The sequence below is a fragment of the Antennarius striatus genome, chromosome 8, assembly GCF_040054535.1.
Source record: "Antennarius striatus isolate MH-2024 chromosome 8, ASM4005453v1, whole genome shotgun sequence".
NCBI classification, from domain to species: Eukaryota; Metazoa; Chordata; class Actinopteri; order Lophiiformes; family Antennariidae; genus Antennarius; species Antennarius striatus.
This window is the reverse complement of record NC_090783.1, coordinates 16,268,291-16,412,469: the sequence shown is the minus strand read 5'-3', so window position 1 is coordinate 16,412,469 and position 144,179 is coordinate 16,268,291. Positions and strand designations below refer to the sequence as shown.

At 42.5% G+C, this 144,179-nt stretch overlaps 6 protein-coding genes across 8 annotated transcripts; 2 read left to right on the top strand and 4 right to left on the bottom strand.

Annotated features, from left to right (window-relative positions):
• Nucleotides 1-31,538: 31,538 nt before the first annotated feature.
• nomo (nodal modulator) lies at nt 31,539-42,352 on the bottom strand. Its single transcript, XM_068321313.1, has 31 exons — nt 42,145-42,352; nt 41,476-41,565; nt 41,346-41,391; nt 41,130-41,230; nt 40,796-40,902; nt 40,644-40,716; nt 40,335-40,487; nt 40,061-40,198; nt 39,807-39,896; nt 39,619-39,724; nt 39,373-39,523; nt 39,074-39,251; nt 38,707-38,848; nt 38,445-38,576; nt 37,692-37,828; nt 37,511-37,598; nt 37,236-37,299; nt 37,052-37,147; nt 36,736-36,957; nt 36,516-36,598; nt 36,280-36,439; nt 36,041-36,167; nt 35,506-35,619; nt 35,297-35,424; nt 35,053-35,194; nt 34,883-34,966; nt 34,201-34,311; nt 34,008-34,109; nt 33,782-33,901; nt 33,581-33,673; nt 31,539-33,483 (listed from the first exon to the last, which is right to left on the bottom strand). Exons 1-31 carry the CDS (start codon nt 42,298-42,300, stop codon nt 33,352-33,354), a joined length of 3,666 nt encoding a protein of 1,221 aa, XP_068177414.1. The 5' UTR covers nt 42,301-42,352; the 3' UTR covers nt 31,539-33,351.
• Nucleotides 42,353-42,476: 124 nt separating this feature from the next.
• On the bottom strand, nt 42,477-48,775 carry LOC137599999 (transmembrane channel-like protein 7). The gene is made up of 16 exons (XM_068321314.1): nt 48,648-48,775; nt 47,636-47,882; nt 47,382-47,530; nt 47,132-47,287; nt 46,968-47,053; nt 46,731-46,876; nt 46,511-46,658; nt 46,237-46,419; nt 45,919-46,064; nt 45,177-45,291; nt 44,770-44,867; nt 44,316-44,499; nt 44,109-44,239; nt 43,843-43,998; nt 43,676-43,754; nt 42,477-43,545 (listed from the first exon to the last, which is right to left on the bottom strand). The coding sequence occupies exons 1-16, from the start codon at nt 48,661-48,663 to the stop codon at nt 43,345-43,347; spliced, it is 2,241 nt and encodes a 746-aa protein (XP_068177415.1). The 5' UTR covers nt 48,664-48,775; the 3' UTR covers nt 42,477-43,344.
• A 910-nt stretch (nt 48,776-49,685) lies between these two features.
• tmc5 (transmembrane channel like 5) lies at nt 49,686-59,735 on the top strand. Of its 2 annotated transcripts, XM_068322662.1 has the most exons (22): nt 49,686-50,093; nt 50,246-50,427; nt 50,846-51,043; nt 51,762-51,931; nt 52,114-52,185; nt 52,637-52,753; nt 52,891-52,993; nt 53,281-53,362; nt 53,469-53,729; nt 54,215-54,357; nt 54,467-54,611; nt 54,913-55,065; nt 55,268-55,434; nt 55,609-55,684; nt 55,800-55,897; nt 55,969-56,064; nt 56,174-56,249; nt 56,673-56,806; nt 56,920-57,093; nt 57,302-57,380; nt 57,501-57,587; nt 57,676-59,735. In XM_068322662.1, exons 1-22 carry the CDS (start codon nt 50,061-50,063, stop codon nt 58,237-58,239), a joined length of 3,210 nt encoding a protein of 1,069 aa, XP_068178763.1. In that variant the 5' UTR covers nt 49,686-50,060; the 3' UTR covers nt 58,240-59,735. The 2 variants fall into 2 exon arrangements, with proteins under 2 accessions (XP_068178763.1, XP_068178764.1); XM_068322663.1 differs by lacking the exon at nt 49,686-50,093 and having other exon boundaries at nt 50,412-50,427; nt 50,941-51,043; nt 57,676-59,733.
• Nucleotides 59,736-59,744: 9 nt separating this feature from the next.
• On the bottom strand, nt 59,745-65,344 carry LOC137600822 (germ cell-specific gene 1-like protein). The gene is made up of 5 exons (XM_068322664.1): nt 64,763-65,344; nt 62,819-62,866; nt 60,903-61,055; nt 60,625-60,736; nt 59,745-60,041 (listed from the first exon to the last, which is right to left on the bottom strand). The coding sequence occupies exons 1-5, from the start codon at nt 65,049-65,051 to the stop codon at nt 59,747-59,749; spliced, it is 897 nt and encodes a 298-aa protein (XP_068178765.1). The 5' UTR covers nt 65,052-65,344; the 3' UTR covers nt 59,745-59,746.
• Nucleotides 65,345-68,776: 3,432 nt separating this feature from the next.
• On the bottom strand, nt 68,777-77,133 carry sec23b (SEC23 homolog B, coat complex II component). 2 transcript variants are annotated; one of them, XM_068322452.1, is made up of 19 exons: nt 76,991-77,133; nt 75,549-75,776; nt 75,135-75,192; nt 74,913-74,999; nt 74,227-74,463; nt 73,983-74,065; nt 73,708-73,852; nt 72,634-72,792; nt 72,420-72,535; nt 72,158-72,281; nt 71,957-72,037; nt 71,755-71,844; nt 71,444-71,550; nt 70,972-71,125; nt 70,759-70,836; nt 70,480-70,641; nt 70,308-70,394; nt 69,997-70,218; nt 68,777-69,353 (listed from the first exon to the last, which is right to left on the bottom strand). In XM_068322452.1, exons 2-19 carry the CDS (start codon nt 75,767-75,769, stop codon nt 69,264-69,266), a joined length of 2,301 nt encoding a protein of 766 aa, XP_068178553.1. In that variant the 5' UTR covers nt 75,770-75,776; nt 76,991-77,133; the 3' UTR covers nt 68,777-69,263. The 2 variants fall into 2 exon arrangements, with proteins under 2 accessions (XP_068178553.1, XP_068178554.1); XM_068322453.1 differs by lacking the exon at nt 76,991-77,133 and adding an exon at nt 76,545-76,815.
• A 1,547-nt stretch (nt 77,134-78,680) lies between these two features.
• On the top strand, nt 78,681-96,495 carry ccdc85al (coiled-coil domain containing 85A, like). Its single transcript, XM_068322036.1, has 4 exons — nt 78,681-79,301; nt 80,914-82,009; nt 94,460-94,517; nt 95,437-96,495. The coding sequence occupies exons 1-4, from the start codon at nt 79,056-79,058 to the stop codon at nt 95,453-95,455; spliced, it is 1,419 nt and encodes a 472-aa protein (XP_068178137.1). The 5' UTR covers nt 78,681-79,055; the 3' UTR covers nt 95,456-96,495.
• Nucleotides 96,496-144,179: the final 47,684 nt, after the last annotated feature.

The following is a 144,179-nucleotide window of genomic DNA, read 5'->3' as shown; positions in this document are numbered from 1 at the left end:
TAATAAGGAAGAACTATGTTGAAGTTGAAGAGGGGGTGGGAAGCATGCTCACGGCCCCCAGAGGATGATGGGTAATTACTTCTATCAGATTTATACTGGTAGTCTTGCGGAATGGTGGACGACTGTCTTCGACCCTCGGAGGCAGGTGAAGCCGCAGAGGTTTTTCTCCGCCTTGGGTCAATAGTGATGGGGGCATTAAAATGGAGAGAGAAAGGGGGAGGGGGGCAGGATGGGGGAGGGCAGCTGGTGGCGTGTAGGAAAGGTCAGGTGATTAATTGGAGAAACAACTCATGGTCGGCTTCCACTGTTAGGGGTGACGGGTCAAACGAGTACAGCATTGATGGTGCTTGCTGATGCATTGTTCACCCCTGTCCTCTGCAATGGCAGAAAGATGAAGCTGTGACTCAGAGCAGAGGAAGACAGAGAAGAAGAGAAGATAAAGAGATGAGGATGCAAGGAACAAAAAAAGATTCTGCAGATTTGAAGTTGCTGTCTCTCCACTGACATTTCAATTAAATTGCTATCACAAGTGCCAAGAGTATTGTTGACTCCTTGTACGGATCTTTTTTCACTCCAAAGGATATGAATTATTTGACAGATGTAGAAATCGCCTCCAGCCAAAGCAGGAGGAGAAAGAGCTACCAAGCAGCATCTGTTAGAAGAGTCTCCATAACAGACAAGGGCAGCCAGGGTAATTGTCCATTGGCAAAAACATTTTTAAAAAATTAAGACGATTCCTTTTTCTCCATCTGATGTCTAGACATGGATATGCTTTGTTTTCTGGTCTCCCTAATAATAATTCTCTCTAATGCGGAGCGTCACCATGACTCCTTTCTCCAGCTCAGCCATTAAAGTCGGCCAGGAACATGACGGATCTTTGAAACCAGCCCACTCTTACCTGCGACGCTCCACTTCCTCCAGCCGAACATGTCGAGCTCTAAGAGCCTCGTGATGTTAGAACACTGTGTTTCAAACCAATTGTGGTGATGCTGTTGACAGTGTTGTATTTTTTTCTCAGGACCAACCTCTCTTTATTTCTCCTTCTCCTCCATTTTCTTTTCTATTATTCAGCCTTTTATACGGTGTTGTATGGCCCTGACGTCCTTGAAGAAAAAACAATGAAGATCTACAGAATGCTAAGAGCCACATGGGCGTATCATTGATAGCACCGGAGCGCTATCAATCTTTGAAACAGATGGCCTATCAGTTGCATGGCTTTGTCCTTGACATGTGTTCTACACTGCGTGGAGGTGACCTTTTAAGGATAATGCAAAGTAAATATGACGGCATGTGCTTTAATTCCACTCACAAATAACTTTTGGCATGGAACAGCAATTAAAGTAGAACTTTGATGGCTTTGATAATTATTGTCGCTCTTATTAATTGACTTAATTTTATATATTTTCATGTCCTATTTTCTTCAAAGCTAATGAAAGCCGGGGTAAAATATAAAATAAATGATTAGGCTAAGACCAGCTACCCATTGTTCCACCACGACATCCTGCTTATCAACAGCTCCATGTTGGCTTTCACAGCACTAGAAAGAGCAAGCCATGTCAATTCTCATTAATTCTCCTAGTGAATTAGAGGCAGAGCAGATGATAGGAAATTAATGTCTGCTAGGAGATACTTAAATTATTCAACAGTAAAATGATTATGATGAAAGATCACTAAACTGGCTCCCCGTCTTCAGTTTTGTGCTTCTGTCCACTTTCCTAGCAGCCGTTACCATGGATATGTATAGATTTTTAAACCTTGAGTGCTACTTTTTGTTTTCATCTTGCAATCCTATTGTTTAATGTGTTTTTCAGTATTTTTTTTTTTCAAGGAGACTGTTTTTGGGCGTTTTTCTTTAATTTGATATGTTAAAAAAAAAACCAAAACAATCTTAACAATTCAGTTTTAGATGCATCTCATGACTTCCAGGAACTCTCTGTTCCCTGGGGGGATGGGGGGGGTTCTCTGCTGATGTTTCCATCCCTAAGTGTTTCCACGAAGAGACGTGACAATCTGCTAATCTAAAAACAAATATTTGGTCAACTGATTCTAAACATTTCAATTACTCATTCTAAAAACTAGAATAAAGACAGGCACCGTCCAGGTGCTGTCAAAATAATAATCTGTTTGTTCCAAAATGTTCAGTATCCGACACTGATTTTGGGTTCATGTTGTCCGAGGTCTCCTAAGAGCTCATTCGATTGATTAGGATGTAACTGGAAAATCTTGATTTTGATTTTTTTTTTAAAGAAGAAAACAAGTTGCTGCCCCTGGCAACAAGACAGAGAACAGGGCAGCAGTGGTATTTGAGGGTGAGGACAACGAGAAATGAGCGTATTGTATGCTTTTCCTTTATATCTAAGGAGATGGAGAAACAAACCGCATTTTCTCCTAGTCAATGACAAAAGGACACCCATCACACCGGCAACCACAATAAATTAACAGAGCAACACAGCAGCTGAACGGACAAATGAAAATCACAATACGTCTTTTAAAATGAAATATAGAACACTTTAAAATGCTTACTGTGATGTGACCATGAATGTCTGCATTGCATACAGACAATAAAGTCTAGTCGGAGACTAGAAAGTAATAGGGTAGTTTGTCAAGTGGTTGTTTATCCAAAAGTGACACCTGCATCCATTTTTTAATCCGTTTTCTTTTTTATCACCATAAAAGTCATCCATTAGAGCAAAAGTTGGAGCAACTGTAGTTTTTGTGCAGCGTTCAGTACTAATTTGAACATAGAAGTGTTTTTGTATACTTTGAACCTGAGTGTAGCCCCAATGCTTGGCATCCAATCATAAGAGGAAGGAACACTCCAGCCTCAGAGCAAAATGTGGTATTTTACTAATTGGACCCAATGGGTGTAATCGGCAGAAAGTACATGGTGGAACGTGAAATGGGGTTTTTCATTAATACTTGGAAATCTTGGTGCTCTGTCTACAGGCCGTCATGCACCTCTTTTGAAATGAAAACTATATTCATGCATTGTGTTGGATTAACTGTTTAAATGAGAAGAATAAAATCCTGAGTCATAGCACATGTGATGTACAGCATATAGTGTATGTATCTGTCACACTGAATGTACAGGGAAACTCAGACATACTGCATGCAGGACTTTAACTGCACATTTATATGTCCTTATCTGGAGAACAGGAGTCCTTAAAGGAAACACAGCCGCTTCTGCATTTATTCAGGCTGTTGCTTTGTCCTCAGCCGTAGGACGTCTTCAGAGGAGCAACCTGAGGCCGGGCATGTACACTGACTCGGCACTAATTATCAGCTGCTTCAGTTAATGGTCAATTAATTATTCATCTATGAAGAGTTATAGATACATGACACCAGTATGGAACAAATGGTACCTGAGTTTAGCCTCCAGTGTTCAGCAGGACAAGCAGGACATTGTAATGAATGTTTTTGTATTAACAGCATAATGTGTTCAAGCAAATTTTGGGGGGCTAATTTACATTGCCAGAGTATATATTTATTACTCCCCTAACCCCCGCTTAATAATTAAACATGAGTTTGAGTAATAACTCTTCCTCACAGAGTGTAAATTTGGTGTGAATAACAGCGAGAACATAAACAAAAGGTTCTCCTGATGTCAGGGAGCCTGAGGACGGGGTAAATGTGAAGCATTTGATGAATTATCTCTATGCGGAAAAAAAAAATCCAAGTGGAACAAAGATGTCCTTAACTGTTAGGGATTTTTTGTTCTTTTGGGGGGTTTTGCTGTTTTTCCTGAGGTCAGAGAAAAAAGATAGAGGACGAGAAGAGACAGAGAGGAAGTGCAGTAGGAGTAATTAGACACTAAGAGCAAGACGTCTCGAATCGCACACTGAACATGCATCAAACATCTCTGCCTTGAAGGCATCCTGTTTTATTCAGACTGTTTTTTAGTCTCCAACTGAGCTCCACAAATTGAACTGCAAATAATGGAGGAAGTTGTTAAGAGAGCTAATGGTGAAATGGAAGACTCGTCCCAATTCCTCCCTGTAACCCTGACTCTCGTTAGGGTTTGACTCGCCACCCCCTAGTCAGTTGGGGTAATGGTTGAAATCATTATCCAATCAATGGGTCGCCACTCGTCACATCATCAGAAGGTCCGTTTGGTTCTGGTTCAGATAATTATCTCAAACATTTCTCCAACAGTTTGGTCTCTCACCCACAGAGCAGTTCAGAAGCAGACCTATTTCCTGCTGGAAACAGGATCAGACTCCTGGTTTGCTCAGTCGTCCCTTGAAAACATAAAAGTTCTAATTCTATAAAACCTGTTGCTCCTCCCATTATCAACCCGTGACAAATGTGACCTCATTTACAGGACAGAACAAAAGTGTAAGAGAAAACCAAAGAGGAACTGCTTTAAGTTTGACTTTGGTTCATGCCAGCCGGGTACACGAGGGAGTGGCTAGCTTGGTGAAAAGCCAGTCCTGGAAATTTCTCACAATTTGGTGCGGCAACATTCCCTCATCCATCCTCCCATTCCACATCTCTCCTCGATGAGCAAAACTTCTGTCTCCACCTTCTGGTAGTCATCATATACAAACTCGTGTGGTGCCATATGTTCATCATGCTCCAATTTAATTTCCTTGCTTACTTTTCAACTCACACAAACCAAACTTTGTTCAGTGAAGAGAAATGCATAGGGACCAGTGCCAGCACAGAAGGGTCGCCACAAACTACTGTAGCTGTGACAGCGTCAATAAGCATCATTTAACCTCATCTGGCCATGGTTGAAAAACAAATGACTTTTTTATATGGAAAAGTCCCACACTACAGGTTTATGTTCCAACCTGCAGGATATGTCTTTCCATGAACTTGCCTTAATTTAGCGTAACAAGTACGTCTTTATACAAGTCAAATATTCACACTCCTTTAAATCCTGATGGTTCCCACCGACTCCAGATGGAAATATCACCTGTTCGAAGCAGAAACATTCTTCTTCTTTAATCTGAACAACTAACATCTTAAAATAAAGCCTTGAGAGCAGTGAAGGAAATTAGGAGACAGAAATCCAAGCATGCTTAATGAACCACAAGGGTCATAGGTCATAACAGGTCAGATCAAAATCTGGATTTTCAGTAAGAGTGAGTTCATTCAACTGTATCATCATTTTATCCATTGTCCTCGTATCAAAACATTAATATTTATAGGAGCCTTTTATCCATGGCGGCTTTAAGAAGATGAAAGTTAAAGGATTTATGAGTCACATTCAGTCTTTTAGCAGATTTAAAGCCATTGAAATCAGTCCTGGATGCCATTTGGTGTCTTTGTTTCACTTCACAGCTTGGTTTCAGCTTTTCTACAGTAATATCATGTGTATAAGACCCTTACCATCAGAGCATTTTAAAGCTGTACCAATTAGAATTTATGTAATAATTTCTTTACACTTCCATCTCTTGTTACCTTTTTACATTTCCCCATTCCATCCAGCCCCTGCATTCCCTCAGTTATCCTGTAGGGGGCAAAGAATAAAGGTGCTCATTAGGGAGATAACTCTGAGGCATTGCAGCATAGTGAATGGAAAGATTAAAACACTTTGCATTGATACATGTATATGTGGACAGAGCACTAAAACTTAAAAATTTAAAGAAAAGCCCCATTTCACGTTCCACCCTGTAATTTCTGCCGATTACACCCATTGGGTTCAATTAGTAAAATACCACATTTTTCTCATCGCATTGATTTGAATTTATTTTTCTTGTGAAATACTTCTTTAAATATACAATTCATAATCGTATAAATTGAAACAACCTGAAAAAGACTACTTGTGGATTGTGAGGGACCAAGCAATAAGGCAGCAGGACACAGGAGATTTTGGGTCCCAACATGGGCTTTTTCTTTTAATTTTCCAAAAAGCAAAACAACTAACAAAAAGAGTTTGACCAAATGCAGCAGTAAAAGAGGTCAACTAAATATAACCAAACTCTAACAGAACTCAGAACTGGAGCGAAAGAATGGACACAACAGAACAAACAGACCTCCCAAACAATCAAACAGATGAACTTAATTACTAGTTAAGCCAAACTAAGAATTAACATAGGGGGAAAGTAAAATGGCCACTACATACTTAACTGGCCAAAAACTCAATGTAAATCCCCAGATACCCCCCAAGACACAGCAGGCTATGATATAGTCCAATAAAGTTGGCAGCAACCTATCAGAGCCCTCGGCCACGCCTTTGCTGTACCAGGAAATAAAACTCCAGGTAACTAAAAAGAAAAGAAACAAATGTTAATACAAACATAATTTGAACTGTCAGTGTCCAGGCGTAATACTGGAAAATATGAACCGAAATAGTGTATAAAATGATTCTTAATATTGAGGCTTGTGACTGCACAATAAAAAATGTACTAGTGGTGAGGTGTGGCTATTACCATGTGTGGCTGGCCATCACATGGATATATTCGTAAATCATGTCTACAATAAGAACTTTACCTTTAAAGAGATGTTACAGGTGGACTTCTTTTTATTTTTATATTTTGCTTTATGGTTGGGAATTCCTTCAAAGTCAGACTTCTCTGATACACACAGTGCCATCAGATTTTTATTTTACTTTCATCCTACTGTAAGGATCCTGAGGAGAAGGACATTTAAAGGTTGACCTGAAAACAAGGAAGACATACTGTAGTTTCCATTGATTCTTTCCATTTCTCTTGTATATGCCAAAACAAAAACACCCCAACCCTAATATAAGTTAAAGGAAGGTCACAAATCTCTGCTTATTCATATGCACACATTACACTTTCAGTGTAAATATCTCCATTTGAGGAGCATTTTCCCTAGACGCTGCTCCAGCAGATGTCTACCCTCTTGAAGAAAAGAGCAAATGAACGCTTTACTGAGCCAACATCTATTTAAAACGAGTAGATGGAGTAAGCCAGATGTCAGATGTGTTTTCATATTAGTCACATCTCACTGGCAAAGGGGATAAAGCTGGCTACATCAACAGGACACGCTGGCAGACAGCCAGGGTTGTCCAGGCATGTACGAGCGGCAGCCCCATCCAGCGAATGACAAATCTTGGTGCCTAAGTTAATATGATGTAATTCATTGACATTGCATTTTCCCACTGAACCATTCAAAATGCTATCTACTTAAAATAGAGCAAGCAGATGTTGGATGGGAATATTCAGCGGTCCAGAAATGAGGCTCCTTGACAGCGTCACACTGATATTGATGTAAAGTTTTTACTTTAAAACGCAGGCCTCTGTTCTATTGAGAGAGAAAAAAACAGTATCACGCCTGTCTCAAGATAAAACCTCCAGGAGGTGTCTTGATTTCTGCCAACTTGACATCGCATGGATTTTCTGTTCTCGCCCACTTCATTGAGCGTTGAAGAAATGACAGTGCCTGTTGAGAGGCGTGATTTAATGCAGACCTAAGAGGTTACATGTGAAGCTGTCCAGGTATGTCAGTGAAGGTGTGCCGTTTTCTGCTGAAGGTAGTCACGATCAGATCGCGTGCCGGCAGCAACTCGAAAATGCCCTTTTGGAAAGAATAAAATCACATCTCCCAAACAGGGGATGTGAGCTTCAACTGTGTTCTGTCACTCTTTCAGTGTCAAACAACTATAAGTGAACTTTAGAGGCTTTAACATGCTGCACCCTGACAAAACTGCTGTTACAGGCTGATTAATCATTTTTTTACATAAGGTGTATATGAGGTGATATTTCATGTGGTAATTATATAGAGGTCTTAATTTGAGGAGGATTGAGAGTGGACACCACTCCTCTTTCACTCGTGTGATAAATTACCATCCTACTTCTCTTCCTCAGACTTTATATTGTACTGGTTTCAAGTGCTCAGAACTTTTTTCATCAAAAGGCTAGAGTACCATTATGTCCATGTTTTTAGGATACACAAAGGTGCCTGGGGCGAAAGCACAGACATACTTCATAGTGGTGCCACCATACTTATTATAAGAAGGAAGGAGACCGCAACAAATACATCAGAAGAAATGTAAAATCCACCATCTGCCAGTTTTCTGAGCTTTACGACTCAGGTGGGGAAAAAAAGAAATGCAGGGCAAGATAAGAAGGGAGAACAACACAGTGGGAAGAATTTAGTGTGAGACTATTGATGGCGTCTGACCCAGTAACCCTGTGTCGAACTCAGGTCTCCTCTCTGCCTGGGGTGGAGCAGCTGTTTCATGCAGAAACTAATCTTCACTTTAGCATGTAGCATTAGCATGTAACTCCACACCATACAAATGTACCTCCAGCAATGAGGCACAAGTGTTTCACACCCTCCTTCCTGCTGGTGGATGTTGGTGTATCTTAAAAATGAACAAACACTGTTTCTATCTAGAGTTTATGAAGACGAGTGAAAATGCTTCGCGTGTCTTGTCTTTTGACCGTCTGACTCGCTTGAAAACACTTTACTTCGCTGTAACGTTTATTCGAAGACTAAATATGGGAGCTCTGATGGTGATAAAAATCAAATACTTGTACTCCTAATAACACTGGTATTTTATTATCTTATCTCTGACAAGATGGACTTTCCCTTCAGCTGTCTGCCTCTGACCCTGGGACAAAAACGGCTCATGTAACAAACATGAAATAAATATACTTTGGCATAACAGTCTACTGAAAAGAACATAAATTACAAAACCACAGGATCAAAGGTCTGTATTTCTACTGGAGGACAAATTCTGGTGAAACAGGAAAAAGATTGAGGTGAGGATGCAGGTCAGTTCTCTGGTTAACAGGGTCGCCAAAAGGCCGACCCGACAGCGCAGCCAATCCACAGCCGTACAAGCCCTCCACTTTAATAACAGACATCTATCCAAAGGCCAAATCGCTGGCTGCGAAAATTGTCAGAAATTCTTTTTTTGTTTTTAAGAGAGAGAAATATCCACACAGCAACAGGCTCATTTTGTACAAAAGGGCTTTTTAATCTTTTTGCCGTGGATAACAGCGATGATTTTAACAGGAACTCAACGCGTCAGACGGGTCGAGCTTGTCTGGACAGAGAAACTGAGGAGTTCTCCGAACGTGAACTTTGAATTTCTACTGTGCACTGTGCATTTTGGAAAGCTTTAAAACTCCTGTTTCCTCCTTTCAAAAAAGGACGACAAAAAGAATGAGCCTGCTACCTATGCCGCTACAAAAAGTCCAAATACAGAAATAATTTTTTTTTTAAAAACGAGCTGTATTTATGGCCACTATCCCGTTGACCTGCAGCCAACAGTGAGTCACGACAGTAAGAGTGCTTCAGAGGGAAGTGCATGAATAGTGTGATACACAACGTGAAGACGCTCCCGCTGTGACAGATATGTTTTCCACTGAATGTAAGTGTCTGAATAAGTAGAAAGGAGACCTGGTGAATCATAAAGATGAAGTCTCTCTTGTCCTTGTGGGAGATATTGAAAAGCACACCCATCTGAAATGATTTCTATTGTTTAGGCCACACACGCACGCACACACACACACACACACACACACATGCACACATGCACACACACACTCTCAATGACATATCACCCAGGTATCGCCTCATCTCCATATCCATGACGCCGGTCCAGCCTGCCATAAATAAGCCAGTGTCGCCTCATTAGTAGGACAGCCTTCTCCCTTTTGGCCTCATCGGTACATACCCACACATAAACACACGACCCTGCTTCGCACACCCCCACCCTCCCACCCTCCCACCCTGCCTTGAGACCAGGCCAGCCATCGCCATCATAAATCTATGGAGCACGGAGTCTGGCAGCGAGGGCTGCACGGCTGATTGTCCAGCCATGTAGACCTGGGCCTGGAGCTGGAGCTGACCCAGAGATCCACAGTGAGATACGGGCAGATGGCAGAGCGTGATGCCCCCCCCCCCCACACACACACACACACACAATTTATCACTGACAATTAATTAATAATTAATTAATTAATTAAGAAATCAAGAAATTAATAAATTAATAATTGCCTGAAATAAAATCAGTTCTTTTTACCCACTTGTCTCTAAATGGAGACCAATCTTATGTACACTTTTTTTTAACTTAATTTCCCATCTCACCAGTCAAAAATCGATGTATTGATCCTTAAAATGGATGATAGCTAATTATTAAGGAATAAATTCAACAGATCTCTGCTGCTTTCCATTTGACTCATCTTTTTGTAATCTGTATTGTGGGTCCTCACACTTCCTGTGTAGAATGGATGCTTTCAATGCTTCAGAATTCTTTCTGAACCCAAAAATGACTCAGAGTACTTCCTTCTAGAATTGGCACCATGTGGCTGTCTCCCACCTGGTGTGTTCATGCTGTATTGCATTACCTCAGCGGGGGGCCCCGAGAGCAGAGCTCGTCAGCCCGGGGCCTGGTGCTGATGCACTACCCCTGCTCTGAAAGGGGTTTTGGTGAAGCGATGACAGACAGGCAGAAATGACCTGCTGGGCTGAAAGGTGCTCTGAAATGTTGATGTGCATGAACAATTAGCATGTGTGTGTGTGTGTGTGTGTGTGTGTGTGTGTATGTGTGTGTGTGTGTGTGTGTGTGTGTGTGTGTGTGTGTGTGTGTGTGTGTGTGTGTGTGTGTGTGTGTGTGTGTGTGTGTGTGTGTATTGCAGACTAAAGTGGATCTTTTTATTTTGTCAGGTTATGAAACCCACATAACTCCATCAATCAAAGATCAAACTATCCAAGTGAATAATGAAAAATAACATCAAACACAAGTTAGGACATTAACCTTGTTCAAAATGTTTTTGTCAAAGTTAAAATCGGCCTCATTGTGGGGAATGTAGTTTGTAGTCAAAGCACACTGTTACCTATTTATTTTTGAAGACTCTGACCTTTCATGCTCTTAGGGGCCGCTGTAGATGAACTACTATAGTAGTAATAGCATATTAGCAAGTATTAGTTTAGTAATACTGTCTTTATCAGGACCAGAATGGAACCGGTCCACTGATGGTGTGATGAGTGGTGTCCTGTTTCATAGAGAAAGATTTAAGCCATTTATTTTACAACTTTGTTTTAAAAGATGAGTTCAAAAGTGAGGATAACTGAAAAAACATAGGAAAGGGTTTAAAGATGAATCGGGATCGGGCTGTCTTTTTGTCTGATACTGAAGGGACTCTCTAGCAAACAATTCAAATACTGCTAACACAAAATATTGATTGGAACATTTTTAACACTTCACCCATTTTGTTCTACAACCAGGATAAAGGAAGACTTTTCATTTCTTCTGTGTTTCCTTTATTGTCTTTCTTTGTGTCTATGGACTTGAGCCATTATTTATTGCTTTGTTCCCTCACATGTCCCACGTTGGTGTACGACTGTCTCAGATTATTACTTCATATGTACATAATAAATACAACTCATGAATGCAGTCACCTGGATCCTCTGGTTGTGTGTTAATGTGTGTGAATTCAGTTGGTACTGAAACAATTAGTACGCTCGGCTTTACAGATCAAACAAATAAAGATTTTCTATTTTCAATGTCTAAAGGGATTACGATTCCATTCTTTATTTCTAAGGACACAAGTTTGGCTTTTCACGTTTCAACTACTTCCTTCTATATTTCTTTTTTTCTTTCCTACCTTTTGGAAGTTCTTTTTTTTTTTTTCAAGTGCAATCAGGTCTGTGTTTCTGCAGGTCACGCAGCAGTCGGCTGTATTCTGACAAACCAATCAACAGCTCCAGTAACAGCAGCTACCTTGCCTGAAAATAGAATTACATTCCAGATAGGAGTAAACCTATACAATCAAGCCGTGTGTAACGTAAACTGCAGTTCCTGCCGCGTGGAACCGTTTTGTCCTGATTGTTTTTGTGCTTGTGGGGCAGGATTAGAGTAGAAAACAAATGAAAAAAGAGTTTTGCAGTTGCACGTTCTGAGTGAACAGCAGCAATTTTTTTTTCTGAAAATGAAAAGGTGGTTCAAGCACAGGTAGATATGACTTGAGGGAATAAACTCAGTGGAGAAATCACACTGTATGTCAAAACTGAAAGAGAAGCTGTCTTTGAGGGACATCAGTCTCCTCGTCCTTCTGAGGAGATCAACATATAGTAGCCTGTTTTGCAGTAGCATGATGGGAAACAGGAGTTTGATTCCTGCCATCCCAGCAGGCATCTGACTGGATTTATCTGCCAACTGTCAACCTCCAGCACCAATCAGAAAGAAGAACCATGCTGAATATTCGGTACAATTAGCCAATGGGATGTGTGGTCCCTTTGGGATGACAGTGTCTCGTCCTCCCAGGCAGCATGTCACTCAGAACGGCTGACATGGAGAGACAAGAGGGAGAGAAGGCCAATCCACTTCTTGCACACTATTGTTGTTGTTGTTGTTACTGTTGTGTGCACAGGCGTGAAAACATCCTCACAACAGCAGCTGGTGTGGAGCGTTCAGGTAACAAGGTGAGAAACGCATGTCGAAGATTTCATCAAACATGGAAGTGATGAAATGAGAGAAAGTGATGCTTCAGGTTCGAACAACGAATCTATGCATGACCCCCACCACCACTCACACACACGCATACACACGCACGCGCGTGCGTGCGCGCGCGCACACACACACACACACACACACACACACACAGATGAAACTGTGTATGCATGACTAATCCAGTTAACACTCTTCCCCCACCAGTCTGGGATGAGTGTGTCATCTAGAACACATCATGTGTGTGTCAGTGTGTGTGTGTGTGTGTTGTGTGTCGTTCACAATGGAGCCTCCAGTTAGGGCTTTATGTACGCAACTTTGTCAGTCGGTTTATGGGAGTGCGATGTGGGTAAGCGTGATGTTCTTCCTGTCAGGGCTGTTCCCTCAGTCTGCATCTCACATGAGTCATGGAGCACAGATGCTGCAGAACTATCAGCCCAAAGTTATGGAACTTTCTCCTGTTCTGTATTTATTCATTTCACTTAAACTCCAACCGTTGCATCAGTGGAGACGTTATTCCTCCTGTGCTCTGCAGTTACCTGGTGTGTTCCACACTCCCTCACCTCTCCTCCCCCATCGGCCCTGTCAGGTTGGGTTATGCCACCAAGCGCTTTATGTCTTGATGCATTAGCCTCTGTTTATCTATTAGCCTGACCCACATGATCGATGTTTAACTGTAATTCATTTTCATGCATCTTATGTTTATGTTTAAAAAACATTTTTGAAAAATGCTCATAAAGGGGTGGGAAATGTAAGATAATAAGAAGCCCTGTCAAACTTCATATTTCTGATAGCTTGACGAGAACTTAGGGTTAGCATGAAGAAATACATTACCTGACATTTTAATTGATGGCAATGGTCCCACAACTTCATCTGGCAATATTTTTTCTTTAAAGTCCTGACTCCACCTCTTTGGTTTTCCAAAAAAAACAGAATTAAATTTTGCTCAAAAATAATTAGAATTTTGACAGGTTATAATCTAATATTGAGTCATCAAAAAGCCTTCTGATGCCATCTAAAACGCAATAAAAACTAGTCAGGAGAAACAAATGAAAGCATCTTTCTAAAAGTATTAAAAAGGTTAGGGTTAGAATTAGGGTCAGGGTTAGAGTTCTAGTTTGAGAAAGGGTTAGGGGTAGGGGTAGGGTTAGAGTTAGGGTTACGGGTAGGGTGAGGATTAGGTTTAGGTTAGGTTTAGGGTTGGGGTCAGAGTTAGATTTAGGGTAAGGGTTAGCTTTAGGGTCAGAGTTGCACACTATGAATTTTTAAAGTGAAATGTATAAACTAAAGTTCCAGGAGCAATAAGAGTTGTTAAGTTTTTACTGCCTTACTTTGAATCCATTGATTACATTATTTATGAGTCATGGTGTTTGATTAAAGCTGGAAGGACATGTGTTTTCACCTGATAGAAAAAATGTAAAATGTGCATCATCGTCTATCTTATTATTAATTTCATTGCTATCATTCATCAGTGACTGCAGAACACAAGTTGTTTGTCAAAAGGTGGATCTGTTATGGCATTTTAATATCAAGTATGACTGATTTGCTTCATGCATTAAGCATTTGTGACATCAATCAACCTTGGTAGAGACATGATCCAGGACTCCCAGGTGTGGAACGCGTGTTTAGGATGAGTATCGGAAAGATAAAACCCTACAGAGCACAGAATGAGGTTTTGGTTCATTTAAATGTTGCATTAGCTTCCCCACGCTTACACAGCCATTGCATAATGTTGATGGGCGTGTTCCAGCAGAGTCTAATCTGCAGGATTTATAAGCAGGTGAATATATTAAATGATTCCGATTTCCATTAGGCATGTTGCTGCAAATTGTTTATCGACCCATATCTCAGTACTGACACTCCTGATTAATGATGTTATTAAGGAGGGAGGAGCAGCGAAGGGAAAAAGATGACAGGCCATTCTGTGATTGACCATCATAAGTCCATCCTGCCACATGTGTCTTGTACACAATATTTACATTTTAATGTAAACCTGACTCAATGCTAAATGGTGCATTCAAGCTTGCAGTATCTTCTAAGGCATTGTCGCTGATGAGCTGTGTGTAAGTGGCTATAAAGGAGTTGACAAACTATGCGTGTGCATGTGTGTGTGTGTGTGTGTGTGTGTGTGTGTGTGTGTGTGTGTGTATCACAAAGACATGAAAATAGCAGCATGAAGGAGCCTTATGGTGAAGTGCTTTCTGTTTTTTACCAACTGCAGTGAGGTAATATTTGAGCTTAACATGTATTAGAGTCAATTACAGCGGGAAATACATTTTTGAAATCTCCTTTCAGCTTTGAAACTCCTGCCAAACTGTAGCGCTTTCACTGCAACAATGGATTTCAGACTGCTTAAGCTCCCGGCCTGTGTTTTAAACAGCACGCTAATAATGTTCCCAACATGCCAAAGTTTTTTAACAAGATAGTAATACAAATTTTACTTTTTAAAGACTGTACCCACTAGAAGAAGCACCTTCCTTTGACTCTGTCTTAATCATATTCTGGGCATCAATATCAATAAAGCAAAAGTTTCAACGGTGAATCTTTTCTGAGCTACCAGCATCACAGTGGAAAGTTTCTCTCCCAGTGCTTTAAAGCAATCCCCATAACTCTGCTTCTGCTTCTGTCTGCTTCTGGAAGATTTCTGTCAGCCATCAGTCCAGCTGAATGGACCGCGGCCACTGGCTGTGAGCCCAGCCAGACAGAGATACTATAAGTCTAGGTGACCTTTGAGTTGACAGGCTGAAAGTCTTCTGACACCTGTCTCGTTCACATCTGCTCCAGGACCCACGGGCCACCGATTCCAGCGTATGCATGCTTGGACTCACACGGCATGCGTATAAGTGAGACAGAGTGACAGAAAAAAGCAAGCCTTGCCTCACTACACCTACGACCGGTCCGTCAGGAGGGAGGAGGAAAATGAACTAATCAGCCTCTCCAGTGGTGGAATCTCACCCAATTTATTTCCAAGCTAACAGGCGTTGGTTAATGAGCTGAAGCAAAGCATCCTCTTTCTTCCTTCTCTCTCCTCTCCTCCTGTCCTTTGCTGTTCCGCCGCTGATTCTGCAGGCGAAGCCAATTACTTCTGAGCACATCCATTCATGTGAACACATGTGATTCTCATTCGTATGTCCAAAAGCTTTTTCGCATTCTGCTCGAAAATCAAGCAAGTAGTAGCACCACAGAGCACAAGCACGCAACCCAATGCAGACAGATTTTGTTTGATTTGGTATGTTGTAAATAACTAAAATCAGAAATGAACTATGTTTCCTCATCTAAAATCCATGGGAATTTTCTTATAGTTAGGAAAAATGCTGTTAAAAGCTGCGTGTATGATTATATTTCACATTATGGTAGCCGTGCATAGCAACAACATCAGCACCATCTCTTCATCATCCGTTACAAGCCACTAGAAACGTGTGGTTGAGTGTGTCTAGACTTCCTGCAGGTTGAGAATGTTTCTTTGTATCAGACTATGAGCGGCGGCCTTGTGTTCCCCACCCAATTGCAGTGTGCAGGGTGTGAGGTCAGACTATAAATTAAACATGTAACAGCCAGGTTTCATCACAGTCGTTGACTATCTAGTCTGGTCTGTCTGTGTCGATGATGTGTCAAGAGCTGCAGGACTTTGGCGCCTCATCCGAATTCAGATATAACCTGAGGTATACCAATGTGTTTTTATGCACTCAGATGTCACTGAGGGTTGAAGGTATTTCCCTAAAAGCAGAGGTCAGAAACAAAAAATCAGAATTAATTAACATCGAACTGAATTTCATTCTAATTATAATCTTTTGTTGAGATGCTTGGTTTCTATAAAATAACAAAGTCTGAATCCCAGTTCCTCCTTCTAACTGTGTCCTTCACTTTGTAACCTGCTCCTCTAAATAGAGGTAAGAAGGATTTGAGGGTGAAATCTTTATCGAGGTGATGGGACACCACTCATCATCAGTACATCAGTTCTGATCATAAATAGTGACTCTTAAGTGTGTTTTTACAACAGTCCAGTCACATTTTCATTTGCATTGACATTAATCAGATATTCCTATAAATCTAAAAGGGACAGTAAAGTCAATTTTAAGTGACATATGTTATTCATCAATATGAAAAATAGAAGAACATTTTTTTCATGTGTGTAGCATCATCCATTTGGTCAAAAAAGCTTAAAATCTGCGCCACAGCAGCTTCCGCAATTCAGTGGTCACGTGGGCGTCATAAGTCACTGGGGCCAAACATAGCTTAGCAGCCATAAGAAACAATGCAATTCTAGACACGATTAACACCAAAAGTATCATGGTTACCTCCGCGGTGAACGGCTGTGTCAACAGAACAGCATAACACAGTAACATATATGTCACTTAAAATTAAATTAATTTTACTTTACCCCTCCTTGAGTGGTCACCTTATCGTGGTGGAGGGGTTTGTATGTCCCAATGATCTTAGGAGCTAAGTTGCCTGGGGCTTTCTGCCCCTGGTAGGGTCACCCATGGCAAACAGGTCCTAGGTGAGGGACCAGACAAAGGACGGCTCAGGGACCCCCTAATGATGAACAAAAACAATGGACCACGTTTTCCCTTGCCCGGACGCGGGTCACTGGGGCCCCCCTCTGGAGCCAGGCCTCGCGGGGAAGGCGGGGACCTTGGCGATCCGACCCCCGGCTACAGAAGCTGGCTCTTGGGACGTGGGACTATCCGACGTCTCAGGAGGGGGAAGCAGTGCAGCATCAACACTGTATATAGTGGGGATGGGGCGCTGCTGACCTCAACTTGGGACGTTGTGACTCGGTGGGGAGAATACTTCGAAGACCTCCTCAATTCCACCGACACACCTTGCCATGAGGAAGCAGAGTCTGGGTTCTCTGAGGCGGGCTCTCCTATCTCTGGGGTTGAGGCACTGAGGTAGTTAAAAAGCTCCTCGGTGGCAGATGAGATCTGCCCAGAGTTCCTAAAGGCTCTGGATGTTGTGGGGCTGTCCTGGTTGACATGCCTCTGCGACATCGCGTGGACATCGGGGACAGTGCCTCTGGATTGGCAGACCGGTGGTGGTGGTGGTCCCCCTTTTTAAAAAGGGGGACCGGAGGGTGAGTTCCAACTATAGGGGGTTCACACTACTCAGCCTCCCTGGCAAGGTATATTCAGGGGTTCTGTAGAGGAGGGTACGTCGGGAAGTCGAATCTCGGATTCAGGAGGAGCAGTGTGGCTTTCGTCCTGGCCGTGGAACAGTGAACCAGCTCTATGCCCTCCGCAGGGTCCTTGAGGGGGCATGGGAGTTCGCCCAACCAGTCTACATGTGTTTTGTGGACTTGGAGAAGGCGTTTGACCGTGTTCCTTGGGGGGCTCGGTGGGGGGTGCTTCAGGAGTATGGGGTACTGAACCCCTTGATAAGGGCTGTTCGGTCCCTGTACAACTGATGTCAGAGTTTGGTCCGCATTGCCGGCAGTAAATCGTATTCGTTTCCAGTGAGGGTTGGACTCCGCCAAGGCTGCCCTTTGTCACCGATTCTGAACTTTTATGGACAGAATTTCTAGGCGCAGCCAAGGCGTTGAGGGTGTCCAGTTTGGTGGCCCCAGTATTGCATCTCTGCTTTTTGCAGATGACGTGGTGCTCTTGGCTTCATCAAGCCGTGATCTCCAACTCTCTGGAGCAGTTCTCAGTCGAGTGTGAAGCGGTTGGGATGAGAATCAGCACCTCCAAATCTGAGACCATGGTCCTCAGTCGGAAAAGGGTGGAGTGCCCTCTCCAGGTTGGGGGAGAGGGCACTCTCTCTGAGATCCTGCCCCAAGTGGAGGAGTTTAAGTATCTTGGGGTCTCGTTCACGAGTGAGGGTACGTTGGACACAACCCGACCCCGGATAAGCGGAAGGAAAATGGATGGATGGATGGATGGATGGAAAATTAACTTTACTGTCCCTTTAAACATATTATTGATTATTTGTGATGATATTTCTTTTACATTTGTGTACCTCTTTTACTGGAATTGTAGCCAGCTTTCATTTTTGCTCTGTTTGCATTCTGGGTTTTTCTTCCACTCCACCCCTAAAGTAAGGTGACACACAGAGGAACACACACATTAGAGGGGTAGAACTGGTGGGGAGGGGGCATCACATATAGATATCACCTGTTCCTCTGCAATCAATAACTATAATACTTAAAGACTCATTCCACCTGTAAGGCTCCAATGCTATCGAACACGAGTGAGAAAGCAAACGCTTAAGGTCTTATAAGTGAACAGTAAATGGCTCAGGTGACCTTTAGAGAAAATGGCCGCAGAACCTCCCAGCAAAATCCCAAGAAGCAAAAGACAGATATAAGGAAGTAGTCTGAGTGACAAGAGTCTTGGAGACGGAGGAAGAGAACTGGGTGTGCAGTGCTCACTCACATCTCACTGTAACGCTTCGAGTCTCTCTGATTTGCATCTATTATATGTAATTCACAGTTAATATGAAAACACATTGTACAATGTCACTTAACAAGTTGTGTGGGTCTCCTTTCGTGGCACTTCCAAGCCTTCATTATATTAAAAATGAAATTACTACATTAATGTCCGTCCAGAAGAAGGGACTCTCACTAAAATTAATTTAAGGATGAAAATTAGGTAGAGTCATAGATAGGGAGTGATTTGTATTCAAAGCCCTAAACTGATAAATGGACTGGTTTGATGAAAAGTGACAGCATACTGCTGCAGGAGAAAAAATGAAGTCATCAAAATTTACATCAAGCGGTTGTAAGAAAATAATCTCAACACCAAAAGCATATGTGGGCCAAAGAAAATGATGTGTCAACTCTTATAAATCACTTCCTGATTTCCAAGCCTCTGGAGGGCTGTTTAAATGAGGCTACACAAGCACATAATGCTATTTTAAGTGTACGTGTACCTTGAAATGTATGCAGTTGAGTAAAATACTGTCACAATGATTTCACCATATCCTTCATCCTTCATGCGCTTTTGGTCTCTTCTACCTCTGCAGAGGCAAAATCAAAACCATGAACTTCATGATTAAACGCTTTAATCTGTATTTTCCCATTTAATTACAACTCATCAGTGTTGGGATCGCTCACCATCAGGGCGGATCGCCTTTCTGGGCTTGGGCTAGCCATTCGCCACTTCGCCATATGCGAAGTAAATTCCAGATTGGCTACAAGGTTTTTACACTGTGTAGCCACAGTGGCGTTCTTATTTTTACGGAAAAAAGGCTAAAACTTACAACTTTTTCGCTTACTATTTTCACTAGGCTACTAGTCTAGCGAGCGGCGCTAGCGAAAATAGCACCGCCATTTCCGCATGCCGATGGAATTTAGCCGAAGCATGCCGACGGAAATAGCCGAAGTGACCTGAACGCTCCTGATCATTAAATATGCACTCGAGTCATGACCTCCTCTCGTCCAATGAAAAACATAAATATTGTTTTTTTACAAGCTGATCCCGCGAATTGGTGTACCACAAGGTGAGGACGATCGATCAAAAGAATCCAGTGTGTTATAGTAGAGTTTGAGTCCTCATTAATAAACAAATGGTGAATGCTGGGAGGGGGGAGGAGTGGTGACAGACCGATCAGAAGGTAAATGAAAGATATTATCAATACTTGTTTGTAGTTTTAGACTTGTTCCCTATGACCGGAAGGAATAACCAGCGCTGCATTTAAATGTGTATTCACCTCGCTTGCTATTTTTCATGCCTTTTTAAATTGAAATGAAAAATCATTTTATTGAAAAAAAAAACAAAAAAAAAACTGTGGCATACCAATGATGTTGATGGTGGTCAAAGTTAAAATGTCTTCTAGTCTAAGTAAAACTTACAAGTAAACATTGAGTAATGTTTTGTATGACTGTATCGTCACATAGTGAATGGAAGTTTTCAATTGTACAATCTCACATTTATACCTGCATAAAGTAGGACAGAAATAAAGATAGTTCAGCTTGAACTGTTGATGTAGGTAAACTGAACAGAAGATTTTATCCTCAGAATGCAGGAAAACAACCCCATTTTCTAAAAAATTTCCCGGGTAAGGCCCCCCGGACCCCCCACACACATCACTCGGCCTCCCTGTATTTACTGCATGCTTCAGGGGCCTGTACAAAAGATGTATGCATGATTACTAGCAGCCCCTGAAGCATGCAGTAAATACAGGGAGGCCGAGTGACGGGCAGCCCCATCTTTTGAGCGCCCCAAATGAGCAGCTAGTGGAGGGGACGGTGCCTTGCTCAAGGGGAGTTAAGCAGTTCTCGGGAGGTGAGCCGGCACCTACCACTGCCATCTCACATTCCAAGAGTGAATGGTCTGAAGTGGGAATTGAATCACCGATCTTGGATCATTGGACGACCCGCTCTACCGACTGAGCTACTGCCGCCCCTAAGCTGGTGTATCTGAAGGACTTAGTTACAACACCAACAACCAAACAAGGACACACCCCGCCTGGTGCGACCGGATTAAAAAATGAGAAATCAGCCCCTCATTTCTCCCAAATGGCAAAAACCGCTTCGGGCAACCCATCAGTTTGCCATGTATGACTTGAACTGCCCTCCAATCAGGATGAAAGAGGCTTACGCCTCCCAGCTGGCCGCCCAAAAAACAGTCATGTTATTGTATTTACAGCAAATATATTAACAGCCTTAAACTAAAATATTGCTGGAATATGGTTTTATTTGTTGTTTTGTTGGATTTTGCAGGACGATGTTTAAGTTTGATGGAAATAAATCACATCAGTTACAATCAATATTTTGGCAGCATGTAGCTTCAGATTGTAGAAGTAAAAATATATTGTTTGTCTGAAGTTTAAGATGAATGAGAAATAAAAAGTGAGAATGAGGAAATAGCTTTTGTGTATTTTAAAAAATACAATCAAATTGAAAATGTTTTTTCTACATATGACAAATGTTTACAGACAAAAGAGATCATGCCAACATTAACAACACAATATTGCTCCTTATTGGACTTATGAAGCTAATGCTAGTTAAGATTTTTGATTCTGCTTTTGCTTCACTCATTCACGTTGGAATTCATCACTATTATCACTTTTCACTGAGTCCATCACCTGAAAATAAAAAAAAAACAAACACCCATGTGCAACAAAGACAAAAGCTGTTTTCAGCGTCTGTGTAATCGTTACCAGAGCGAGCCACAAACACTATACTGATTCTCGTATCAAACGGGCGCTGTCGACCACATCTGTGGTATCAAGTCCTCAAGTTCTTTCAATTTATTTTCTCTTTCAGACCTCCTGGAGAAAGAAACAAGGAAACCCCTTTCATTATCCCTGTTGTCTGTGGTGCAGGAGAAATCAATAGAGGTGTCCGAGCTGAATTCATCTATATTCTGCTGTGTGAACCTAATACTCTAACATGGGGTAAGGAAAATCAGTGAGTGCTTTGAGGGGAAGAGGCAAAGGAGTTTGTGAAAGGAGGGGGTGCATGAATGGAGAAGAGATAGTTAGAAATGGGAGTTATTTATTCATAAAGCTTTTGCTGCATTCAATGTAGTTGGACCCTCCCATTTAATAGATATCAAGGTAGTTTTTCTGCAGTGACATGCAGGTGGGATACGACAGCTATGTATGAGCATCACCAATGCTGAACTGTAGTGGAAAAGAACACCAAGAATCCAATCCTAAGAGGATGTAAATGGAGAATAAAGTGCAATCTCTGTTTTTGAGAAATGAATGAAAGAGGAATACAAAGCGGTCTGAGGCGCTCAAGATAGAACAACAGACATTCCTGCCGTGGATGTCATACTAACAAGGCACTTGTTAAACCTCTGTAAAAGTTCACACCCACACACGTATGTTCACGCTATCTAAAAACCACATCACCTGTCAGCAGAGCCTCATTAAGCTGACAGCCGCTGGACCTTCAGGGCAGGCCCAGACATCAATGCCCTCTCCTTTCTGTCAAGACATGATGGATCTCTCAACCACCGGCTGCCAAGCTGCCATTCAAGACCACCGTCCTGTGGGCGTCCATCAAGAAACACCCGGCCAGCATGGTAAGCATCTAGTTGATCTTATTTGTATCAGACATCCCCATTCACATCCCAATTTGACCGCAAACACCAAAGGGACCGCCAGGATTAGCAAGTTTCTCAATGTTACTTGTGAATGCTTTAATATCTGTTTTACTGACCTTATGCTGTAGGAGAATGCTAGTGTGAAAGATTGTTTCCAGTCCAGATATCTTATTCTGTGGTCTTGGTTTTGAGAAGGAACACCATCAGCTACAGCCTGTGATGCTGATCTGTGTAAAGTGAAACCATACCAACCAGAAGTTCATCTGGTTTTATCACATCGATTAGACCCGGCATGAGGTCTGGCGTTGAGTCAACTGTAACAATGTTAACGTAGATTAGCATTAGCAATGTAGCGACAGTGTCACATCTTTACTGGATAAACAGCAAGTGTGCTTTGAGAACTAAAGGAACCTGTAGTTCAGTGGTTCCCAGCCCCCCGGCCGTGAGCCGGTACCTGTCCATGGGTCAGTCGGTACTGGGCTGCACATAAAGAATACATAACTTACGTAATTTAAGTTGTATTTGATTCTGAACAATGTTGTGTTTTAATTGAGTAGATTCTCTCCTTGTCACAATGCTTGCCTCAGTCACATGACTACCTTCTTAAAAGGGCCGCTCCGGCCAGTAAAACAGAATAAAGTCTTTACCGCGCTATAAGGCGCACCTAAAAGCCTTTAATTTTCTCAAAAGCCGACAGTGCGCCTTATAATCCAGTGCACCTTATATATGAAAAAAGTTTTAAGATATGCCATTCATTGAATGTATGCCTTATAGTGCGGAAAATACTGTACATTATTGCTAAATTGAAACTCCCAAGCTTGCAAAGCCAACAAAAACCAAGTGTTTTTGCAAAGTTACGAGGACAATGGTAATAAAGTTGAGACACAGTTGATTCAGGTTTGTTATTATATTTAGAAAATAAGAATTTTTTTGCTGGTGGTATCATTTTATTTTGTTGTATTTTTCTGCCAGACCTTAAAAGCCAGATTGTGAAAATATTGTGCCGTTAAACTGGTCCGTGGAGCAAAAAAGGTTGGGGACCACTGCTGTGGGGGACAGAAGCATTCCATATTTATATGTCATTTATCAATAATAAGCTCTATTTTAACGCATTGAAAAGCTGTTGATGGACTTTTCTGTCGGACAACAATGCAGCATTATCATCGCTACTGCGCTTCATCTTTCAGAAATAGTGCATTTCAAAGGAGAGCAGAGACGTGATCAGCATCCATCTCCACCTCACACGGTATTCCCACCTTCCCATTAAAGCAGAGGCAGCAGTGATAAAACAATTCTGCTGAGCCTCTGGCAAATCTGGCATCATGAACTTGATTGGACTCATGTCCAGTTCAAGGGACCACTGAGACATGGGTATTGTTATGGAAGCCGAAGGGATGATACTCAGTGAAATGTTCAAATTGCTTGTGATGTTAACATCTTCAATTTGGTGGCCATGACCCATAGTCGCATACATCCTGCAGAGGAGCGTTTAAACATTGGACTTTAAGGCAGGAAGAATGAACCGGCTGCTCCTTGGATAGAATAGAAACCCAACAAAAGCACTGATGACACTGATAGTCACTCCGAGAACATAACAGCAACAGCCATAACACAATCCAGACAACCACTATTCATTTGTTTGGAAATGCATTGGAGTCTGTCAGCAGGTAAACGAACCACACATGAGAAAACCAACACAAAGGTCCCGCCTGGACAAAAACTGATGTATGTGTGACATTTAGGTACTGACTAAACACTAAAAATTTTCCTTTCAGCATTATTGCAGGAATAATTTTATCTTCCAGTCTTTGAGGGGAACCAATAACCAGTCAGCACGCGTGGTGGAGCCTGACTGGACAGCTGTCAGACAGGAAGAGCAGCACTCATTCTGCAGCTTCAGTTATGGTGGGAGGCAAATACTGCAACAGTCACACCACTGAGAAGGTGTGTCCAGGTAGGGTCCACTGAACTGGTCAACAAGAGCATCTGACTGGCTGCTTACAGCATATTTCATTATTTATCCATGAAAGTCATGAAGTGTGACTTTGTACTATGGGTTGGATCAATTCACCTAAATAGAGTTGTGACTTCTCTAGTGAGGATTAATGAACGGGATCTTTTTTGTGTTGGCACATGTTTGTATAATTTATGCTACCTCACAGCTCAAATCATCCATGATCAAAAAAAAGAAGTGACACCAAAAAAGAACGTGACGTTGCATTAATTGACGCAGACGATGAACTCGTACTGCAGTTATATTATGACGACAAAATAATCACCAAATAGGCAACTGTGATGTAGTTCAATCAGCAAAGCAGGGTGTGTAAGCCCTGCAATTTCAGACGCATGAATGATTGATGTTTTGCTGCAGAAAGGGGTGAAGGAGGGGAGGCAGGTGGGAAATACCAAACTGCTGTCAATAATACAGCTTGAATAATTCTTAACACCTCATTGAACAGTATTCAGGAATTGCTTGCCTACAGCTATAGAGACAGATATTTCCCTCAAGAGTTGAAGGTAGAACAAAACAGAGTTGGAAAAACAGCAAATGTTGTTTATTCAACAAGCTTTGAGAATCTAAATGAATTCTAATATCGCTGTTCGTATGAACTTGTGAATTAGCAGCCGTGTCCCAATCTGACAGAGAAATGAGCTTCATGACTTATTTCTACATTGATTAGCACTAATATAGCTTTAGCATGTCTGCTAAATGAATTTCATTCACTAAATTGTTGACAAAATTTTAAATTAAGCAGAGAAAATCCATTAGATTATTTTGATTTTACATATAAATCACTCTAGAGTCTCATGGCCTTGTGCTTCGAGTCTGTGTACATAACAAATCACACATAATAAATTTATGAAACGGCTGCTAAATGAAACTGTCGTGCAATCAAATGTTAAACTCTTATCAAAATACCCAAAGCTGAGAAGTTAAAAACACAAGGTCAGACGTTTTTATCCGACATCTGGGACGTGGAGTTTTATGATTTATTGAGTCTTTTTCTTGAAAGGCTTCTCCCGATGTTCGCCCAGACGTCCCCCAAAGTGGAGGAACAGAGGCATTGTCAGCTTTGGTGATAACAATCCCAGACACCTGACATCTCCATCCAACATTCATGTGTGTCCCTTTCTCTGCTTGAATCATCAAAGAGCAGCCGGTGGCAGGTGGCGTCCCGTCGAGTGTGTGTCGACCCTCCAGAGGCGTTTGACAGCAGACAGCTAATGTGGCACGCAGAGACCCGGCCAACTTGTACCAATTTAATGGTGGCTGCTCACATATGCGGTGACCCAGTGACCCCGGCGGTGCAGAACGTGGGGCTGTTAATAGCTTGGTCGACATAGGTAATGAGGTTATCAATTAGGGGGGACTTGCTCTCATTTGTCCCTGTTATGATCGCGTGTTTCCATAAGGGCTTCGCGGGAGGACGGCTGGCTGGGAATTCATAATTGCCATTTCAATAAAGGATGCAGAAAGTGGTGTTCAATTATGAGTTGTTTTGCGGCGAGCAGATGTTTCCAATGCAAAGAAGGTTTCAGGATTTGCAAAATAAATTATCCAAACAAGAAGAGATGATTGCCCATTATCCCGACAAAGATAAATCTGCATCATAACCACACAGCGGACCGTGAAGTTCATACATTTAATTTAAATTCCGGTCTCACCCTGGTGTGCCGACATGGCATAGATGAATGTTTGCTTGTGGGTTTTCTGCATATTCTTGGATGATCTGCCCATAACGGCGTGTCTTTGGATTGCCTTGATGTGTCGCTCGGTTTTCCTCTTAACAGCTTAGCAAAACACTGTGTGTGGTGTCATGGAGGAAAAACAGCCCAAGCTTGAGATCTTCCCCTTTTCCATGTCTGAGACGTCAGCAGGCATGCATTATTCCCATGGGGACGGAAGGGCTTCACCTCAGCGTGGTGAGAAAGAGGAGCAGTAGCAGGTGGAGGGATGGGAGAATGACAACACATGCGAGAAAGAGATAAATTGATGGAAGGACAAGTAAACAGCGAGTAATAAGATCAGAAGTCAGCTGAAGATAGCCTGGTGCTTGGACAAACGGCGTGCTGCTGAGAGCCACGCGTTCGGAGCAAACACTCCAGTGTTTGATTTCACTGATTAGCTCACCTTCAGTCCCAGGGGAGGAATTAATCAGTGAAATCATCTGCTGTTGTGTTTGGCTGGAACTAAATCCTGCTCAAATATGATTTCAGCGGAACAACCAGTAGACCACCAGGTTTCACAAGAGACCTCCTGTGATTGTGGCAGTTTGTGGATATCTTAGATGAAGACAGATATAACCACAAATAATCCAAATCTGGAGTGTCCCATGGAGTTATGCAGCACATTCTGTCTGATTCCTCTCACTCTTTAGCCTCTGGGGGGGAGAGTGTTGGACCAGCTGGAAAACACAGTGAAGCATTTAGCATTTAAAGTGCCAAATTATTCCGCTGAGAGTTGGATGAGACCAAAAACAGAGCAGAATGAGAGTGAGAACTGGACTTACATCAGGTGATTATAAATATAGTCCCGCTCACAGGAAGTAATCACAAGTCTGTCGGACTTCTCCCCCCGCATTTCCTCTCTGTTCTCACTGTCAAAGCTGGTTCTGTTGTTTAAATCAGTACAATAAGTTAGACCTCCCACCCAATGTGCGAATGCTCAAAAACTTCCAGTTTAGGAGACAGTTTTGGTGAGCACCATTGCTACGTCTTTAGCCTAAGCTATAATGAATCTGATTGGTTGAAAGAAATCCCATCGTGTAATATTAGGATGAGGGTGGGTGCAGGCAGACCTTCCTTTGCAGTGTGTGAGTGGGGTCACACACGCCACGTCCACCATCGCTACCATCAGTGGTCATGGGAGATGCTGTCCTAATCCTATGACGGCGGAGTCTCGGCTGCAATTGTTCATATTAATGTCTGCGAATTTCTGTTCTGATCATTAAAATCTGCACATTCACATTCTGACAGCGTTGTATCCGTCTGTCTTCCCTGTTGCACCACAGACCGCCCACACCAGCTTACCCATCCCCACTGTGGCATCTCTTCATCCTCAGGCTAACCAGTGGAAGTCAGTGTCTCTATTTCTCTCTCTCTCTCTCTCTCACACACACACACACACACACACACACTTCCTCTGCTTCGAACAGCCTCTCTGCTGCACACCCACATCCACACAGCACTGCTGATTGTATGCACAGCACACCTATCAAATTAAATTTGCACACAAAACCCTCTTATCCTATCACTTGGCTGACTATTCACCCACTTAATTAATCCAATTAATTCAAAAAGGTATATCTGCTTAATCGCAACACGTGTGTGGTATCAGGCGGCATCATCAGTCCCCTCCCCCACCCCCTTTGAGAAGCGTCAAAGGTGACACTTCTTCTTTTTTTAATCATCGTTGACTCGTGAAACTGTACAAAGCCTGACAACACGGTCGTCGATTCTAAAGCTCGTTCTGATCACATGGTGCAGACAGAGTCGTGTCTTCATGTCACAACGTCTCGGTTGTTTGCTGTGTGTGGTCGCTCTGGAAGCTAACAAATATTATATGTATCCGAGGTAAATAAGGTTTTCATGTGTCCTGGCTGTGTAGAACAAAGATGGACAATCCACATAATATGATGAATCATTTGGTTCCACAATGATTCAGAATTTGTATTTAAATCCGCCCTTTTCACACAAAAATCTTCTTTTGCCTATTGCTCTGCTGAGTATGTGTTAAGTCATGCTCACACCTTGTCTGCCCGGCACTGATCAATACTGGTGCCACTGCAAGCTGATACAAATATTTAGCATTCAAAGCTCATCCCACTGAGGCACTGACGAAGGTCTTTGTGTGAAGAGGCCTTTTGGTCTCGTCTTCCTCCAGGCTGTCAGCAACCGTGCCCACCTCTTTTGTCCTCCTTCACAACGTGACTTTGCTCAAGGACTTCTGCAACTCCGGTCTGATCAACTTCTCCCCCCTTTTTATCCGCTCCAGACATCCCTCTGTCTCCCCCTGCCCTGCCAGCTCCCCTCCTCCTCCTGCTCCTCTTCCTCCTCCCCCCTCTTCGTCAGGCTCTATTGAGTGTGCAGATGACAGTATAGACTACAGCGCCAGTGTATCGGAACCAAGAGTAGAGGAGAGCGATGAGGGAAGGGGAGAGGAGATAGGGAGACAAAATGAGATGGATAGAGTAAGAGAGACAGAAAGCCAGTCAGTCCTTCCCAGCGCCTGTCAGGCTTTTTATTACCATAATGTCTGTGCTTTTATCACCGTGCCAACCAACAGAAATGTCTTATAGCCAGTGGGTCTGCGGCTATGGAGACCTTGCTGATGGCAAGTGGGCCTGAAGTTTCATTAGATCCACATGGGGGAATGAGCATTGCAGATGAGGTGCAGTGAGACATCACGCGGATCAGAAAGGGCCGGAATGTTCGCGGATTCGTTCAGGAGCCGGCAGCAGAACCGGGATGGTTCCGTTCCGGGGCGGAGTGAAATGGCTATCTGGGAATGGACAACCACCTGTCTGGCTGTCCTGCTACCCAGGCCTCCTCCTCCGACAGGCCAAAACGATGATTGTGATTTAATCAGGCCATTTTTCTAAATGTTGCTGCTGCGTACACCAAGAGGAATATTCTTCTTTGAGGGTCCCAGTGGGACGAAGGATATGATGATCCTTTCTGCCTCACCTGTCATTGTTTCTGGCATACAGTTAGCAGTTAGGTATCACCGAGGGTCACATGACACACCTCTCGTTCTGCTACTGTCACGCCAGTGGATCCTGTTATGCAGCATCCTCACCACTGTCCCAACTGGGAATATTAATTTCCTCCTCCCTTTCTGGCATTCTCTCTAGACGTCTGGCAGTAGTTTTGCCACTGACCTCCCCACCGGCTTCCTCCCACTATGACCCGTGTTCTTGACTGGTGGGGGTGACTCAGCTGGAGCATGGAGTGACATGATGGGGAGGAACCTAAAACAGCAGACACAGGTCCCGCCATGAAGCTGCGCGGGGGAGACTTCATGATCATTTTCACCAGAGCCACTCTGGAAAACTGCACGTACGACAGGAAACTGTAACAGTTGCTTTATTGTGGGTGTGGGAATAACATAACAGGGGTAATCTGGATTAATAAACTGCCACTGATCCATGTTTTGGTCTCCAGAATGCTCCGGCTGTCTGCTGAAAGCAACACTCGATTTGATTAAAGATATAAATAAAGCAACAGATTTAAGGAAATTAAATGAAAAGCACAATATTCTGTCAAATCAATACTGATCAATTTAAGAAGTGGGAAGTAGAACTATTCATATTTCTTATTCAACCTTACTTCCTCACCCCATTTCATTAATGAATATTTGATATGAACTTCCTTTTTCCAGATTGTGGTACCTCATTTATTCCTTCCTCAAGTTTCCTAGGGAAGAATAGCTGCTGCTGATTGGCTGCATCCAAACAAGACGAGATGCCAACAGATGAGACCCGGTCAGCATCTGAACGTCCGTCCAAAGACGAGGCCTGACGACACACTCATCTCAGAGGCGAACAGCACGTACAGGTCCAGAAGCCCGCTTCAAATGGATCTGTGTTGGAGGAAGGGGATGAAGGTAAACCCTAACGCTGCTGCAGACAGAGATAAGAAATAATAACGGGTTGAACCTGGAATCAAAGTGGAATTAAAACAGGAGTACAGTGGAAAAATTAGACGGACTAAAGAAACCTGAAAGGGAAAAAAATCTCCCATGTGGTTCCCTCATTGAGAGTCTTAATGGGTTCTTTTTAATAGCAAATGTTCCCAACCTAGAGCACAATACCCTATTGTAAATGTGTTAACAATAAACATAATAAAAAAGGACATTTATATTTCAAATCTGCACACGCTAACACATACACAACCACTGACGACTGATCTCAGGATTACAAACACGCCTCGTTGTGCTTTTTGGGATGTGAGCGTGAGCTTGATCTTGATTACTTGTGTAATAATGAAATGATACTGATGCTTATTTTCATGCTGTTGGTGCAGTTGAATAAAAAAATAAATGTTCCCTGCTGAAAAGCGAGGCTCGGCTGTGCAGGTGGAGAAAACAGCCTGCTGAACAGAGGCGAGAGAGGGTCAGTCAGTTTCCAGCTTTAAGGCGTTTTATCTCCTTGTTTTGGTTTTTGGAGGGAGCATTTCATCTCTCCTCATCCTCACACGTGTCAGCGTAGAGAATGTGTGCCAGCACAAAATGTTTGAGTGAAAGGTGACTGAAAGGAAAACAAAAGTTCTTTTTTTTCTCAAATAAAATGTCAGTAAATGCTAGACTTCTGTCCTGATAGTCAGCGAGCGATTGCTAACACGTTAGCAGCAGCAAACTTGAAGCACTAGTGAAGCATAGCTGTTATAATTTCTGACAATGTGTGACTGTGTGCAACTTGTACCTTTTTTTTTCAGAATATTTGCAAACTACATAAATAAAAAAGCCCCGATTTGCCATGTTGGTGAAAATGTGATCCAGAACCTGCACCTACATGCAGATCCATCTATAAAATGTAACGATCCCCACCGGCCCAAGACCCACCCCTCCACACAACGTACACAGGAGTCATTGACAGCATTTTAAGGCATCCATCAAACGTCCTGTTGGGCCGACATGATAATAACCAGAGCCCTGGAAGCGGAATGCTTGGGCCTATAAGGAATGAACCGCTGCCACTGTTAATATTATTCCTTCCAGCAGTCCTTTACTCCTGTAAGACGTCAAAATGTCTGCTTGATTCCAAGTTCAGGAACTGTAGCACAGTCACTCGAAGACTATTTATGGCAAATGGCGAGCTCTGACCCAACCACCCCCTGACAACACCCAGCTACATTCCAGCTAGCAATAACACATGAGGTCACCAGATTGCATAAAGCCGCAATGTAATTTCCTCCAGTCATATTGCTCAGAAATTATTTGCCCGGTGTAGCTGATAATAGAAAGTGTTCCGGAAATTGAATTTTTTTTTTTTTATTAACACTTTAAAAGCACAGCCTGCTGACGGTTTTCAAACGGTCACAAATGCCTGATCCAAAGATTTTTTTTTCTCCCTTTTTACTCCAGTATTCAATCGATTTTTCATATCTTATGATATAATATCTTATGGTATCTTGCGATTTATCAATAAGTCCTTCCCTCCCAGCTTCCCTTGTATTTGACGTCGTCTCTGCCGCGTGACACATCTGACATTGTCTAGACTCTAGAGGACCTCGTGGAGAGGCGGTGGGACAAAGCTCTCCAGACAGCGCATCATTCTCAACACTTCCTTTCGTAACATATAATTTTAGCAGGTCTGTAAAGTGGCATTTTAGTTAGAGCATTTTGACCTTTCTTAGACAAACATCAGGTTGTCCATAAGAGCCCTACTGCATTTTAGACATTCTGGATGGGAGACGGAATGATGAGATGTATTTTTTAAGTGAATCTGATAGGTATTGATCTTATAGTGTAATTACATTTTTTCTTTTTAAAGCAAGGAAGGACTTGTCGTAAGAGTGCCAGGCCAGAAAGACACAATTCTTAGCATGTTTCATTAAAATGCTCTTGCCTACAGTTACACTGCCCCCTAGAGACCAAACCACAAAACAGCCACAGTTAATTTCCTTCCAGTTGAACTTTATTCAACAACTGAAATAATTAACAGCTTCTGACCCCCAACTCAGTAAATAGCCAGTGACCCCTGTGGTCTCTCTGAATAGATCGGCCACAACTGAGAATAAAAAAACAAGACGATGAGATTCTGCCATGAGGATTCTGCCTCGTGTTCATCAAAAGGTCTGAAAGAACTTCACACATTATTCGAAAAACCAAGCACACATCCGAAATCAATCACATATGATTAGGAATATGTTAATAAATTAATCAACCAACATTTACACCCCCCCACCCACACATGATGTTCAAGCATCCTATCATAACACCACTTTCCTGGTAAAACTCAGTCTGAACAGATTCTGAAGACCGTCAGCAGTAGGAGTGTGTCACGGTAACTTGTGGTGATGATGTGATACACATGACGATTTATCAGCGTTTGTGATAATTCTGGTCTGAAGCATCAAAATCAGACATAATTAAATGCAGATGTATCTACAGAAGTCTTAAGGATTCACCCATGAGTGGTTTTCCGACCAATTTTTTCTAAACTCACAAGTTAAAAATTGATAGAAATGAATGTTTCAGAAAATCTTTTTTTTTTTTTGAACAAGTCAACAACATGTCATGAAAAAAGCAGAGGTTTGTTCTTTCATGAAAGCTATTCTCAGACGTTTTCAGACAATTATCTCATTAATTCAGGAAAAAAAAAAGTTTTTTCTTAAGCAAATGTTTCACACTTCGCTTTAAGACCTGCGAAACGTGGTGGTTGTTTTAAGAAAAGATTTTCAGTTCAGAGAACGTGATAAACGTTTGTGCACTTTGTAACCGAGTTAGCTTAAGGTCTCCGTCAAGCACAGATTTTATTTCAACATCGACCTGAATCTGGTAGTCGCAATCAGATCTAGTCAGGTTTTAGTCTCGCTGTGATGAAATGAGAGTGAATCTGAAATGATTCTGATGCTACACAGTTAATCCGCGGCGCCTGACGGACCGAAACTGTGGCAGAACAGACATCAAGCATTCAAGTGCTTTTAAAACAAAGTGAATAGATCTGAGTTGACCTAAGTAAAGTACAAAGATATAAAAAATGGCTCATATTCTATTCCAAACATTAACAATTTCCTCAGTGAGTGTTCTAGACAAAAACATTGAAGGAAGAGGCCGTCCTGTGAAGTCCGTGGGGTCTGATTGGCGGAGAGGCAGTAACGCGTGCACGGCGGTCCCCTTGGGGTAAGTATCACATCTCAGTGGGCTGGATGGTGAATGAAGCGCGTCCACTCTACCAGCTGGTTCCTGCTGTGGTTCGGGATCAAGAGCACCGTTTAGCAAACAAAGATGTGGTCTGAGGTGGCGCCGTGGTTCAGTCCTCATGTCCGCCTGGCCTTCTGTCTCTTGGCCTGACGCTTGGCTTCATCCAGAGCAGCCGCATCCCCGCTGGCTTGAGCCATGCTCCTCACCCCCTGGATGCGATTCATCAGCTGCAGCAGGAGGGGGATGACCTGGAAGATAGGTCCCGGGTGGGGAGAGTAAGGGTTGGGGTCATTCCAAGATCTGAATCGGTCGAGCCGAAGAAGTTCTTTTGGATCTCGTCTTTACCTTTTCGTGGTTGTACGCCGCCAGCAGGAGCAGCAGCGTGAGCGGCAGGGCGATGTAGGAGCCCTGGGCTACGTCCTGGTCAGGCACTTTACGCTACGGCACAAAAGAAACACACAACCTGAGGTGAGACCGGTGCTGAGAGAGAAATTCTAAAGTTGGAGCCTCTGGGGGGGGGGGGGGGGGGAATAAAAGGTGTCTCACAGTGGGGTTGAAGGTGAGCGTGACGTGCTTGTGGTAGCCGCTGGAGGTGAAGGTGACCTGAGGCAGGGTGAAGTCGTACTGGGACCGGGACAGCGTGGAGTACAGCATCAGCACGTAGCTCTGGAGCAGACAGTGGATAAATATGGAGCAGATCTGACTTTAATGAGATCAAGATTTGAGCAGATTTTGAAATTCAGGATAACGTTTTTGAAGCCCGAGCAGATACCTCTCCGTCTCTGTCCAGGGGAGGGAAATGGAAAAAGAGGGACTGTCCGAGAGAGACGCTGTTGATCGGGTTGTCCATGTTGTCACTTTTGTAAAGCTTCACCTAAGAAAAACCAAAAGGAGGGAGAGAAGATCAACGTTTCTGTACAGGAACCTGTGCGGGTCGGGGGATAGAAGCGGCAGAGCGGTCGTACCGACAGCGTGGGAAGATGTTCGGGGGACGTGTGGACGTTTCCGCTGAGGTCAAACTGGTTGATTTGCCTGAAGGCGATGATGTTGACCCCGTCAATGTCACTGCTGCCCACCTGAGAGGAAACACACGGCTAACTGCACAGACACCACCAAACTCCCGGTGAAGTAAATGGCAAAACAGAAAGTGGGATAGAAGGTCATACGAGTCACACGGCGCCATAATAACAGAGAATTAAGTGGAATTAAGGCTTTTTCTGCTTCGCCCGGAGAATTAGGAGGCCTGCACTTTTCCTGACAAACTCAAATTATGAACACGGGGGTTTAAACTCGCAATGGGATTATCGCTGCTTTTGTTCTGCGTGTAGAAAGGACCCGTGTGATAATGCCGCAGATAAACCGCAATCACAGGGTTCTCACAGTTATTTTAACAATTCAATTACCAAAGTTTTCCATCACCTCCTGCCTAGCTTTCAGCACCGGGCTCAAAAGAATCTTAAAAAAAAACGAACACATGCCGGTGAAAATGTGTGACTGTTTGAACTGGAGGATTAAGAATGCTGTTTTAATTGAGGTTAAAAGTTCGTCCTGGACCTTCCGAGCAGTTCAGAGAACAATTTCACAACGAGGGGAAACAGTTGGCGTCGCAGAGCTTTCTGATCCTACCCCAGGGCAGATGGCTCTTACCTCTATGGCTCTGTGTTGCGGTAACGCCCTCTCTATGTGGTCGTTGTCTTCAGCTCGCAGCTGAATCAGATATTTGCATCCCGGCTGTGAAGAAGCATCCGAACCGTTAAGACGCGTGAGAAGAGTTCAATCCCTCCAAACTGACTTCAATGTCTTTCCATTGCGCTCACCAGCAGCCCCCTGAGTCTGAAGCGCCCCTCCTCATCGGTGACAGTGTCCTCGCTGTAGAGGCTACACTCTCCCTGTCCCGCCGCCTCCACGGCCACGTCCCTCTCAGCGTCCCCGCTCAAAGACTGCACCGCTCCATAGCAGCTGAGGACAAAACACCACAGGCGCGTCACCTGCGTCGATCCTGACGACATACGCTACAGATGTCGAAAACTGGGGAAGTCTTAAAAGGTGCGTTTTGTCTACCTGTAAGCCGTCTTGATGCCGGTGATGTCGATGCTCAGGTTTTGACCCTCCTCTACTGTGATCATCTGAGACGCCGGCTCAAAGCGGAATTCTTTCATCATTGGTTTGAAGTAGTACTGACCGGGACTCTGAGGGATAAACGCGGAAAGTCAAAGTACGATGAAAACAAGATTTTCAGCAGAGGGAAGGTCTCTAAGTAGGAGCCCTACCAGGTTGTTAAAGGTGAGCAGGCCGGTGTCCTGAGTCAGCAGGTTGGAGCGGAACTGTCCTCCGCTCAGAGACAGGAGGACTCCTGATAGGGGCGAACCGTCCTCTGATCTGATCTACACAACAAAAGAGACAAGAGTACAAGTTATCGATCACGTGATCGATCACGTGATCACGAACGAGTGATGCGCTGTGTCCCGTGACTTCTGGCAGCCAACTGACAGCATACACATCTGAAATGTTGAGAACCTTCTGGCCGTGGCTGAAACGAGAGGAACGTCGCTGATAGAAATAAAAGATTGTGCGGATTAAACACCCGTTGAGACGACACCGAACACGCAGAGAGACCCTGAAATCACTCCATCAGCGCTGAGGTTGTGATGTGGTGGCTGACAGGCGATCTCGGCGAATCTAATGGCCTGTTTCAGGAGGAATTTACAAACCCAGGGGAGAAAGTCTGGTCATTTTTGATATTCTTAAATAAATGGAGAGCTTTTTACATAAGGGCAAGAAAGAAAAGATTTTGAAGGAATGTACCTTAAAGGTGACGACCGCCAGCGCGAACGCTTTGAAGTCTCCCTGGGTTCCCTCCACGGGACTCAGGACGAAGCCCTCTTTGCTGGCGCTGATGTCGTACTGCCGGTCGCTGTGGAGCGGACCCACGCTGGCAGGAGAAGAGGGACAGGAAGAGGTGAACGCAGGTTTGTCGCATGACGACGACACAGTAACATCCAGGAAGAGAAAATGTCCCACGGAGCGTGAATGACTCCTCCTACCTGTACGCTCCCATCTCATTGGTGGCCACGGCGATGAGCGGTGTGGAAGCTCCTCGTTCGGTGATGGAGATCTCCACGCCCTGTAGCTCAGGCGATACCTTGCCCTCCAGGAAGAGACCCGCGCGACCCGTGATGTCCACCAGCCGACCCGGACACGACTCTGCCGGGGGTTTGATTCGGTTAGCGCCGCTGAGGGCCAACGGTTCTGCTGCGGCTCTGCGTGTTAACGCGCGTACCTCCAGTGATGGTGGCCTCTACTTCAGGAGGGTAGAACAGCAGCTCCTTAGATGAGGGGGTCACTGTGATCCTCTCTCCAGCCCTGTGAAATCACACTCTTGGATTTAGTCTTTTTTTTTTTTGTCAGATATAAAAGAAAAAACCATTGAACCAGCTCGTCCCTATATGATGTTTTCTTCCAAGACACGGATGAAAAATGGGTTTGTGAGGCCCGCTGACCTGGCCCAGTAGGAGAACTCGTAGTGGAAGGGGCCGACCAGGTCGTCGGCCCTCTCTTGGATTGGAGGGCTGTCGTCTCGGGCTCCGCCCTCGTCTCCGGCGGCCCGGCGCTCTCGTTCCTGACGGCGCAGCTGGATCTCTTGCAGCTGCTGCTCCTGTCTCTGCTCTTCGAGGCTCCGTAGGGGTCCCAGCACCAGCGCCGGCTCGCTCTCAATGGACGACCTGTGTGTGTGTGTGGGGGGGGGGTGCACAGCAGCTAGCACCAGCGCATACAGTCTGTGACAAACGAGAACGGCCAAACGCGGCGTTTCATTACTTGATGGTAACCGTGACGTCTAGGATCTTGTCGGTGGTGATGACCCCGGTCATGTGATGCCGCACCGCAGTGAGGGTCAGGATGCTGGGGGCCGAGCTGGGGGACACAGATTGAATCAATCATCTGTGCGGAGGCCCAAGGCCCATTTCACCCATAAATCAATGGAAGCGGTGCCATTACTTACGTGTCGTAGGTGTAGAAGTCCTGCTCGAACTGGTGGCAAGAGCGAGGGGTGACTTTGTAAACGCCTGAACAAAACCAGCGTTACTTGATTAATCACTTTGCTCCAGTTTTTATATTTAGTCAAGTCTGATTTGGACCTTTTAGGTCCGAACACTGCACTCCAACTACGCCCATGGGAAGAGGTGGTAAACTGATTTATATCTATGTATTTTTTTTTCTAGACGTGCTAATTCTTGCTCTCTTTAGCATATGACAGGTCAGGAGAGTGAACTTTACCGGGTTTGGAAAGGCAAAAGCGGTTGACTCCCTTCGAGAGGTTGTACACGCCAACGTTTTCAGGTTTGCTGCCATCTTGGAAAAATTCCTGCATGGGGAAAAAAACAGGCTGAATCACAATTTATATCCCGATTGGAGGATATCTCACCATCTGTGATGAAGCCAGAAAGGAACCACAGACCAAAGTAATGGCATGGGAGAGGGAGCAGCGAAGGATGTAGCCAATCTGTCGGAACTCCAGCCCCAGGACTTCGGAATCGACCACCTCCACTTCCACGGATTTGTGCTTCCAGCACCACTCCTCGTGAGAAATACTCACTAAACATGTTTGAGAGTCGAGAACAAAAATAATTAACAAGCAAATTGTTAAAAAAGGAAACAGGAAGGCTTGCGGGGGGGGGGGGGGGCTTTAAATTTGTCAGCCAAGGAGGAAGATCGAGGATAATTAGCTCACCTTCAAACAAACTCATGAGGAAGTAAACTTCTCCCGCTACACGGGCCTGACAACACTAAGAGCTGAGCAAACGCGCTTCAAAGTTGCTGTGTGTGCAGATAGCTCGCGGGCGCGCCAAACAGATTGCAGGTATTGAACAGTAAGCGAGATGGATGCAGCTCCAGAAGGGACGGAAACGTCGGCTGAATGGCGCCGCGCCTCCTGAAAGCTGCTGCTAAATACCAATTATGATCGACAGCTGGTAATTACCGATTGATTTTGTCACAGAGTAATTACTGTGTTTCCTGGGTAGAAATGAACACAGGACGACGGGAACGGTTTAAAATGATGGCCGCCTTCAGGCTGTTCAGCAACAACATGCTGGTTAACTTTGCTTCTCTTTTAAGTCGATTTAAGCGACTGGAACTAATGTGAAAAGAAAATTAACCTCGGTTCACTTCACAATATCTCCATTATTGTTTTCACCATCGCGGCGCGTACCTTTGTATTTTCCAGGTAAAACGTCTTCAAATGAGAAACTGAGCATGTCGCTGCTGCCCGACAGGGACACCGCCCTCTTCTCCCCCTGCCGACTCACAGGCTGCAAGGTCACCGACAGGTCGTCGCAGGAAGCTGAAGGTCGACCAGGGGTTAATCAGTTTGAGCAAAAATACGAACCAAGACTTAAAGAGGAAAGCTCACAGACAGGTCTCGCACAAAACACGGGATTGTGTTCCGGACAGAAAGGGGTGTGGAAAGTTACCTAAACAGTAGACTTTTCCAGAGACGGACGCCATGAATTGGGTGAAGAGCAGGTCGGTGAGGGGCTGGTCGTAAAGGGACACCTCCAGGGCCTGAGGCTGCAGGGCCAAGCCTGCTTTCAGCTCCGCCTCAGGGACAGATACCTAAAGATTAATCCGAAGATGTTTCATTAATACAACGCATCAAAATCAATCATAATCGTGTAACAGTGACTTATTGTTCTGAGCTGAATGCTGGTGGAGTTAAGAATTAAACAGTGAAATCTATATATTACAGACCTGAATGATTCTAAAGGCTTTTCTGGACATTTTCAAGACAACAGATGAATAAATAAATGAGATTCATTGTGTGCAGCGGTGTGAATTTACGTGGACGCTGTAGTCTCCGGGTTTGGCCTGAAAGCAGAAGCCCCCCTGCGGATCGGAGTCGATGGTTTTACTGGAACTCTTGTGTTGGTCCTGGTGTGTCAGGGTGACCTTGTAGCGACCTTGCTGCTTCATCCCTTCAGGCAGGCGGACGATGGAGATCTGACCACACACGCTGAATCTGTACGGGGATCAGCGTCAAACCTCAGATTACCCCAACATCAAAAGCTAACCTGAGAACACTCCAGGCGAATGCTTCAAATTGGTATGATCAAGTATTAGACCGGACCGGCTGGACGCACCCTGCGGTGATGATGTCCGGGAGCTGGGGGGTGTTGGGGGCGATCTTCACTGTGATTGGCTCAAAGAACATGAGCTCTTTGCTGACACGGATGGTGTAAGTGCCAGCCGTCATGTTCTCCAACCGGAAAGAGCCGTCTTCTCTGCTGATGACTGAGGACAAAAGCAGAAAATAAAATATACTGTTAAAATACTTTGGGATGTTTTAGGCGCTACAGCTGAAGCGGGGAGTCTTCTGCTCTGGTTACCTTTGATCTGGTTGTTGAGGGACACGGTGGCGTCGGGGACACCCTCCCCACCGACGCTGTTGAGAACACGACCTGTCACCGAAAAGCCCATGACCCGGAAGATGGGCTGCGTGCAAAGCAACACAAACAGTGTTAATAAATGGAACACCAGAGATGATTTCCAGGACGACAGAATCTGGTCTATTTACCTCCAGCTTCAAACTATTATGCTCCACCTTGAAATTCATCCTGGAAGGAGCAACATCAAACGTAATCCTTTCTCCCCTGTAGAAAGGCACCTGAACAGAGGGGTAAAAAAAAAAAAAAAAAAAAAAAAAATCAGAAATATTGACATTTACATGACAGTGGACAGAGCACAGGTTGAAATGACGACGTCACAAAATAATTTCCCATTTCCCAGCAGTAACATCTTGAATGCATTTCTTTCAAACAAGAAACTCACAACGGTGTACTCGCCGCTGGCCAAAGACTGGAACACAAAGGTTCCATCTTCCCTGGAAAGAGCGCTGCACATGTAGATGAGGGAGCTGTCCCCAGGATCGGCCCCGTTCACTGGGGACGTGTTACAGCCGCCGACGTTCTGACAACACAACAAGAAGGTACAAATGTAACTGAAACATGCAGAGTAAACTCACTTCTTATGCACTTTCATCATTGATTGCAGCGTAAACAGGATCTTGTTTTGAACTCTGGTCAATAGAATGACGTTGGTTTACCTCTCTCTTGACCGTAGCTGAGTACAGGAGGAAGGTGACCTCCTTCATGGGCTCTCCATCGCTGCGCACCTCGCCTGAGACATCATAGCCTGCAACTACCAGGTGGTCGACGGCCGGGGCGTTGGCATTGGAGACGTGCACTGAGGTGCTACTCTGTAGGAAAGCAGCAAAGATGGGCATGTAAAATACAGCGAGGGTACAAATAACTGTGCCATCAGAACCAGCGTGATTACAGGTGGAAATGCTATTTCTGATTCTACATACTGTTATCAGGAAGGCCTAATGTACGGTGAAGTGAAAGCAACCAACCTTCTCCAGAGTCCAGGAAGGATGAGCAGCTGTGATTTCATACTGTCCAGGGAGGACTTTCAAAAAGGTATATCTGTGTGACGAAGACAAAAAGATTGAGTCAGACATCAGACGTAAAATCCCCAGTGAGGCGGGAGGCGTGAGGCACTCACTTTCCTCCAGGCTGCGTGACGACGCTCTGCGGTTTATCGTCTGTTCCCACTCGGATGAGTTTGACTTCTACTCCAGCTGGACCCAGGAGATGGCCTTTACTCAGAACCTGGATGATGAGAGCAAATGACACAATCAGATATTTCATAACAAGAAATGATTCCTGGACTTACTCCTTTATGAGAGCAACACAGACTGACTGATAATACTGTTGTATGTGTGATCAATTTTTCACCGTGCATTAATGCTGCAAAACCTTCTACGCTGATAGACTTTTAGGGTCTACAAGATAAAATATCGACGCTGACGAGGGAAGAAATCTTAAACAGCTCTCACCGTTCCTGACACTGAAAAACCAGTGAAAACAAAGTTGATATCTTCTTCTTTCGTACAGATGTCGCTCACTCCATCCACATGGAGGTCCACACTGGTCGGCTCTGGGAAAAGTTAAAGGAACAGCATAAAGTAGACCAAGAGAGAGAGAAGCAAATAATCTTGAAGACCTTAGCGGATCTCCTGTCATAAACTGGAATATGTGAGGAGGCGTCTTACCGAAGCTCCAACCAAGAGGAGGCTCGATCTTCAAAACAAAGTCTCCCTGCGTTAAACAGACAAGTCTGTAGATTAAAATCATCACCAGAGGTTTGATGCAACAAAGTGGATCAGCAGGTGAAGGTCATACCTTGTCATAGAGAGGGATCATGAAGTAGCCATTGATTGGAGCACAGTCCGTTTGGTACTTCAAGGAACCTTGTTTGGTGTATAATTTAATCTGCGCGTAATAGACAGTAGATATTTTAATAAGATGCAGACTCCGGTTAATATAAAGGCTATGAATGGGAACATGACACAAGCGTCTATGTGGGATTTAGTTAATTTCACTGATTAGTCAAATGGCTAAGCCCAACCAGGCTGAGAATGAGCAGAGTATCAGGACCGATGGCTAGCGCTGAACGTCTTCCTCTTCAACAGACCGGTTGTGCGTTTCAAAAATTAGCAGTCGTGCATAACCCACACTTTAAAACCAGTAAGAACATGACTTAAAACCAGTAAGAACATGACTTAAAACCAGTAAGGTCACAACCTATGAGTTTTCAGGCACGCCTGACCACCTAACAGCACCACATGAATGTTAAGGCTGCAGATAGCGTCATGCTAGCGACAAAAGCTGCAAAATTCCTCTAATTTATGTTTGTAAGAAACACTGAGACATTTTCTAGCTTAAATAAACAACTGCTGTGGTTTTGTCATTCAAAATCTCTTACTACCGAGTCACCGACTAACCTCTGACCCAGCTAAAGCAGCTAATAGCTGGGTGTTAGCTAGCTAGCCAGGAGGTCTGCAGTCTCACCTCGATCAGCGAGTAATTGATCTCAACGTCGGATTTCACGAATCCCCCGCACGCCACCACGATATCATCAGAGGATCCGGTGAAAAACTGCGAGAAGGTTATACAAAATAACAACCAGATGGCTCCTGTGTCGGTCCGGATCACAATTCTCAACATTTTGGCTGTATGATGTCGCGTAGATCCGAGTAACAGCACGCTGCGACCGGCGGCTCGGTGTCACCTGGACATCTGTCAACGAGCGGTGTGTCCACAGCGGCGCCCCCTGCTGGTGTGGAGGTGGTACAACTTTATGCTCACAACTACGAAAACCAAGTTTGACGACTGAATTTTCCATGTAAACTTTAATATTTAAGGCAGTCAACAGTCATACAGATGTTATAATAAAATAATACTGAACTGAGCACTACATGTTAAAATACAAATATCCTGAATTGAAGAATTAAATATATGCCAAGTAGGAAAGTGACATTAGAAAGGTGTTCATAACTGTTGTCCTCTTAATATTCAGTTTGCTTTCCCTTATCACAGGCAGTGTTCACGCAGAGAATCAGAAGAATATAATCTTAATCAACAAAATAATTGATATTTTATCAATCAGCTGGTGTATTTCAGAAAACATTACAGAATACAGTCAGATATCCAGGGTTGGGTTATTCCTGTATAATGTATATTGAAATTTTTATCTCAACTGTTAAGAAAACACTCACAGTAATGTTAAAAAAAACACAATTACAGTTCAGTAGTATGATAAATCTTTCTAAGTATTATGTAACCTAAGACTGTTCAATAATGCCAACTGGCAGCTTTAAAATGCATTAAATTGCAAATTAAACACATTTCTTTAGCAAATAAAAAAGTTAGAAAAGGTGGAATAAGCTAATATAAATACAGTTAAAGTGCATAACATTCAGAAAAGATAAAAACAGGAAAACATCAAAAACCTGACCAGCAATGACTTTGGTTAAGGAATACCTTTAAGAACATCGTATCTTAAGAGTGGTCTAATAATAATAATAATAATAATAATAATAATAATAATAATAATCAGATTGTCAATAAGGAATAGTAAGAACGATGAAAGCAGGCCCACAGAAGCTCCCAAGCTGTAGTGTTTTAACAGTGAAAGATCATGTTAGAGATCAGTTCTATCACTACTGCTGTCCATGTCTGGTCCCGTATCTGTAGTTTAGCTCTTGTGCCTCACACATGTGTGGAGGAGTCAGGAGGGGAGTGTGTAAGGAGCACACTGTCATTGAAACTGTTGGAGAAGCTGGTGTGGTAGCTGGGGCTGCTCCTGCTGCTCCTGCTGTGGGGTCGGAAGCCGGATACTGTAGGTTTGACAGCTAAAACCTTTTGGGCCTGACACAGCTTCTGTATGAGGAAATGCTTGTCGCGACCCTCCTGAGGAACACAATGACACAAGTAATGCTACTGTAGATGCCAACTTTGGTGATACCACAAATGATCACGCATGGCCAACAGATGAATTAGAAAAGGAGACACGACTGAAACAACAACAGAGTAAACCTACCATGGCCAACTGTTCCCTCAGTTGGTTTATAACCCTCTTGTGAGCGCCAGCTAGAGCGATCACATAAAACATGGCCAAGCTGCAAGGGAGAGAGGGAAGACACTTTAGAAGTTAACATTTCAGTTTTGCACTGATCATCAATGCTGCGGCAACAGTTCGAAACACACCATGTGATGACAAAGAAAGAGACGGCGAAGGCTTCTGATGAGAGAGCGTAGATGAGTGTTTGGACTCCATGGGGAAGCTGGGATACTGTAGATGGAAGCACTTCCCAGGAGGTGTTGTAATTGACGAAAGGCCCGCAGGCCTGGGAGGAGTTGATTCTGCGTGGCAATGGAGGCAGTCACAATCAGATGTCAGCAAAGAAAGCCCTCACTCTGAAGAGTGAAGGCTTTCTTCACTATTCAGAGTGATCCAGAGGTGTGTTACATACTGTGCTACGCTAACAGTGACGGGCACACAGGCTAAAGCCATCCCGATTAGCAGCACGCCCAGGAAGAAGAAGTTGGAGCTGGAGGCTCGGAACGGCCGTGTGGCTGGGCGGCAGTTATTTATCAGTGAGACCTACAGACAAGCAGGAGAACATTGGAAACACAACCTCTGATTTTCACCTATATCAGAAAAACTATTACAAAATCACCTTTTTAATATAGAAGAGAAAGAAATATTTGATAGTGCAGATGGCAGGCAACAGTGGACAGTAGAAGGCCCCGATCCAGCAGATCGTCTGACCGTAGACAATCTCCAGGACGTTCTGAGGGATGGCGAACTCCTGCTGACCCCACCACTTAGCTAGGCCACAGTCACAGTGCTTCACTATTAACCTGAAGGGAAAAGGGTGACACAAGAGCACTGAACCAACGACCCAAGAACAAAGGGCGAGACATTTATGATTTGCATCTTGTTTCATGCCTCTCTTGTGTCTCTAAATGGTCCAATATCCAGCTGGATCAATGAAAACATCATGATCTTTGTAAAAGATTTGAAAGGTTTTTGAGATTTTTTTCATTTATATATACACACACAGAACACACTTTTTTTTTTTAACTTTAATTAAAAAATTAAAAATTAAATTAAATTAAATCTGAACTCACTTTCTGGGAAACTCTACAAAGATAGTGACAGCGACGATGATGATGAAGTCAAAAATAGTGAGCTTGTACATCTCTTGTCCCACACGGGTCTCCCAACACTGTGGACAGCAGTAAAGAGGCAGACAGGATCAGATAAGAACCGTTGATCAGTGAAAATTACAAGTATGAACATATTTGAGTGCGATGTTGATAGGTTTAGTACAGGGAAAAAACATGAATCACCATTTTTTTGGCTAAAAATTGAGATCACAATTCTCCATCATAACAAAATTGAAATGTATGAGGTCCTCATGAACTTCCTCTGTGACCTCTCTCTCTCTCTCTCTCTCCTCATTTGTACAACTTCTACTCTCCACCTCACAGAAGCCAAACTGTCATTTGCTCTTCTTTGCCATGGAACGACTTACGGAGTAAAGCAAATGGTTGTAGCCACAGATGCAGGGCTCCTCTTCACAGTGAGTGATCTGAGACCAGAGAGAGAAGAGCAGAACGCCAATACTGGTCAACCGCATGAAGACACACCTGTGAAGAAAGAGGGAACGAGAGAATAAAAAGAAAGAAAGAGGATGAGTTTCCTTTTTTTTAAGATCAGCTATGAGGCTGTTTAGTGCGGTGGGTGTTATATTATATTGTCACTGAAATTACAGGTACTTCCTGGATGAGATCCTCTGTTGATGTATTATTTGTTTATTACTTAGTTCTTTTATATTTATTCTTTCTAAAGTCATCTTCATTTCTTATGTAAATACAGCATTCATGTATACGTGTGAATAAAGACTTACTTATACCTTAAAACACATGTATATAGATTACAATATTAAATAATGTTCTCATATACCAAAATATATACAAAAAATATATACACAATATATATAATATATAAAATCATTAAACAAACATTTATACTTAATGAATTAGTTCTTTTGATGCTATAAATATTCACATGATTAAATAATGACCTAGAGAGAAGGGCTGGGGTTAAATAAGTTTGTACTTCTCCCTCATTTTTGAACACTTAATATCTTATACAGGTAATATGCTGTGTCATGTCCTGTATATATTTGAATTAAATTTTATTCATTCATTCATTCACGTTACATCGCCCTTGAAAGGATGGAGGATGAGTGATTTTTATTGAGTCGATTGTACCTCATCAGAGTGAAGCGGATCTCAAATGCCGGTGAGTAGTCCTCAAAATTGATTATGACGGAGAAGAGGATGGGGGTGATGAAGTTGGCCAAGGTGATTACAATAGAGGGTAGATATTCATAGATGAGATCCAAGATGAAATTCCCCTGCAAGCAAGGAAAACTTGTGACTGACTGATTATCTTTGCTGCCCTGGATGCCGGCTGGTGTATTTCTAATGTTTTTGTTTAAATCTGGTAACCAGGATGATATGAAGTTTCTAGTTGTGACAAACAGCAACAATTTAAGACCATCAATGACATTGGAATCGATTCCTCACCTTTGTGTAATTCATCTGTGCCTCCTGGGAGAAGGTAGTGGCAACATAAATGCTGTAAAAGCAACCGGCCAGAACACCAATGACAAAGAGGTTGAGGATGAAGCGGATGAGATAAATCCGACATTTCTCTTTACGAGAGCGATCTGCAATTTTCTGCTTGATCCTCTCCTCCTCTAAATCGGTCTGGTGATACAAGAAAATTTAATTTTACATGGATCCATAGATTAAAACGTACATTTATGAATGGACAACACAAGCAATAAACTAAACTAACCCTGAGCTCATAGAGTAAACTGCTTCTCTTCAGTCTCGAGGCGTTCTCATTGGTGATACAGAAATCCCAGCCGGCAAAAATCTTGTTGCAAAAGCTCTGAAAGCGATCCTCATCCTGAACCAAATTGCGTTTGAATCCTGTGGCAGACCTTAGGAGATAAGGAAATGAGAAACTGATGCATCAAATAAATGTGATACCTGTGATTTAGCCCCTTTGGTACCTTTTAACAATCCAGATTAGGCTGAGCAACAAGTAGGCTATGGTGACCAGCAGATAGGCCAGCGGCAAGTTGTAGGCGATCTTTGGAAAGTGGATTTTATCCACCTGATAGTAGCCATAGAAGAGATAAGTCTGTTCCAGAAAGCCCTGCAGATTGAGTACAAAAGGAGAGGGAGGAAACCAAATTCAAACTTTTTTTCCTTCCACAAACTATAACATGAGAATTGCAGGGACTTACTCCACCAGACAGCAGATCTGCAATATGCTCATGAAACATGACCAGACCACGACGAGAGCTGCTCCGATACTCGCTGCACGCACTTCCTGAAGGGAAAATTTATGCTTCAGAACAATTCATGTTCAATTTACGCCCTAAGTGGAAACACATGAGCGTCTTCTCACCTTCGTTCTGGTGGTAGGTGATGTTCGATGATGCGTGGGAAGCAACTATGATGGGTAACATGACGAAGCTGAACATGAGTAGAAAGATGATGAAGTTGAGCATGACCAGGAATCGCAAGAAAGAAAAGTACGACAGGATCCCTGTGCCAAACATGCCTAGTGGATGAGAATTTTGGAATTAAGTTTGGAAGGGCCGGTGAACTTCCTGTTAGAAGAAGAGATTAATTGCTCATTATTTTTTATCTCTCACCCTCTATCAGGTGAATGTCTCCCCTCCAGAGCTTCATGGAGCTGACCCACTCCTGCCCTTCATCCTTCATCTTCCTCAGATACCTGCGTGTGTTTTTCTTCAGCTGGACCAAACTACTGAGCTCTCGAGCCTCCTCCAAACGTTGAGTGCTAACAAGTTAAAAACATAGAAATGAATTCACATCTCAGAACAGATCTGTTTAACTTCTCCTTTACAGGAGCTGATGGACAGCGATAGAACAATGCTTTCCCTACTTGTATCTGCGTTTCTCAGCCATGGGCATGGCTAGCTCTCGGATGGGTTTCTGTTCCGTCTGATTCCTGTGTTTCTCCTCCAATCCGCTGAAGGTGCTCATCACCCATTTCCCACTGCTGGACGACACGTTCCTTCTCTTGGTGCCGCCACTCGAGGACTTCCTACGATACAGCAGGGACTGGTAGCTCGGGAGCTCGTCCAACAGCGGGTTACTGGGGACTCGTCCACTGTGATCAGTGTAGAAGACTTCAAAACAAATGAGCGCAATCAATCATCTTTCAGGACCGGAGTGCTTAAATACAGTTCTATAATAGAAACCTGAAAAAGTCAGGAAAAATGCAACAATGCCAATTTCAATGAAATATTGTTAGCATGTTAAATACAACGTAGTAATGTAATCATAACACAGGTTTTAATTTACCTGAAATCAAGATATTGATAAAGACCTATTTAATGTTTTAACATTATTATCCACCCTCAAAGAGCAATTTCAAAAAAAAGCTTCATGACTTCAGAAGACATATTTGATTCAAAAAAATAATAATTATACCACAAACACATCCGATCCAGAAGAGTTGATAAAGGAGGTCGTTTGAATGACAGGTGGGACATTATCGGTTCCTGCAGGAACTGAAACTTCGCTTTATTTTTCCTTCCTTTTGAGAAACGTCTTATTTTTCCTTGTCATGATATTTTAGAACGGACTGTTTATTTAAAGCGAGTTAAAGTCGCACATTTGTGATTATTTTGGGAGAGAAAAAAAAACACGCGTGGGGATATAATAATGAAAAACACACACCATATGAGTGTATTTGTCCATCCAGTGACAGCGGCTGACCAAACATTTGTCTTCACTCTATTATTATTATTATTGTTGTTAGCATGTTGTTAGCGGCTCTTTGGAGTTTGAGGCTAGCTTCGCTAAGTTGTTTAGCTCATAATAAAGAAAGTGTCATGAACCCCACTCATTCCACGTTAAAATTGAAGACAGGCGTGTGGAGCTGAGTTTACCTGGATCCACCTCCATCGGTTGGTTTAAGGGAGAAGCCGCTTTATAGTCGCTAATAGTTGTGTTGGCTAACAGTTAGCATCGCTCCGCTAACAACACTCCGTCGTCAGGAAACAGTTTTCCAGGATCCACTTCCGGAATGTGGATCCGATCCCACGAGACACCCTGAGCCGCTGAGATAGATGGGTAGGTAGGTAGGTAGGTGGGTGGGTGGGTGGACAGACAGACAGACAGACCATCATTCACATCAGTGACACCGTTATTAAAAACACATTTTCATTTATTACATCCCGCTTCAAAGCGGTGATTCATTGTAATTGTCAGTGTTCGTCCGTCCGTTTGTCCACCAAATATCTTCACAACAGTTGCAGATAGAAAGATGACACAAAAAGCACATTACTCGGGCGGCAAAGGGGATGTAAATGAGGTGATGACCTTGACCTTGAGAAAACTAGGTCAAGGTCAGATTTCAACTTTGGACACTCAGGAACCGGATAAGATAGAAAGACGAGGGAGAAGGCCAGTGTAAGATCATAGGTCAAAGCTAGTGCTTTGATCTATGACAGTAAGTCAGAGCACTAGCTTTGATCTTTGACCTATGCAACTAGGTCATGGTAAAATTTTGAATTCAGGGGAGTTGCGGGATGTTTCAATCTGTGACTGCATTGGTTCATGTTTTCAAGTGTATTTGAATTTCTGTTTGATTAACCTGATTAAACTGGGTCTCAATGCTGTCCTGATAGGACAGAGTTCTACTACAGCATTCTGTAGCACGCCATCCCATCTGATCTGGGGCATATTCGGATCATAATAAGTTTTATAGTATTTATATTAGTTTGATTCCTTCCTGTGTGGAGTTTGTATGTTCTTTCCATATATGTGTGCATTCTCTCCCCAGCTTCCTCCCACCTCCTAAAACATGCAATTTACGTGAATTAACCTGTTCCAAATTGCCCATAGCTGTGACTGTGCGTGAGTGGTTGTATGTCTTTTGTGTGGCTCTGCAGTGCAGAAGAACCCAAATCCCAATGGACCATACACAGAAGGTGCCTGAGAATAACAGGGCCAAGGTTCTGTGGGACTTCAGCTTTCATGCTGTCAAAGAGTTCCTGGTAAACCAATGAGACATAGTGGTGGTGGACACAGAGCAGAAGAGGAGAGAGGTGATAGATGTGGCAACACCATGCGATGTCAACATTAGAATGAAGGAGGACAAAATGTTGTGTTCCAATAAAAAAGCAGTTGGAACATATGTCGAGGCCAGTGTAGTCCCTGTGGTAGTTGGAGCACCTGGGGCAGTAACCCCTAAACTGGGAGAGTGGCTCCAACAAATCCGGTCCCGAAGAGCGCAGGAACAGCTGAACAGAACCCTCAAACACCCAGGCCTATGGTAGAGAACTGGTAGTAGAACTGGTATGGAAGGATGGCACAAATACCACCCAGTGATGGTAAGAGAGATGGGCTTATATGTTTATCTATACCTATAGATATAAATATAGATGTAAATATATAAAACTCTAGTTAATAGACTATTACACATCCAACTGAAGGATGAATATTACATTTTAAAACTGAATTAGTTGTCGTCACTGTTTGTCAGCTGTCTCTACGGGTTTACAGCCCATTAAGATGGAGTGGACTTTTACCCTCCAGCCCGACGGTCCTCCCTCTCATTGGCACTGGTGCTCAGGTTGATTCACAGGTTACTCCTCCTTCTGTGACTCCACAGCAGTTTCTCTCAATTTTCTTCTGTGTTCTCGGACCATCACAGCACGTCTACAGGTAAGCGCCGTTTGAGCACATTCTATTGATTTTTGATTGTCTTCACTTTACAGTAACTTTACGTCACACAGTCTGTAGTCCCCGGGTGTGAGGTGTTTCTATAAACTTCCACTGATGCGATTGTATTTTGTGAATTATCCTTCAGTGGCTCTGTGAGACAACATTAGTCTGTAGTGGAACCTAAACCCACTGGATTAATTAATAATGAACAGATAAGGATGACTAGGCAGATTATATTACACATGCTTCCCTCTTCATAATGTCGCTGTCACTCTGAACCCAGAGAAGCCTCAATATTTGATGTAAATTGTTTAAGCTGTATTAAAGCAGACTTAACCGGAAACTGGAGCCTAAGTATGACAGTGTGAGGGAAGACTCTTATCCAAGTCCTTGTTGTAGTAATCTGTATTTATTACAGTGAAAACAACATTTTTGAAGGCATATTATCAGAACCGGCCTCTACAAACGACACAAGGAGGAGCGTCTGTGAGCTGAAGGATTGTGGTTTTTCAGAGAATGAAAGGATCATTTTGAAGGATCTCATGACAAGTTACAGCGACAGAGGATTCTTCAACCATGCCTATCATGACAGCGAGACTCTGGAAATGGATAGAAGGTTTGTGCTACTATGATAAGATGAAATGTGTTGCACCAGAGCATCATACGTTTAAAAAAAAATCTGATCTTCTTATTTTAATTTTTCAAAGAATGTGCTTGAGAGTGGTGTGTGTGTGTGTGTGTGTGTGTGTGTGTGTGTGTGTGTGTGTGTGTGTGTGTGTGTGTGTGTGTGTGTGTGGAGGTGTGTGTGTGTGGAGGTGTATATAGGTGTGTGTGTGTGAGTGTGTGTGTGTGTGTGTGTGTAGGTGTAGGTGTGTGTGTACGTGTGTGTGTGTGTACGTGTAGGTGTGTGTGTGTGTAGGTGTGTGTGTGTAGGTGTATGTAGGTGTGTGTGTCTGTACGCGCATACTCTAAGGTTTTACTTCAGTGGGGAAAAAAATGAACAGGATATTCTGAAGGATCAGGTGTGTTTATACGGTGTTTGTTATATACCAGGTAGGATTCAGCATTTATTATTCAGTTTTTGGTTAAGAACTTAAGCGTCTTAAAGCTAAAGGTCTCTAACAACATGACAAAAGTTACATGAACCAATTGGTATCATAAACTCGGTAATATTGAACAACTGTGTGGCTTATTATGCCCTTTAAACTTACCATAGTAGACATATCTATCGTCTATTTAATGATGTCATGAGGTTAATTGCCCTTAGTTATATTACCAACATGACCTCAGTGATAAGGAGTTTGTTTCCAAATCTCTCAGCTGTTGTTTTCCAGGAAAACCCACCACACTAATCCCTATGCCAGGGAAGACCCACCCCGGCAGGGTGGGGGTGCATATACACATTATGCATCTACTGGTCAGGCCAGCTGGAGGGGGAGTGAGAGCATCCCCATGGGTTTAATCTCATCTGGGCCTGGGAGTCTATCATCACCGCACGAGCTCAGTGAGTGGACCAAAACTAGACTTTAATTTACCGATTGGAACAAATTCTGACATAAATGCTTCTTATTGTGGTTAGAAAGCTTCTTCCACTGTTTGTTACTCGTTTCTTTGGACTCTACACTTCCTTACATGCCTCTACATGTTGCTAGGTGACACTGTTGTTGCTCCTTGATCTGCTTTCAGATCACAGCGCGTTCCAAATCCCACCTGAATCTCAATATGCTCAACCCATTCCACTTCCTTCTTCAATGTCAGGTAATGGTGAAAATAACTTTACTCTATTCTTATGTAGGTACTAGATTCCATCCAATCTTACCGAGTCTCTGAAGGGGCTCACACTGTTGCTATGCTATCACTAAACACACACACTTAACATAGCTGCTAAGTCCAGAACAAAAGTTTCAATTAAATGTGATGTTAAAAGTGTGTTATCAGTCAACTTAACAAAATCCCACTGGGTAATCATTAATAGACACAAATGAGGGGAAAGACAAGGCAGTTGGTTTTGAAAATAGCACGGAGGATATTGTTGCTACATTTATGGTGTCCTGAACTGCATTGTCTTCCATGTGAGTCATCACAACATAATCATTGCGTAATTTTTGTATGTGGTCAGTTATCAGTTTATGGTTTAAACTTTAAAGGGCATTTTCTCACTTTTTCTCAAAACTCGAACTAATGATTCTCCTCTTTTTCCTTCTTCCAGGCAACATGACAATGAGATGGAAGGAAATCTCAAATAGAAGAATGAGCCTGTTTCCTAACGCCGACCCGGCTCATCTAGCTTTGGCAGAGGATGCCATCAGGAACGAAATGGAGAACGGTAAGAGTTTGTGAGGGGGTGTCGGATGATTCCCGTGGATGTGAGCGATGTGAGGTACAAATACCTGCTCGACATCCTGGATGTTATTGTATATAATATAGTAGAGATGGCATACTTTGTGGTCTTGTGTGTGACAGAGGAGCAGAACCAGGTGAAGGAACTGGTGGCCATGTCAACACAAGACCGGGTTCGGGCCATTCGGGACCTTCCAATGAGCTTTGAAGAGAAGAAACGCATCAGGTGGGTTTTGACTGTACAGAGAACAAACACTAAGCTTGTCCTGTATCGTCAGCCACTGAGTTAACCATTACCTCTTACTAAGACCAATAAAACCAGATTCTGTGGGCAAACACAAGGTGGTGTCGCAATATAGATCTCTGAAGGAAAAAGTTACACATCTGTACATAGTTCTCCTGTTTGAAGCTACATAACACAAGAACCTATGCTAAATTAGAGGTGCTAATGCTCTTCTTTTATTCTCATGTCATCATTATAACACCACTTATGTCGGAAATTGTTCCACACAGGAGCCAAGTCCTGGTGTTAAAGTCTGCTAAGCAATCTCGCCAGTTCACATGCTTTGCCGATTGCTCTGAGAATGTGTCTCTGGTGAGAGTTTCGTCAATCCTACAACCATGTGCTGCACTTGACCAACTCTTTTTGAGCATCTCCTCATTGATAACTCCAATGGTGTGGATATGCTGCTCCCTCACAGTCGATCCGCAGGTGTGGCTACACCGTCAGGTCAGCCAGGCAGACGATGGAGCTGTGGCAAGGCATCATGAAGGAGATAGGCGGCAAATTTGGCACCAGCGTCCTCACCTATTTCCTGTTCCTCAAGTGGCTGCTTATGTTCAACATTTTCTCCTTCCTTGTCAACTTTGGCTTCGTCACCATCCCCCTGCTTGTTTATGACCTTTCACCCAACATACCTGAGAATGTGAGCTTCAGGGGGCTGGAGATACTGACCGGAGCTGTAAGTGAAGACGAACCTTGAGCTTTTTTTATAGCCACTTTGTTAAAGTCACTGTGGGCTTTAAAGCTATGCTAATCAATTATTATTTTTATATGAACAGTGGCCAACTACGAATGAGTTTAACACGGGTGCAAAGCATCTCTATACTTCCTCCTTCAGCTCTGTAGAGAACATTACCTTCTAACAGGAGGGTCTGACTCTTATTGTTCTCATCAGCTTCTTGTAACAACCTACAAACATTCGTCTGTTAGTATCTAAAGCCGGATTCATCCCTCAGGAGTAACTTAGATGAAACAGAGCTGTAGCAGCTTAGTTTAAACACTTAATAAAGTGTTATGACAGCGTTAAGCTTATTGTGCTGCTTCCAAGAAGCCAAAGAAACCAGTGTCAAGTTGAATTATTAAAATGCTGTCACAAACATTATCTATTTCTTAAAGCTTTCATGGTGTTGTGACTATAGTGTGAATGTGCTTTGGTCTCTCTAGGGTTACTTCAACTACACTGTCATGTATTATGGTGGCTACAGCAATGAAACCTTGATGGGTCTGGTGGACTACAACATGCAGTTGGCCTATTTCTTCACCATTACACTCTACATGGTGCTGTGTGGAATAACGCTCATATTCAGGTCAGCTGTCTGTATAGTTATGGAATAGTGCCGCTTTGTTTTGACATCTTACTGCACATTTTCATGAAATAACCCCCCTTATATTTTATTCTAAATGATCATCATACAGCACCGCCAAATCTTTCAAGAAAAACTACGTCCTAGCAGACCCGGTGTCTAACAGTGCATGGCAGCTCCTGTGCAGCTGGGATTTTAACATTACCAACGAGAAAGCAGTGAGACAACGCAAGAACAACCTGCGCGTCCAACTGAAGGTGAATTTTAACATGTCATAAACACACTTTTGAGTCAGGAAAGAGTCGAACATTTCCTCCATATATCATGAAATTCTTAGTCTGAAAGAAGCGATTCTGAAACATACAGTATGTTTGACAAAGTCCAGATCAACTTGTTTTAAATTTCAACTTCATACTAAAAGATTGGTGAATACATTCAGGAAGTAATCCCTAGATGCACAAAACAATTTATATCAACATCTTTGAGGTGGTTGACTGCCCTGTTTTAAGGCCCAGCACACGTATCGTTATTTTCAATGGTTGTGTTTTTCCTCTTCAGGAGTCTTTGTCAGAGAAGGCCGAGAGGGAGAGGCTGACCCTCCCCGAAAAGATGAAGCACTACGGGATTCATCTGGGTTCCTGGCTCCTCTCCACCATCTTGGCCATTGGCTGTGGTGCTAGCATCTATTATCTCTGCATATATGAATACCAGGTACACAGATCAGTATTGTATTTGTCTAACTGCGCAGTTTCCATTGTATGCATGTGCAGGAAAAGTGAACAGTGAAAGTTAGTATGTTTGATCTTCTTTATTAATGCGTGTATTAATACGTAAACCTCAGGGTTCTATTTATTTCATCGCACACCGCATTCATTCAGTTCCACCTCGTGACCTCCTTCTATTGTCTTGACAGCAAACAACAGATGCTGCCAACTGGTCTCTGCTCCAGGAGGCAAAAACTCTGCTGGTTCCCTTTGTGGTATCTCTGGTGAATCTGGTCGTCCCACTCTTCTACTCCCTCTTCAATAAATTTGAGCATTACTCCAGCCAGCGCCGACAGATCTACGCTCTGGTGGTCAGGTTGGAGAGGGGAAATATCAGGAAATTCAGTGTTTTAATGTTGTGTTTTAGTCTGTTTTATGCTAAGCTCCAGACATCAGAGAGGTTTCTTCTTCTTGTCTCAGCAAGAACATTTTTTGATGATTCCTTTATTAATCAATAATGCTTCAAATGTTTGTTTGTTTTTTCTTACAGAAACGTGTTTCTCAAGATGTCCATTCTGGGTGTGTTGTGTTATCACTGGATGAACGTAGTATCTGAGGAGTTTTCGGTACGTTTGATTGCAGTTAACCCTTCATTCCCATCACTTAAAAAATCACGGGTGGCATCAGCTGGTCCACACATCCAATATCAAAGGTCATTCATCGATTTGTTGTTTTCTCCAGTGTTGGGAGTCCATGGTGGGACAGGCTGTATATCGTCTAGTTATTTTTGATTTCCTCTTCCTGATGTTGGGATCCTTCTTTGGAGAATTCCTCAGCAAGTGAGTTAGTTTATCCTCACAGCAATGAGGAAACAACACAAGTGACTCATTATCGTACTTCTCTGTGACAGCGTGATTGGGACCAGACTACTACCACGTCTAGGTGTTCCAGAGTTTGACGTAGCCAGAAATGTCCTTGAACTAATGTACACCCAGACTCTGGCCTGGTAAGAATAATAACCCACCCTGATAACAAAATGCATTAAAATCAGCACTTGGGTTTCCTCTCTCGGTCCCAATGCGAAGACTAAATATTCCGTTATTTTCTCTGGGCAGGATCGGAATCTACTTCTCTCCTCTGCTTCCTGCCATCCAGATTCTTAAATTTTTCATCATATTTTACATAAAGAAGGTAAGAAGAGGTCCCTACTATTTAGCTGCATTAATGGAGCGATTTAAAAAGGAGACACAGCATTGTAGACAAATACAATGAGTTTGCTGCCTGAGCTGTTCTGTTTTAGGATCGTGTTACTCCATGCTATTTGTGCACCTGGTTAAATATTTCATTCAAGTTCTTTTCATCGTATTGACAGCTTACTTTATTTTGCGCCATGCGAAACACACGCATGGTTTTGAGCCTGGTGGTAACCTGACCCAGACTGGGTCTAGTTGATGCATATTTCATTAGCATGTTGAAGGACCTTTGACACATTGCATTCACAGCTCTGATTAGACCTGCGCTAGAATGAATTTATGGGTTTATAACCTTTCATAATTGTATTTACTCCAAGACTATTGAGTCTTATGTGCGTGTCCTTGCTCACTACTTCCCCAGGTCAGCCTGACCTGTAACTGCCAGCCTCCACGGCGCTCAGGCAGAGCGGCCCAGATGCAGACCATCTTCATCGCCCTCCTCTTCTTCCCTTTCTTTGGAGGAGCTTTGTCTATGGTTGCATACACTGCCTGGAGGTACAAAGACATGAGCTCATTTTTTGTGTCTCCGGCCACATTTAAATTATATAAATTTTAATCTTCACATCCTTCCCTCGTCCTCCTCTTTCCTCTCTCGCCCTGCTCTACAGTCTGACACCCTCGGAGCAGTGTGGTCCTTTCCGAGGACTTAACAACACCTTCAGTGTCGTTGGAGTCTGGATGGACGGCATGGAGGACATCACTGGATCTCAATGGGTCATCTGGATCTACAGAAATATCATCAGAAGTGAAGTGTTTTACTTCTTCATCACTCTCATAATCATGTAAGACTACAGGGTTATGTTATATACACTGTCAGCTCACACTCTGAAGTGACTGGGCGGGAGCAGAAATCGAACCGCCAGCCCTGTGGTCATTGGACGACCCACTCTATAACCTGAGCCACTGCCCCCCCCCCCCCGAACTTCACTATTAGAATGGCTTTAAAAGATAATTTCAATTAAGTGTGACATCATTTCCCTCACTTCCCAGAATCATTATAAACATCTTCTGGCAAGTGACTCAAGGCCGCAAGCATCTGATTGGTCAACTGAGACAGCAGATTGTTAATGTGAGTGCTTTTAGAATATATTCTTCATAAAATGTATCTGCTTATTTTTGTTTGTTCATCCCACATTTGAATAATTTTTTTCTTTTCTCTCTCCTTTGCTGTTTTTTGTGTTCCCCCCAGGAGGGGAAAGACAAGTCCTTCCTGTTAGACAAGCTCCAGAACATCCAAAAGTCCAAAATGAAACTCAAACACAAGAATCACAGAAAGGTTTATTCTACTTATTTTTTATTTTTTGCAAACCGCTGACTGCTTAGAGATTTCATGTCAATCTCATCTCCCCTCTCATGTCCTTCAGCCGACCAACCGTCATTCAAATGACCACTCCTCCGGCGGTCAGTCCAACTCCAACGCCATGGTTCAGGCTTTGATCGCACGGCAGAAGCTTGAAGATGCAGAGCAACTCAGCTCTAGTGGGTTGCCAGTTCCAGACATCTCCACCTCCAGCGCTCTGGTTCAGGCCATGTTGGCACGGCAGAGAACTGATGCTCAGGACGGAGATTCAAACCCTCTGTTGGATAAACCGACGTCACCCTCTAGCGCCCTCCTGCAGGCCATGCAGGCCAGACAGGAGGTCCAAATTCAGGAGTGGGATGGATATAACAGTATAACAGGTTTCCCTGAAAACCCAACCGGCGCTGTCACACAGGCAATGCAAGCCAGACGGAGAGCAGAGGAGTACGAAGCAGACGACGCAGATGACCTGCCGTCCTCAGTGTCAGGAGTCATGATGCAAGTCAGGCAAGCCTGGCAGAGAACAGAAGGACCTCCACAGAACCTAGCCCCTGCAGGATCTAGTGCTCTCATACAGGCCATGCTGGCCCGGCAGCAGGCCCAGAATGAGTACGATGATGGTTACTGAACTGAGTGTAACTGAGGGTGAAGGAAGAGAAGTGAAAAGAATGATGTAGAGAGTTCCTTGTGTTTAGTGTCGGCACATAAAGATATATTAATGTCAGTCACAAGTCCAAAAATGGAAAATACGAGTAATGCTGCTGAACAAATAAAGGAATGAAGCACTTAGTGTAACTCGCTACAAGACTAGGAGAGTACAGGTCTACCTCTTTTTACACATTTTTAATATATGACAGAATAGCTTTGCAAGTTATAGCAGATATAATGTACACCTTGTGCCATATATAAAGTAATATGTGTATAATGAGTTCTTAATGCTGCATGTAGTATATAAAAATGGATGAATGAAATAAATTCATTATGGTCAACTGTATTACATTAACTTCTATTGAATAAGACTACAATGAGCTTTTGAAGAGACCCTCGATGAGCTGGCGTCTTATCCAGGGTGTACCCCACCTCTCGCCCGTAGCAAGCTGGGATAGCAGACCTGTGACAGGGATAAGTGACTGAAGACGAGACGATTGGATGAATGGATGGATGGATAGATGATGGATGGATGGATGGATGGATGGACTCTGCAGATCATTGTGGTGACGACGCCACGAATCAGATGTTCCTTTTCACCACTCTGTTTTTCTTCTCCTGGAGGTTCTTCAGTCACATTATAAATGTTATAATGCTTTGTTCCATATATGAAATACATCGAGATTTTATTGAAAAAATTGCATGCTACAATTTGAAAATTTCAACTCATTTTACTAATTTTCCCAATTGAAAAATTCTAAATCAGGCCATTAATGAATCAATATCCAGCTTACTTGTTTGAAACATTGAAAAAAGACTTCCTTTACAGCATTGACATTTAATTTTCCTTTGATTACAACAGAACAATGAGAATACAATTCCAAACTGAGTAAAAGAGTCGAACCGTCCTGGATGTTGATCATTCGTTGAATTTTTCTACTCAGTATTTTATATTTTAATTTTCTCTCACATTTCTCATAATTTCAGACTTCATGAGACAATAAAAGTGATCCTGAACCCTAAAAAGAAAAATGATTCGCAATTTCCCGCATCCATTCTATCTACAAAATATCTTTACATGCTATGACCTATTTACAATTTATACTGTATATGTATGTAGGCACAACATTTGAATAAAGTACTTGTGGCTCTTTTTTAATAAAGAATGAAAACCTGCTGCACTGTTAGCCTGTCTTTGCATTGATTAATAAGGCTAGTCACGTTCGTGTGGGTATCATGAACACACCTCAACTGAATCGACACTATCAGGGGTTAAACACAAAACACCTTCATCCATAAGATCTGTTTTCATCACTGGCTGGTTTGAAGCTCTAGTGTGACTTGTAGCTCTGTGACAACTGATGACAACAACACACCCACACTTAAGGCAGAGTCGATACATATTTGATGGAACTGGAATCCTGTTAGTCGTCATTCATGTCCGGCGTTTACCCATCCATCAAAAACGCCACCGCCAACTGCCCCTCTCAACACTGCTCCTCCCCTAAAGACCCTGCAATGTCACTCAGGTCCAAGGAGTCGGCAGGTATGGGAGTTTTCCTGCCGCTTTTTGGGGTCTGGTCGGGGTAGAAGTCCACAGATTTGGAGATGGAGTGCACAGAGCGTTCCCGGAAATATCCGAAAGCCTCGCGGGCGTGCTCCTCACGGATGCTTTGTTCAAAGGTCTTGCGTTTATGCCTGAACTCGATGACGGTCTTGGTGTAAGAGTTGAGGGTCGTGACCGATGCGCCCATGCAGCAGGTGAAGGAGGCCCAGGCCATGCTGGTAGAGAACAAAAACAAAGAGGAAGAGGCTTTGAAACTCACGTGGCAATGCTTCTGCTGCTGTGATGAGAAAGCGATTGAACAACCGTGTCCGGACACAAAATAGCATTTTGACATTATTCCCTCAATATTTTTGTTGGCAGAGATTAGTGTCAATCACATCCTATCCCTCTGGATCCTGGAAGCATGCCAGGCCACATGTGAGATGACATATTCAATCATGATCTAATGTACTTTTCACAAAGGTTGGTTAATACCCCCAAAAGGTCAAGAATTGTTTTGCCTCTCAAAGGAGTTTTCAGCATACTGCGCATATTGTAAAAGAGTGAATTATTATCCCGTTATGCAATTCCAATCACGCCTCTATTGGAGCTTTGGACACCAAAGCCCTAATCCTGCCATAACATGAGAGCTTTGGGTTTTTTCATTAGAGACAGCGATGCTGCGTAGAGGTGACATCAGTGCTACAGAATGACTATTTGGGGCTGCTACATGCAGAATGGAATCATTAATCTGGTTTGATAAAGCAAACACTTCATCTGATCACAGAAACAGTGTGATTGTGATGTCTAGCGGTATACCAGAAAGACCAGCCGTAGTCCCAGTTGTAGGGCCTCCAATCAGGCGGTCCGAGGCTAACAGTCACCTGGAAGACCTGCGTGTACATCACATGAGCCACCATGCCGAGAAGACCTGAAATAATACGAGTGACTGGTTAGCTGGCTGCTTGACATGCAGCCTTGATGAACCCTTTTCCATTCACACTATAATCCTTTCTCTGTTATTGTGAAATGATGAGTTCATTATCAATACAAACGATTCGGAATCATTCCGTTAACAATCAATGAAAATAAACCACCTGATAGCACGGTGAAGACAGCGGCGAAGGCATTGAGCTTGAGTCCGTCGATGACGTTGCTGGAGTGGACGAGCTCTAAGCACATGAGGCTGAAGCCCACCACCAGTAGAACGATGTACAGCATCTCAGAAACCAGCGACAGCCACAGCATCCCTGCAAGATCAGCACATTTCATGAGCCTGTTATACGTACATGTCCATGAGAATTTTAAAGGGATTGACTACGTGTTACTGGGATGCTGCAAACATGTGACTAACTGGTATGTTTAACACTGGCATGAATTTTGAATGTCATCATTGTTAAGGTGTTTTATAATTGCAGGACTGTTCTCCCAAAACTGCAAAATAATAATAATAATAATAATAATAATAATAATAATAATAATAATAATAATAATAATAATAATAATAATAATAACCATAACAACAACAACAACAACAATAATAATAATAATAATAATAATAATAATAATAATAATAATAATAATAATAATAATAATAATAATAATAATAATAATAATAATAATAATAATAATAAAGATATGTTTGCCTCTGTTGACACTAGTTGCTCTACAGGTTTCAGAAGCAATTTGACGTCAAAATCAAAACCACCAGAGGGCGCTGTGGTTGATCTCCTTCCAACACTTTTCAGTGAGTTTATTGGCAGACTGAAAATATGAAAAATTTAACACCTTACAGAATATAATTATCCTAGCCCATCCCATAACCCCAGAGGGTTCTTCGGGCACCACAGACGATCTATGGTTGTCAACAAATGGTATATCTTGGGCAACTAAACCTGGCACTGCCCATCCCTCTCCAGGTTGGATGGAGTTTAACGTCATACCCAGGATGTCAGAATATACCAATAACTCCATCCATAAAGAAAGCTGTAGCTATAGCCTCAGGAAGTTATCACAGTATAATATGTCCAAGTGGTAACAAGCTAAAGTTCAAATAATGTAAGAGGAATTTACTCCAAATTTACAGTAAAACACATTCTTGAGTATGAAGATCCTATTTTAAGCTACAAAGTCCACCAATGCATGTCAACTTCAGACGTGAGGATAGAAATAATTCAAAGATTGATCCAAGGATCAATTAAAAAAACTCAAATTATCAATGTTTATATGTGAAATTTGATCATAGAGCCTACATGGCACTAGGAATGGGACTTGTATGTCTATCCTTATTGTACAGGAATTTCAGGAATTCTGGAGGATGGTTTACAGACACATTTATGGTACCAAAGAGGTCCTAATGGCCTTTGACTTGAATACAAAACAGAATCTACTATGCATCACTGTTATGAGCTTCCTCGTTTGTTCATTTTACTGTTTTTTATTTTATTTGTTTGTTTGTCCGTTTGCTAAATTTTTTTTCCTTCTGTTTTATTTACTTGGTTTTTGTTTTTTGTTTTTTTCATCTTTCTATGACCATGCAGTATAAACGATTGATGTATTTCTGTAAATATTATCAGCAAGTATTTTGTAATGAGTATTTTTTGAGAATAAGGGGGTAGGAATTTAAGAAGTTTATATTTTTCCTACTCCTTTTTGGATAGTGTTCACACCATTCTGGTGTATTTATTATTGTTTTTTTTATTGTTATTTTGTTTTGTTATTTGAAATAAATGAACTCATTCATTCATTCATGAATTAAATGTTCAATAAAATTAAATAACACATGTCTCTTTTCTTACTGATATCTGAGACCAGACGTCAGTCACTATAGATATGACGGTTAGACCTGAGGACTGAAATAAAGCCAAACAGTTGCTTTATTTCCTTATTGGCTAGGAAATGATCTTAAAAACTTTTTTAAAAACTCTGGTAAAAATGTGTCCTGAAGTCTTCAGTGGGATTGTCAGAGAACAGAGAGGAAGGGGCCTTCTGATGAAGAATGATGGACTCTCACCTTTCTCTGATGCAGGGGCCAAGTCGATAAAGCTTCGGCATCTCTCGCCTACAACACAAAGACGTGATTTTATTAATAAAGACACCACGACGGCATATTCAGACATTTTTGTGTCTTATATTTAGAAATAAATGCGCAAAGTGATTGAATCTCTGGAGGGGAGAGGTCAGGCTCTGACCCCACAGCAACACAACATTGCGAGTTCATAAATTCAAAGGTGAATAAACAGAATCCTGAATGAGTGGCAGATGCAGCTTATGATTCTCCAGCTGCTGAGTCGGTAAAGCCTGCCCAACATCTGGTTGTTGTCATTCTGAATTACAGGCACTTTATATAGAATTTCAACGATAATAGAAGATATTATTGTAAAAAAAAAAAAAAAGGCGAGATGACAGCCTGTATCAGCTTAAAGGGATATCAAAAAACGACCCTTGGTGCGGCGCTTACCCGCCGTCATCTGTCGAGAGGAGAACATGTCGCTGGATTTGTTGTAAGTGGAGCGCTTTAATCAGGTAGAAGCAGGGTGGCAACAGCTGTTTTGAGGAAAAACTCATCAAGGCCCCCGTTACATAATCCTTATTAACTCAAGCTGTCTCAGCCACCCTCCATCGTACAGCCACTTGATGAGATAAACATGTGCAGCAGCTCCTTCTTGAATAATCTCAATGCAGGGTTCATTTATAGTTTGATGTGCAGCATTTGCATGTATTTGTATTATTTGCATCAGACATGACTGAGAGACAAATCACTGACTTTGGAGGCGAACCCAGAGGAGGAATACGGCCTTTAGGCCCAACTCTGATGCACGTCATCTTCCTAGTAATTCATTCTTGTGATTATAATATCTTTGTTATTAAATGAACAGATGAATTAATTTCCTTGAGTGAACAAACAAAGCCCCGGCGTGCATCATTCACTGTTTTCTGTGCCCTTTGGTTTATGCTGTGAAGCAATCACATTCTGTCCCTATAAAGTGCTGCACAGCCACCCACTTAAAGCCCCGGGCTGGATTCCACACAACATCATCACAACACTGGATGTGGAGTACGAGCGTCTGCTTCGCCCCTTGTGTTTGTTTCCATCTGAAGGTCCTTCCTGCTGCTGGGGGCTTCTGTTTATCATGCCAGATAAAATAGGATAGAGTGCAGAGAAAAAAAAGCAATTTGATAAGTAGAATGATATTAATGGAGGGCGATTATCTCCAAATAATCATGAAATGGGATAATTCATCACCATTTGAACAGAAAGTTCCATTTTAAACAATAAGTGAGTTAAAATGATGGGCTTCCAGAGAGGAAATTGTTTGAACAGTGAGCGGCCGTATGCTTAAAGTGATGGAGATTGAGATGGCGGAGTGTGAAGTAAAAATGCAGCTGTAGAAAATAAAAAAAGGAAAAAAAGGGTAAAAATTGATATTAAGATCTGGAAAATGAAGGAAGATGTATTTTTTGTTTTACTTGATGGTTAAGTTGAACATTTCAAAATGTCAAGTTCAGATAAGAGGAAAAAGCATTCACATCCTTTGGTGACATTACTGAAGACGTTTGAATTAGTATTCCTGCTTCATTTCTGTGAACTGAACTAAATGTATCTGATTTATTTATGCTTCTTGATTTAAAGCAGTTAATAATTTCTATAAAACCACTATATCAGTGGTGTTTGTTGTCATCTGTGAGACAAAAGAATCTTCAGCAATCTTTCCAAAGGCTAAAAAACCCCAAAACAAAACCTTTTTTTGTGGGAATTTCAACTATCTGGTTGAAAACTGGAGAATTCCACAATTGTTTCTCAAATATTCAAATCTAAAATAACCAAATATGAAGTTCCTGTGTAGAATTTTCTGTCACCACGATGCGCGCGCACGCACGCACACACACACACACACACACACACACACACACACACACACACACACACACACACACACACACTATCTCTTCTTACTTTCATCGTGGATGTTCTCCTCGCAGGAGAACCAGATGCCGGTGTGGAACTGTCTGAACAGGAACCTGTCGTCCCCGGTCTCCCAGCTGTACACCACCTTGTTGGGGTCCGTCTCGTTCACCCCGTAGTCTATGCACTGGTGCGTCCTCAGTTTGCTGCACTTCGGTTTGGGGACCCTCTGCGTGCCCACGCACCAATAGGTCGTTATAAACGCGGTGATGGAGAAAAACAGGGCGAAGAAGTTCAGACCGACCGACAGCAGGGTCCTGCATCTGCGCGTCGTCTTCATTGTCTGCGAGGAGGATGGAGCGGGGCGCGCAGGACCGAAAAGTTCATGGGTGCGGAGTGGAGAAGACGCGTGAGCCCCGGGTTAATGTCCAAGACCACCTGGGGAGGCGCGGCTCCCATTTGGAACGCGACAGCTTCCGTGCGTCAGCGGCGCGCAGAGCAGCGGCAGCAGCATCCCCGCTGAGAGCCACGACCTCACATTTACATCCGCAGACTTTTTGTCTGCTTCACACGCGGTTCCCCCACGAGCATCCATCCTATAGGAAGTCACGTTGTCAAAGGATTTGACGCTCGATGACATCAAGGGTGGGATTTTCTTATGACGCGCTCTCTCTCTCTCTCTCTCTCTCTCCCAACCCCTTCTGTGCCAGTGGATGGCGCGGCTGCGGAGGTCTGGAGGACGATGTCAGCAGATGTCTGGGGGTTCCTTTGGGGTGTGGGGGTTTGGGGGAGCGGGGTAGTTGGGTCAGGGTCACACAACATTTAAGCCAAATAAAAATAATTCCATGAAACACGTGGTCTCTGGTGATTTATTGTAGCATCCAGAGGAAGTAATTATATATGACGCACACAACAACAGACATTAAAATATGCGCATTTAAAATACCTCCCTGTTCCTCGTCGTTGTTCTTTTCTCAACACCATGTTTACTCTCTTTTGATTTCCTTTTGCTGCTTATTCAACGGGGATAATACGCAATATTTCAATTGCTGTAGAACTAAGAATTAATTTCCACCTGCAGTCCCTGGGCTGTGGCCATCGGTGCCGCACAAGTTGGCAAAGTGAAAGATAATAATCATTTGTAATGGATTAAAAAAAAACATTCGGTGCTTTAATTATTCTGTTATCTGCAATGTGCTTCAAAAACAAAAAGACACCCACATTTGTCCGACAGTAAAAAGGAATGGAAACATTCAATGCGTCTGAAACAATAGTTGCTGACAGCAGTTGAGGTTTTTTCTATTAGGCGTTGGCTTATCTTCTGAGAGCTGTGTCTGATTTCAGAGAACCTGATCTGTGTTCACTAGTCCAGAGGGAGGTCACTGAGAAGGTGACGACTGACGAGCCACTGCTGTAGCCACTGACCAGGCTGGAGGTGGTCTGTTGATCTCTGCTCACTGTGCCAAGCAGAGATGACTCCACCAGAGTGAGTCTTCCAACTTGAACTCCAAAACATTTTCTCGCTAGCCCTGTGATTCTTTTTTTTGGATACTGATCTAAAAATACAAACCATTGACCCAATCTTTCCAACTCCAGAGCACACGAGGTCCTAATGGACTCGACGGCCTCAAATATCACTGAACAATCTGATACTACAGGTGATTACGGCCCTGGCATGGTTGTGTTTGTGAACTTAACGGAGCAGGGAGAGGCACATTTGCTGCTGTAATTACTCCGGATTAAAATCACTCCAAACAACAACTTTAATTTGACAAACTTCTCTGAATTAGTTGGGAGTAAATCTCTCTGAACTTCTTTAAGTTCTGTGTCCTCATGTCCCCTGTGGTTGATCACAGCTGATGACAAGAGTCTCATTTGAATATCAGCAGCATATTAGAAGTCAGACTACTTGGCAAGAGTCAGTAAAGTCTGCTTATGACGTCTGTGTGGATGATAGGCCGCTCCCTGAGTTTCTGGCAAATTAATCCCTTCTCTCCAGATAACACACTGTAAGTCATTTTCTACAGTGTGAGGGAGTGGATGTCCACACGGCCTGCGTAGCTTAAGAACAGGAGACTGCACAACAATTGGTGGAGGATGAATTTCAACGAGTTCAATTGTGTCATTTGAGATTTTATTTTGACGTTAGAAATTAAAACTGAAATAGTGTTCTGATTCTTACGGAACACTGCAGTGGATGACATCAAACTCTGCACTCTAAGTAATTGTTGAAACTGAAACTGAGTGCACTTTCAATTACAAATTGTGTTCCTTTGCTGCCAGAGCTGGACCTGTAACAATAAATATGAACACAACTACAGGTCTGAAGTCCTTATAGTTTGTTTTTTTGTGTGCATCTTTATACTGCTACTCCACCTCATCTCAGAGGTAAATACTATGTTTTATTCAACTACAACTGTCTGGGGTTGACTCGAGTCTAATAGATGAGTAGAAAGCCACCAGATTAGGTTTAGATTTGAAGGCTTGGGTCATTGTGGGCACCTGTCGCTGATCATGTGATTGACTGAGGCGCTGTATTTACTTGTGACCTGGAGATCACGCGTCTTCTGTCAAATTCTAAAACCTACATCAGTTTTGTAACTTGCTTTTACCTTCTATCTTTTCAAAAGTTGATATTTTTTTCTTGTCAGTTCTGTTCATCTTATCTCGGTACTGAATTCAATTCTATTACATTTGCAATATAAGGAAGAATATTATTATTACGACCGATGATGATGGACATTCATTTTGCATCAGGATGAACACAACTCCTGCTTGAGTACTTTCTTTAAAAATGACATAACATCAGTCATAATTGTGGGTAGTTTGATTTTGGTTCCGTATGGTCATCATCATCTGATGACAGTTGTGTGTCAATCATACTTATATAAACACGCTGGGACATATTCTATATAAAAATCTTACATAAGATATCTGGGACAGGAGCCAGAATGGATTCTCTGGCTGAACTGATCCGTTAGGATTTGATAGGAGATAATAAGACAACACATTTCTTTACAGCTTTGCCTAAGCCTGGGAATCACATGGACATGAGCATCATGAACGAAGGAAAAAAAAATTGCAGAAGGGAAATTTCATGTTCTTTTGTTCCTCTGAACATCGACAGACTTGTGCAGCTCCAGCTTTTTTCTTTTTGCATGTGTCAAGGTTGTCAAGCACAGATGCTCAGATTTGAATGAAAACATGATTATTCTATGGGATAAAGTCGATATGGCATCAAACACAGCCGCATCACCAGACAGAAAAGTATTCATATACATGGATCGAAAAGGAGCTTTTAGTAAAAGTATCCATGTCTCCATGTCACGAGATTAAGAGCCGTTGTTTTACTTTTCTTTAATGTCGACCACCTTTGGAGCATATGTGACTTCAGAGCGCAACAGTGGGAGGCATTAAGCTCTTCATGGACATGGACTTCATTTGTATTTCAGCCGCAACTTCCGCTTAAAGCTGCTAAGAGTAGAATTTGCCTCTAAAACAGATAGCCCCTAAGGATTAGTCTTCATAAGCTGCCGTTTACTGATCCTCGAAATCATACTGTCTGGGTGCTCTGAAATCAGCTTACAGTCGTTCAGACAGTAGATGGTGTGTGAGCGCTTTTATGATTGGGATTGCGTGTCGTGGGTTTTATGTACAGTGGAACCGAATGAGAAAAAGACAATTGTTAAGAGTGTCGCTTCCAATCTGCACCAAGTGTATGTCACCTAATGTTGTAGACACACACACACAACACACACACACACACACATCAAAGGGTTGCCTGTCGTGTGAACTGAGCATCTCCGCTAACCTCTGTGACTTCTATGTGAAAATCCACCGTGGGATTTTACACACTGACGCAGACAGGATCCACTCCCTGCCGAGCTTTAAGAATCCAGACAAGGTCTACATCAAACAACTGTCCCTTTTATACATTTGACAACACATTAAAGTTTGATTTCAAAGACAAGCGGGCAGAAATGCGAGGACCAAACTGTCAGTGATTTGTCTTTAAAGTTCATTGCTAAATAAAGCGATTGTGAAGAGCAACCAGCCCCACGGACATCTCTCCCCCAGCATCAGAGGTACCACTATAATTTATTCATGAGAAAATTGAAGGAATATCATCTTTAGCTATAGACAAAGTAAACAGTTATATTTAACAACACATCGAGCAGAATGTGATACAGTAAATAACACAATTTAGGACAAACAAAAAGAAACATAAAATAAATTATTGGTAAAATCGTTCTGCATGTCTGAGATAATGTCACATAGAAAAGAGAAATAGAGAATCTAATGTTGCTGACATGATGGCAGTCAGGTTGTTAACTACTACTAGAGATCAGTCAATGGAAATGAGTTGAAATGTTTCTGGTTTTCAGGTTAGGAATGTGCCACTTCCCTTCTTGTAGCGTTCTTCTCGTCGCATGCGACACGGTTAAAGGCTCAGTGAGATCAAACATGCACACACACACTATTTCTGGGTTCGTCTCCTCTACAGAAACAGAAAGGTGAACGAATCTCTAAATGCTTCTCTTCTCTGAGGCGTCTACGCTGAGCTGGACACGGCCAGTTTCTTCAGGTGGTCCATGAAGACCTGCAGGCTGACGTCATCGGTGAGGATCGGGGCGCCGGTCTCCTGCGGGAGCATGGGGGAAGGGGCAGAAACAGGGGTTGAGGAAATTTGTACTCCGATTTTTACAAGGCAAAACTCTGATCCTGCGATCGCTTTAAGGAAGCACATTTATCGCTAACATTAGCTTATGTAAGTTCTTGATCCCTCTAGCAGCTCATTTTCAGACTATCTCAGTGTTTGGACACTGGAGGTTAGAGTTCAGCTCTTCCTTCACTTGGGAAATAAGAGATTAAAGCTATTTTCAGCTTTCAATCTGCCCCACTTAGAATCAGAGGTTAGCTAATCCAAGACCTGCGTTTCCTGTCAGTTTGACTTTAAATCTTCAGAGTTGTCAGAGCAGATTGTTTTTTTACACCCAGGAGAAGGACACGCCTGGGGGTTTGGGGGTTAAGTCGTGATTCGGATGTGGAAAGTGAATGAGAGGATTCTGAAATTTTGAGAAGGAGCCTCATGCCTGTGTGAAGTTACGAATGTCCTAAAGCTAGCAGCAAATTCAGAGTGAAAGACAAATGAGTAAAAAAATCTGGTGTGAACTTTTACATATTAAAAGCACTTATAAAAGACAACATTTATTTCTTTCCTTTCCACTTGGGCCTCTAATTTCAATTCTTCTCAGCATCAAATGTTGACTGGTGTGATGCTGTACCTGTCCCATGGCGTAGAGGTTGTTGTGGGTCTGTGATGGGTTGACTTTGGAGAGCAGGAAGCGAGCCTGGGAGCCCCCGTGTTCGGTGTTGATGTAGCGCGGCATGGGGAAACGCGTCTGTAGGATCTCCTGGGCGTCATCCAGCGGCGCTTGCAGCAGCTGCTTGAAGTTCTCGTACTCTGCCATTTCCTGGTAGCTGGCCTTCTGCCACTGAGCTATGGTCTAGAAATGAAGAGGAAAATGACATCAGGAAAGGTCGGGGCTAAACGGGGGGGGGGGGGGGGGGTGTTAGGGTAACATCTAATGAATACCTCTCCATGATAGATAACCAGCTGGAAGAACGTGTCCATCAACAGGATCCGATCGGGCAGGATGCTGCTGCTGTCCAGGAGAACCGGCTGGAACAGACACACAAGCAGAACACAGTTCAGACAGCGGCGCTTCAAGGGTTGATGGTGAAGGCGTGTGGGGTGTGAGGCTGACCTCTGGTGGTCCATAGAAGGAGTATGAGTAGAGGATGGGCTGGATCATGATCAAGGATTGGGTCAGGTCCTGCCTGACGAAGTGGTGCCTGTAGTAGGAAGACTCGTCCGGGCTGTTGTTGAACACTTGCAGGAACGGCGACCGCCGCAAGTGGAACATGAACTGCAGGCAGATATTTTTTCATTCATCTACATTTTTTTGGTACATTTAATGCTAAACAAATTCAAGCGTGGCATGTCACACCCGATTACATCACATCTAATCGCTCTCACGCTTTACCTGTGGGTAGAGGGAAAGAGTCTCGGACAATCTGAAGGACGTTGGGTCGTCTTTATTGAACTGGCCGAACTTCTGACACTGAAACCAAAGAGATAAAACACCGTTTGACCGCTGAACGTATCACGGAAGAAGACTTGGGTAAGCTTGTGATGTTTTAACGGCCTCTCAGTCCTAACAACTTGGCATCATTCCTCTCATCGGCCCAGAACTCACCAGACGAATGAGTTGCCTGTCCAGCCAACGCAGGACGTCCGGCCCCTCCTCTGACTCGGCTCTGAAGACTCCCAGACGCGCCATGAGCACGGCGGCGGCTTCCTGGTCGAACGATGACTCGATGTGCTGAATTTGGGTCTGTGCATCTGCCCAGCTTTGGTAGGTAGAAAGGAAACAACAGGGGAGGGAGGAGGTGAGGGGAAGGTGAGCATGGGTGTGGTGTGAGTGACACACAAAGGTCCCTGAAGGCGTCATCATAATTCCAGGAATGCAAACAGCGTTTCAAAGAGGCTAATATTGATTCTAGCCAACACTTCCTTGACAAAATCCTGGGATCAGTTTTATTGTGAATTTACAATGATGAACTTCTAAAAATGAGTATTGACTCTGTCTTTTTGGTTCAATAACCTGAGGTGATGATAATAATAAGACAGGTTGACATGAAAAGTCAATAAAAGCAGATGTGTCTCACTTCCTGGCGACAGTCGACACCCGTATCCTTCGCTGCGTGTTTGAATGCTGGTACTGGGTTATGAACTGGATCGCCCCTCGGCCCCCCTGGGGAATGGGTGCATTGTGCTGCAAACATAAAGACACAAGGACAGTGGGGCTAAAATTGTTAAAAGCAACTTGTATTTAACGAGCCTAATAAATGGCCTCCTTCTACGAGAACAACAGAAACGTACGGAGCCATTCGTCACAGTTAGCAAAGTGTTTGGATTTGATCAGAACTTTTACAGCCATCCCATTGGGGACCCTCAGCTCGCTGTGCGTTTCTTTTACCTGATTCACCACCTCAAAGTACATTCCCAAAGTGGTGGAGGGGTTGAGGCTGCACACTTTCCACTGGGTTGTGCCCCCGACGCCCATCTCCTGCACAAAACAGAGAAAGCGTCACGATGAATGGCAGCAGATGATAGCTCTCACTAGTGAAAATTCAGCTGGGAGTGGGGGGTGGGGTGTGGAAAGTGGACCGGGGACTCACATTCTCTGAAACACTTGGACTCTTGGAGTTAAGGGTAACACATGGACCAATGGCTCCGCAAACCTTCAACTCTCTTGATGTCTGTACAAACGTGAACAGACAACAGTGAAACAAACGTGCAAAAAAAAAAAAAAAACAACCCAAAATGTGGCCGGCTTGATCAGCTGATCAGTACTTAAACAACATTTATGTTGATGTTACCTTGACCTCCAGGACGCCTCCAAAGGCCATGCGGAAGTCGCTGTTGTAGTCTTTGCTGAAGACCCTCTGGAAGGTCTGCTTGAACAGGGATGTGTTGAAGGAGTCTCCCATCACAATGTGGCCCCTATAAGAGTCCCAAACAAACCCTTTTAAATGCTAACAGCTCATGAAGTAGGTGCATGTGTATAAGTAATCAAACATGCAAAATAGCTTAGACTAACACAACCTCACATCCGTGATTAATTCAACAAACCACACGTACCCAGTGAGATTAGATAAGCACTTCATCTCCAGCAGTCCTGTCTGATCCAAGGCGCAGGCGTAGATGTCAATACTGTGGCCGTTTACTGCCGAGCGATTCGCCATGGCTTCATAATACTGTGTGATAGGAAAGACACGCAAACAAGACTTGGTGTCAGCGAACGCACACCGCTGCAGATGGACCAGATCGGCACGAGGGTTGCGTGCCTGCTCACCTTGGTGGCTTTCTTCAGGTGGCGGGCGTTGTCTTTCTGGATGTCGTGCCAGGAGCGGATGGGGGTTTTCAGTTCATCTCCCACCACCATGCCCGGGCCCTGGGTCGGAGGCCCTCCGATAAACAGCATCACGCGAGCTCCGGTGTTGGGGAAGGTACCCTGAGGATAAGGAGTGGGGAAATTAAGAATAACTGTATAATTGCTCTTCTCATGTAACATTACCACACGCTTTGGTTCCACTACGTCACCTCTCACACATGTATTAATAATGATTTCCCCCAGTCATTTGAATTACTGCAGCACCAAACCTCTCCTTCCGGGCTGTGAATGTAGATAATGAGCATTAACGGAGGAGTGGCCAACTTCAAATATTTGTCATTTAAAGAGAAATTACGATCTGCTTCTCAAACAAATTTGGATCACCTGGACATAAAGTTTAAAAATTTTCAGCCACTGAATAACAGCTCCTAATATAATACAGTCATTTCCTAATCACAAGTTAAGCAGAAACTTGATTTTTTAAAGGATCACAAAGGGCCAAACATATAAACTTGCTAAGGATGGACTTTAACCACCTTCAGAAGTTCTGCTTCATTCTGAAAGACTCGTTCATCAACACACAAAATTCCCAAGAAATCAGTGAATCAGAAGACGCTAAAAACCACAATTTCAATCTAATCAGGACTCATCCCTTGTTTGCCCAAGTACAGTATGACAGAAGAATGATCTGATGCGTCAGTTGTGTAACCATGCAGATTATCAGTATAGGGAGAGAAGATGACGAATGGTCGACAGAAGAGATAGACAGCAAACAGGGACTCACCCTTTGAACAGACAAAACCACATGTACTGTACTGTTCCCACACAAGATAGTTATCTGAACATGAGGCACAGTTGTCCGACAGAGGCTGAAGTTCAAGCTATTTTGAAGCGTGTGTGTGTGTGCGCATGCATGTGACAGTATTTTATCCTCAGGTTTATTTGAACATCATATGGACGGTGCAGCATATAGTTGAATATTTTATAAGCTAACCATACACAGTTATGTGTGTTTTTGCGTTTACGTCTCTGTACCTCCAGCAGACTGACGGCAACAGACAGAGCAACGCCGGTGGAGCGCAGCGGACGTTTGCCCTGCGGGACGGGCCAAGGATCTCTCTGAAGCTCACCGAGCAGGTCGGTTAAATTCATGTCAACTCTGTGCACGGGCTGCAGGAATCTGAATACAAACACAAAGCAAATGTTAAGGGGAAAAGCCAACTGACACACAGTCACTGTGACTGTGCTTTTCTTGCAACAGGAAGAATCAAGCATAGACATGTTGGGGTGTTTGGATGCTCACACCGTACCTGCAGGAGGCCGTGGTGTTTGGCGCCGCCATCGGACGACCTTGTTGTCCAGAAGGAGATGGCTTCGTTAGACCCAACATTTCCTGGAAAATGTGAAAGACAAACATTTAATCTAAAAGACAAGTTTCAGATGTGCTATTTTAACACAGACTTGTGTGACTTGGCTTGGAACACCATCCTTTTTCACTTGTTTAGTTGTACATCTCATCTCTATTTTTTTCCACGTAGTTTAGCCCCCACCCACCTGGATCTGTTTGGGTGTGAGCTCCTTGGTGCCCCTGAACACGTAGCTCTTAGCGATCCCCTCACAGCTAAGCTCGTGAACCTGAACCATACGTCCGAATGTGATGAGTCCGACCAGCGCGTTGGGAGGCAGCAAGCTGAGGGACATCTGCAGGGATTCCTTCAGGGCCTGGAGGTCCTCTTCTTCCAAGCATGTGTCCACCACATACAGAAAGATCAGAGGTGTTGGAGGTCCACGCTGTTGAGAGGTGGAGAGGAATGAAGCACTCTGGTGAAGTAATACGGCTGGCAGAGACACAAGCTCATATTACCATTGTAAAGCCCATGCATTATTTGTGGAGTTACATTTGTTAGCTTCTGGGAAACCTCTATGGTGTCTTAAATCTTGTGAGTATCCAGTGAGGTTGACGTGTGTGATCACAACAAACCCGCAGCTAACGCTCCAGCACTGACCACAACAGCTTAGTGTTCAATCCTCATGTAAACATGCGAACCATGGGAAGTGTATTAAATTAACATGCAGAGATGAGATGTGTTAAAGATGCAGGAACACTAAATGTCATCATTTATAGAGTGGATGATCAGCCAGTTGTTAATATTCACCTTTGCAGAATACATCTTCAATACATACGACATCCATCTATGGGGCAAAGGTCAGAGTAGTAGAGACATGCGTGTGGTTCGTACCTGTACTATGTACTCAATGGTGGAAAACTGTGGCATGAGTTCAGCTGGCTGGTTCATTTCTGATATTCCTGCATAAGATGGAGGGAACTGCAGAGACACAGAGGGGGGGGGGGGATTAACATGTATAAGTGACATTCAAAACAAGTCAAATTTTGCATTCTAACATTTGTCACGGCACGGATTCCTGCCTGACCAAACAATTCTCTAAATGCCAGTTCTTACCGGATTTCTCTGGAAGCAGAAGTTACAAGCCCATATTTTTGCTCTGAAGTCAACTTGGCTGAAAATGAGGGATAAAAAAAATGAGGGGTTTCATTTCATATGCGACGTATAACCTCTCCGTGTCTAAGAAGAGGTTATATGTGGTTTCTGTGACTCTTACGCCTAACACTTATGACACCTGAGAATTTTCAAATGCTGAGCTGTTAAAATACATTCAGAGCATAACAACAAATTTTAATCTTTCCATCCCCATTTTCTTTCACTGAACACTACAATATAAAAAATAAATTTAATATAAAGTATTACCAGTAAAAAAAGAAGGTGAAATCATACCATAATAAAATGAAGTAGTATCAAAAAAAATTCCTGTTTTACAAAACATCTGCAAGAACTATTTGTTTCTGTTTTACTCACCATAGTGGGTTGAGCACCGCTTTACAATTTGCCCGGCTACACAGAACCGGCTCATACTGGATCGGTGGTAAGTCAGGCCTTTCCTTTAGTGGTGTGAACAAACAGGAGACCGGAACCACAAGCCTGGTGGCTTCCAGACGGCTGGAGGGCCAGAGGTTCCAGCTGAATCTCACCCCGTCCCGGTCCTCATTCTGCTGGATGAACTCCTGGTAGGTCGCCATTGTGGAGCTTCAGAAGACAGAGAGAAAGAACTCAATGTGAGGTAGTGGAAACCCAACAGAAGGACACTGGGCGTGGAAGTTTTGTTTTTCACTAGCTGCAGTGAAGTATACTTCAAACAGGTAGCACTTTCCCTCGCAATGGAAAAATAAGATGTAAGTATTACAAAAGCATGACACACAAATGTGTCAATAGAAAACCTGTAAAGCTGGTTTTTGAGATGACAGAAATTCCTCTCTAGGCATCATCTTTGTGGATGAATCAACTGCATCAACAATATTGTCAAATGTCAAACCACCTGAGGAAATTTATGTTCCTTGAAACAAAAACAAGTTGTGTCACCATGATAACATGATGCATTTGGAAAGAAAGGCGGAAATATAGTTGGGATATTATTTCTGTACAAAAGACAACTTTTTTTCCAGGAAGGATTAGATTATTTCCTCAAACAATACACTTGTATAAGTAAACTCACGATCAATATTTTAAGTACATGTTCAAACAAAAATGCATAATGTTTCATTTTACAAGATGAAATATTTCCCTATTACTCTGTGTGTCATTTTATCATCTTTTGTTGTTGTAGGTGTGGAACGGATTTATTGGATGATGTATAATCTGTTTAAATAGAGAATACAAACTAATAGCGAGAGAATCAAGTAAATTATAACACATTTATTTTCAGAACACGGTTCTGTCTGCCCGGCAAAATAAGTATCTGAACGCATCACTTCATGACATGGAATTAAAAATAAGTGAGTTGCCTCAGCTTCTTACGAAATGTGACCTTTGACTGTCCAAACGTGGAGCGGAGGCGGTGGAGCCGGTATCTGTGTTGAATGTTAGAAGAACTCCGTTGCTTTACATAATCATAGAGAAAACGAGAAATTCCGATTCCTGTTCTTTAACATTGAGCACAAGTTACGGCTCAGGATGGAACATTTCTACTCCGAGGTCATTCAAACGGGATCGTTTTCATGTCCTCTGTTCCGAGAGGACATCGGTAACGACGGCGACTGAAGAAACTCAACATTTGGCAGCAAACGTTGTTGTTAATCATCGATACCGATGGTCTCCCCGTCACCTAGCCTCAGCCGGCTAACGCTACGTCTCTCGGCTGACCGGGTTAGCTAACAGAATGTAGCGTAAACCCACTTCCTGTCACTTGATGAATGGAAGAAGAAACTGGCGGCCTACTTCCTAGTAAAAAATTAAGTGCTTACCTTTTTTTATCTGGTTAACCTCAAGTCTACGTCTTTAAAGCAAATTACAACATCTGGAAATAAAAGTATACTTTTATCTATCGGCTTTACAGTCTACAGGACGGACAGAGAGACGGCAGCGATGAGACTAGCCCCTATCAGCCGGCTTCTGAGCTTTACTAGCATGACGTGTTACTCCAGTTTTAGGCTTCTGCTATTGGTTGGCTTGGCCGTGACGTAGAAGGGCGTGCTCTGGTCGTCCTATGCGTACGCACGGTGGGAGGGTTACTATGGGAAATGAAGTTTATATTATTTACCTATGTATCTATGATACTGTATTTGATCCGTGAAGTGGTTTAAAAATCACCTCTTTTCATTTAATGGAAGTATGATTCAGTGTTATTACATTTAGCTTGGTGATTGTGATTGTTCCTAGTTGTCTCACAACTTAATTAATGTAGACAAGTTCCGACCGGCATATTTGTTTTACTTTGAAAATGAAACAAAATAATTTCTTCTACGAAATTGACCAACAATTTCAGACAGCCTTTTTAGTTGGAAGAAGATGAATCTCTTTATTATGAGTTTTATGCAGTTAATATGTTTCAGTTTGTGCCATCTTTGTTGTCATTGTTTTAGCTGATGTTTATTATCTTTCGGTGTGGAGATGCATTGACAGTAACTTACAGAGCCACTGTCCATATACATCAAGTCTCTCATAAAATAATGATGGATAATAGATCAAAAGCGTTTTATCGGCCATATTTGAACCACATTTGTAGTTTTAAAAAAATGCTATAGCACACTTGTTAGATTCTCATCAACAATTTAGGATGGAACATTTATTAGCATTGACTGATCAATGACTACGTCAAACAGGTAACTTATTCAATGCAATTTTAGAAACCAATCAACCGAATGGTTTCATCAGTGCTTGTGAACTGGTATTTCTTTGGCATGTTCGTTGTTCATCATTGGTGAATCCGGTCCAACCAGAAGAAATTATAATGTTCAAGGACAGAGGTGGCAACACTAATAAAAATTCAACTTATGCAGAGTGGATAGACCACATAATAACCTCTTTCCCAGGGGGAAATTGCAAAATGAATGAATAAAAATTGATGAGATCAAATGTTATGAAACATGTGAAAGACTCAAACTGATGACACCAATTATGAGATTCACATCTTTAAGGTCATAGAATAACATTTAATGGATATCTGTTTGCTTTCTAAGGAGCTGTGGAGTCACCGCAAATCAAATTAAATTTACTTAAAAAGTTAAAAATTAAAACATGGGTATTAATTTTAAGTTGTCAAGACTGAAGAAAAGTTTTTCTTTCCTTCAGTGTATTTCAGTTTTAACAACAAGATAAACGATCGACTTTATTTATTAAATTTTGTGGCAGATGGTTTCTTAACGTGATCTTTATTTTTTTTCTTTAAGAAAAGCAAACATTTTACCTTTTACAAACAGGGTATATTCGGTGGACCTCTTTGCAACACCGGTGTATCACACTTCTGTTTTGCGCATCTTTCGACGGTGAGTGGCGCTCTAACCAAGCTTTATTATTGGGGAACCATAAATACGTGTAGGGGAGAAGGAGAGAGAGAGAGAGAGGGAGGGAGAGGGAGAGGGAGGGAGGAAGGGATGGTGGAAGGGGGAGACAAGTGGGTTGAGCTTTCTGCTGTGCACTGAGGACTCTATCGTCTCTCTGGGGTCAGGTGTGCACACCGGCTGTCTTCACTTTGACCACGTTTGGGATCGACTTCGGATACTAAAATCGCGCCGAATCGCTTCAACCTGGTTGCCAATGGCTCCGCATCCCGATCTGTGAAGATGTTGCAGTGACAAGAGGGAAGAGCATCCTCGTCCTCCGCCTCACTCAGCCGGCGCCGTCAGCTGTTGCTCTGGCAGAGAGTGGAAGAGACCGAAGCAACAGAAAAAAGGCCGAACTATGCTTTTGACTTTCTATCGATAACCGCGGTTTCACATTTTCATCGACCGGGGAGCGGATGCGAGCTGAGGTTTCAGACGAGCCTCTCACTATTTCCAGCGCTTTGTTTTTGCCGGTGGAGCTGTGCCAATGGAGAAAGCGACTCCACCGCCCCAGCCCCAGCTCCAGCTGTCGATAGCGAAGACTGAAAGTCCAGCGGAGGACATCTCCGGGCTGACGGACGAGGAGCTGCTCAAGTGGACCAAGGAGGACCTGGTGCGGCGGCTGAGGCGGTCTGAGGCCGACAAGATGAGCGTCATTCTGGACCACGGGAATCTCATCCGAGAGATCAATCGCAGCCTCCAGCTGCATCTGAACGAGATCAGGGGGCTGAAGGTGAGAGGGAGGGGGCGCACTGGTGAGGGATGAGATCATAGGTTTGGAGCGCACCTGAGAGCACGCATGGCAGGAGGGTTCTTGTTTCAGTAATGATTAAAAAACAAAACAAAAAACCCCTCTGCCAACATGATAGATAGAGTAGAGTTTATCATAGAAGTTGGTTGTACCATCCCGTAGGCCTGCATGACAGTCTGACATGGATACATGCAAACCTGTGCAGGGATGCTCCACCCAGGTCGTTTAGCTTTGCTTGGTTGGTAGGAAATTCATCTTATAAATTTGACAAGTTTCATTAATAAAGAAAACAACACATATCTTCTTCTTCTTTTCCTTTCGACTTTTCCCTTCAGGGGTCGCCACAGCGAATCAATTGCCTCCATCTAACCCTGTCTTCTGCATCCTCTTCTCTCACACCGACTAACTCTTGACGTTCCTCTTCTGTCTCTTCTTACGAACACACTTTCCTCCTCTCCTTCTTCGACCAACAGTAGTCCAATTTCCACCGGCCCCCATTAGGTCAACAGCACTGATGGCAGTTGTTGTTAACCCGGGCCTCTACTGATCCGGTATGGAAGTCATAGGTTTGATTCACATGTTTGATTTGGCAAAAGTTTTACGTCGGATGCCCCTCCTGATGCAACCCTCTGTATTTATCTGGGCTTGGGACAGGCACAATAAGACACTGGCTTGTGTCCTCTTGTGGCTACATTAAAGAAAAGAACACATATAACAAATAAATAAAGAGTGCATCTCTAAAACTTTGGATAAAAGAAAATGTCAGGCAGGTCCCTGGAATGATAAGGAACAGGGTAATCTGTGTCATCTGAAATGCACTGCTTTGTTCATGCCAGCTTGGCTGCTCGTAAATCTACAAGTAATACAGTACAATTTTTAGAACAGGGTGACTTTTACTTTGAAAGTACATAAGTAGCTCCTTACTTACTGCATTAATTTCCTGCATTGAAATAAGATTGCGTCAACAATATTTACAGCTGAATCTTTGACCCTGCCTGAGGTACGAGGGGATGACTTGCCTTTCTTGAAGACCTCATCACCTCTCCACCCATGCAAGCTCTGAATTACACAGGAAAAGAGCCAGAGGGTGAGACGAAGGGGGAGAGAGCAGGAGAAGGATAAGGAAGGAAAAGAAGGAACTTACGGGAGGGGAAGTTAAGGAAATGTTGCTGAGTGTAACATAGTGGATGTGGGGTTTTATTGCCTTCACCCAGTCTTTGTTTTTTGTATGGCCTTCTCAGTCTCCTGCAGAGCCTTCTAATCTTCATACTTCACATTCACTGGTTTGCAGTGAAGCAGTGCTTTTGTGGAAAAAGCAGAGCGGATTAGGCGTTCATCTCATTATAATTGTTTGCAGCATTTGACTTATATCTAAAAGGGCAGTGAAAAGATTGAAAGTGGACAGTGCTTGCAGCGATTTATGTGGGAGTAAAATTAATAGAAGACAAACTAATTTGTTTTTTAGAACACAACTGTGCTTTTACAGTTGTGTTCTTTCTGCCATAATCAGCATGGGTTTGTTGTGACGCTTTCTAGTGTATAGGCTTCAATTTAACTCTCCTTCCCCTTGGTTTCTCCCTTCTCTTGCTGTCAGGACATTAATCAAAAGCTGCAGGAGGACAACCGTGAGCTGCGGGACTTGTGCTGCTTCCTGGATGACGACCGCCAGAAAGGAAAGCGTGTGTCCAGGGAGTGGCAGCGCTTGGGACGTTACAGTGCCAGCATCATGCGCAAAGAGGTGACCCTGTACCTCCAGAAACTCAAGGAACTGGAGCTGCGACAGGAGGAGGTAATCCAGGAGAACATGGAGCTGAAGGAGCTGTGCTTGCTGCTTGATGAGGAGAAGGGGGTGTTAGGTGGAGGGAGTGGTAGTGGAGTTGGTGGAGGGGGAGCAAATGTCACTGTGGGTGGATGTCGTAACTCCATAGACAGCCAGAATAGTTTGCTGCTGGTGCCTGGGCATGGCCTTCTGATGAGAGACGTGGGGGATGGGAGCAGCACTTCCAGTGCAGGGAGTGCTGACAGCTCCGATCAACCCCACCACAAGCAGCCCCACCTGGCTCCAGGGGTGGGTGTCGGTAACGGTGGGGAAAAAGGAAGCCCCGAGCTTGTGCACAAACCCAGGTGCAGCAGCATCAGTGGAATAGGTGGTGGAAGCGGAGGAGACCGGGAGGTGTCCAGTCCCGAGCATCCAGCCGGGCGCCATCGGAGTACAAGCTTGGAATACCCATATACCCTTCCCCAGCTCTGCCGTCCCCGCTGCGGCTCTATATCCGTTCCTGACCACAGTCGGGTCATGCGGGGCCTCAGCCCGGAAAAGTACGGAAGGAACGTGAGCCGACGCAGTCCTGAGAAGCAACCCAAGCACCACAGCTCTGACCTGGTCCTGGGCCAGAGGCAGCACTTCTTGGGTCAGGGAGATAGTGGGGAGATCTTCCAGAGGCACCACAGGAGCAGCATTAGCAGCACCGGCTGTGGGAGCCCTGAGCCACGGCTGGCACATTTAGTGAGCGCTGAGCACCATGAAAAGGGCTGTAAAATCAAGGGGGGCAGCCCTGAAACTCATAGGCACCAATACGGCATGAGCCCAGATCGCGGGAAGTTCGGAAGCCCCGTGAGAGAGGGGCCGAGGAGGCCAGCCGGGGACGAGCTGTCGCCACATCACCGGAGCATCTACAATGGAATGAATGGTAGGTGTACATTTGGTCATGTCTCACTGCAGGTACACGCCATGATCAATGATCATCATCCACATACAGTAGATTCACCTGCAGGCTGACCCTAACCTAACTTTTGAATGTTAGGTTAGAGTCAGCCGAACTAGATTTTATTCACCTTAAAATCTAATCATTTCCAAGACTTTGGCACAAAAGTGTCTCGAGGTTTAGGGTTTTTTTTTCTACTTTCTTTACTGTAAAACATTTAAACAGAGAAATTAATGGGTGATCGGAATTCAGCTCTTTGATTGAGTAAATGGAAATGCTCTTCCTCATTCTGACAGTTTCAAACCTTGCAGCATTATTGATTTTTTGGGGTGTCTCAAGAGGAATGTGGGTTGGCTCAGTGCGTGAGACAGAAAACAAAGGGTTGAGCAATATTTATTTGACATATCCTGTATCCAAGTCAACCAGATTCAGCTCAGATGAAGCATGCTCAGATTTCAATGGATGTGTGCCTGTTTGACAACAAATTAACCCCCAAATCTGTGATTTCAGTGACAACAATCAGTCAACTTATGGGTGTCAGAGACAGAATATCAGAATATATACTTGGCTGATGTTTAAATACCCCACAGTGGCTGATAATGATTTCTATGGTCTGGGGAAAAAGTGCTGACTGGCACAGAGCTTGCAGAAGCTGAAGGACAATTCTTCAAGGTGAAATATCCACCTGAATTTTCAATAAGAGGCTAAAATTACAAGAGAAACAATCTAAACATAGCAGAGTACAGTAAATCCAGTATGAGAACCACGGTCATTTTGTGATGTCAGAGATTTAGCTTAGCTTGGGTTTAGGGAAAAATGTTGATGAAAAGCCTTTAGAGTTTGGACTCAGAGTAATGATGGGTATTAACCAGACTGTGTCAATAATATAAAGAGTGTTGACTTCTATGACATAGTCATACGTAGGCCCAAGAGCAGTACCTCCCTTTTGCTCTTTCCCTCTGGTTTGTGTGTTCCCCTTTAGGATGGAATGCCCCATCTCTTTTGGGTATATAGGCGTAGGGATCACCTAGCCCTCCAGACGACCCCTCAAACTAATTATTTCCAGATGTAGACTCAAAACAGAGGCGTAGAAGATAGAGGTCGAAAATCCCAGAATGTTTGGGGAACAGAGGCGCCGTAAAAGAAGTGAATGAATATCTTACGTCTCTGCAAATAATGTTGGAAAGATGTCATTAATTCAAGAATTTCTAAATAATGTAGGGGCACATTCATTTCAAATAGGATTGCTTTGACACACATGTTACAAAAATCCCTATTTACATGTTTTTACACACTATTCTCCAATAGTTTTGGACAGTAAATGTATTTTTTCAATTAGTTTGTGTTATTTTCACTTGTTCTTTTGTTCTGTCCTGTAAATGGGGGCAGACTCGTCACCAGTAAATAATGACAGCAGGAACAGGCTGGTATAGAACTAGAATTCTTTCATATTTCCAAGTAACACCTGAACAAACTAAGAATCTGATCCTGTTTCCAACAGGAAAGAAATCTGCTGCTGAATTGATTTATTTCATTTGGATCATCATCTATTTTAGCTTTCTGAAAAATGTGGCTCTGTAATATAACTTGAAATGCATGTGATGCTTTGCAAAAGGTCATGAGGCATTAAGGTCTCACAAATCCTTAATTGTTAACTGCTGTGCTCACTCACTGGCCCTCCAGCCTGGTGGCGTGCCAGCCGTGGCATGACCATTATCAACTTAGCTCGGAGTGAAACGCACCAGATAGGTTCGTATGGACTTCATTAAAGCACATGTGTGAGAAAGAATTAAAGGTCAAGTAAAAGTGTGTCCCTGCAGGGCTGCTGTGTCTTCGCTGAACTGACAAGGATGCTAACTTCAAAAGTCATCGCATGATCTTAACAGTTTGATGAAGACACTATCTGAATGCTGGATTTTTGGTGCATTTACACAATTTAACTGACAGATTAAGACATGCAGACAATGCACGGTGGGACGGGTGAAGAGAGCAGGGTGTGTCATCCACTGACCCCTCCTTACCTTCATGTCCTTTTTTGGACGAGGAGGGAGTTTAATTCCTGTGACGATGTAGTACACTCCACTCGCTTGGATTATCCTCTAAGCCCTTTACACAGTATTATTTCATTTTTTAATGTACTTTCATCTGTGTGTGCGTGCGTGCATGTGTGTGTGTATGTATGTGTATGAGGGCATTTGGGTACACTGTCCCATGCAGGATCGTTGTAGCAATGTAGGTTTTTGTGCAGACAAATCATCATCTCGTGACTGTCAACATGCCAGTAGACAGCACTGAACCTCAGGCCATTTAAATTCCAGACAAAATCCAAAATGAAAGCAAAACAACACCTCTGCAGCCGTTTAGCACAATCTGCTTTTACATCTTTCGAGAAGCTTATCACACTGTCGGGTTTTGAAGTCAAAGATAGACTGATCTTTAGTTTCCTAACAGATGAAAAGATGCCTGCGGAAAGTCACTATCATCCTGAGAGTATGTGATCCAAGAAAACAATGCCGACTAAAATTTATGTTGTCTTTTTCATGTAGAAGGAAGAGTCTATGTGATATTGGATTGTAGATACTTTACATTTCCACGTGATACTCCACCTCTGGAGGGAAGACAATTAGGCATGAAAACTGTGGTCTCTTGACCCAGAATAGAGGAGCGAGCGTTCGCTAAGCCTATCAGAACTCTGCACTGCAGAGGGTCATTTTCAAACAGAGGAGAGACTTAATCATGTTTTCTGCTTTAGCAATCACAAGTTCTGCATATTAGCTTAAGCTGCTCCGATGATTGGGAGGAGAAAAAAAAAGGTCTCATGGGAAAAAAGGCACTACTGTGTGTGTGTGTGTGTGTGTGTGTGTGTGTGTGTGTGTGTGTGTGTGTGTGGGAGAACCTTATTAATTGTGATGCCGGAGAATACCACACACAAATGCACACACACATATTCAAAACACACATGCTATGTTTCAGCCTACTTGATCTCTAGCAGTTGATTTTTCGGATTAAATTGACAGCTGGCAAATTTTCATCAGCTGTAACTAGCTAGTGAGCATAAAAGCTCTGACATTTGGTTTCAAACTCCAACTTGAAAACCATGTAAATAGTACACGCTCAGCAGTTACTTGGCTGAAACGAGTATCAGACGCACATGGGGAATATTATCTGAACTCCTGATGAAGATAAGATATTATTCTGTACATACTTTCCTCATAAATGATCACTATTGAGCAAATTGGTCCAATATTGACTCCATTGGTCCGTTTTCCATTTCCTTTGTGACACAGGCTTTAATTTGTTATTTAGATCTAGATATGGAGGTGGCTCAGCTACCTTTCCAGTATTTCCAGGAGGCCATTGATGGTATTGCTGCAAAAATCTCCCTAATTGCCCCTAAAGCCCGTAAAGGGCAGTTATAAAGAGACGACTGGTGACAGCACAATCCCAGTCTGAGACAACTGAACCGTTCCTGAACCAAGAAAAGATTTTAAGAAATCATTACATCATCACAATGTCTGTAGGCAGGGCCAGCAATATCCGGTCAAGTTTATGAGTTAGAAAGGCTGTAATCATTCTTTTTTTGGCAGTTTAGAGCATTATACTGTAAGGAAGTTGTACATTAGATCACTGTACAGATTTCATCAGAAGTTTATCATCTTGTAAGGGTTAGGGTAATTTAAAGCCATAAGTGTTGTATTGAGCATACAAAATACTTAAATTTATATATTTGGTAATAATTGTCAATGTTAACATCAACATTCATATGTCTGTAACTGTTGAATCAATTACTGCAGGGGTTTGTTTTTGCCTTGTTGCTCCGCTGTGATTGGACTGCATAAGGAAAGGATTTATTGAGCAGTCAGATGAACCAATAGTTTGTCTTAAACAGAAGGAGAATCTTTGAAATTACTGTCCAGTGAACTTGTTCCTTTTGAATTGTATGGAGGCCTGACTAACACTGGGATCACAAGTCTTCGTTCCTAGGCAGAAAATATCTCATTCAATTAGCAAAAACCATCCAGCTGTCTCATTGATTCTATTGATCTTCATAATTGTAGCATCAGTTCAAACAATTCAGACAATAGAAGTGCTGCTGCCTGTCAGTGCAACAGGAAATGATCTCTGAGGCTTTGGCCACAGATAATGTCCTCCCTCAGATCGTGTTCTCCGTCAAGGAGAAAGCCAGGCCGGCTCTCTCCTTCTTCCTCTTCTCTCTCCTTACATCCTAATTGGCTGCCAGTGTGAACCGCCAGCTGTCGGACAGAGAGAACTCTCTGGTTACAAAGCCCTCTTTCTGGAGGAAGCTGGAGGATGTCCTGTTTGCCAGGCTGAGCTGAGCAAAGAGAGTTGAAGAAGTACTTGAGTGGATTACTGGCTATTTTCCTTTTCTTATTCTCCTCCTTTCCATAAAATATATTTTCCTCTTCCTCGGACTTCACTCTGTTCTCCACTTCCTCATTTGCCTGCCAAGGCAGTGGATGGAGAGCATTTCCTTGTCAAATCGTGAGCTCTCACAACCCAGAAGGCATTAGGGGTCTCAAAAATGTGTTGCAGTAGCTTGAGTGAAGGATTTGGCTGAGCAGCAGTCATTGTGCCATCCAAGCTTTACCATTGTGTATGTTGTTGAGGCTATTGAATGGCTTTGATGGATAACCCCGCCTTTCCATACCTCTACGTAGAGGTAGCATTTTCCATTAGAAACATAACACTCTGATGTTTTTTTTAATCACTTAGGGGGAATGGGAGCAGGTAAAGAACTCCAAAGAGATGAGTGAGTCTCAGGATGGACGTCTTTGGTCATAGTCATACAGAAATGTTGCTCTAAATGTATCATGGTTCTTGAATTTGTAATCACGTATGAGACCAATCACCCCAAATACCCATGCCTGTAGACCACCAGATCAGCTATTAACTAAGGAGTGCATGATTAGGCATTTTGTTTATCTACCTCTGGTGCATAGTATTGTCATTTTTAATCAAGTTGCTGTCAGCTTTGTCTCTTTAAAGCTTGCTTTTTATGGATGTGGCAAAGAAATTACCCTTTGTTGCATTATATTTCATTGGTTCTACACCCATAATTTTTTGCCAAATACTTATTTGAACAACAATGAAGGAATGGAGTGTGAAATGTCTATGACAAAAGAACCAAAATTATATTGGGGAAGCTAAATTATAAATTTGACAGAGGGGACTTAAGGTGCCCAATCCCAATTCCTCTTTTAGCCCTAAACCCTCATTTTTGAATGCCATTCACTTTTTGACTTGCGCCTCTGGACAGAGTTACGAGGGGCAATGGCTGAAGTTTTTATCCACTCATCATTTTGATTTGGTGTCAATATGTACGGAAGATTTAACAAGTACATGAGCAGCACTTGAAGATATGTCAGTTTAATTGTTCATGAGGAAAAAAGTGAAAAAGATCACTCAGTCTGTATTTGCACTGGACACTTTAGACACTGTAGGATGCTCCTAAACATCAGAGCCTTTCCCCCATCAGTACCACTTAAGTAGCCTTGTGGGTTTTAAGAAAAGGGCCACCTGCTCGTGGAAATGTCGCTCAAGCGCAATAGCAGAGGTAAGCTATAAATGTTCCGCCATAGCCCTAGTCTTCCACTAGACACAAAACCCCCAGTCTTTGTCCTCATACTGGGGACAAAGCTGCAGGTAAAACACCAAATTCAGAATTTTCACATCATTTTGAACGGGATTTGATGGTCATATCAGTCTTTGTCCTCATACTGAGGACAAAGACTGGGGGTTGTGTGTCTAGTGGATGACTGGGCCCACTGAGCTGAGAGGAAATTAGCTTGCTAGGCCAGATAATTAACTCAACACTGAGTGGCTGCCATGTATAAGGGCAGTGCTGAGCCTGAGGGAGTCCTAAAGTCAACGGTAGCAGCCACATTTAGCCATGTGACATTTACTTCAGCTGTAGCCGTGTATCGTGCTAAAAGCAGTCCGATGGTGATCAGGTGATCACGTAGAGAGGTAAAGCTAGTAGCATCACACACAGTGTCTACCTCATAACCTAAATAAGCTTTAACTTATTCAGGTTATGAGGCAATCCTCATAGCACCGCGGAGTACCCAGGAACAGCCAGGAATTAAACACACAGTAATTTGCACGAATGTATGGATTACTGTATTCAGATAGCAGCAATTCACATGTCCTTGATTGTTATGCCTCTGTCTCCATGTGGCTCCGCGGTGCACTGGTGTCATGCCAGGAGTGTCCCCTGCTTCACACCCCCAGTTGACTGGGCTAGGCTCCAGCACCCCGTGACACACGACAGTGGATGACGTGGGTTTAGAAAGTCAATGAATGAACGATTATTATGCCGTATAGACATTAAGCCTCCATGTCCACATAGCAATTTTCTCTGTGTGACAAATCTCAGAAGTTACTACGACTACAGAAACTAAAATGAAGACAGAACGGTTGTGCTCTATGATGTAAAAAGGGATATATATTAGGAACCATATTAGCCACCTCACGCTACAGGTCATAAGGGAAATGGAAAGGTGGTGCAAGATCCAATGTCTATGAATTCAACTTGTAATCTGTAAGAATGTCTTATTTCTTCTATAAAGAGTTGTGTCCTCTTTTCTTTCTTTGCCATTCAAGCAGCAAAGAAGCAGCAGCAGCAGCAATGCGCTGCTTTGCGGCTGCAGCCGTCACTCTGGAGGGTTTTAGAGCTCCAACATCTTTCAAAATAAGGATGGAAAGTGAGATAACACGTCAAGACCATAACATATGCAAACCGCTGGAGCTGATAGCATTATTATTGCTCACTAGCACAACACCCAGGGTGTAGTTATCCATTTCCTGGAGGAAAAATTTATCTCCTGGCAATATTTTGTATCACATGCATTTGGTGTAATGTTTTTCCCGATGAGAATGACAAGGCGTGCAAGGCTCCAATTACCATGAATGGATGGGCCGATCCTACCAACATGAAATGATATGCACCGCAGTCATTATGCTTATGTGATTATCTCTTACTAGTTCTCTTTCAGGGATGCCTTTTGGTCTGCTAGATTTCCTGTCAGAGATTTTGAAATCAATTTTATTACTCCCCTCCAACCCCCACTACCCCCAGACAGACTGGCTCTTTTCCTGCACAGCCATAGCAAAAGGTACATGTAATTACCTCTGTCATCTTCCTATGTGGGACCTATAGCTGCAGATAAAACAACAAATTGAGAATTTTTCACATCATTTTGAACGAGATTTGATGGTCATATCTGTAATGGAATGTCATGTTTTAAATGGTATTTCCAAATGTAGAAGGGTAATGGATTTACATGATTGTATAAATACAACTCTATACTGACATATTAATGTTCCACTTTTAGTATTATGATACAGACTCTTTATCACATTTAACACAGTTTTAAAAATCTTACTACCACTTTTTCAATTTGAGAATGGAAACACGTTACTATATATTGTAATTGCAAAAAATCATTAATTCAATTCCATACTGAAAGGTGGCCTGGAGGCATTAAAGCCAGCGTTAATGTCAGTTCTTCCTTCAGGCTGCAAGTGACAAAATGAAATTTAACTTTGTCATAAAATTAGCTCTGAAACAAACCGCCTCAGCATTTTTTCTATATCCGATGCTATACATTGCATTAACTCTATGTATATATACAGCTGCAAAGGAATGAGATGATTTCAACAGCAAGAAGAGAGAAATTGTGAGCCTCAGGACGTGAAATCTAAAGCAGATCTAACAGCCATAACTGTTTCATCCCTACCCATCTGAAGCCACATGCGTACTATATGCTCAGCCTCTTACATTATTCAGCCGCACTGAGGATTGATGGATGGTGACATGTTTTTGTTTTTTTTAAATGACAAAAGCAGTTTATCTTGCAAATGCATGTTTAAATATTTCATTTTGCTTCAGAGAATCCAAACAGAAAGCGTACGACACGAAAGCGACCGACAGCATTGGGCCTTAGAAGAACGTGGAGGGACGATGTGGAGCCTTGAAGAATGTACCAAAGAAACTTAAGAGGCATTAAGTTTTTACAGTACTCATCTTTGAAAAGACAGGGCTCCGTTGTCTTCTGCTCGCTTCATTCCTCTCTGTTGTTGATCTCAGGGAATAGATTTCATATCTTAGAGCTTATCGATCCAACAAAATAAATTTGTGTATTATTGTGACGAAGTACAAAAACTCCTGGTAGCATTCCAAATGTGACATCTGTTCTCCATGCAGGAGTTTGCACGTGGTTGGGAAAACACACACACACACACGCACGCATGCACGCACGCACACACACACACACACACACACACACACACACACACACACACACCCACACACCTTGTGTTCTCTATCAGCTGAGAGGGAACCAATTACCCAGCTCTACTTCAGGGATTTCCATGTTCTCGTGTCTCCACATTCTTCTCCAGCCTCACGGTGAGACAAACTTTGGCTTCATGCTATTTACTATTCCTACCTGATGTTTCTTTATTGTGATTTTATTATCGGAGCCAGAAAACACCAATATTTGTAACAACAGGGCTGCTTTCAGTGTCTTCCTGTCTCTGTCTGGCATGACGACAAACGGCAGCTTAAATAATAAAATGATCCCCAAAGCAGTGTTTACAGTATTATTTACCCATGCAGTTGAGTAAAAGACTTAAAGCATCAGATTTTAAATATGCATTAAATGTCCAAATAAATTTTGAGGCAATAAATGTAGTATCAAAGGGTCATCTAAGAGTAAGTTATATACTCTTATATATATATAAACTAGTGATTATGTCTACCGATTATGTTAATTGTAACTAACTCTTTAAGATGTCTGAATTCTGACTTTTCTCAAGAAAATTATTCTGACTGTTTTCTCAAAATTCCGAATTCATTTTCAACCTCATTCCTAGAATTCTGACCGACACGCTGCGCTGAACCATCATACTTTATTTATCTTCAGTACCCGCTTTTCCTGTTGTTGTGGGTCGCAGGGTTGTTGGAGCTTATTCCAGTGGACTTGGGGCGTGAAGCAGGGTAGACTCCGGACATGATGCCGGTGCGCCGCAATCGTACTTTTTCAAGCGTTTATCTTTTTTTTTACCAAGAAAACTGAATCATTTGCTCACAATGCTAGCTAGAGCATCCCCAATGTTTGACTGAACTTCATTTAAGCTGACTGTGGTGTGTTAAAAGATAAGTTACCCTCCTGTCCAGCAACCTCGCAGACTGTCTCTCTGGTTGTTTGACCGACTGCTAGCTAAACGAGCGGAAGCGTCTACATGCATCTCCACAGGCTTTCCTGCTCAGCCAGTCTGAATAATTTATGTCACGGATTTTTAGGAGATCTGAGGGACTGGCCATGTGAAAATTACCTTGCATTGATCTGGCAGAGAGATGGAGAGAAAGAGCAATGAAAGAGGACTGGGAGAGAAGAAACCCGGTGGAGAGCACCTTCGTGTGTTTACTGGATTGATTCCGACGTCGATAACTACTTGATTTGTAATTTTAAAACATTATACAGATACATCATTCATTCAGCATTCCTTTTTTCCTGATTGGAACCCTGTTACTGTAAGCGTTTATTATAACCACTAATTTTTATTAATCAAAAGAAATCTGATTTCATTTAGCACCATCGCCGCTTGCACCAACTGCATGAATGTGAGTTATATAGTTATATAGAGTTAATAATTGGTGTCTGGCTGCAGAGGGGAAAGGGTTTCCCATCCGTAACAGTGATTTATTCAGTGTGGGAACAGCGTCTCCCCAGCCAATCTCACAGATCTCTTTGTGGGAGACGTTCACTCGAGCTCTGATGTACAAAGGTGGAATTTAAGGGAGCTTAGGCGTCACATTATTCTGGAGTAATCGCTTTATGTATATACTGTTGCTCCAATCTGCACATTACCCTTGTCCCTCTACACATTTCTCAAATCCCGGAAGGTTGGCGGTTCGATCCCTGGCCCCTGCAGTCTGCATGTGGAGGTGTCCTTGAGGCTGAACCCCAGTTAATTCCCAGTGGCTGTTCCATTAGTGTGTGAATGATGGTGTGAATGGTCACAGCTCCGGATGAGCAGGAGTTGTTCTGGTAGCTTTGGTCAAACCACAAGGCCATTTAAAGTTTACATCCTGTTCAGTTCGATTGTGTTTTTATTTTAGCCATGACTATATCAACAAATGTTTAAGTGTGTATTTTATTTTCCTTAGTTCTGGTAATACGTCTGCTGATTCCCATTACATCACAAGACAGCACTGTGGAATCTTGTGACCTGTGTGTGTGGAATGCCAAACCTCCAGAATGGAGTTGGTTCATTTTATGGACATTGAAGTGTTTGCTCAAAGTCAAGGTCATGAGCTCAGGAATAGAGGTTCGCTAACCTAATGCTCATTTTACAAACAATACACATTAAGTCACCTTAGACCAATCTGTGATTATTTTCAGTCATCAAACACGTTGTGTTAGTGTCCTTTTGCAGGAGGTGAGATGTGCTTGTATTTACCTCAGTGCAACCAGTCAATGCGCTCTGCGTTAGCCGTGAAATCGATTCTACTCCACGCCCTCTGACCTCCAACTGAAAATATCTTCCAGTCCACCCGCTGCATCACCCTGCAGTTTAAAGAAGCTTTGGCCGTTCTGTCCCCCCCACGAAGATGAACAGTGAGGGAAGGGGCAGGACACTTCCTGAAGGTGGCTCTTCCAACCTTTCATAGAACTCTGTGATCACAAGAGCATTATGAATTTTTAATGAGGGCTGTTAGAGCGCCAAAGAGAGGATATGTGCAGAAAACACGATTACAGTCTCATGACTGTGGGGAGGAAGTCGTTTGTGGAGAAAGTCTGTGTGTGTATGTGTGTGTGTGTGTTTGTGTGTGTGAGAGAGAGAAAGAGACAGACAGACAGACAGAAGGGAAAAGGAGGTAAAAAGGGATTTTAAAAAAACAACAACAGAAAACAACTGTCTGCTTAAGCCAAGGGCATTTTTCTGCTTCTTAACTATGTTCTGACAAGATGTGCTGTCAGAGTAAACCTGTGTTTGGGTAAAAGTGTTAGATATGTTCAGCTTTAGATCAAAACCATTCTATTAAGAAGGAATTTCTTGCCAAGCAGCAATCCAACAGCCTCTGGTCGTGGACGTCAAAGATGGAATCTGGATAAAGAAGAGAGCTCTTAGTGTTATAGTCATTTTGCATTCGTCCTCCCTCTAAACAGAGGTACGAGGAGTTGTGGTTGAAATCTTTATCTATGAAATCAGAAGCCACTCGTCAGGCCATCAGCAGATCTGGTTCAGATAACTATCTCAGATGTTTCTCCAACAGTCAGGTCTCTCAGCAGGTCAACAGCAGAATTCTTTCCTGACAGAAATGGGATCAGATTCCTGGTTTGTTCAGACGTCCCTTGAAAACATGAAAATTGTCGAAATTTGCATGAGGATAGTGGGTAAGACATGTAAATAGCTATTTTTCTAAAAACAATTAAATTCCATATCGACTTGCATCAATATGAATCACATTTCTACAGATTTATAACATTTCTACATCGTTACTAATAAAGACTTTTTACATTGATTTCCTTTACTGGAATGGTAGCCATATTTCATTTATGTCACAGGGAGCAGGATTAGGACCCAAATGCAGGACACCAGTGGAACACCAAGTCACTCGTTTTTCGTCTCTTGGGGGGCACCCCTTTCTTTGTGGTGTGAGTGAGTGTGTGTGTGTGTGTGTGTGTGTGTGTGTGTGTGTGTGTCTGTGTGTGTGTGTGTGTGTGTGTGTGTGTGTGTGTGTGTGTGTGTGTGTGTCTTCATTTCGCCACTCATTTAGCCGTCCTGTGAAGGTTGTTGCCCCTCGTCTCTGTCACTTGCCTCATTGGTGCACAGATTGAAATAGATGAAGGTGAAAACTTGTAATTGTTCCTCCAGACAACAGGAAGCTGTGGAACTGATGCTGCGTTAAGAGCCCAGAGGTAGAACAATGAGAGGTAATGCTACCAGGAGTTAGAGATTATTGATGCCACTTTCATGTTTGTGCATTAAGAGTCAAGGTGGCGTCAGTAGGCAGCTAGTCTAGCGTAGCATAATGTCTGGAAGCAGTGTGAAACAGCTGGTTAGGCTAACCAACCCTTCTAAAGATTACTAATTGTTGTGTAATATCACTTTTATATAAGTTACTCAAAAACAATTACATAAACAATAAAAAAAAACAGATTATGTCCTTTTTGCTGTAATGATCTGCTGGTACTCTCAGTTTTTTTCAGTCAGTTTGGTGACCAGGATAAGTTCTATAATGAATATTCATAGTTTTATCTTCCACAACTAAAAAAAAGTTGCTTCACATCACCAGGTTTTGTTCATAAGTCGTAATGCCATAAAATACACACACAAAATGAGCTCCAAATGAAAGCAGTCTTTTCTCATCATTTCCTCTATGTCCTTTCCTCTTTGTCTCAGCTTTAATATCAGCTGGCTGCTGCACCAACAACTGTAGAAATGTCAAACTATGGGACAGGTAAGGACCCTGCTTTTTTTTCCACAGCCTCCATTGTGGTAATTACATTCTTTGAATGGTGAGGAACAGTTGGTGAAGGTCACTTTGCATCCAAAAGGGCCCAGGACCATGTAATTAAGGCCCAGTATTCAATTTCACCACATACTATGCTTCTATCATGACGCTTTTAGCATTTAACAACTGGGTATTTTTGATTTAAATCATCATTAGGTGATCATCTCTGACTCCTTGAGTCAGTGCAGCGCACCAGCTCGCTGCAGGAGTCATGCAGGCCTGGTCTGCCTGCCTGTAATCACAGTGGGTTTACGGTGGGATTACAAAGTTAGAGGTGACTGTATCCTGTCCCGCTGTGCATCCGACATCTTCAATCAGGCCCCAGTGGGAGAGCGAGGTGGCTGCTTTAATATGTAATGACAGCAAGACAGGATATATCCACATCCACAGAGGAGAGAAATGCCAGGCCTAGCTAGATCGCACACACGCACGCACGCACGCACGCACGCACACACACACACACACACACACACACACACACAAACACATATCGTACAAACAGACACATCCTCATGGGCATTCTTGTATTGCTTTCATTTCTACCTGTACTTGAATGCATCTTAGGCTGGCTATTTTTTTTGAAAATTAATTATTTATTTATTTATTTTCTGCTTACTTTTAAACTAATACCACAATCAACATGCTATCTGGAGTCTATCAGTGTGAGTTGATGATTTATTGTCTTAGTTTGTAGGTCGAAACGTTAAAAAAATGTAAAAATGTTTCAAATACTGTTAACTCTTCTGTTCCTCCTCCTCCTCCTCCTCCTCCTCCTCCTCCTCCTCCTCCTCCTCCTCCTCCTCCTCCTCCTCCTCCTCTTGCTCTTCTTCCTCCTCCTGGTCCTCCTCCTCCTCCTCCTGTGCAGCTTTGATGCCTCCTCCTGACCCCAGCTTCACCAGCGGGGCGTTTCCGATGGACAGGGCGTTGCCGCGGTGAAGTCCTTCCACGTCTCTGGCCTTGATGGACGCGAGGGTCGCTGACACGACTCTCCACACCTCCAGATGATCCGTCGTCCATGACCTCATCCCTGTGATCGGCGGCCCTGAAAGATCCTGCCTACATATTTTCATGCCTGCATATCAGGAGTTTTTATTATTGTGGGGAGGGGAGTGTTATTAGCATGGTTGTTTAAGACTTGTGAAAACAGGCACACCTAAATGGATTAGAGTGGATAGCGCTCCCTGCCAAGTGTGACACGGCTACCTCCTCGAGAGGCCCCCAGAGAAGAGGAGGGATGCTGGGGACAACAGCAGAGGACTCTGCACTGGTCGTTCCACAAATCCTCTGTTTACAAATGAGATGATTGGTTAAAGGAACTTTCTACACCCTATTGTTCCTATCTTTTTATTTCTTATGCCTTCTTTTCCTCTCCTGTTGTCCCACTTTCTCCCACATGCCCTCCATCTCCAGACAGCCATAATGTTCAAAAGAGTGTAGTGAGACTGGTGTAATCAATGTTCTGTGCTTATCAGCGTCCAAATCTGCCTGATCACTTGATTACCATCAACTCCAACTTTCTTTCAATCATAGCAACTGAATCTAAAAACAGCACAACAACTTATCTGTCAGAGATGTTCTAGTCCAGAAAAAAAAACAACCTCTTCTTGTGTCTTAAACCAAGATGGTCATTAATAGCTGCTTACAGATGTTCTAGTTCTATAAGATGCAGATTTCAGGTGTAACTTTGCTTTTTTGTATTATCTTCACTTCCTCAAAGCACCTATACTGAAGCTGGGGATGAAATTATATGTTCCTCCATGTTGTTCTTTTTATCGTTTCCTTTTTTACAAAGAAGTAAAGTCCAAGTAAAAAGTAGATAATTTGATTAGTTTTCTATATATCTCTGTATATAAATATAATATGATTATTATTTTTGACTTATTGGTATTAGAACTACTATATGAAGATGCATATGATATATATATCAAACAATAAACAGATTTCTTTATGTAAAAATGTGTCACTAAACTTTGTTTAGTAGTGTGTGTGAACCTTTAACCACCTGCTGCAACAACGATCATATGAGGCTGATCATGAGAATTCATGATTCAGAAACAGCAGCAGAAAAAGTGAGAAACATCTTTGAATTGCCTTCATCTAAATCTGGGAGGGTTCATAGTTCTTGATCCAGATCATTTACATCCGTGACAGATTTTTGTAAAGATCTTAGAAATCTTGACAGAAACATTCAGTGGCAGAGGAATCAAGAAACTGAGGATTCTTTGACAATTATACCTCTGTGACATCACCTTAAAAGGGTGGTGATGTCATGATGTGACGCCTGTCAGCTTTAGACACCGATCTCGGTGAAGAGGCGAAGAATGACGCTGAAGATCCGTAGGGCTATGTGATGAGTGGAACTTAGAATGAAGACCCGAGGCGAATGAAGTGAAGAGAAAAACATTAATGTCTGGAAATAACAGCTGACAGAAGTGCAGAGAGGATCGGCTCACAGAGGTCATGGCAAAATATGGACCAGTGAAACACTCACGGCCATCTGACCGGCCGGCGGGATGAGTGAGAGAGGGGCTAGTTGGTGACAGGGAGCAAGCGAAAAAGCGTGAGCGAGCATGGAGATGATCAGTTTTGATTTGTTCGTTCATCTCTCAGCTTTAATTCCTCCTGGTCACTCCTTCAGCCTCTTCAGCGTTAGCTTTAAAATAAAACCCCCTGGTTATGGGCAATGTTAGGTATGAGTATGTTAGGTATGCCTGTGTCACAAACTTGTGCAATCTGTTTGCCTGTCTGTCGCTTCATACATACACATGCCATCACTAACTTGCTTTTGCTCATTTGTTTTAGTTATATAAAACTAACTTTGACTGTTACATCTGTGTGTGGCCTCCCTTTTGTTGCTGACCTAGAGCCAGGTGGTAACAAATGGGGGCAAGTTACTAATGGCATGTGTATGTATGAAGGGTATCAGTCATGTTAGCCATGCGTGGATGAATGAATCATGATGTAAAGTCGTGTTGTAAGGTGCAACAAACCAAACAAAGTGATGAGGCGGCAGCAGGCCCAGCTGAGAGAGATTGTGACCAAAAGGGCGGTCCTTAAAAAGCCCTGCAGGCCCAACCCAGAATGGTGGGCAGTAAGAGGCACTCCCTCACAGCTCCGCCTACCAGCCAACTCCTAATAGCTGCAAGAAACACAGACCAGTGAGAGACAGGCAAACAGATTGCACAAGGTCGTGATTGATTTCAATCAATCAACTTTTATTTATATAGCGCTTAATCACATCTGAAGACATTTCAAAGCGTTTTACAGATAGAAAGCCAACAATGCCCTCCAGAGCAAGCATAGGTGATGGTGGCGGGGAAAAACTCCCTCATTGAGGAAGACACTCTGGGCAGGACCCAGTCTCTGGAGGGCGGTCATCCACCTTGACATGTTGGTTGGGAAAAAGAAATACACTGGGGACAGAGATAGGTCAAGTAAAAGACACACAGAGAGAGAGAGAGAGAGAGAGAGAGAGAGAGAGAGAGAGAGAGAGAGAGAGAGAGAGAGAGAGAGAGAGAGAGAGAGAGAGAGAGAGAGAGAGAGAGAGAGAGAGAGAGAGAGAGAGAGAGAGAGAGAGAGAGAGAGAGAGAGAGAGAGAGAGAGAGAGAGAGAGAGAGAGAGAGAGAGAGAGAGAGAGAGAGAGAGAGAGAGAGAGAGAGAGAGAGAGAGAGAGAGAGAGAGAGAGAGAGAGAGAGAGAGAGAGAGAGAGAGAGAGAGAGCTGTCGCTGAATTGGGGCTGGGATTTCCAGGCCTTTGAATATCCTGTCTTCATCCGCGTTCCCCACCTGTGGAACAGAGGCACAAAGACAGCGGCAGTATCGTGCAGACAAAGAGTGATTTAACATTAGTAATAAATTATAGGACCATGGAAAGACCAAGAGAAGGAGAAGTGACAGAAGCTCCAGAGTATCTCCCTTTAACGGGAGAGACCGAGAAAAGTACCCTCAGCAGCCTAAGCCTATAGCAGGATATCTAGTGGGGTGTGCGTTATTTCTAATTTCAAAAATTAAAGTCGGTACAAGGTTGTTGTAAATACTAATTGGTGCATAAGGCATAAATATAACCAGTACAGATCTGGTTGGATGTGATGCAGTGTTTAGGGTTCGCTTGTTTGGACTAGATCATCTCTTTAATGAGGGTTTGTGCCATGCTGCTGTTTAAAGCAGCTGTTTTAGAACTGCTGTTATTTATCGACATGCTGGGGAGTCTAGGGGTGGGTGGGTGGGTAGCTGGCTGGTAATTGATGGAGCTGAGTGATCGCCTCATCTGTGAAGCTGTACAGTAAAACAGCACTGACAGCTCTGCTGCTACGTGTGTGTGAGGAGGGTGTTGTTGATGCTGAGGAGGGGGAGTGTTGTTTGTGTTAGTGTTATTTTAAACACACATATACGTAGAGTATGTATGTATGTATCTATATATGTATATATGTATGTGTGTGTATGTATATTTGTGTATGTATGTATGTACGTATGTACATATGTATGTATGTACGTATGTATGTATGTATACATGTATGTATGCAGGGTGTGATTTATAAAAAAAAATGGGGGGGGGTTGTCTTTTTTTTATCATGAAAATATGCACTATCAACAAGCCTAATTCTCTTTTAGTTTCACGGTAGGGCCTATTATCTTAAAATTCCAAACAGTTGAACATGCATTTTTAACACAAACACATTTTAATTGTCTGTGCTGGCGACAATGTGTCAGATGAAGATGATGATGAAGATGGTCAGCGACCAGCAGATGAATGAGTGAGGAGATGGACTTGAGCTACACTTGTGCTGGAACTGTGGTGGGCTTGGGATGATGATGTACCAAACGATGATGATGATGATGATGAACCTCACCATGTGGGCCTCAGTTTTGCTGTTTATTTTTACTTCCTTAGGTATTGTATTTATATGTTGTTTATTGGTGTATGTATGTGTTGTTTAGTTGTGTATTTATGTTTCTTTTGCTGATGTATGTTTGTACGTCCTGAGTTGCGTATTTACATGTTCTGTGTTTTATCCCATCCTCTTAGTGTATTTATTGTGTCCTTCTATGTATTCATCTTTATGTGTATTTATTTCTTCATTCATTGTTGTCTTACAGAATGCAAGGTTGTATGTGAGCAGATGGTGGACATGATTTGTTCCAGGATAAATAAAGAGTTATCTATTTATCTTCTACCATATCATATTATATACAAATGTAATTACAGACACACACAGAGTATTAAATGTGGGCAGAAAGAAATCAGCAACCTTAGGTGATATAAAGTAAGAAAACAAATCAGTTTCTTATGTATGTATTTCAAGTAGAAGCAGCAGTTAATAAGTATTTAAAACTCGTTTTTTTATCGCAGCTTATTGTTAGTATCACCATGATTAAAAACAGAGTATTTCAACATGCATCTTCTATACATGGGTGTCATCATGATGCGGTGTGAGAACATGTGCACATTCATGTTCCGTTATACATGCTGCACCATGATATTCCCTTTCCTGCTCATCTAGGCTGAAACTGTCTACTTACATTAATTTGTGTGCATCTTGATTTTTGTGTTTATCTACATTTCCATAAACTTGTTTTTATTTGTGAAAAGTGTGTTTCAAGCCTCAGTTTATGTGCTTGTGTGTGTGTGTGTGTGTGTGTGTGTGTGTGTGTGTGTGTGTGTGTGTGTGTGTGTGTGTGTGTGTGTGTGTGTGTGTGTGTGTGTGTGTCAGGAGGGTGAGAGCATGCAGCACCACTGTTCTGCTCTGCTGCATTGCAGCACGTCCTGCCCAACCCGAGGTCGCCGTGGTCCTCCTCCAGGGCACTCTTCCAAGGTCACAGCGGGTCAATCCTCTCCATCTGCATATCCAGCCGATGCTAGGGTGAATCCATAAACACCATGCAAAATCTGTCAGCTGTTAGCGCAATGAGACAGCATTAAGAACCAGAGCTGGAGGTAACCACACTACGGCTGCATGGTCTCAATAATCTTTCAGTGTTGGGATCAGACATGTAATCTTCCCAGATGACCAGTCGATCAGCTGCGAATGCCTTTCAACACAAGATGAACCACAGTGGCACAGGCACTCTACATGCAAATGCATGCAACTGCAGTCATATGGTCGCATTCTGATATGGGAGGTGTTGGGGGCTTTTTTTATGAAGGAATTTACTGTCACTCTGTGGAAAATGAGGGCTTTTATGGGAGTCATCAATGAGCATGTTCTGTCAAAGATTTATGACCAAAAATGATTTAGGATTAATTTATCATGACTTCATATCTTGCTGACTGAGATAATAAAAATGGAAATAGACGCTAGTTGTAAACCAGACACAAACTGCATGAGGTAAACACAGACACAACTAAAAACTATTTAGTGATTTTACGGTGAAGGGCAAATCAAATTTTAGACAAATCAATGGAAATCCCAGATAGAAATAACTGAAATGAAAATCATCATTTCTGAGGTTTGAAACTCCAGACGTGTGTTGTCAGGGGTTGTGTCTGTGGTGATGTCAGCAGGAGGGGGTCAAAGATTGTCTGCTCCTGATATACATGGTGGGTGGAAGGTGAGTCCTAAGCAGTGATGTGCGGCGAGGTTCATGGCTGGTGAGGCACTGATCTCATCATAATTAAATTTACAAACATATGAATCTACTGTGTAGCATATTCACCATTTAATTATGAACAGTGAGTGTGTTATTTTTAAAGTCTCAGAGCAGAATTATTTACACGTACAAACTGTAACACACAAATAAGCACATCTGATTGAAAAAATACGTTATGTTGTAACCTACATGTTTGTTTATATATTACGTTTACTTGTAAATAAAATCCATGCGCCGCTCCTTCTGAACAAAAGCAGCGAAAAAAAATTATATAGTATGGCAAGGCAAGCGGAAAACGAATGGCTGTAGTTTGCTGTCACTCTGGGATCACCAGCACCCCCTATCAATGAGGCACGACAACATCGTGCCTCACTTCGTGCCTTGTCCCAGCGGTTTCATGACCGCTCAATTCAAGAAAGACGTTACAGTCATGCAGTTGTTGACAAAAAAACACTGTACGTTATATACATTAGCTAAATTATGGAAATTTACTTCAGAGAGCAAACGTGTTCTAATATTTTAATAGCGACATATAGAAGGATAGCATTACGGTCTCACTGTATATCATGCCAGCACAGCTAGTCGACCCATTGCGCAATCCATGGTGAGGCTCGACTTGCTGGTGCCTCACCGCAGGGCTCTTCTCAGTATATCAGCGGTAAATGTTGAAATTCAGCAATTCTGAGTAAAAATAACCTAAAATTGGTGATGTTGAATAGAAAATAACTTTATGATACACATCACTGGATAAATATAACCATTTAATTTATTTCTTCAATTTTTCGTTTTTTTGCTCTTATCATGGCAGGTGAGGCCGTGCCGCACCTGCCTCCCCTGACCGCACGTCACTGGTCCTAAGCCCCGTCTACAAAGGATAGGAGAGAAATTGCATTGGTCACCTGAATCCCTGGAAATGCAGTATGCACTCTTAAACCAAGAGTAAGTTAAATAAGTGCCGCAAATCAGCCAAATATTTTTGTAATTTTTAATCCAGATTAATTGCTTAACTATTATATTAGGACTACTTCAAAAAGGGGAGGGTGAATTTGCAATTGGGTGTCAGTGTATAAATCAGACCACCTGCATTCAGCTTAGAAAACGACTCATAATTTTAATTTTTACCAGCCCCAAGTGGCCAGTAGAGTAAACAGAACATAGCAGTAAAGTCATATTTACAGTAAAGTAAAATCAACACAGCGTACTTCCATTTATCTGTGCTTTTGCACGACAACGCCTGGCTGTATTCCTGACACCTGTTCCTGTCTTGGTTGCATTCTCACCGAACTTTTTTACTAAATGATATTATAGATGAATACTGACACACTAACAATGACAATGCTAACACACAGAAGTCTGTCAGGTATACGGTTTGCCATTCTCACCATTTAAGAGATTTAAGATTGGAAAGAGGAGTGACAACGGAAATGATGTAGTCTCACTGAAAGAGCTCATGCATTAGCGAGGAAGTGAGGGACAGAAAAAGATATTTCAGCTGTCTTTTGTTTGATTGAAATAATTGACCTGCTGTTGTCGTGCAGTGGATTACTCAAATGGACGCCCTCACGAATGGCACAACGAGGATCAGGATACTGGAGTGTGGAAGGCCAGCATTGAGGGGTGAAGGTCTTCCATTTCGGATCATTCTTTGTTCTACTGATCCAGTTTATATCTAGTATACTGTAACAGCTCCACGTTGAAGACGCGTTGATAAATATGCTTGACAGTTGGATATTTGTTTGTCTGTTTCCTTCTTTATGAGTCATAAAGTTTATATATATATATATATTTATTAATTCATTCATTCACAGAAGACGCCAACGCCAGTTCAGGGTGAGACCAGGATGTGCTGCTTGCTGGTGGGAGAACTCTGTGATGGGTGCAGTTGGTTTATAATACCAAATACATGGTATATATATAAAACATATGCCCAAGAGGAAGTCTAACTTCTGTTCTGAACACTGATTGTTGCCCAGTTATAAATACATGCATTTGTGACTTATTTTTTCCATCAGTTTTTGCCTCTCACTCAAAAGTGTGAGACTTTGGATAGAAGACATCAAAAGTGTACCTGGGAAATCTCAGTATGTGACAGCGGACTGACTCGTTTTCCTGACTGTGACTCTCGCTTGATGTGGCTTCGGGGAGCAGTTTGGAAGGGAGTGGTGGTGTCGTATAATACACATCCTCAGCTCTTCTCCCAGGCTGTTCCAGGTTTTATTACATTCTCACAACGGAAGGATTTCATTGGCACTATCAATGATTTATAATCTCCATACAACAGAAACAAACAAATAGATCACTTCCATAATTTACTGGAACACTGCCAACCCTGAAATATTAAATGAATAAACACTTTTTTTTTATTCATGTAAATGGACATCTTCCCAGCGAGCCTCCTTGTGTACACTACGAACAAATTGCCATGTTTAGGCCATGAAGGAAAATCTGATATGTTCCCCATCTGCATTATGAAGACAAACATGACACCTCTGCTCTAAACACAGCATCAACACATCCCAAAAGAAAGTGTGATGAACTTCCTACCCCATGTAGGTCACCGCGATAAGCAGAAACATCATGTTGAAACTCTATGAGTCATGGACTAGTTTGATAATTAGTATTCTCTAGTACAATAAGACTTAATTACATCTCCTAATGACTTCACTCACTGAAACTAATGGCTAACAGAGATAACAGATCTGTCATTACCACGCTTCTCACATCTAGAATGGAATGGAGGTCTTATTGGACAATTGCGTCATCGTCATTGAGGAGACATCTGGAACACTTATATGTCCTAGAAGAAAGTGTCTGTAATACATCTGTCACAAATGGATCTTTCTCTTTAAAAAAGAAGGGATGCACAGTGAAGACTGAGGTCATTGCCATGTTATAGCACCATCTACAGTACAGGCAAAATACAAACATATGATGCATGAGTGCTGGGATCACATGCGCTCACCTGTCAACTTGGTTGCAATTTCAAAATGCATTATATCCATATATGACAAACACATGCCACCTAGAAGGCTTAGAACATGTGCTGCCTTCTCATATCTGTTATCTGTATCATATCAGCTGAGGATTTATGAGCTGTAAAGTAAATTAAATCATGGACAAACACATCCGCATTGAACTTATGTAACAATGTAGAATGCAAAAATAAATATGAATACACTTAAGATTTAATATATACATGTTTTTAGTTACAAATTCTGGATTTGATCGTTGTGTCAGTGATTTAAGGACTGTCTAATTGGCCTCACACATAATAACCAGACAGATGCACTCTGTACAAGCATCAGCTGAGTGGAAAATCATTTGTCAAGGAGCACATCTGCTCTGTGAGCACACACAATTGTATCCATTGTACACAAAATCATATTTGGTAAGTTCTTCTCCGTGTTGCTGGGCAGAGTAGATCACATTCAGACTGAGAATATTGCCCCTGATCTCCCACATTTTCTCACATAAACATACAAATGACTTCTCCAGGCAGTGCTTTGAAGTCACAGATTAAAACTATAGAGAATACTTTGTCTGATGTTCAATAAAACTGTCCAAGCAAAGAGGCAAACCAAGGCAATGAGGCGGCTCACAAACCCGTGTTCAGGGCTGTGGTGATTTGATCACGCTGACTGAAGGACAGACGACTTGAATGATGGATATGTGAAGACTCAGCACCAGAACACAGCCATTCCGTTCACAGTCCCAATTTATGTATAATTAGCATTTGATCGACTATAAGCAGCAGCTAATTATGCAATCAGCCACTGGAGCTGTCTGCTTTCTGCAAGTGAAGGGGGGGGGGGGGGGGGCTGTGAAAGCAGAGGTGTGTTGGTGGTATTGATGTGAAAACTGCTCTTTCTTCCAATTTCCCTGGAGAGGTTTTGTGATGTTCTCAAACTGCCTGCTGCCTGTCAGATTTTTGTTGTTGAAGTTAATTAAATTTTCTATTTCCAAACGGTAAACCTGCACAATCCGTACCTGCTTGTTGGACGACTTCCACGAGCACTCTGCAGATGAACCATTATGTTCTGCAAGATATTGTAAGAATATATTCTCTGACCTTGGAGTGTGTATTCTTTTATCCTTATTTTAAAAACTTATCACATTGGTGTTCTTCGTGCACTGCTTCTGCATTTTTCCCTGGTCCTTTCTTTTTCCTCTGTTACTATCTTCTTGTCTCCTGAGTGGGTGAGCAGTGTCAGGAATGGCGAAGTGAGATGTTAGCATGAACCCAATGCTGATTCGCTGTGACACCATCGGAGGTAGGAGCTGAACTCAGAGGGACACTCAGGACTGACTCATTGAGACAAGACTGAAACCCTTCATGTCCACTTCTTTTCTACCACCGCCTCTATTTGTTTCCACTTTGTTTTCTTGTCTTTGTTCCAGAGTTATCTACTCAGTCAAGTGTGAACTCCTTCAGTCCTCAGTGATATGTCTCGTGTGTAAAGGCTGTGTTTATGCTATTCGTGTCAAAGTCAAGTCCGTAGATGTGGCAAAACTAAGTCAACTTTTCACTTTTTCATTTATGATGCTGGACAATACTGTTAAAATGATTTTCATAGCAAATCCTGAAAACACAAATTGAGCAAGAGTTAAAAAAAAAAATTAACTGAGTGGTCATTAAAGTGGAAGGAAATAAAAATGTGCAGATACTGTGGGCCTTTAAAGTGGCAATAATCAATATTTCTTCCATCGAAAGAATCTTGTACATATTTAACACTGAATTTGTAAGACACTACCAATTTCTCCATGGACTTTTAAAAGCCATTAGCTTCTCACAGATAAAGTGCAGGGTTAGTTCACCTCCTTCAGCAGATACTTCCATTTCAAAAATTTTCTCTACCTTTCAACCCAGTTGGCATCTCATGAGCCAATTTAGCAGAATCTGTGCACTTCCCCTTCCTGGGATTCCATTTTCCTGTTTGGAACTGTGCTGTTGCAGACCTCAGAACCGACTGTCGGCGTACACAGCACAGTTAAAGGTTAAAAATAGCTGGCAAACAAATATAAAGTCTAAGGTCAAACTGTTCCATGATTGTTTGTGCTTTCTTTCTCATACACACATATGTCTACATGAAAAAGTTTATGATTATAGAATAATATTGTATGTATTAATTTTGCAGAGAAGCTAATGACAGTCAGCTGTGTGCGAACCACATCATGCTTGCTGATAAAAATATTCTTTTAACTGGGACAGATCCTGCAGAGAGAGCCTCAGCTGGACATGAAGCTGCTGAAGGAAGCTGACTCAAATTTAATGCTGCTCGGAGGCACGCCACGCATCAGGTGCACAAACAGCCCCTCGTAGGAAAACAAACTCCAAGGCTCTGATGAGGGAAGATTGCATTGATTGATGATCTGTTGCTTAATCGCCTGCCGATCTTCCACGTATTAGGGAGAACGAATTAGCCAGCAAATCTGAATCTCTAATGTCTGGCTGTATGACTTGCAATTTATCTCTGTCAAGAATTAGATGAATGGAGGCCGTCGTCTCCCAGAACAATGGCGCCAAAAATGAGCCAGTCTTAAATAAAAGAAATTACCAACGGCCAGTGTAAACAGTTATAAATGATGGCAGGGAGAGAATATGATTGGTGAGATCCATCTTCCATCGTTTCACTTTATGAGTTTCGCCAAAGCTCTTGAAATAAAGCATGATTTGACTCCCTAGGGATATTTTGTACCCTCTTGATTCAGTGACTTTATCACTTCAATAGCAGAGCCCCAGCAACAATCTACAAAATCGGCCTGCTGCTGCGCGTGACAGAGGGGATGCAATTCAGCAACTCTAGTGAGTGAAAATGGATTAGACATCTTCATATTTGACAGATCGTATTTTTAAATGATAACCTGCTTAATAATGTTCACAGAGTGAGTTATGACGAGAGCTTGGAGCTGAGTCAGTTCCTGAAGCATCAACAGGTTAGAACAAAGTGTTTGTGATTCATCTTGTGCTGGTTGTCGGACATGTTGATGTATGTTTTTTGATATGAGAGGGAAAAAAAACAGAGATTCTTTTGAGTCATCTGAAATGATGAAAGCTACTCTTCACCCCATCAATCATCCACACAGACATCATCTGTTAATCTTTATGCATGTAGATTAACAGACACCATCTGTTAATCTACATGCATGTCAGTGTTACAACTATTTATAACATGTACACCAAATTTAGTTGCTTATTTTTAAGTCATACAGTGTGTCATCATTTACTGTGTTCTCCCCTATGCTACAGGCAACAGGATGTCTGTTCTCTTATCTATTACGTACCAACATACTGTATCAGGTCCATGTTTAGAGAACACGGTTAATAAAACCGCTCTGATCTGTTTTCACTTTGTCAATTCTGGCGAGACGCCATCTGTGCATTTGACCTTTAAAACTCGCAGACGTTTTCCCTTCCTGCTGCTTTTTATTTTTTTTTGTCGTCTTAAAGTTAAATGATTACGTTTTTGCCACCGCAGTCAATATGCCATTAGTTTCTTTTAAAATGAGAGGGAATAGGTATCATTTCTCTGAGGCAATGAACCCGGCAAGGGCTTTTGGCAGATTTGGTTTGTCGCATCCCTGCTTTTGATGGAGAGACTCTGAGATACAGAGTGGAAGTAAATGAACGGTGGTTAGAAAGACACTCAAAATGAATGGCTTGGGATTTTGGATGAGATAAAAGGATCGACTTCCAAGGAAAAAAGTCAGATTCACCAGTGAGGCTTCAGTAGGAGCATCGATAACAAGAAAAAACAAAGCTTTTATTTTGGTGATTTGATTTCTCACTTGCTGCATTGCTACGTGATTTCCTGGGATGGGGTACACTTCTATGGAAATTTATTTTTCAACATCAGCTTGATCATGCTGATGTTTTTGTGCCTCTGTTTGCTCTTTATCTTTTGGATGTGCAGGAAAGGACAAAGACAGGTGACATACATCGTCACTGTAACAATAGGAAACAGCAGAAAGGATAAATTATGAATATGATATAAGTTAATTTGTGTATTTGATATTTGCTGATTTTCTTGTGGACAAATTTGACCTGGTGATAATGCATGTTTGCAGGACATGTCAGGGCAATACATTGATTAGTTTTAAGTACCTTAAATGTCAACCCGCTGTGACACCGAAGAAAACGTCACGGGGCCCCACAAGTCATCAGAGTGGATCGCTCGGGAATGGAAACTGTCTGTTGCGGATCCATCAACCCGGTGTTGAAATATTTCACTAATGAAGTGAAAACCGTATCCAGATGGTGGCACCAGATGACATATCAGAAGACTATCTCAGAAATGAGTCATTATTTATCTTCTTTTAATGTGCAATAAATTTCATTGGAGATCACGACGGCCAACATCCTGATGGCACCAAAGGAAAGTCAGGGGTGAACAGATATAGAGAGATTCAGCTTCTGTGCGGCGTTAATGACGTAATGTCGCGTCCATCCACCAAGCAGTTTATTGAGTTATTTCGGTCTAGAGTGGTGGAGCCACAGGCAGCCTGGTGTTACCGCTCATATGCCATGCCTGATGAGCTGTAAGTTAACGGCACTCTGATTATTTCCCACAAGGACGGGAAGGTCTTAAGACAGCAGAAAAACATTTAGTTTTCTTACTCAGATTGACATCATTTATTTTAGTGAACAGTAAACATGGATTCATTTTAACGCATGATTACTCATCAATTCTTTCCACAAACTAAGTACTAGTTAATTATATCCTCTTCTTCTTTTTTAATAAATCATTATGCTACAAACGCAAAAATTTCAGTTGTATGCAGAAACCCAGTGGATAAAAAACAAGCAAAGCAATCAATTGCTTTTGTCTTTCGTGTTGTGCTGCATTTCAGTCCCCTCAGTCTAATTTTAGGACTGTCCAGTGGAGTGTGTTGATGCGAGGACTCTCTGAAGAGCCGATGCTGGGAGGAAACGTCGCTGAATGTAAAACAGCGTTGATGGTGCGAAACAGTGGGTGACGTGTGAGGAGCTCTGGGACCAGAATCGGAGAGACTGGAACAGCTGCCCTGCTGCCCAGTAGGCTTCAGCCTCATTAGAATCGACTGTGTGTGTGTGTGTGTGTGTGTGTGTGTGTGTGTGTGTGTGTGTGTGTGTGTGTGTGTGTGTGTGTGCGTGTGTGTGTGTGCGTGCGTGTGTGTTTGCTCTAGCTGGGAGGCCCGGTGGGCAGGAGCAGATGCTCCATCCTGACTCAAACTCCCCAGAAGAGTGTTTTCTTCATCTGAGGAAGACTTTTTTCGCTGTCTTCATCTCTTTCTCTGCTTCTCTCCTGCTTGGCTTTTCAACCTCTGATATTGTGATGTACTGTATAAATGTGGTTGCTCATTCCTCTAGTAATTCCATCTTTACCTTTGATGAATAATACAAGTATATCAGAGCACAGTAAGCATTAATCCATTTTGATTCTTTGTGTCTACAGTAGATGAGACAATTTTTATTTCTCTTCTTAATCCTTGCCATAATTTTTGCTTTAGGAGGGGTTGTGATTGAAATCTAGGAAGTGGGACACCACACGTCACGTCATCAGTGGATTGTTTTGATCTGGTTCTGATAATTGTCACAGAAGTTTTTTAGGTCCCTCACCCTCACAGCAGTTTGGCAGTAGATTTCTTTCCTGCTGGAAATTGGATCAGATTCCTGGATTCAAGGCATTCCTTGAAAATATGGAGGTATTCTATTTCTATACAAGCCCGTATCACAATTATCCAATTACATATTTATTTGTATTTGCATGAATGAATGAATTCATTATTAATTATTCATTCATTCATTAATTATTTCCATCATTAATTAGGAATTTTTAATTTTTTTCATAGATCTTTGTGAAGGTATGTTATATGCCTCTTTTAGCAGAATGGCAGCCATGTTTTATCTACGATGCTTTTCTTTTTACACATCTACCAACACTACATTACACTAATCCCATGATGCAACAAGCTATCCATCTCATCTGTTATTCCCTCTGTCTCCCTGCCAAGAGTATATTCCAACTTCACAGCAGATCCAACTGTCACGATCTCTGCCCTCATAGAACGGCGCTGACATGACGGCAAACTGACTGGTTTGAAGGAAGTTATTTAAAAAGTTCATAAGCTTTGGAGGTGATGCACAATTTGATTTGTGTCCAGGTGCATCAGGCTGGGCAGAAATAGCCTGAAACAGGAGAGGAGTGAAAGACAGTCAAAATACATCAGTGACTGAAAACAGTAGGCCGGAATATTTTCACATTTTCTTCCTGTGAATTGAGGACTTTTTTCGAACAAACTGGACCAGATGACTGTATAAAGTTTTTGATTTTGGCCTGGTGAGGTGTGTTTCATGGTGGGATTAAAAAAAAGAAAAAAAAGAAAATTGACTTCATTTTGAGTTAGAAACGAAAGACATAATAATTGATTCATTTAGAAATTAGGCTAAGAAGAGATTTTGAGAAAACTCAGATCCCAGAGCTGAAAACTGGAGGGAGCTATCAGACTACCGTCTCTGGAGATCCAGGATGAGACGGGATTAGCAGGGGCGAGCCTGCTAGCACGCTAACCCTGTCTCTGCTACACAGTGTGCAGAAGTCTTTGACTTTCAAACTTGTGTTTATTTGCACTCAGATTGTTTTTCCCCTGTTAAGTCTTTTAGATTTTAAATTCAGAAAAGAAAATGTCCTCCATTGGTTGCCGATGCCTCTTCTTATGCAAAGAGGAGAAAAGTTATCATTTTGTCTGAGCAGTCATTTCAACAACCGGCAATGAACGGCTTTTTCCTGCTCAGTGCCGCATTGACTTCTTTTTATGTCCCATTTAAAAAGGAAAATGAACAAACAGGATGAACCAATATTTCCCTATTTGCTAGTCTTTGTGGATCTAAATATGTAGCCAAAGGAAATCATGATGTGACCTTCATGGACCTTCAACACATCACACCATTATGGCATCAAGCTGATCCACTCCAGATTAATTCTTCAATATATGTCCCAACATCTCCATTATTTCCTTTCAAGTTAATGGTGGATTAATTAAAATACTGATCAATATTTCCTTCTCAGACTTCTAAATAAATACATAAAGTTTATTCATAATACATTCCTCTGAATTTAGACACTGAACTCAAAATTCTCCTCACTGTCCACTTCCATTGTTGCATTTACAATCCTTCTATCATTAAATATGTCAGACTGAAAAGCAAGCCCTAACGGTAAATTAGTTTAATTATATAGAGAACATAATGGAGTAAATATACTTCTACTAAAATGTAATACTTGAATGTACAGTTTAAACCTCAGAAAATCCACAGAATTCCTCTCCAACAGGATCGTAGCTGCCTGTTTCCGCTCGGACAGCCAAGTCTGGAGGGTCTATGGAAAACAGGCCAAGCTAATCTTAAAACGGCCACCTGGGTGGGAGATGCATCACACCACCTGCACACGTGTGAAATGAGATCATACATACATGGAAAAACTGCTGTGTCATTCTGGGGGGCATGATATTTATCATGACACACTTTCTGCCTCTTCATGTGAACCCCGATGTCGATTTACAAAGAAGAACACGTGGGGTTACTCCAGATAAGGGTGGTCCTTGGCATGCTAATGAATGTGGACACACATACAAGCACGCGTGCACACACACACACACGCACACACGCACACACACACACACACACGCACGCACACACACACACACACACACACACCAAAATCAATGGCCTGATTGGATTGGGTTCTCCCTTTCCTGTTCCCTGGGGGGTATGGCTGATCGGCCTTGATAAACACCGGGCTGTGTGTGTGTGTGTGTGTGTGTGTGTGTGTGTGTGTGTGTGTGTGTGTGTGTGTGTGTGTGTGACATGCAGAAAGAGTCATGGACGGGTGTGTTTCTTTAATTGCAGACACAGCAAAAAGGCAACTCTCTTGATGAATTGTTTCCCATTCGGTCCTAAATGCGCTGCTCCGGCCTCACCTGGAAATTTGTGACAGTCAGCAGATTCAACGACCTACAAGCAGATGCTTCTGATTAGTTGACTCCATGAGTCAGTGGATCACTAGTTGGTTCTCCAAATGATCACGTTAAAATGTTGTGTTTTGGTAGTAATAATAACCGTGATGCAATAAGACTTGAATGTTTGTTAGTATCAGATGTCACAGACACTTAGACCATCGTTACATGTCGTACATTCCATGACGTCCGCTGCTGTGTCCACATTCATGGGTCAGAAGTGAGGACTGAAGTCTTATCATGCCTAATAACTGCTTTAGTTCCTTTAATGTCAGAGGAAACCCAGAGTGATAAAAACGCGTAAAAGACTGAATCAGATAGAAATGGTGTGGCGCTCCCTCCTCCTTCCATGACTTTGCACTTCTCTCCTTATTAGCAGCTGTGAGCCATCCAGCGCCCGTCGGGGACAGCAGCAGGAGCAGCCCCACAACTGGCCAGAATCTCTAATGAGAGATCTATGGATATAATTGATGACAATTTAGAATTTGCCAGGCACTATATGGGACTTGAAAACTTTAGTTTAATTAGAATAACGGATTGTAAAGCAAAGCATTTTATATCAATCAGCTAATCAGCCCATTGAAGGGGAGGACACAAGGTGGGAGGTAAGAAGGGGGTAACAACACAACAGGGGTATCTGACATCATTGAACAAGACGCAACAATCATTTTTATGGACCTATTATCGTTTCTGATCAGATGCACGTGTCAGACATACAAATAATTATTGTGCCTGATGAAAAAATAGTCATTTTCTCAACCCGCTTCATCTGCTTGCACAGGTCACGGGGAGCTGGAGCCTATCCCAGCTTCTCTTAGGGCGCTATGCCAGTGCACCGCGGAGCTACACACAGACACACAAGCACGCACACACACACTCATTCATTCCTATGGTCAATTTGGGATCGGCCGAATAACCTGTTTTTTAATAACCTGTTTTTGGAGGTGGGAGGAAGCCAGAGAACCCGGAGAGAACCCACGCAGACATTGGGTGAACATGTAAACTCTGCACAGAGTGGAACTCGAACCCGGAACCACCTTGCTGTGCGGCAACATCACATACCCACTGCGCCACCGTGGGTAAAAAATATTGAGTATTGGAAATACGGCTTTCATTTCAGTTATCAATCAATCAATGGCTCCCCCTTTATGTCAGAGATATAAAAGAGATTACGCATAAACACTTTGAAAAGTGAAAAGTAAATTAAACTGATTTGTAAAAAAAAAAAACCTTATACACCGTTTATTTAAACAAATCTGTCAAGTTATGACATTCACTATATTCAAAGTCAAAGTCAGCTTTATTGTCAAGTGTACCATACATGCACGACATACAGCACAGATGAAATTGCAGTCCTCTCTGACCCATAGTAAACAGGCAGTACACCAGGCGTACAACACAGGCAGTACAACAGGAAGTACAACAGTGAGTACAACATTAAAACAGCAAAATGCATCACATGAAGTAAATATTACTCGTGTTACCTGTTTTAATATTAGGTGACATGTATTGTTTTTATCTGTCAGATTTATTTGCTATTTTTATATAAATCTGTAATTTTAGCTCCTGAAAACTTTAATCATGTCTTTTATAAATACTAAAATGTGTCAAAACTGTTGCCGCTTATGAAAGTACAACATGATTGGTGATGACTGTTGCTTTAAAAGCACTAAACAAAAACCTAATCTATTTAAAATGTGACGTTCTATTTGTTGACCCAACTTCACTGTGGCTGCACACGAGGGTGGTCTCTATTCAGGAGGGCTGATGAAAAGCAGACAACATCCTGCTGATATCCCTGGAGTATACAGAAAATGTCGACTCAAACTATCTCTATGGGGAGTCTCAAATCGAGGAGAGATGTTGTGGAGGGTAGATGATGGGGAGGAGACGGGAGGAGAAAGGTGAGAAAGGGAAGATGCAACAACAATCAGCACTCTGGACAGGAGACACGATGAAACGGCCTGATGTCTCTTACCAAACCCAACAGGGTGGATGAACGGGTGAGGTCAGGCAATGAAAAGCTTGACTAGGACCAACAACACAGACACAAGCATCAGCGTTTTATTGTTTATGTCATGAAAAGGTTGCCATGGAAAATGTTTTAGAAATGTATTATTATTCGCAACAATTGGACCTAGTGTTTTAATTTGTTTGTTCATTTCTTAATACTGTACATTTACCGTAATTTACTAATTATAGTAAATTCATTCATTCATTCATTTTCCAAATCCGCTTCATCCGCTAACGCAGGTCGCGGGGTAGCCAGTGCCTATCCTGGCAGTCTCAGGGCGTGAGGCGGGGGACACTCCGGGCACGACGCCAGTGCACCGCGGAGCCACATAGAAACAAACAAATCAGTCACACACACACTCACTCCTATGGTCAATTTGGGACCGGCCAATCAACCTGAAGCGCATGCTTTTGGAGGTGGGAGGAAGCCGGAGAACCCGGAGAGAACCCACGCAGACACGGGGAGAGCATGCGAACTCCGCACAGAGCGGGACTCGAACCCGGGTCCGCCGTGTTGTGAGGCAGCAGCGCTAACCACTGCGCCACCGTGCCGCCCATTATAGTAAATTATTATAAAAAATTAACTATTCATTATTGTGCTTAACCCTTACGGCCCAGACCTATTTTGGCCGTTTTTTGGTACTTTTGATATTTGTCTCTAAATACTGCATAAAAAATGATTTAAAACTTCTGAACACTCAATCTCAGCTTCAGGCAGCGAGTCCATATATAGTGTACTATTAGCAACTATTTTGCTAACACTTAGCCTACGTTTTGCTTTGGCATCATCTGCTGAAGAAAATTCCGTAGCTGAGTCTTTAGCCAAAAGATGATTTCAAACTTGGGCCATGAAACTGAAAACAATATCTGAAAGACTCTAAAATGTTCTGTGCAGCTTTTGTTTCAGTGCAAGAGGCAGGCTCTTTTGTGCCCATTACCAATCTATTTCCTGTGTAGAAAGAAGCCAAAATTAATCTTGTGCCCTGCCTGAGCCCACTTTGATAGATAATTCCTTTTACGTAATCATCTTAACGTGATTAATAGACTGTAAGAGCTGCCAGAGAGGTGACTTTTGTCAACCTCTTATGGGTATTTCCCTCAAGAGGAGCTATAAGAGGCTGGCTATTGTCTACTTCACCATCAGGGTGGATAAAGTCTATCAGACGTGATATACTGTGTTTCTATGATGTGTGTCGTCTCTCAGAGGGAGGTGGAAAGGATGTCCATAAACTAAAACGTGTTTCCCAGCTAACGCACAAAGAGAGCCTACAAGTTTTTATTGTCATCAAGAGGTTTTTGCTGCAGACAAATTCAGGCGATGCACTTCAGCACACATAATGCACATAAACGTGTAAACATGAAGTGTATTCTATAGACATCCACCCAATAAAAATACATTCCACAAAATACAATACGTTTGTGCAAGCGTATTAGTTCTGCATAGTAAATGCAGCATATTAATCCAAACATAGGCAGGTGAACAAAGACACATACTGTACGTGTGTTTCCCTGCCTGTCCACACACACACACACACACACACACACACACACACACACACACACACACACACACACACACACACACACACACACACACACACACACACACACACACACACACACACACACACACACACACAGCAGTAGGTATCTAGTATCAGTGCAGGTCTGGATAGTAAATACTGCAGAGGCTATTTGACACCCACTCTATGGAGACGCAGTGACTTGGCAGCATACAGACACACTAGTATAGGCTGCCTGGACTGCATCACTTCCTACACTATACTAACTGATCTGAATGCTGTAATCTTAGCACTATGATAACATCTCTATTTATATCTGAATTGAACTATTCATCTTTTATTCCTTCTTCTAAGCATTAATCCGAACAGGCATTGCACCATAGAACTTAGAGTCCTTGAGTATATCCCCTATTTGACACGGCAGACATTCATTTCACACTATGGCACACCATGTGCACATTTTCACAGCTTCATCCTTCCCAGGAGGCTCAGGTGTCTTATAGAAAATAAACCAGTTAATTTTGTCAGACAGTGCTCACAGGATAGCAAAGATCAAGGATCAGTTTTGTGCCACAGAGACAAAATAATTGCATTTTATAATCTTGGGCCAGAGAGGACATGATGTACTTGAATTTGCGCTAGGATGGTAAAATATTGTCAACTGGAAGGTCTCTAATTATCATATTGACCATCTACTATTCTTTACACAAGGCTAATATGCACAGGCCTTCATACATATATGTTAATTATCATCTGCTGCATTTTGTGTTGCTGTGTTGTTTTCTTGCCTTTCAGCAGAAATCACAGCAAAGCTGTAACTCAAGTGATAAATATTCAGAAGAAGTCCACAAGAAACAATGAACGATTTTAGAGTTCTGTTTGTGCTTTACATCCAGAGTGTTGGGGAGGTGACAGAAAAAGACTTACAGTCATCCAATAGTAGATATTCCCGAGAACCTAAAGAAGCCTCTTGTTGACTTTATTACACAATAATTTTGTAATCCTACACATAATTAGAAACTTTACACTTCTATCTCAAACACACAACAGAAGCTGCTTCTTTGGAATGTTGTACGGAATGATTTTGAGCCATTTTGCCAGATCCAGTCTGTTATCTCATATCATATCATAATGTTTACTACTTTTGATGAGTTTGCAAGTTTTGGTCAGTTTCTTAGCAACCCTGACCTCAACTTCTGTATTTATGGCAACACATTTGTCTCCTAACATTCACAACAAAGATTCATCAGGTATTTCTTTTGCCACTAGTGAGCACTGTGACTATCACTGAATTACTATAAAGATGTCTTCCATCCATCCATCCATCCATCCATCCATCCATCCATCCATCCATCCATGTCTCGTCAACTGCTGCTTTTCCGCTCTGCAGCTCACAGGTGTCGCTGGCGCCTATCCAATAGGCATAGCAGTAGATTCATGTCCAAAATGTGAAATTTGGCAGATTAGACAATGGTCAGTTGGGTCACTCTGTAAATTCCTCTTTTAGGTGAAACACTGATATTTCCTTTGTCGTCACAAAGAGTTAGCCTTAAAATCTAGTCAGATGCTTGCATCCCCAGTTCCCCAAGAAATCTCTTTTAAAGTCGTTGAAAATATTTTGAGTTATCCTCCCACACAAACACACACTCTGTTGAGACAAAGCATGTGTACTCCTATCCACACGTCCATGCCGACATGCGTCACCCGGCGTAACGACCTGATCCAGCCCTGCTAATGCAACCGGTCATCCTCTGGGGTCAGGGCTGACACACACCTGCCGCATCATGACAGTGATTTCCCTCATGTCCTGTGAGCCCCCTCCACTTCTCCACACATATAAACGCCAGGCAGTAAGACTGACAAGTCACCAGACAGACCATCTGACATTACTTAGGCTATCTCCACACCTGCCCCCATGGTTTTTCTATCCCTATCTGTGCGTCTGTTTGCTTGACTTCCTTGTTTGTTTGGATAGCTTCCTTTTTCATTCAACCTCTCATTGTCTGGTGTGCTGGCTTACCTCTCCGGCTTGCTAAGAAAATTTAAAGCTGCAATCTGTTGGCTAAACTTTGCTCTAGCTGGCTGAACAACTTGCTCATTGTCAACCGCCTGCCTGCCAAGTTCCCCATGTAACTCTGCACCTGCTACGTCTGGATCCCTGCCCAGGGACCTGGGGAATGTACAAGATCCAAACCTTTTATTAAGAATATAGAGAGAAGGACCTGCAGCGGCAGCTACTGGAAACCACCACCGGGCCTTTTTGGATCAGGGGATTACTGGTGATGAAGGAAGACACAAAACCACTAACTGTGACTGTCTTCCTTACAGATGTCTCTCTGATGCCACAGGGATTCTTTTAATACTTGATGATTATACACCATATCTGTTGCACATCAAAGGGAAATGTTTGGTCTCCGCTGATATATCCCACGCCACTTTCTGAGCTCAGAAATCCTGCCAAACACTGTAAATTGTTAGCTGTTCGATATAAACTGCAGCAGTTTAGTGCAAACTTTACACCCTCGCACAGCAGAAACATCGGTCCCGCGGGTAGTTAGTCACTATCCACAATGAGAAATCAATGTCAGACTACAATCTGGTTTTACTTGGCTGTGAGGGGAGCATTCAGGTACACTTAGACGATTGTTCATTGCTGAAGCATGGACACAACCCGTAGCTTGTTAATGTGCTATTGCTTAAATTATAATGTGATCTGTACTGTCTTGTCAAACAACTTGGAGAAAGAATTTGCTGCTGTTTAGCACTGTCTTTTTTTGTACGTATTTAAGCCCATAGAACTCCATGGATGGCGGACAGATAGGAAACTGTCACAGACTCATACATACACCGACCTCCAAACACACAGAAGGTAAGCAAAAAAAAAAATTGACCAGAGGGAATTCTATTTAGTTGTATGAAAGCAAAATGAAAGCACACACACAGGTGATGAGCAAATATTGCCATGACTGCGGGGAATTGTGTTTAATATCTTACTGAGGAAAAGTGTTTCTGTGGGTGGGTGGAGGCAACTTTCTCAGAGTAAGCCGTTGGTGGAGATACAAAGATGGAGGGAGAAGGGAAACAGGCTACAGGGCTGAGGTGGCAATATATCCTGAGAAAGCATGAATTTAGAAACAAAAGTCCGGGAGCATTGTCTGAAAAAAAAAAAACTACTCTAAACCATATTACAAGACTTGCGCAGACATTGTTTGCTTTCCCCTGTTCACTCCAGTCCTCAAATCCCTCAAACTACAGATGCAGCACCATCATGCTATGGATGGTTTGGGCTGGGTCATGATATGTGACCCACCGGATCACAATGAAGAGGCAGGATATGACAAGCGACACAGAGGAATCCTCAAAGTCCCACTCACCGAGATTCACTCTAACTGCCCCTGAGGTGAGCATGGCTGTCACTCAAACCCTCTTCCAATCAATGCGGCTACAGCAGAAGCACTTGATTATTGCTTTAATGAGAGTCTTGATTGATTTCCATTAGTGTGTCAAAGGGACTGGATACCCCCAGGAGCTGGCTTAATTTTCTCAGTATGAGTTTAGCCCCAAACCTCAGTCATAGCATGTCACTTATTGGTGAATCATTGTTAGAGTCAATGAATTAGGCTGACATAACTGCCTGTGGTAATGTTTGCTTTGCTATGCAATGGAGGATATTATACAATGTGTTTCATTAGAAAGAAAATGTGACTCCTCGTCTGGCATGAGTGTCTCCACTCATCTCCATCCCTCATATACACAGACCATAAACACTCCTATTGCCTACTCCTGTCAAATAACTATTGTAATGACTATTACCACAATACCACACAGTCAGTTAAAAGGAGTTTCACTGGGAAAATAAGTTCTCTTTCTTGGCAGTAACGTGATACGTTTTAGGTTATTTCGCATTATGCCATGTTGTGTTTTGTTATATTGCTACTGTTATGTTAGGTTGTTATTGTTGTGTTACATTGTTGCTGTTTCGTCATGCTGTTACTGTTGTATTACATTCTTGCTGTTGTGTTATGTTGTTGTCGTGTTAAATTGTTACTGTGGAGTTACATTGTTATGGTTATGTTACATTGTTGCTGTTGTGTTATGTTGTTGTTGGTGTGTTTTGTTGGTAGTGTTTTGTTACGCTGTTACTGTTGTGTTACGTTATGTAGAATCAGCGCTGCTTCCAACAGATAGGTCACATCATGATTTTTTTGTGTCGTTGAGTGCTTTTCATGAAGCTTTTAGTTTGGCAGGACGCTGAAGAACCTCTAGCTGATCTCTGGGGATCTGTTAAGTTCAGAAGCGAAATGCGGTGGTGGAGTTATTTTAAAGCAGCTGACTTAACTCTTCATTAATGCGTTGTTACTTTTGCAGTGGAATGGTACATCATGTATATACTTTATACTAAGGTGGGTTGCTTGCACCACTGCTACATAATATAACACACTTGCTTTTGATTCCATTCCACTCCCCACCCCCTATCGCCTTTATGATGACATGAACTGATGACAGCATGAAAAATAAATCACAGATTACCCTCTCATGTCATCCGTGGGCTTCTAATCAAACCCCGGCTACCAAACTGACTCCGACAGGATGTGTGTTACGTATGACTAACGTGCACGTCCTGCTCGGACATGACTTAGGTGTATATTAGTGCAGTCATGTCTGTATAGGCAGTCAGTCAGTATTTCTGTCACTTTGTGCAGCGTCATCACACCAACACTACAGACAGCCAGTGAGTTTAAGGGTTTGCAGACAGACTTCTGAGAGCTCTCTTCCTCCTCCTCTGGATTTATTAGAATCATGATAGAGAGCTGTGAATTTGTCTCCTTTGCCCTGATTTACTGAAATGATATACACCTACTGTTGGCGCTCAGCACACATCCTTGACAGCATTTGAGAGGAAGAGCACTTTGAGGCTGGAGAGCTGCAAAGAAATTATGGGCATACAGATTTCAAATGCAAATAAATGAATAATATTCAAATATGAGGTACAGTGAACAGTACGGTGTACAATATGAACTCAGATAAACCTGCAGTGTTTTAACATGTAACAGAAATAAAGATTTACAATTGAGTATTTTCCATAATTCCCGAATTTCATTATATTTCCAGAAAGTATAAGAAAAGAAAATAAGACAAAAAATCCATCAGTGCTGAGGCTGAACTGAGACTTGAATTTATTTAAGAAGAAATCACAATCTTGAGTGATTTGTTTGTTTGTTTATTTGTTTACGTAGTTATTTAGTTAGTCAGTCAGTTAGCTAGCTAGTTAGTTAGTTAGTTAGTTAGTTAGTTAGTTAGTTAGTTAGTTAGTTAGTTAGTTAGTTAGTTAGTTAATTCTGTGTAGTCACTGTTTTGTTGTTGTTGTTTTATTTGATTATTTGTTTTTTTTTGTACGGCCCAATCAAGTGCAAAATGAGAAAGAACATTTTTAAAAATTCAAATAAATGTGATTACATTTGACGGTAACAATCTCGTCTTTCCTCTCTATGATGAAAAGCAGTGAGACTCCATTGCTCTCAGAAAGATAACTGACCTTATAAAGCAGCCATTTACATATAACCCTAACCTCATGGTGGTTTAAGCCGGTGTAGGTGAACGAATGATGGAGACATATACAGCACCAAACACAGATCTGAAGGAATGAAAGGGAGGGGGTAGACTGATATATTGATGATATTTTATCTTTCACTGATCAATTGCAAAAGGTAATTTTCTTCAAGTGAAGAGAACAAAGAAGAGTATTTCATACAAAAATAATCACTTTTAAAGATTAGAAGACAATAATTTGGATTTTTTTATTTTATTTTCAGAAAATCAGAAATTTTAAAAAGCAATTCCTCAACATAACTTTAACAAAGAAAAAAAGCCTTAGAACTATTTGTTGTACAAACATTTTTCTGACTGATATTTTCACATACATGATGAAAACGACATATCTTCTGGCTGCATACCAAATCCATGTTTCACAAAACCATCTTCAGGCCAAGTTTTAGTCCCACTGAGATTCCAAGACTACATTCATTCCAGGCTGAACATGAATAATCCTACAAAATAAAAAAACCAGAAAGATTAAAATAGAATAAAAAATAAAATGGCAGTCAGTCTGCACTTAATAAGATCAAGGATTACAAACTGTTTTTACAGCTAAGATGAACCTGAAGGCTCCATTCTTGGTATTCTTCAGTTTTCAATATGAACTATTCCTCTGTGTCAGGTCATCATAAGCCACAAAAAAAACATAAATTTGAGCATAACCACTTATACAATAACATTTACATGATCAAATTCTTACATTTTATCCATATTACTGGGCCCTATAATCAATTTCCAAATGGTTCAGAACACCAGTTGTGTGCTAGCCATCTTAAGGGTCCTCCAGGTCAGGTTAGACTGCACTGATTCAAAAAGGGTATTATCATTAATTTTTAAATCTCTCATTTCCTAACTGTAAGTTATATCATTAATATCCTTTATCTGCCTCGGTGCCTCCACAGCTCACCGATCAACATGTTGGACCTTCAAGTGTCCTGACATTGATAGTGTAAATGCATTCAAATCAAAGAGATGAAACAGACCTTTTGATTAAAAGCTGAAGAGCAAGAGACCTGATAGTTGTTTCTTCTCAGTGTCTGCCAGCTTACCTTCATTAATTATTTAGCTCCCCTTCCACACCTTCAGATTCTGATGTTTATTAAAGTTCTGTGTTTTTCTGCGATTTAAAGGTCACCCCAAGTAAAATAGTTCATAGAGGAGGCAGAGATCCTCCTGGGGAACAGGCAGCAATGCAGTGAAATGTTAACGCAGATAGAAGTCTATAAATGTGTTAAAATTGTTTCTGTGATGGTGACTTGTGGATGAATGTGGATACGGATGATATCAGCACTGATCTGTGCATCACAAGTGTTTAATTAGACATTAATGACTTCACTCCTGACTTCCAGTGACACTTCCCTCTTCTTCTGGATAGCAAAACGCCTCTTGTAGCTGACCCTGTTACAATTATATGCTGACCTTGTACCACGTACACGTTCTTGATCTTCATCACCTCTTTGTTTAATCTGCTCAAAAATCAAAGTCTTGGTCATGTAGTCAACAAAGCTAACTCTCTCCTGGCCGTCTCACTTCATTAATTTTCAGACCCTTGAGCAGTATGGATCTCCTCATCTCATCTCTTGGCAGGAAAGGGAATAAATCTACATGTTGTAAGTCGTAACCCACATGTAGATACATGTACAGCTTGTAACCATCTAAATGACCAAAATTAACTTTAAAATTTAAAAATGCAATTTTGGATTTCAAGTCTAGTTCGTTTGAACACTAAATATTGATGAAAGTATTGAACAATGTAGATATACAGAGTATTATAACACAGGGGTTTCCTTCCTCTTCCAGTGGTGGAGCTGCTCCTCTGCCCTTTGCGTGAGACATGCTGTCCTTTTCTTTCCTTTGCTCATCCTCGGCTCTCATTACAACACAACACACTCACCACTGGGCTTTACTCTGACAGAGAGGTCAAACTTAATGAGAGTGTGTTTCAGTGAGCATTTTACAGTTTAACACTGACACGCCCTCATTAGTCATCTGATGTAAATTCCTAAAATAATGTTTAGATGCTTTGACGTTGTGTTTTATTCTTGAACGATATTGCGGAATTCAATTTATGTGGGGATAAAATCAGCTGATTTCAAACAGCAGCAACATCTCCAGTGACTCAGCTTTATGTAATTGGCCACATGTGACATCAGAGGAGTGCGTCTCACTTTAGGTCCATCACTAATGTTGGAGTTCTTTCTCTTTTTTCTTCTTATATTCTTGGCAGGTTTATAGTGTGAGTTGGAGGATTTTCAGTCTTGAAAAGGTTGATAATGAGCAAGAAGTGTCCAAAATGTTGACTGGGCGAGTTGATTCATCATGTTTTGTCATTGAGAAAGAAACAGCAAGGAAAAGCAATTTCCTGCCCACCCACTGAGCTCAGCTTGGACTGAATTGATTTCTGTTCCGGTGAGCTCGAGTGAACTTCCTCAAAAAATGAATGACCAATATAAAAATACTGGTATTTTAAGGTGATTAAGGGTCTACCTCAACACAGAGGTGGTGATTTGAAAAAAAAAGCACAGTGTACACTTCAATTAGAAAATAATCCACAATACTCTGCAATTACAGATACAAGAAAGCTAAGTCAGCACCGGGTCCTGACAACTTAAAACAAATAACTTTATTCCCAGCATCAAATTAGCATTTTTATTAGCAGCACTGTATGAACACAAAAAAAATTTCCTAAAAGAGAATTCAATATTCTAGAAGGAAAATAGCAGGTAACAAAAAAATGGTGTCAAATCATGGGGGTAAACATTGGTTTCATAAAGATACTTGGAAAAAGGGATTCCTCACAGCAAAACATGAGGATGCACATCCATATTCTGATGCAAACATTTGATTTTATAGCTTTTGTGGAGAAAAAAAAAGGCAGCCGTAATGAAAAAGAAGCGCTTGTAGTTAGTCCTTCAGAGCTGAAATGCGCCGATCTGTCCTGACACACAGAAACGAAGCCTCGATCCGACAAGGGTGAGGAACCGCTATGACCTCCGCTCGACCAGCTAGCAACCCTGCTCAGATGCAAATTCAAATGTCAACTTCCTTTCTCCTCAACAGGCCCATCAGCCCAGGGAACAAATGAGATGTTAAAATCCAGTAATTGTTTGTGGCGGATTGTTGTATTTACTTATTGTAGCCTCTGTAGTATAATGTGCATACCAAGAAGCACAATAACACCAAGGCCGATGCAATGAGAATCAAACAAGAAATTTTTTATTGTTCTCTGAAGGGTGTGTCACGGTGGGTAACAGAGTGTGCCGGCAGGTTGTTTTTCCAGTACACGCATGGGACAGATGGAACGACAAATGTCCTAAAAAGTCTCAATTTTAGGTGAAAATTAAAAGAAATTAAAAAAAATCTACCAACAACAACAGCATCTCCCCCGGGTACGTTCTCCTCATTGTAAACAATACGTGAATGAAGTTTAGTCAAGGTTCCAAGCTGAAACAATCATTTAAAAAAGTCATAAAACATTTTGATTCGCTGCATCTGGCGACTCGAAAGAAAATACAAAATCCCCTCTGAAATTCAAACCTGAGTTTCACCTGGAAGAACAGCAGAACCCATTCAATGGAGGCAAAAATCTATCCAATGGATCACATCAAGAGAAATGAATTAATTGCTCTTTGAGGAAAATGCCAAACCAAATGCACTTAAACCCCCCCCCCCACACACACACACTCACACACACACACACACCTCGAAATCCACGCAGCACCAAAAGGCCAGCGCAGTAATGTACAATCTGCTTCCAGCTCTCTAATAAACTGAATTACTACAATTCTTCTCACACACAACCGTGCCCCCCGTGTCATATCAAACCATATATCACCTTGTCAATTTATCTCCCCTGGCACTGATACCGACAGGTGATGAAGTTTGGACTCACTCATAATCTCATTATTACTGCGCTTCCTTGCTCTGGATCGAGGCCAAAACACATATTACACGAATAAAACAAGAAGCAGACAGGCTGGGGACGAACGGTGTGCTCCAACCTCTAGTTCCCTCCTCACATGAAGCCCTGTCGTTGAATGCCACGGGTCAGATTGAAAGATAGCACTTGACATTTTTGTACAAATCCAGTGGGAGCAACTGATAATCAACAGCAGGGGACTGAAAAGATTTATTAAAAAGCTCCCGGGTGCTTCTGTTTGAAAAAGATTGGTTTAAAATCAGCAAAGGTGGATTAAAAAAGCTGGACTGAATCTTTGTATAATGGTTTTTGTGGGGTTATCTCCCTTTCATCAGACATGGGATGGAGAACCAGCATGAACAGACGTTAGCTGAGGAGAAGATCCGACCTGAGCTCCAGTAACAAACGCATCAGAAAAGGAAAGGAAAAACAGGGGGAAGAAGAAGAAGACACAACAATCCTCAGTAACAGCAGCTGAAAGAGGAAGAAAAGGATTTGTTAGGGGTGGGCCACGCCTTCAGCTGGACTAAGGGTATGATTTTGACTTAGTGTGCACTTAATGGCGGCGTCTTAATCCGTACAGGCCTTGGAAATAACAGCAATACTGGAGGAGCCGGCACAGACAGACAAACACAGAGGAGAACAGGAGAGGAAATCATTAAGGTTGTGGAGCTGGCACACACTTACCACCGGCATGAATTATAGGTTGAATGATTAATAGGTTTAGTGCTGACATTTTAAGTTGCTATTGTAATCAGGGAACATGTCTCCAACAGCGGCCTTTGGCTGCAGAATCTCCACCACGTCGGACCGTCCAATCCAAACCTGCTGGTCAAAGCTGGGCAGGATCCGGTGTCCACAGGGTGCCGATAGAATGCCATGTGTTTCACTCAGCATCAACCACAAACTGGATAAATGAACTGCAGTGACTAGTAAAAAATGAAGCGATCCACCCAATGAATCTTGAAATTTCCTTTCCGTATCGGCCGTTAAACATCCGCCGCCAGCGGTTCTGGTGCGAACTGACCTTTTAGGTGTCATCTGTTAAGGTTGGCGTTCTTGCCAGCAATGCTACTGAATGGATATCTTGAGGCTAATGGAGGCTAATGGACATCTAGAGCAAAGGCAACCATTACCTCTTCCTTTCCTCGACTTTATTCCCTCTCATTCTCTCTTCATTCACCTTTTGTATTCTCTCCCTCAGTTATATCCTCTTTTCTTACTGTTTTTTTTTTTTTTGTCTCATTTCTCTCCCAAGTCCTTCTAGGATTGTGCGGAGAAACATTGGATTGATAGATAATCAAAGGGAGAAAAAAGATAGACAAGATATGTTGTCACTGGAAGTAGTGAAAAGCAAGAATTTAAGTACCTGCTCCAGAAAGCAGGCGTACTGACCGAACAGGTAAATCACATGAGCTCATCCTGCGAGGAGAGCTGGACTGTGTGCTCATCAGAAAACAATAAACCCGCTGAGAAGCCTGGCTTTGCCTGGTCACTGTGGGAGTTTCACAGTGTGTGTGTGTGTGTGTGTGTGTGTGTGTGTGTGTGTGTGTGTGTGTGTGTGTGTGTGTGTGTGTGTGTGTGTGTGTGTGTGTGTGTGTGTGTGTGTGGGTGGGTGAATGCCAATGCAGTAGGATTGATTTTAACCTTCAACATCAATGGAAAGTAAATGACATGAAAATAACAAATGCATCGCATGTAAACGCCTCATGAAACATGTATACTGATGCACACACACACACACACACACACACACGTTGTGTGATGCATGTGTCTTGAACCCTGAGGACAGTTCTGCTCTGTTTCCTGTGGGTCCTGAACCCAGCAGAGTGTGAATCATAGTCCAGCAGTCAGGTCCGTTAACCCTCTGTGAGGATCACATCCGTTCAGACACAGCTTTGCCCCATACTATATGAAACTTCTTGTTGTCCACGGCGAGTTCAGGGCTGATGTGATGCGGAGTCAGTCACATTATGTAAATTATTGGATTTTTGGGGGAGAGTTTTTTTATTTTAACGGGTAGCAGATCTTTCTGATTTTCGTATATTTTTGAAGACATATTATGCATAGCTTTCACGAGATCCTAATGAGGATGCTTGTTGTTAAAATCCAACATTTTTCACCTGAAAGACTGATCCTATTACCCAGATTTTCAGCTGAATGGCTGATCCAATCAGCTTTAAGTAATGAGAACACACGGAGTCGTGGACTCAATCTAAAATGTGCCTGTGGTAAAATATGTGTGAATCAAAAGGAGCCTTTTTACCTGAAGATTTCACTGATTTATGATTCATATGCTTTGAGTCGACTGCATCATCCTGCATTGAACCTGAATGCCAATGGGGGGTGGGCGCTATTTGAACACAGCGAGGCAGCGTCCGCACATAACGCTGAGTCACGACTGCATCGCCCAGAAGAGGTATTGTTCATTCTGCATAGTTGGAAAACATCTCTCCAGGGATGTGCCCTTAGTTGCTGACAAAGACTGTGACCTTTGCATGATTTTGCCCGTTAACACGTCACGCGCTGCTCAGTGGTGCAACGTTACAAAAGAACACAAAGAGGAACAACCAAACTTACCTTTGGTGCACAACTATAGCAGGTATAACAAGTCAGTTAGTCATTTTCTCAACCCACTTACGCAGGTCGAGGAGGAGCCGGTGCTTATCCCGGCAATATCAGGGTGTGAGGTGGGGGACACTCCGGGCACGACGCCAGTATACCGCTGAGCCACATAGAGACAAACAATCATTCACACACACACTCCTACGGTCAATTTGGGACCGGCCAATCAACCTGAAGCGCATGCTTTTGGAGGTGGGAGGAAGCTGGAGAACCCAGAGAGAACCCACCAACATCCTGTCAACTCACCTGCTCAGCCTGGTCATCTGGTCTACCATCTCACAATATTCTTTGTTTATTTTTTCCCCCTTACCTGCCGTGCTTTGCCTTTGGGTCCTACAGTAAACCATGAAATCATTAAAATCAAGTGGTGGGAAAACCTGACACATCCATCTCTGGATTTGTAATCTGCACAAGCTACAGGATTTCGCTTTCAAACATGCAGACATTGGATATTAATGAGCAGACACAAACATGCATTTTATGTCAGTTTTAGCCCTGGGGGGCAATACGTGACGTGAGAACCCACTGTTGCTCTTTAAGTGTCGTCATTGGCTTGGCTTTGTTCATACATGACCAACTATTAATACGACTCATGGCCTCATCCTCAAATCGGCCTCATGTAGCAAGGATTCCAAAATCAGCTGCGTTAAGCTACTGAAAAAATACATTCTGGACTTAAAGAGGACTTAAAGTCGGGCTACATGACATCCTGAGACTGATAAGCCTCCAGCAGCAGAGACTCTACAAATAGAAGAACTTGTACGGAGGGAATTTTTATCTCATTAATCTCATTTATCATTCATTTTAACTTAGAACATTGCCCATGGGACTGAAGTATCATTTCTCGCATGCTAGCAGCCTGATATCCAGGTAGCAGTTTGACAGAAGCTTACATAGAATGACTGATTCTATTTAGCTCATTTATTGTTGTTAGTTTTATTTATTTTTATTATTCCATTAGTAAGCACTATCTTGGAGAGTTTACGTTAATGCTGGAACGAAAGGCTTTAATTTAGAAAAATGCCACAATTTGTTCCACCAAAGAAACCGAGCACTTAAATAGTTTTATGTTCCGCTTTAATCACTCGCTTTCCCGAACACATCATTTCTATATGAGAGCGATTAACTCAGCAGCATACGTGTTTGGCCTCTCAGAGGAAATCTGTGGGAGACTCTTGAAATGCTATGAGAAAAAGCATCATTAAGTCATTATTTTAGTTACCACTGAGAGGGGATTTGTGCTGGTTTAGGGAAAGTGAGGAGACGAAACAGCTGAGGTTAAGATGGGAAGTATTCTGTAGGAAGTTTAAGTGTGCACCATGTAAAAATACATTCTCACTGTCTTATTAAAAGTTCCTATGTAAGGCTGTTTCTTCACTTGATTCTCATCAAGAACAAATTGTCCTTTAACTTAAACAGACATACACCAACTCAGATTGTAGGATTAGTAGTAAAATTTTACAATTCATCCATGACATTCCATTCTTTGACTTGGCATTCTTCCAATTATAACAGAGCAGAAGGTCTGGAAATCATATGTATTATTTGACTCAGTAGCTTGTATGCTATGAAACATGATCATGGATGACCCGAGCCTGATCTCTGGCTCTGAGGTGACAACTCACTGAGGTCCGGTGTGACAGATGAGTGCTCAGCTCTTTTAGAGAAGCTCAAGCCCTTAATCACCTCAAAAAAGTCAAGGCAGGCCACCCTGAATATGTTTATCCAGTGGTGATCTTTGGAGGCCGTGCAGTTGAGGCATAAGCGTTGATAATCAATCGTTGGCCGAATGGGACTTACTCTTGAGCACCTGCCTGCCACATAACTCCTATACACCACCATCTCATAGCCGTGAGCGACCAAGTAGAGACACCACTCCTCCAGCCAGCGGCGTGCAGCAATTCCTCTCAGTCCGGATTGTCTGATTTATATCAGCATGTTAACCCGGCCCTTGACGGGCAGCACATTTGCAATCAGGAGACAGCAAACAGATTTAGTCCATGATAATGGGCTAACATTACCGAGGGTGTGTAATCTTCAAGCTGAATCGACTTGTAGATAAACTCAAAACTTAACAAACTTAACAGTCTGGGGGTGTTGACAGCATTCCAGCATGGTGTTTCGAAGGAACAGAATTCATCCACGAGGACAAAGTGACATAGCTGTCACAAGTGGAACTTCTGAGCAGCATCTAAAGACGCTAAAACTCATTCATTCATTTATCTTCTTCTGCTTCATACGCTGTGGCGGGTCATGGGGGGCTGGAGCCTATCCCAGCTGACTGAAGGTGTGAGGCGGGGGAAACAACAGGCGCGATGCCGGTGAACCATGGAACCACACAGAGAAACACGCAAACACGCACACACACACACTCACTCCTACGGGCAATTTGGAACGGTCAATTAACCTGAAGCGCATGTTTTTGGAGGTGGGAGGAAGTCGGAGAACCTGGAGAGAACACACGCAGACAAAGGGAGAAAATGCAAACTCCGCACAGAGCGGGAGTCGAACCCGGAACTGCCTTTCTGTGCGGCAACAGCGGTACCCACTGTGCCACTGTGCTGCCCACGCTAAAACTCACTTAGAGAAAAACATCAATGCTATTTCGTCTTGGAACGTTTCTGGTTGTCCTTTTCAGGCATACGTGACTTTTAGACCAGCAAACACATATCGTATAAAAAACAAAATGTCTATGGAATGTCCTCAGCTCAGCCTGAAATGATTTCCTCATTTACTTGTAATAACATAACCTGTAAATATTTTACCCTGTAGTAAGAGGGTAAATAAGAAAATAAAAAAGGCATCTGCAGGCCTAAAAAGGGCACATGCCAGTGTTGACTGTAGGTCCATCCCAAGTTCTGAAAGATGCAAATGGTTGAGGAGAGGAAGGGCATCCAGCATAAAAACTTTACAAACAAATATGAGCATTCCTCTACAATGGAAAAAGGATGACATGCTGTGGCGACCCCTAATAGGACAAGCTGATAGGAAGATTTCATAGAATTTTTGCATTTCTGGATGTCTTGTGTCAATACTGTAGAACAGCTGCAGATGCTTCTGTCTTTTTTGCTCCAAACATGCAGTGGGTCTAGAAACAAACCAATAATGCTGTTTTTTGGAATGGCTGCATTGGTATCATATTCAGTTAAATTCACAGGGAGAGGCGAGACAAGTGTGTTACCTACTGGGTTACATGACTTGAGGGAAAAGATTCCCCCGCCTACAACAAACACACTGCAGGTCCGAGGCAGACTGAATGCTGTTTGTTGTGTGTCTGTGTGACGGGTGGGAATCGGAACGTGATAGCTCGTCAGCTTGGACTGTTGACCTTGGAGAACTACCTTCTGGCAAGAGATCTGCTTCCTGCATTGATTTTTATTTTCATGGCTGGGTTATTTGTGTTTCTCCCCTAGAGAGGAAGCTCGACTGCCGCCAAGGTCAGCCGGGGAGACGAGGAATCTGTCTTTGTTTCCGTGGGGTTCATGCTGTTTGTAGAAAAAGATGTGATGTCTAAATTTCACTTTCTTTCCATTTCATCTGTTGCCTCTTCAAGTTCTGCTATTCATGCATTTGTTTCTCGAAGAGGCGAAATAAAAATACAACCTACATTTTAGCTGGAGCTGATGTGATGAGACTGTCATGTCTGTCTGTTAAAAACACAGACAGACATGACAGTCTCAACATCTCACTGCCCATGTTCTAGAATGTTAAACTTTTGCTAATGATTATTGCTGCTAATATGCAGTGGTTTACCAGCTTACATGCTTACATTATAGTTGCATGTGCATTTCTGAAGCTTCGGAATTACAGTGCACCCTCGTTACTCACAGTTAATGCGTTCCAGGAACCACATGCGAATAATGAATGCTGCGATAAAGTGACAAACTATTTATCTTATTATTTACGGTAATTTAAACGTTTATGAACCCTCCCCATACTGATATTAAACTACCTTCTATCTGTATTACCTTTGCCCGCATTCTTATCTACTGTTTAAAGCACTTTTGTGTCTCATGGAAGTGTGCTACGTTCCGTGAGTCACGGAACATAGCGCACTTCCGGATGCCAAAAATCCACGATGAGGTGAAGTTGCAAGTGTTAATGCGCGAATGCGCGAGGTCACACTGTACAATAACATCCTACAACAAACACAAAGAATTTAGTAGCAGTAAAATAACTAGAAATAAACCTGTACTAGTTCTACTATTAGTACTAGAAGTATTATTGTATTAGTATTGGTAACAATATTAGGTCAGTTTCCTATGAAGGGTTATGATGTCACAAATAGCTAAACATGAACAGGAATAAATCAGTATTATAACTAGGGGAGCTATCTTATTGGTGGCCACGCGTGGCTGTATCCAGGGTTTGAAAACGTTGACTCACTGTGGCTGATGGTGAGAACGCTCAAAAACATGCTGCACAAATTTTTGAGGCTAATTCAGCCACAGGAGGCGTTGACGTTAAAATTAGGAAGTTGTTGAACACCTGGATGTACATCTAGTATTCATTAGATAACAAGAACAAGAAAGATTTATTTGTTTGTTTGTTGTTTGTTGTTTTGTTACTATAACAGACTTCACACCTTCATCACATTTATGACATCAACAACAAAAGATAAAAAATAAAGGGATGACTGGTAGAAGCCAATAGGCTTGAGAAATTCCCATCCCCCAGAATCAACAAACATCTCTCTCATTACAATATGTTGTCAGCCAATTCAAACATTAAATGTTTTCAACCAATTCATACATTGAATTTTGACAGACGTTCATACTCTTATCCACTTCCAGATATTAGCCTTTTTCCCAGATATAACCTAGAGCATAACCATGTTTACGTTCTTCCTAGGAGCAATAGGGCAGCTATCCTATTGTTGGATAGGATAAAATCATAGATATTAACCTGCCTCAGCAGAAAGAAAATGTTTATCCAAGAATTATCCAGTTTGTTACAGACACTTTAACACTTTCACATTCCATTATATTGTCGACAGATATCAACATACTCTTTAAAGTCTCAAACTTAATTGTATCCCTCCAAACAGAAATCTATGTTTTTTTCTTCATCAATCCATGGTTCTGACATTGATGATTTTGAATGGTTTTTCAATTGTTCTATGTAATCCTATGTAATCCAAAATTGGTGTGGAGACTCCCACCATTAAAGTGATTCTGTTGTACACATCTTTGGTGTAGAAACAACTATTGCCCATCTTTATTGTCGTATTTCACCAACTCCTCTGCAAACCCTGATCACCATTGCTTTCTTCTGCTTTGGAGAAAGCCCCTTTGTTTTTATGAAGATCCTGCAGTTGTTCGTCCAGAAGAGCAATTTTGTGTTTATGATTCTGGAATTTATCAAAAGTGCATGTGGTCTCCTACCTCCAGATGAAAGTTGATAACATGTCTCAATCTGGTCCGGATCTATAGTTATCTCCAGATCCCTCAGTTGAGAAATCCCTTGTTGCTCCATAGTCTCGGTGTCAGCGCTGTGCTCAGTTCCCTCTCCCCTGGCCACAGCATGTGTGCAATTCCTCATCTTGATTTTGATTCCCGTGATGATCACATCATTTATACGAATGCTTTGTTCCAATTCATCCATTATTAATTCTAGGACAACCATTCTTTGTTCTTTATAATCCTTGTTTTTCTGCATTTTCTGCATGTCATCCTTCATTTTTTCCATACAATCTAATACTGATTTCAGCTTTTCTTCCAGCTTTTTATCAAAGTCACTCTTCAACTTATTAAAGTTGCTCTTTAACTCTTCCATAGAAGAGGCCATCCAGTCTAGAGTATCCTTCATATTTTTGTTTTCATAGTCCTCCGATTTTCCTCTTCCTCTCGCCATTTTGCAGAGAATCAGTGAGAGTCAGTATCAGCACCACTGTGACTCTCATATGAATAGATTGCTGGTAATGTCTGTTTTCTACCGGAATGGTGGGAGTGCATGAGTCAGAAAATTGAGGTTCCTCTTGTTTGTTCATCGCTGGGTAATAATTTACATCTGTTCGCTTCCAAACTGACTGAGCTTAAAATTTGCCGCGTTTTGATTTGAAAATTATGGATGTGGCGTCAAGACTTGAGGAAGTGAGTGCAATTTAAACAGAGGATTTTTTTTTCCGATAACTTCACAGCCCCCTCCTCCACCCAAGCAATGATGTCACCCTCTCCCATGGCAACACACACCCGTAATAAAATCTGCATGGAGAAAAGTGATAGATGAGGAAACGACGGGACAACATGTGATTTGACCCAACAACACGTACAAATGCCAGAGGATGAATGTATTCATCTTGGGTATCCAATCAAATCCCAAGGATGACGAACTGACCTCTTCCTCACCGTATCTCTCACACAGGGATCGTAACTCTTAATAATGTCAGCTGGATGAACTTGTGTCACTGTGAACAACATGACCTACCTTTGGCCCGCCCCCACCTACAATCACAAACATCAGCTATAACAGAGAGCACCCCCCCCCCCCATCATGCTCCTCTCCACCGCCCTTCCCAGTAAGCTCTGACCCCCATTTTCCACCTGAATACAAGCTTCTTGGACCCGGTGAGCTAAGAACCTGCTGTACCAGCATGCACAGACTGGCTGTAGAAAAACCCACTGGCAGATGAATTTATGGTTGTCATATTTTGTTCCACACCTCCAAACATTTTATATTATAATGTTCAGACTATGCCAACTGAGCACAGATACACAAACACACACACACAAGATATGAAATAGAAATGATTGGAGAGCAATAATGTCAAACATCCTCTGAATTATTTCCTTTAGACTTGCCAAAGGTAGAGCTGCTATTGCCATCTGTCATCAGCGTTATGTTTAGCTTTTAACATTGCTTATTGGCTGGACAAGACTATGGAGACAAATAATTCAACATCTTTAATGATACATGTGTTTATGTGCAAAACAGCAAATGATGTTGCTTCAATAATTAATGTGGGTCTAAACCTACAGCCTGTCCCCTAAGTGCACATTTTTAATGTGTTTCTCTGTGCCGAGGATCGCCAACTAGCGGCCGGCGGGCCGAATCCAGGCCATGGAATACTCCCGCCTGGACCGTAAATCTTTTTTAATGAATAAAGATAAAGGGATCTCAAGGATTCTGCATGACAGGGTCCTTTTTCTGCATGTATTTAAGTAGAACCTTATTATTAAAATAATAGTTATTGTTAGTATGACATATGCAGTGTCTGTACATTCCAGCACAAACACTGCTGATGTCCTGTTTGTAAGAAAGTCCCTGCTGCTTCTTCTCCTTTAAAGCTGGTAGAATAAGAGTTTTGGGCATCATGGTTTTGGCTTCAGGTGACTTGCAGGACCATCAGCTGCGTTCGCCACTGAAGGATCGGCTTCTGGACACTGGCGCCATCTAGTGGACAGATAACTGCAAGTACAGCTGTCGTATCCAAATCTGCAACCCGTGGCTATTTAGAAAAGGACTCACGGTCAACCACTGGACGGGAGTATGGCAACCACTGTGCATTAAAGAACACGTGATTAATGTGTTTTAATATGTGGCTTAATTACAATTCCTCCTGTCCCACACACACAACATAAAATGGGCCATGCAAATAGTCCTATCAAAATCTTAATATGTGGCATATCTCACACATTAAACTAAATGTTTTGACATTAAATTAAATGTTTTGGCATCATCTCTAAAATTCTATCATGAAATTGCAGACAAATTAAAACAACAGGTGAACTCAGCAAACCCTGCAAAATGTCTGAGCAGTAGGGGGCACTAAAGCAGCATGAGGAATTCAGTTTGTCATGTTGAAGATACTGTATATTGAGTTAAATTTATCTCTGTACAGTAGGTTTTCAGTTATCTAGGCCATGGTTATAAAAAAATCTTTAAATCAATCCACTGGATAGTCCAGTTGATGATTTCAACTCCTCCGAAGAGTTATATTTAGTTGAAATGTATTTGTGTAAACAGATGTACCAGTCCTTTTCAAAGTTTGGGCGTTCTTTGAAAATTAATGAATGGTTTCTTTTAGACATTTGGAAATTGGTGTAAAAAAACTATCGATGAAAGAATGATTGTGTCTTTATTTAATAGATTTGTAATATAAATGGAACCGTTTCACTGGGGTCAGTTTGACTTTTTAAAAGCAAAACTATTTATACAATACTTGCAAGAATTGACATTATTTATCAACCATATTTAAAATATGAGTTGGTTTCCTTATTGTATGTTGTCTATACCTGCAAAAATATAAATAATATAATTAATTTAATGAATGAATGCCTGCTGATTTTCTTCTAAAGTGAATACAATCAGTTGTTTTCCCAAATGTCCAATTCAAAATCTCTTACCAGATCTTGCAAAGATGGAGCTTTTTCTTTCTCTCTCTCCATGCCTTTTTTCCCCCTCCATGTCACATTAGGGGCTCCGTACTGAATGACTGTGGGTTACTGGTAATAAAAATGTTCTCTCTCCAGTCATAAACGGTCGCTTAATGCTCCTGACCAGCAGAGGGCGACAGAGGACTATCTCAAGAGACCCCTCCGAAGGCTGATTCTGTTCAACCAGTGTCTTCACTCCATTTCTTAAATAGAAATAGAAATAGAAAAATTAGGTGTGATTTAGTTTTACTTGTGCAAAATATTGCCTCCAAATTCATCTTTTAATTGTTATTCATCCACGTTTCTGTGGTTGTGTTTGAAAATGTTTTACTTTTGCATGTGTGATGATGACAACAACACAATGTCACGTTAGACATTGGTCTGCTCCATCCATTGGATCAAAAGTGGAAGCAACTGTGGTACATTAACAGTAAAACCTATCATCACATTAATACAACAGCAGGGAAACAGACATAAAAACATAATTTTTTTTTGTATACTTTTAGTAATCCCTGAAGGGAAATTGTGCACATAACACTGTAATTCTGCACATGCTGACCAGAGAAACCCGGGCTTGGCTGCCTCCATCAACATTTCCAACAGCATTTGCTCGTTTGTCGGCCTATCTATTTGACTTCCTGCAGGATTACATAGAAAACTATAACACAAAGACTTATATGAAATGCGGTGTGAGGGTTGGACAGGATTCAGGAAGATGTGTTTCATTTTATTTTTTTTTAGAAACATTCAATGACATGGTTGACCAAGGAGATGGGTGTAAGGGTGGAGCATATGGCAGAAACCATCCAAGCTTAGGGGTGAATCTGGACCAGGGAAAACATAAGAATTTCCTTCAACAGTACTAGATTTTTAGAACTTTTTTAAAAAAAAATATCTTATTTTCAAGCAACTTTGTGGAGGAGCTAAAAATGGAACTGCTGAATTTTGGAACAGATCCAGAGAAAGTGGTGAATCCCAGATTTTTTTTTATTCCCACTTGCTTTAACAGAACCCAGAGGACCGCTGTTTGGATGATGAACACCTCGCTGAAATTTGGATGGGGGCTTAATTAAATTAAAAGAGCCTTAGCAGAGATGGGTGCTCCACTGAGTGGCCCTCTGGTTTAATCTGTTTCCCCTTTTTTGACACCACCCTGCCAGAAAACATGGCCCAAGTTTAATGAGTGGTGTGTTTCTCCAAACTCAACAACACTGATCAAGTGAAATAAAGAGAGTGGAATACCTGCTGGCTATTAAAGACAAGCAGGCATTACATCAGCAGCGGAGATGCTTGTTGATGTTCCATGATGCTCGCAGAGGGAGGGGGCTGCAGAGGCAGGGTGGTGCAGGAGTGTGTGTTTGTGTGTCTATATATATATATATATATATATATATATATGTGTGTGTGTGTGTGTGTGTGTGTGTGTGTGTGTGTGTGTGTGTGTGTGTGTGTGTGTGTGTGTGTGGTGTGTGTGCTTGTGGAGGGTTGGGGAGGGCAGCACGGTCACAGGTGACTGTCATGTTTAATAATGATTATCACCATGCACCTGCGCCCCCACACTAATTAACTGGACGCATATGCAAATGAGTCTGGGGAGTTTAAAAAAAACAGCTCGTGGAGTGGCAGTGAGCGGTTGTTCAGCTGCTGGACTTGATTAGGGTAATGAATGGTCAGCGATGGAAGTGCCGCTGGTGGTAAAAGGAGGAGAGATAAAGGAAATGGAGGATATTAGGGTGAGAGGGGAGGAAGGAAGGATTTTAGAGAGAGGAGAAAGAGAAGAGAGAGCGATATCACTGAGGTAACACAATGGGCACAGGTGGACGAGTGGCCTGTTGACTGAGAGAGAATAGGAGCAGGGTGTGGGGGGGTGGGGGTGGGGGGTTGGTGTTTTTTTTAGTGCAACAAATGCAGAATGAAAGGAAGGATTTTATGGTATTAACTCTCAAATTGTGCCTTTTCTGATTCTAATTATGAATTCAGAATTTAAAGAAAGGAAATGAAGTGACGGGAACTGAGGTTTCTTGTTTGTATTTGAACGTGACGGATGCCATTCCTCCCAGTCTGCATTGTGGCTCAGACACTAGTCCGGTTCCAGTTCACTGAGGAGCTTGAAGAAAAGGGTGTGTGTGTGTGAAGGTGGGGTGGGGGGGGGCAGTGAGGGGTGCCTTTGAACCTCATTCATTTATTCCAATGCATTCCAAACACGCATTCTATATCTCCATACTGTGATCCGGGCCGTGCGTGCATACACATCTACCTCTAACAAACCAAATTGCAGTTCATCCAACTCGATGGCCCCAATCTCAGTCGGGGGAGGCAGGCTCGTCACTCACACAGATAAGGGTGAATTAGGGTCTCGCTCCAGGTTTTACATTTCAATTTAGCCTCCGGCTTCAGAGCCATTAGGGGCCTAATCTAAAGCTCGGTCCACAGGGTTCTCCTTCTCCACCTTTTGCAATATTGTTTTATTAACTTTCCAGTATAACGGAATGAAACTCCAACCATTTCATTACCTCATATTAAGTTCATATTATGGTTATTTGTGACAGGAAGACCTCTTATTTAAGATGTGCATACAGTCAGTGTGTTTGTAATGCAGTGTTGTATCACCAGCTGCTTCATTATTACCGGTAGAAAAGGGAGTCTGAGTGTAATTGCAAGTTAATAATGGGCCCGAGCTCGCAGAATGACCAAGATGGTTCATTCTAACAGAGCGTGAACATTGTGCCAGTGTAGAATTAAACTAAGAGCTTAATCTCAAAAGATAAGATCAGGTGGAGTCGAAGGGTCGTGAATAAATGTGTGTTAGTTGTAGTAAATGTGACAGGAATAAAAATAAAAGGAAATAAAAGGAATGAAAAAGACAATAGGAATTATTCCAGCAGCTGGATTTAAGATGAATTATTTATTCTAGGCAATACTGATAAATTAAATGCTAGCAAGAGCCAGCATAGCTTTAGCCTGCTGCAGAAGTTCCGTCCTCAGACGACACAAAATGTAATTGAGATGACTTAGATTGTGTTTTCTGCTCGTCTGCCCGTCGCCACCCACAGCAGGCAAACACAGCCGGATGCACAGGAGCTGATGCACAGGAGCTGATACACAGGAGCTGATGTAATGTCAAATCCTCACCTGAAGCTTGTTCAACTACCTGTTTTTCTGTTGGGGGTGGGGGGTCAGGGGGTGTATCTCCTGACGTGAAACTGAAGCGGATCCACATCAAGATACGGATTAGACAAATTGAAAGTGTGGACCGTTATGAGTCCAGAAACCTGAAATTATGCTGACACAGCAATATATGTGATTTTTGATGAAGATCGATTGATTTAATTAAAGGAGACTGTTGTGTTGTCCAATGGAAGATATGAATGCTAGGTGGCTAATAGTTAATCTAATATTTCTCTCCTCTCCTCTCCTCTCCTCTTCCCCATGACTACACAATCAACCCCCTTTTTCCTACACAGGTTGGGTCAGTTTATCCCATCGAGGGGTGTTTGGTGTGGCCTCTGATCTTGAGCCAAAACAGCAATGATGGTGGTGGGGGATGCTTGCCAACAACGAAAAGTGTGTGTGTGTGTGTGTGTGTGTGTGTGTGTGTGTGTGTGTGTGTGTGTGTGTGTGTGTGTGTGTGTGTGTGTGTGTGTGTGTGTGTGTGTGTGTGTGTGCGTTAGAGAGAATGAGAATCAGAAAGAGAGGGAGAGGAACATGTGGTAGTAATCTGGTTGTTTTACTGTCTGGCTCTGGTGGTGAAAGTGTTGGGCAGGGGCTGCGAGCGGTCTGGATCGTGTCAGAAGCCGCCGGAGTCGGGTTACCCTGACAGACCAAACTCAGTAGCGTACAGTGGGGAAGAAAGGGAGAGAGAGAGAGAAAGAGAGGGAAAGAGAGAGCTGAGAGGATAAACAAGTGAGTGAGGGATGTGACTGGAAAGAAAGAGAGTGAGGTGGTGGACTTCCAAGAGCCAACCTTCTGACTTATTCTGTCCTCCCTCAGCACATTTTTATTAATCTCACTGTCTGTGTGTGTGTGTGTGTGTGTGTGTGTGTGTGTGTGTTTGTGTGAACCGGGGCCAGAGTGATCCAAAAGACGACCACTTGAACCGGGGCCCAGCTGAGAAAACAAATGGCCTTGACTCTGTCTCTCCCTTCCACTCTCTTCTCCTACCGTCATCCAATTTTCATCTTTTTTTCCTTGACGATGGGCATTTAATCAAGTAAGGAAGCTAATCAAAGCCAGAGAAAGGCTCCTGAACGTTCAGCTATCTCCTCCATAAGCCCAGCGCTCTGCTTCTCATTTGGCGTTGACCTGGAGGACCAGACTTGTCCACTGAACTCCACCAAGGGGACACGGGAGGGAGTTGGATTGCTGGAGATTTTAGCCGTTAGTAAAAGGTCAAAAGTATGTGTATATGAGTGTGTGTATAGGTATAAATCCATATTCTAAGACGCAGTAAAATGAAATGTCAACAAACCTCTTCAACTGGAGTGTATAAAACATGGCGAGGATGAGATGGATAGGGTTGAGGAATTAGGGAGTAGCGGGGAGACGTGAAGAGAAGAGAGGGATAGGAGCAGGGAGGATGTAGGAGGCACATGGGGTCACGGGGGTTGAGGTGATAAGTCGCCTGCTGAGGAATTAATAGGGAGCAGATGGCGCTACCTTTACTTAGGGGTGTGGATACTTGGGGGGAGATTTATCAGTCGGTAAGAGAATGGAGTCTGACGATGGCTGGCGGTCCAGCTCCCCCATCCCAAGGAGGATTTAGCACATTCCTGCCTCACTGTGAACCGGGAGGTGCCTATGGAACGGCAGAAGTCCGCTGTCAAAGTAGGGGGGTGGGGAGGGGTTAAAAGTGTCAAATCTTGCTCCCTTTCCTGGATGATCAAATAAGAAGAAGGTTGCTGAAGAGGAAGAAGTTTGCTGCAGCCACAGTTCTACTCAGTGATTACTGCAGATAATTGCCATTTCAGCAAAATCACACTTAAAAAGCATAAAGGACAACGTTCTACATCCTTTGTTGTTGTGATTTTTGATTTTTAGTCTCTCAGTCCTTGACGAAACAAAAAAAAAAGTATTGTTCACACATGACCTGCGTGACTTACTCTGTAATGTCTTCCTCAGCTTAACCCAGCACCGGTTATTTCTATGGATACAGTAGAGGAACCAGGGGGAGATGAGTGGGCCTATCACTCTTATCACTTTAGTGATAATGGCCATCACATAAAAGATGACCCGCTGAACTCCACAAATGCCAGAGTGGCCCAATTAGCCACTATGCATTTCATACAATTTGCAAAGGGCAATTGTTCCTAAGCTGTAATTATGTACTCACATTGCCCACCTTAGGTGACCTGCCAACCAGTCTTGACGTCCATCCATTGTAGAGGTCGTCATGACAGCACCAGCAAAAACACAGGAAAAAAAACAGAGCTGCGAGGACTATCAGTGTGTCTGTAAATGGTCAAGTTGTGCTTGTTACCTAGTAGCGAATACATAATGGACAGTGCAGACTGCTGGGAAATGTCACTGTGGGGGAAGCTTGATGGGGATGAAGCTGGTTCTGTCTACAGTTTAATAGATGCTTCTGTCATCAGCATCGATTAGGACAAAACATCATTTTATGACTATTTTAAGGCCATTTACATCTTTGATCTTTGGTGTTGCGTTTTCGTTGCCATTGGTTACTCACAAAGTTTATCTGAACATTTTTGCTCCGAGTCATTGTCAAACTTTTGCTTCGAAGCAGAATGTTCTTCTTACATTTATTGTGTGAATTAAACCAACATGATAATGCATTTTACTCGGTGATCAGATTTCATTAACTTTTGACAGACCTGTGCTTTTTGATTTGGTCGTTTTTACCTCCAACCAGACTTAAAAGGTAAGCTAAGAACACTAGCCACTGAGGGAAGTTTTGTATTTATTATTCAGACACTAGAGTGATCTCAATCTTCTCATCTGAATCTCAGCAGGACTCTTACTTCAAGAATGTTGAATTATTCCACCGACCCGACCTCCCTCTCTAACTACGTATGAACATTTTTCAAAAGACATCCAGAAGCACCCGGGCTTCAAAAACATTTACCTGACTTTTTCTATTATTTTGGTCAAATTGTTCCTTTTTAGGCCCCCTATGACACACAGCACCTTCACAATCCAGCAGGGCTGTCTTACCATAGCCTATTCTAGGTTCTCCTGGTGCTGAGGTCCAGCACTGTTCAGGAGGTACCGCTGTGAGCCGGGCCCTCCCTAATGTCTCCATTGCCTGCACCTGACCCCGCTAGCCAGCAGCGGCCAAATTTAGTTTGGAAACATGCCACCATGGGAGAACCGACAGGCCCATTAATCAGCAGGAGTCCCCTTTTTCTCATCCTGCAGGTCAGGGAGGGTGCAGCACACACACATACACACACACACACACACACACACACACACACACACACACAAAATACACATACACACAAACACACACACACACACACACGCACACTCACATGCACATATGGATACACATGAGCTACATCATGTACGAAAACACCACACAGCACAACACACCCAGACTAAACAAATGAAACTTTAAAAGAACTGTGACAGCAACCCCTTTCCACTACCCATCCTAAATTCTCCGTGACCTCCTTAACGCACTCAACCACACCTGGAGATGACCCTCCATCACTCCCAGTCTGGTCCAGTCTTATATCCCAGCTCTCTTCTCCCCGTCTGAGCCAGGCTGTCTGTCAGCCAAGGGGGGGCCCCGGTTGCAGGGGTTATCCTCCGCTACGTTTGGCTATGATCCCATACAAGAAATGAACGAAATATGCACACACACACACACACACACACACACACACACACACACACACACACACACACACACACACACACACACACACAAACACACACACACACACACACACACACACACACACACACACACACACACACACACATACATAAATAAGCATAAACACTCATTTTGACCCACAGTGACATTAACATTAAGATGAAAAACACTCAGATTCAGAGACCATCTGCAAAATATGATGGATTGATGAGATGAAGAAGCCACGGGTTTGGAAGATTTGGATGCAAAGTGGAAAAATGGCTTTTGAATATATGTGGTGTGAGGCAGGTTGGATGTGACATTTATTATCATGTCTGAAATGAACTCACTGTGCTCCCACCGTAGGGAGTTTGCAGAGAAATAAGCAAATTTGTCCAGAATTTCTTACATTACGTGATTCTGTGAGAACAAAAGCATGACGGTTTGTAGGAAGCAGCAGCTAACTGACTTGAAATCAGTGTTTACCTACTAGCAATTAACACTCAGGGGTAATGAGATCAGAGGATGTGGCACCAACAGAAGGCAATTATTGGGCAGCGAGCCCGAGGTGAGGGAAGTTTACTGGAGAAAACGCGTCTGATAGCTGGTATGAATTTACATGCGATGTTACTGATGCGCTTATCCTTTCTAATGTGAAGCTGCAGCCAGATGAAATGTGGGATTGGACTAGATTAATGAAGGTTACAACAGTCCCCAGATATTTCTGTGGTAATTAGAAGCCTTTGTTTATTAGGAAAACAAGTCACATCGAGAGCAAAGCGTTCATTATAATTTTTCATAATCTTAATAATTCAAATGTAGCTGCTTCATTTTGTTCCTAATTTATCATGCAAATGTTGTGAATAAATCTGCATAATTATAACAGTGCCTGTTGGATCAGCTAGCAACAACGGTTGATAGGGCGAAACATTGTGTTTTGTACTCACACATCAATTTATGCAGGATTTGTGTTGCAAAGGCATAAATTAAAGTTTGCTGAGTAATAACACGATGGAACAAATCATGGGCAGCATTCGTTCTCTGACAGGCAGCTTGTCCAGAACCATTTCTGCGTTCATTCATTTGCCTGTACAGCAGGTACGATGCCCCAAGCAGCATTTAAATTTACACTCAACTGAAACAAGTGCAGCCTCGGAGA

Bases quoted from the DNA above. Each gene is read 5' to 3' on its own strand.
- LOC137600822 (XM_068322664.1), bottom strand. From the start codon at position 65,051: ATGAAGACGACGCGCAGATGCAGGACCCTGCTGTCGGTCGGTCTGAAC. The intron at 60,737-60,902 runs GTGGTTTATTTT...GTATTATTTCAG, and splicing joins TGTCTTCACCGTGCTATCAG to GTCTTCTCGGCATGGTGGCT. The intron at 60,042-60,624 runs GTATACCGCTAG...GTTCTCTACCAG, and splicing joins GACTACGGCTGGTCTTTCTG to CATGGCCTGGGCCTCCTTCA.
- LOC137599999 (XM_068321314.1), bottom strand. The intron at 46,877-46,967 runs GTAAGTCCCTGC...CTCAATCTGCAG, and splicing joins CAGATCTGCTGTCTGGTGGA to GGCTTTCTGGAACAGACTTA. The intron at 46,065-46,236 runs GTGAGGAATCGA...CCTTGCTTGCAG, and splicing joins CACAGATGAATTACACAAAG to GGGAATTTCATCTTGGATCT.
- nomo (XM_068321313.1), bottom strand. From the start codon at position 42,300: ATGTTGAGAATTGTGATCCGGACCGACACAGGAGCCATCTGGTTGTTA. The intron at 36,958-37,051 runs GTAATGAAACGC...ACACACACACAG, and splicing joins GACGTCACGGTTACCATCAA to GTCGTCCATTGAGAGCGAGC. The intron at 34,110-34,200 runs GTACGACCGCTC...GGTTTTTCTTAG, and splicing joins AACATCTTCCCACGCTGTCG to GTGAAGCTTTACAAAAGTGA.
- sec23b (XM_068322452.1), bottom strand. From the start codon at position 75,769: ATGGCGACCTACCAGGAGTTCATCCAGCAGAATGAGGACCGGGACGGG. The intron at 72,536-72,633 runs GTGAGCAGGCAC...CCTATCACACAG, and splicing joins ACCTGAAGAAAGCCACCAAG to TATTATGAAGCCATGGCGAA. The intron at 71,126-71,443 runs GTGAGACACATC...TACCTACCAAAG, and splicing joins GTGTCGACTGTCGCCAGGAA to CTGGGCAGATGCACAGACCC.
- tmc5 (XM_068322662.1), top strand. From the start codon at position 50,061: ATGGAAGGATGGCACAAATACCACCCAGTGATG. The intron at 54,612-54,912 runs GTGAATTTTAAC...TTTCCTCTTCAG, and splicing joins ACCTGCGCGTCCAACTGAAG to GAGTCTTTGTCAGAGAAGGC. The intron at 57,381-57,500 runs GTGAGTGCTTTT...TGTTCCCCCCAG, and splicing joins TGAGACAGCAGATTGTTAAT to GAGGGGAAAGACAAGTCCTT.
- ccdc85al (XM_068322036.1), top strand. From the start codon at position 79,056: ATGGAGAAAGCGACTCCACCGCCCCAGCCCCAGCTCCAGCTGTCGATA. The intron at 79,302-80,913 runs GTGAGAGGGAGG...TCTTGCTGTCAG, and splicing joins ACGAGATCAGGGGGCTGAAG to GACATTAATCAAAAGCTGCA. The intron at 82,010-94,459 runs GTAGGTGTACAT...TCTTTGTCTCAG, and splicing joins CATCTACAATGGAATGAATG to CTTTAATATCAGCTGGCTGC.